Here is a 144,179-nt window from a genome sequence, read left to right on the forward strand (position 1 = left end):
GAGGGGAGGCTGTGCCACAAAGAAAATTGCAACATGGATTATGAGAAAAGATTAGGCAATGCAATTTAATAATCTTCCAACAGTTGCATGCAGCAGGGTATGGCTGCCTACTGGATGTCAGTGGTCAGGGCAGAGTGTCAAATGAGTGCATTTCAGCCATGTGTGTCACTGATGAACCCAGAAACCAAAAGTTCACAGGATGTTCTGAGTATGCATGAGAAGAAATAATTTGAAGCTGAATAAAATGAGGTGAGGAGCAGTGAAAATACATTAGGAAATGTTAAAGACCTTTTGCAAAGGCCCATTAACAGTTCTGCTCAGGCACAACAGAGAAGAGAGGAAAGTGTGTGTCAGGAAGATTGAAATGATTCACTCAGATAAAACACTGCTGTGACCTAAAGCCCCATTTGGTTACTTTTAATGGCAAAATACTTGGAGCAATTAATTTTTCCTCTCTATGGTAGTTTTGTACAACATGGAAATTGATAAGGATGATGCTGAATGGTTTTACCACAGTAGAAAAAGTAACAATTTCATTAATACAGTTATCATTGTATGGGTGTAAACTGGAGCTGTTTATTTACTTTTTTTTTTTTTTTTTGTAAGGTCCTATGAAGTCATCCAAGGCTTCTGGGAAAGTAAAGGATAAAGGAAACAAAGCAAACCCTTAACCAAACAAAGCACTCAGGTAGAGTGAATGTTCATTGTGCCTGAACTGGTCACATTTAACTTCAAACATCTGGTCATCAGCTTAAAGAACAGTATCAAGACATCTATTTTTATCTCTCACTTTTTTACTTTTCCTCCATGCAGCCTCAGGGCAAACCCTGAGAAAAATGCAGAACACACAAGGATGCTGGGGGTCTCAAAGCTGTGCAATTGCAGCTTTACTTATTCGTGCAAAGATCTGGGAGCTGAGAAGGAAACTCTTTTGTAAGTGGAAGCCAAAATGTCAAACACAGCTAGTTCTTGTCTCTTTTTAGAGTGCAGTATCAGCCTCAATTTGGCATGATTGTAGTTATTTCATTAGCAACTCAGGAGGTGAACTTGCTCCTTCAAAGGTAAGCTGTTAAAATGAAAACATTTCAGTTCACTGCAACCCAGAAGACATTACAGCAATAGTGAAGCTCTCTGTATGACAACCTTCCTCCTCCACTGTGCCTTGGAAAGTCTGAAACCAGTTCTGTGAAGAATAGTCACCTAACCTGGTTATAAAATCCATTGCAGGGAAATGCTAATGGCTGGTAATGTGGAGGAACAAAAAGAGAAAAGGCCAATTCATTTCTATGAGACACAGCAATGGATCATGGTGTGACACACTATTGGGACTGCAGAGGAATGAGCTCCTCTTAGTGCTCATGGATTCAGTGATTATTTCTGACTGCTAACATCCATCACCCAAAGGGCAGGGTAGTGGTGCTGGTGCTGCATCATTTCTGTCCCCATTGGAAATACACAGGAGCGGAGTGAAGAGGTGTCTGAGAGCAGATTCACACACGGGTTCTTTGGACTGACTTTCCTATCATGGCCTGGAAAAGTATTGAGTAAGAAAATTATTGCTCATGGCTTTAAATTTTTAGAGGGAGAGCTGTGATATGTGAGAAACAGGTCCACTTGGCTCTACAGCATACACTTGGAAATACTGACATCAGGAGAATAATGCTCTGCATAGCCCACATTTCTTCCCCTGTATGTCAGGCCCCTTTTCCAAAGCACATGCACATAGAAGGACAATGCCAGGGCTGGCAAAGGACAGACTAAGAGAGGTAAATCTTCAGGAAAGAGATGGGATTTAGCCCAGAAGTTAGCTCTGCCTTTCTCAGGATCACTACCCAACTGCTCTGTGACACCTTCAGGTTAGGAGGCAAAAGCAAAACGAAACCAACTTTTTTCACTTTTAAACTTTAACTGCAAGCATCATTTATAAATGCATGGTTGTAGATTTGGGGTGGAGACCACAGCATGTGTAATTTTAGGGAAGTCAGAGAAGTGAGAGTTTACTGTGGCCAAAGATTTAGGTCTTAGTAATGAATGTTGGAAATTGAAAGGGAAACAACCAGTTAAAAAAATAACCCTGCATCAACACTGCTAAATTAAAATACTTATTAGTAGCATTGAAATAACTTCATAACCACTTACATCAAGTTAAAACAACTTCCCTCTTCGACAGCAGCAGATTTCTGCCCTTTCTGGTGCGGCTGTTCTTGCTCTGTGCTCCCTGTCACTTGGGACTAGGATATAGCGAGTGGAAAGACGATGGCTCGGCAAAAATGACTCAGTTCTCATTTGTAAACTGACAGTTGTGTACTGGAAAACATGAAGAGCAAACCGAGTTTGCTTTGTAAACAGTGGGAAGCCCCAGGAATATCTGCTGTAACTGTTATGTAATGCCTGATGAGGCACTGATTTCTTGGTGACGCCTGTGATACCATAACAAACACTGAAAAACAGAAAGTCAAAGAGAAAAGGCAATGTGAGTAAGAGGAAAAACAAGTAAAACTGTAAAAAACTAGAGCATTCAGGGGCTACTCTAACAAATTACTAAAGAGATTATTAGTAGGTATTGAACCCAAAAAACACAAGAACCAAGCATCATGTACCAAGAGAAACAATTCCCCATGGTCCTGGATAGGAATTCTTTTGTGCGAGAGCTTTGGTCCACTCTTAGACACGGGCCAGCTGTTAGACCAGAGCAGAGCCTGCCTCTGTGCCCTGCTTGCCTCCCACAGGGCACAGGCACAGAGCAATCCTGCACGTCTGCTCTGGCCTGTGTCTGCCTGGTCTTGTCACCCAGCTGTTCTGTGCCCTCTCTGGAGTGTGAAACACAGCTGTCCCTGGGTTAGGTTAGGCTCCTTGGCTGTTCAACCAAGAAAAACAGAACCTTAAAAAGAAGGGAAGGAACTGAACATTTCTATATTAAACAGGGTTGGGAAAGCTTGTGGCAGGGGTTACTTGGACAGGCTCAGACTTGGGTGAGCTTGAGCACCCAGCACCCATGGGGCTGCTGTTTCCCAGATGGGATATTGCAAGTGCTCCCCCTTCAGTGTTTTCTTTTTCTTACAATAAAAATAATAAAAGGGATAATTATGAGCAGAGATTTTTGTGGAGTGACCATGAGCAATCAGCAGTGATATGGTACCTCTTTCATTTCAGAACCCACTGGGTGATCCATCTTTGGCTTTGAGGTACATGGTGTGTGTCACACCCCCTTCAGGGACAAGGTATTCTCATGTGCCACAGAGATGACAAGATAGATAGAAGAGAAGATAAGACAAGTTGAAGGCTTCCTTTCATATTATGGTTGGCACTCTATGTAGTTTTACCTTGTTCTATATTTTTGCTCACATGCCACAATTATCTGCACAGCTAAGGTTCCAAGAGTGGTAGATCAACTCAACTAAAGGTAAATCTGAAATGATTCCAGCAGGGGAGATAAAATGCCAGCACAATATTATGGTGTCAGTCAAAACTAGTCAGTTTTTGAGGCATGTGCAATAAGTGGCCTTTTCTGTTATGTCTCTAAAATAGAATGGGGCTTTATTTCTGTCCTGCCAGGCTCAAAAAAAAAAAAAAAAAAAAAAAAAAAAAAAAAAAAAAAATAGACTTGAAGTAAAGCAGAAATGAATTGCTGCTGAGCTGCTGCATTGCAGATGAGTCCATGGTTCAGTAAGTCCATGGTGAAGTGGCTGCACAGTGTTAACACTGTCTAAAAAGTAAAACCTCTGAAAAACTCCCAGCTTTTATTTTCTTTGAAAATAATTTTGAATTTAGGGCCTAACCTTTATCTGTTGAATATGACTACAACCAGGGTTGAAATTTTGCGGTTGTTTAATATAGGTGCAGTAAAATAGTAATTTGAAAGTATATAGACAGGAGCTCCATTTGCCCATAGTGATCTCTCTGGCCACATGGCTTCTTGGCTGTGAGAAGAAGTAAATTGCAGCCATTGTCAGGAAACTAGATTTTTATTGACAGTAGGGCCAGTTCCATACATCTGATTTGCTAGGGAATGAGTACATGGCCACACTATTTTCTCTGAGTGAAGCTTTTGTACTGAGAATATTTCTATGACAAAAAGAGCCTCTTTGATTTGACCTTTCTACTTCTTGCCAATAAAAAACCCCTTTAGAAATTCTCAGACTGTCTTTAACCCAAGTACTCCCTTAAGGACTTCCCAGAATGACCTCTTTTAGAAAGCACCTCTGAAGGTGATCATGAGCTGTAAATCAAACTACTTTTGCGTTTCATTATTTCTATCTGAATTACAACTCATTGAAATTTGCAGCAATGATTTACTCTAATTAAGTACAGTTTGAATCAAATACTGACTCACAACACAGGGTCCTTTCCAGAAAAAAATAATGACACCAATTTCTCAAGATTGAAATTGTAGCAGACAGTAACAGATTTTAAAATTGCTATTCTTCTGTAAGGACCTGCACATACAGACCACGTGTTGAAAATTCCTATTTCTTTTTGATTTGCTTGGCTCCCACTTGTCTTGAATGATCAGAATAATTTTTGTATCTGATGCATCAATGATTCTGCATACACCGTAACTGTGCTATCATTTCCATAGTTTCTTTGGTTCCTGATTACTATTAGAATAAAAAAATTCAGTCTTGCAATTATTTTTAGTAGATAGAAAGGGCTAGTCATGGCTAAATTCTACTTTTTGTGGCTTTGGAAGTCATTCCTAATGTGGTGATAGTTTTCCCAAGCTGATGACTTTAAAACAATAGACTGTACTGCACACTGAGAGTCCCATGCAAGCTTCCTCTGACTCATGTTGTTCCCTAAATACTTAATGGATGTTTTATTCACAAAAAAAAAAGGAAGCACAGGAGTAAAATTTAAGTAGAAACAAATGATTTTTGGTGCTGATTTTATGACATATTCTCTGGGTAAAGGCAAATCATAAAATTATTTCTTTTACCACATTGATATTGTTCTAGTTTCAGATTTTTGGATGATTGCTGATTATGATAATTGTCTGGTGTGGCCATGAGCTAGACTGGGGTGGATTTTCTCCTAATCACACACATACTTCAGGGACCATTGATGCTCAAAGGTTTGGTGCCGTGCTCACTAAACCGTATTGTGGGTGCTCTGACCTATTCTGGTTTACTGCCAACCAAAAGCAAAAGCTGGAATTTGCAGGACCTGAGGGGAACAGATGAGCAGGAGAGGTATGGGAGAGGGGAGCATTGGCCCTGTTGTCTTTCTCCTGGTGGCACTGGTGTGCACATTCCTGAGGTCATGTTGTGGGATGGGAGGTGCTGCTTCATCCCTCATCTTGTTGGACTGTTGATGATTGGCCAGGGATGGGCTTCCCCACCTTCTCAGTTTACTTGTTTGTGCATCAGTTTACTACTGCTATGACAGAAGGACATGATGTGAGTTAAGGAATTCATTAACAGATCTCTTCAAGCTCATCAGTGAAACTCATTACATGAATTACAAAGCATTACTTCTGAAGATGAAAAATGTGCCTTGCTGCATCTCCTGCTGTTTTCCTCTCCTGCCTCCTTCCCAGTTTTACTCTCTTTGTGCTGTAACACTCTTGGCAGAGTACACAAGGGTTGGCCTCTGTCAGACCGGGTCCTGATGGTGTGGGTTTCCCTGACCCCCAGGCATGCAGGAGAGACCACCAAGCTTCTTACACTTACATCTATTTCAAAACTAAACTCTGTAGTTTAAGTAAAAGCTTACTATCTAGCCTGATTAGTTTTGGTTTGATTTGGTTTTCTTTTGGGCATGCCTTGATTCCTAGAATGCTCTGCAGCATCCATTGCTGGAAAACTTTGACATTTTGCTTCCTGACGTACGCAGACTTTTCTCCAAGACATCTTTCATGGAAATTCATTTCGCTGCTGCCATGATGACTTTAAAATCTGTGCCAGTTTTGTCTTTTGGATTTGATTCTGTGAAGTCTTGCACAGCCTCCACACCTACTCTCATAAGTGGCCAGAATTAGAATTACTCAGCATGTCAGGCATTAGTACTACAGGTACTCAAGCTAAGAAAATATTTGGAGAATAAAATGGAGAATGAATCATAATAAAGAGTAAGGGAAGCTGGTGCCAGATAAATGCAGACAGAATTATGACTGCTAGACAGCCGTGTTTCCAGCTTCTAAATTTTATCTCGACTGTGGTGATAAAGACAGACTATCATTATGTGTGCCAGATTTTATGCGTGTCTTTCTTTAAAGCATAAGTTTATGCTGGAAAGATCCTGGAGGTGCCTGATGCTTAATCTAAGAAATACTAGATCAACGGAAATAAAGCACTCAGGAAACAAAACACAAATTATATTTCCAAAACATTTTTTTGTAATTTGATCCTCCCATGTAAACAAGAGACAATAAAACCTTCTGGGAGTCTTGTTAGCCAACAGTCTCCAAACTGCAATGAAAGAAGGATTTCAAAACTATTTCACAATTGTGTTTGGATGAAACGTGTGTTTACTGTATGTAAATGAACAAGACATTCTGTTCTTTTAGGGTTCATCAGATCCTTACTGTCTTAGCTGGTTTGGTGTATGGAGGAAAGTGGGTCTTCTTCAGAAGGTGCTGGACAGACAAACAACTATTTTTCAGTGGACATTTCCACACTTAACAAAAAAAAAAAAAACCCTTTAATTCAAATTTTTGCCTCAGAAGTAATGTAACTTGATATTCCCTTATTTTTATATATATTATATATAATAATGACAAAATAAGTTGTTTAATGAAAGAGACATGGAGACAGAATTTCCTGTGACAGTAAATCACTGTGGCATAGCTCTCATTGTCAAGCAGCATACTCAAAATGTGACTAGTCCCAACTGCTTGAAGCTGTTGATTTTTGTGTATGAGAATTTCCTTTAATAGCCTGGGTGCTTGCATATAGCCAGTCCCTGGCATGGCACGTGTGCCAGCAAGACTCTTTCCAATCTGCCAAGGGCAAAACTGGGATCCGTGGCAGACTGCTAAGCTGCACTTTTACCCCAGTCTTTGGCTAAAGAAGCTATGCAGTAATTCCCTTTAGTTCTTATTTTTCTGGCCACTGTTATGATACCAGTGCTGAGTTAGGTAGATTTTGCTGTTGTGGTGGTGGTTTGCATCTTGGATGTTTTATTTGGGTGCAATCAGAGGAAAAAAAATCTAATTGAGACTGCAAGTGTACAGTACATGGGCCAAAAATGTGTGCTCTTTTGTGAGCCCTGTTGCAAAGGGTGATTGCTGTGGATCAGAGCCTGGGGCACTGCATGAGGGAGAAATAAAGAGCATTTTATTGTTCTTCAGCCTCCCATGTATTGCTGTGCCACCACCTCCACTGTTGCTAGAATTCCGGCTCAGGCATATGTGTTCACCTCTGGTGGAACAGAGGATGTGCCTCATGGAAACTGCTGATGGATCTGTTAATCCAGGCTAGCAGTGGCCTTGTACAGCTTTGAGGAAGAAGTGTGGAGCTAGGCAGTGATTTATTGCTCCCAGGCCAGCAAGCAGCAACAGTTGTTATGTGCTTAGGCTGACACATCCCTGTAACCTGCAAAATTCCTCAGTCTGAGCTGGCTTTTGTTCTTCCCACCTTTCCATGCAGGTACTCTGGCCAGGCTGCCCATGCTTGACTGAAGGCTACAAGGAGCTGGGAGGGAGAACAGCACAAGTCATCCCCTGCTCTGGGCAGAGAGCCTTAGTGATAACTGCTTTTATTGCTGTCCTCCATCTTCATCTTCATCTACATCAATCTTCAAATCACTTCAAGATGATAAAAGCATGTTTGTAATGAAATTTTGCTCAGTGTCATGAAAAGAATATTTTTTCTTTGTTCTTTGTGTGAATATTGAATTGATTGTTTAGTTTCTTTCCTTGCCTCAGTCCCACGCTACTCATATTTCTAGTAAGGGAAAAGCCCAAATCTTTGTTTTTCCTTTTACAGCTTTATAGCTGGGATGTTGTTCTGCTTAGCAAACACAGTTTAAATTACACAGGCATCTTTTCCCAGTTTGCTCTCTCTAAATCTAAATCTCATCTAAATCCATCAAAACACTGCACAATTGCCACTCCAGCGGTGTTTTTTGCAGTAACTCTCAATTTCAATATTGCACTAAGGGAAAGTGTTACAAATGTCCTGCCTCCCTTGCAGGGTCCACTGATACCATTTGTGAAATTTTAAGGTCATTAAGGGCATCATTTCCTCCCCAGGCAGGCTTAAAGTGGCTGGTTTTGTGAGATCCTGAGTATCAAAAAAATTACTTTCTTTTGCATCTGAAATCTGTAGGTTTTTTTGATAGGTTGCAGTATTTTAGATTCTGCAGGTTATTGTGGACTGGGTTTTTCAAACTTAGTTTACTACCTATTTATTTGACTATCTAGAAACCCAGCACAACACTGAAAATATTTTCAAATAGGAAATGTAACTAAATACCTAATAAATGTCTATGAAACCTCTTCCAACCCATCACAATGTCAGCTGGTTTACATTCATATGGTAAAACAGGATAGAGCTACCCAAGAGAGAAGAATTATTTTTAAATAACATGTGAATACTTATTTAGTCATGCACTGGCAGCCTTGGTACAAAAGCAATGCACACTTGAAAAATCTTTTTTGACATTAGATGCAGGGATTAATCCCAACAGCTACACATAGATGCTTCCCATATCATGTGGCATTTAAGTAGCTGTCAGATACAGAGCATCTTTTAGAAGGACTTTGTTTGGTTTTTGGTATGGATTTTTATTGCCTTATTTACTTTGTACCATCTTCCTTATATTGCTCTATTCCTAACAGTCTGCCTCTTTTTCTATTTATTATATTATTCACACTAAAATATGGATTTTGCAGCATCTGTCTGTTCCAGGATGTTTCCCGCTCTCCTGCCATCTCTTCTGTCTCTTTATCTATTTGATTGTTTTGCAATGTTTTACCCATTATCTATGTAAGGCAAGTTTGGGGATTTTGCTCTCATACCCTGCTGCTCAGCCTGTTTTGTGCAATTGGAGGATGAGTCCCACAGCTTCCAAACAGCCAAAAGTATCATGTTGGAATGCAGGCACATCGCCTCCTTCATGGTGCCAAATACTGCAGTAAGTAATCGGAAATTGCTCTTAATTAAATGTTCAGCATCAGTGATAGCACTATTAGTTATTAGACTGGCTAACAGAGCTTAAACCACAGGTGGTTAAACCATTCTAAAATTATCTTTACACTGGATATAACTTTCAAACATCCTAACTGGGCTGAAGTTCTCAGGAGAAGGCAGGACTTGTGCAAGGCTTCAAGATTCAAGAGCCTTTTGATCTACATGAGCCTAGCCTCCCATTTCATCCAGTTCACACTCCCTTGCTGTCCTTCACCACACTGGAGGAAAGGGAGTTTCCAGATACTGGCTAGAGTTTGTTGTGCTAATAAAAAAAATCTCATTTTACGATAGAAGTGTTACTTCAAATGTGCTCTGTTTCATCTTTTCCCAGAGTTAAGCTTGAAAATACAGTGTCTGTACAGAGAAGGAGCTGGAACTGCAGAACAGGGCTACTGCATCTGTTGTTCAGGGTAGTGCTAACTCAGGCAGCAGTGTGGGTGTCACACATAATCCACTTTTATAGGTATGAGTAGGACCATGGCCCCATAAGGCCCAGCAACCTGCAGCCCTACACTCTCTTGGGGGCCTGATATGGGCTATGACCCTTAGAGGAGTCCAGGGCCACTGTAATCCCCTGCTGTTGGCTCTGGGGCAGAGGTGTGGCTGCTGTTACCCCAGAGGAAGCACAGCACAGCACTGCTGACCATGAGACTCCCCCCCACACCTCTGCACCTGTGCAGATTTACACAGACACACGGGCCACAGAATTGCATGGACTTGTCAGACACTAAAGACTGGGAGGCTGCTGGCACTGGGGGTGGAGAAGAGACATTGAGACGGGTCTGACAAAAATGGTTCAAACTATCCACATCAGAGGATGTGAAAGGGGAACTTGCCACAGGGTAGGCAGTGACCACATCCTCCAAATGTGCACAATGGAATTCTGCTGAGACTGCTTTCCCAGAAATGCCCCAGCAAGTCACTTTTTCCTGACTGGCTCCTTGTCCTCTCTAAGACATAACTCTGAGATAGTGAACCTGAATGTAGTAACTGGGATGCAGGTTTGGATGAACAAAACCATCAGGATGGCAATTTGACTATATCTGTGATGGCAATCATAGCAAGAGCAAAGGTTTAAAAAAATACACAATGAAGATTTCATTACCTTCCCAGTCTTTGTCCATTAAACATTTGCTCAGTAATTCTCCAGTATACACACAACCTGGCCAAAAATGAACTAAATACATTTTTCAACGTGCAGCCATCAAGACTTTACTCAGGTATCAAAAGCCTAGAGATGTTTTAACTGAGAAATCCACTTTTTTTAGTGCTATTTGGCCATTAGAGTGAACCAGAATGTTGCTTTTTAGCTTTTAGTTGTTTTCATTATTTATTTTTTACAATTATTCTTACTCAACTGTTACTTTTTAATCTGGACCTTTTCTTGTTTTTTGAATTATAAAATTTGTTAAACAAGTTTCTATCTCTAAAGCCATAATTAAGAAAAATAGCCGAGAACTGATGTAGAAGCAAATAGTTCTGAAATATCAGACAAACAGACAGCTTACAACAGACAAAAGTCCATCTGTCACTTTAATTGATAGATGCTAGGCCCTATCTCAAAAATTCAGGGAAATGAATAGCATTCAGTTACTCTGACCTTCCAAAATAAATAGCAATGCCCTGAAGACACACTAAAAGCGTATCAGGAAGTAGAACTGTTTTCTCTGTTTTAAACAACATTTCATTCAATGGAAAAATAGCCAAGGAATACATTTTTCCAGATGATTTAAGATGTAGTATGCTGATACTTGTCTCTCAATAGCAACAATTAAAATAGCATGGTTTTGTAACCACACTGTAGACATTATTTCCACTATTAGCCCATACTTCTGTAAGAGCAGGAGTTGCCAAAAAACGGCAGTTCTTTTTGCACACAAAAGCACTTGGTTTTTCAGAATATGTTTGAGGAATTTCCCCCATTTTTTCCCCAAAACCTCCCACCAGGATAGTAATTAGTGATAAATCCACACAAGAAAATTCAGCTCAGAACTCAATATGTAACACTCCAAACTTGAAAGTGCTTTTGTACTTCAGTCTTAGAATGTTTTAAGGAAACAGGGTCTGACAGACTACAACATTGTCAGTCAGAGCTTCCCTAAAATCAGAGATGTGCTCAGGTCTAATTTTTTAGTTTGCAATTTTTATCAATACCACTTTTTAAAACCAATAACAAATTATTTAATAAACACTGCGTAAACACAAATGGAAGCTCTCCTCAGTTAAGTGCTTTGCAGGCTCTAGATTTGTATTTGTATTTTATTCTCTCAGTTTAATTCTACCAGCCAAACAAATAAATAAGAATGAATTTGAATAAATATTAATCTCTCTGTGATGCAGAGAAAAGCAATTGTATTGCTTTAGTGCAGGAGGCTGGGTTCATGCTCCAAGAATGAATGCTGCTTCTGCTCAGATGAATAAATAGATGAGAGGACTTCCAGCCCATGCTCCACCAAGAACAGTGGAAAGACATGCTTACAAAATTCGGAAATGCAGAAATAAGAAAAAAAATTTACATTTTGTTTTCAGCCTTTCCATTTTTTAATAGGAAGATACTAAGGAAAGTTTTTAGAATGATGCCAGAAACCTACAGGGAATGGTGCTGAAGTTCTGTGCAGGAGATCAGAGAAGCTGCCTTCAGCATTCTTGGCAGCAGCTGTATTCCTGTCCTCCTGTGGCAGAGGTGGGTGTGTAAAAGTTGACCCAGACTGGATCTTCATGGCAGGTGGCCATTATTAAAAATCATTATTTCCTAGCATGTACCACTCACTAGTGGTTTTTACCTACATTATCCAACCTTATTTTGCAGTTAATACTGGTTGTTATTCAGTCCCTAAGTTGTTCTTGGCTGCTCATAAAATCTAAAAGGACCATGGAGAGGCAGAACTGCCCTGGGGCTATTCTACATTTCATTTCATTCAGTAATGAAATACCCCACCCCAGAAGTTCTGAAAGACAGACATATAATGGTAAGGAAACTTTTCTTCCCCTCCTGTTGCAGAAACAGTGGCCCCATGGACCTGAGTCAATATTTCTGGAATTATCTGTTTTATACCAGTGATTGTGCTCCTTCTGAGACCTCCTCAGACCCACAATTCTTTCTGACAGCTCTGCCTTTAGCTTTCTCCTGCTGAATGAACTGGGTCTCTTGAGTTTTTCTGATTTGCTTGGTAGCTTTATGAAATAATGCCTTTTAGACTGTATTAAATAATACTTCTATTTTTTAAAAAATAGAAGTAATGTATTTTATACTGAATTAAATACATCTGAGATTTTTTTTACCAGTTCCTAAAGCAGGAAGATGCAGCAGTTAATACAGCTCCTATTCCAAATGCTACCCCGTCTCTTTGTTTTGTCAGAAAGATTTATGAAGGAGAGCAGGGGTCATGCACATTGCAAATGTGCTTCTGCTAAAGCAGTGTATTCCTGGAGGAATAAACACAGACAGTGCTGAATTACTTTGTCATCATTAGAAATTGTCAGAGTCCCATAATGTTCGTGAGAGCAGACAGGTTAGAACTGCACAGACCAGAAAATAAATGCTCACACTGAAAAATACATGGAACTCCTTAGTCCACTGCACACAGCTTTCCTCAGCTGGGAGGAACGAGTGAGCTGGGCTGCTGAAAAGGAGTGCAGGTTTTAGCTGCTTCAGTGCCTGACGGGGGAGGTTTGCTTGCAAAAAGACTCTCCTTGGTGTGATAATTTCTCAGTGAATGGCTAAGGAACTTTTCTTTTGAGAAAAACTGCTAAGTATTATAAATAATTTTCCAGAAAATGAGGAAAACAGTCTTGTAAGTATTAATGGATCATTTCAGTGCCCCAAAGGGAAGTTTCTATGCTTCACTTTTTCTGAATGTGAAAATGGGATGTGGTAATCACTGTCCTTTTTAAAGAAGCATGAAGATAAATCATTCATTTGGCAAATATATATCAAATAAATGCTAGTATGTTCTTTTTGCCTCTTCTTCCTTATCTGTAAAGTAATTTCAAATATTAGCTTGAAAAGTTTGCTTTGCTCTCACAAGATTAAAAGGTTTTACTTAGCCACTGTCTCACTCTTGAATGATGGTCCCTTATACTCCACCAAGGCAGACGATCTTGAGGCAGTGGTGCTTGCTGGGAACATGACTGCACTGCTCTGCTGGATCATCTAGCTTCTTTTTCTCTCTGAAAAATGTATGTACCACAGTGTAAATTGCTGCCACATGCTGTAATTAGTAGCAATGACATACTGTAATTAATACCAACACTGGAAATTTTAATGGGCAACATTAGCTAAAAAACTGTAGTTTTAAAAAATAATCTTTCCCAGATTCTAGACTGAAATAATTCATTCTGAGTGATGTTTTCCTGATATCTAGCAATAATCGAGACAAGAGAGTTGTTTCATTTATAACTGGTGCCTCTGAAGACTCAGGTGTACCTGCCTCCAAGTCTTCCTTTGCTGCTCACAGTTCCAAACTCCTGATTTGTCTCCATTAAGACTGCAGTAATCCTTTGTAAATCTTTGTGCTGTGTCACCCCTCTGAAGGATACTCAGAGTGTTCATATTTCCTTTCAGGACAGAGACCCTTTCTCTTGTCCTTTGCTGTCTAATCTGCATTAGCCAGATACAGAGTGGGTTTGACTGTCCAGGACATGTGGAGTGCAGCTCCTTGGGCCTTTCTGTGTCCCTGTGCAGAAAACAACATTTCACTTCTCTGTCTCCAAAGCAACTGAATTTTAACTGACAAAAGTGCTATATCCACACAGGCAGGGCAGGTAAAAAAAATGCCCTGCTGAGGCTATGTGTTCGACCTCCCTGATAAAAGAGATCTCCTTCTTCAGGCTTGCCAAGAGCCAGCACAAATGTTTATGGACTCTAAGGCTTTTACTGACTAGCCAGTAAAATAATTTGTTAGGATAAGTGATTTCAGTTGGGGGGGACCTACAATGATCATCTAGTTCAACTGCAACATTTTCTGATGCAATTTCCACTCAGTAAAAATTCAGATATTTAATTTTACCTTGTTATAATCAAAAATTTCCCCTATATTTTTGGAATATATTCACTGGAGTTGGGGAAAGATGCAAAAACATGACAGAAGGGAAAAAAAAAAAAAAGAAAAGATTCTTCACAGTTTGCTAGTAAAAATATAATATGTGAGATAAAACAGAATACCATGCTCCTGTACAACGGATTTTACATTTCTGTCCCTTTAGAACTTTCAAAAGACTTTGGGATTTGGGCACCAGCATGATTTCCATGTATCCATGAGGTGAAATATCAAACTGTTTTCTTTAACTACTCCTGGAAATATATTGTTCGCTCCTATATTAAGTTTCTGAGAAACAATATTATTGTCCAAGTCATAATCACTCAGAATACAAGAAGTAATTAATTGTGTCAATAATTCTGGAATATTTAATGTGTGTAAATGTGTATATATATATATATATATACATTAAATATTCTATGCATCTTAGCTAATATATAGTAGCGATTCAGCTACAGAATCTTATATGTAAGCTACTGCTACCAGCTCTGCAGTTTCCCTTAGACTCCCAGAATGGTGTTGCCTTAAAAAAGCCTCCAGGAGAAGATATCTATTTATCATACTATTTTCACAGCTCTTGAGGAGCTTATGCAGATATGGCATGCAAGGACTCCACTTGGCCAACTATTTAGATCACTCCTGTCTGAGAATTTATTGGATTTCATGATTCTTTAGGTAAGTAGAGCACCATCATGAAAATGAATACAGGTAGAGTTGAGCTCATCCTTGCCAGCGGCTAGGATGAGAATAAGAAATTGAAACCATGTGACCATTGAATAGGGTTACAGCATAATGCAAGAGGGAAAAAATAGAAAGAAAAAAAGAGTGATACTAACATAGAAAACCATGTATTTTGATAGTTTCTTGAGAATTTCTTTGTCCTAGAATCTGCCAGAACTCTCTTGAGGCTTGTTCTGTCACTGCACTGATCCAAAATAACAAAGAATGCAGCACTTAAAACATTTGGCTCATAGGAAAATATCTTGCTAGTGCAGGAGGCAGCTTTCTCATGTGCATTTTTCATGTCCTGCTACAAAAAGATCAAAACATTGTGAAGGATATGTATTCAGTTGAGAAATGTTAAAAATGCCACTTCTGATCTAAGACATACTTTTGATATTATATCTACTGCACATCTAAAACTGTCAGGCTACAATGAAATTTGTCACCTCTATTTTACACTTGTATTGAGTGAGAATGTGACAATTGACCTCTAGTAACACCAAGTTTGACAATTCTTGTACATGTAAGTGTTACCAGAATGATTTTATAAACCAAGGCTGTCAAACACATCCTGTTGTAATCTTTTGGGAGAGAGAATGCTAAACTGTACTTTTAAGGCAGTATTTTTACTGTCTTACAACTCTCCTAAGGTCATATTAAATAATTCGCAATGAATTATTTTGTTAGGCAGAAAAGCTTGTCAGTGCTGAAATAAGAATTGCTCTGTCAAATTAGAGGTGCAGGAAAATCAAATTTGTAATTGAATCCGTGTATCCTTTCAAAATGAAATCGCTGATCTAAAAGTAAGCAAAGTCAAATGTTTAAAAGTACGAGAGACAAGTGATATCCTACTAGCGTCTAACTTCAAAAGCCATGAAAGCATGGCCCAGGCTTGTGTGTGGAATTCTGCAGTTCACTTTTCCCTTTTGCACACTGGTATTTCTCCAGTCCACCTGAGCCAAAGGCTGGTGTCTGTTTGACTCCATCTTTACAGCCTGAGCTGAATTCTCTGCTTAAAACTGGGCATATGCCAGAGGACAAAGCTTAGCTGTGCTTTACATACATGCTTTACACCAAAACACCTTGTAAATGCTGAAAATAGTCATTTGGGTTTTTCTGCTCTATTCCCAATAGTTTTAGGAAAGCACAGAAAAATGTCTAGATTGAATGCAAACACACTGAAATCCTCTTGCACTCACTAAAATAGGGAATTCTCACTGAGAGTTGCAAGGAAAAAGAACTGCCTTTGGTATGCTGATACAAACTTTGGGTGAAATCTAAGAAAATATGCAATTTAGCACAAGGTATTTTCCCTAGACTTTCCTATCAGAAAAAAAATTATGTTAATTAGGTAGAAAAGGAACTTAATTAAGAAGAATGGGAAAGGAACCCCATAGTGTGCAGGGCATTTCTGGGTGCCAGCTGCCATTAGTGGAAAGCAATAAGCAGCACACCTGGACCATGTACTTCATGGAAGAAGGGGAGAGCAGTGGGAGACAAGTCACAAGCCACTGCATTTCCAGGTCACCCACTTGGTTAATTTTACAGTTTTCATCTGAAGTCTGAGCTCTGTATTTTAAGAGCTGATAACATTGTATAACTAACCTGATTAATGGGTGTAACTCTAGCTCAAGCCTTTAGGAGCCTCCATATCTCAGTGCATAATCTTTTTCCTTCTGCAGTCTGTCACCTGTCAGCAGTGCCTAAGGACAATCTAAACCAGGCTTCACTCACCTGCTGGCCAGTGCTTTGAGATCCTTTGTCAGAAAGCTCCTTCTGGCACTTATTTATAGGTCAACATTTGGGTGAGCTAATTGCAGGCAGGACCCCTGGAAAGGTAACTAAACAGTTATTGCTCGTGCTGTGAGGAGAAATGATTATGTGAAATACCAAATCTCATTAATGTGCTACTCTTGGACATTTTGAACAAGCACTGCTGCACTTGGCTTGGGGGAAGGGCTGCTCTGTCAAAACTACTGGTGAATGTCTCCATCTCATTAAATTGGGGGTGATATTACTATCCTCCTGGTGTGTTTTCAAAACTTTATTCAGAAATAGAAGTGCCTTAATCTCCCTTCCTTTTCAGGGAGTTTTCCTATGAGCATTGATACCTCACACAGGCTCACCTATTTTATACCAGTCAGACCCTGATTCCTGAATGACACTTTTACCTGACATTGCTGTGCTTTCTGGAGCTAAGCTCAGTTAATGTGAGCTCATTAGCAATACCTTCTCTATTCCCCAAATTCCCCCTGGTACTGATGCTATCTTCTTGAGAGTGGACTGTGATCCATCCAGGTCCTTCAAATTACATGGCAATTAGTCCTCTCCCTGGTGCTGAAATCTCTTGTTACCCAGATCTTCTGGCAATTCCCTTCCCTTTGCAGTATTCCACGAACACCATAATGTGTCTGAGCCCCAACATCTGCTGCACTGGGGAACACCAAGCCAGGGCATTTCAGTCAGGGACTGACAGACAGATCTGTCTGAAGTAATGCAAAAGTAAAGGTATTCAAGTTTGTCTTTCTAAGCTGCTTTGATGCTGACACTATGAATTTGCTTTCTCTTTGTTAATACATCCTATGAGCTATCATTTTATCTTTACTTCTTGCTTTCTAATAATCAGAAGCTATTTGCAGTTTGATAACATGAAGGGTGCCAGTTGGACAGAACTGAAATTTTGCTTTGATTCAAACAGTTCTCCCTGTTAATTGTCATATGGTGTTTTGGAAAAGTCTGTTATGTTTATTTAGTTTTATTTAAGTTGTGTGTAACACTTGCTGTGCTTGACTGTCCATTCACATCCACATGCGTAAATTCAGAGTAATTGCTGTAAAGCCAACGGGATTTTACTTACACTGAGTTGTAAGAGAAAGAGTAACTGCAGCTTCAAGGTTGAGTCTTTAATCATATTGACATCCAGTGGATTTGGCTCTATATCAATTCCTGCATTTCTTTAACAGGTATTAATAATCAGTTAATACAACCCAGTGATGTAAGTAGATGCCCCATACAGATTAAAAATATTAATAAGAGAGTAAAAAAAAGAAATCTTTTAGCAAGAATATTTATCTATTTCACAATTAAGCTCTCACACAATTTTGCTCAGATTTCTTCTAAAAAAAACCTGTATTTATATGTCAGTATTAAAATATGTTCAAGATCAATTTAAAATTCTAAAATAAACCACATTTCTATAAAGCAACAGTTACTGAGGGTGCTTAAAACAACTCTGCAATGATCACCTTTGGAGTATTAACTGTTAAAGAGTGTGAGTTTCTGATCTCAAATACCATCTTCACAGCTTATGAATGTTCTTTGTGACTCATGGGCATGTACAGATGACCTCATTTCTGATCTGATTGTCCACCTTTAGCATTTGGACTTTCTGCTTGTTTGCTGTTGATAAATGAGTCCCTGTCAACAGGACTTGGTGAAATTAGTGGAACTCTTTTACTCCATGACTGCATACAAGGTTGAGTAATTGGGGGTCATTACTGGAGCTGCTAAAAGAGGACACAGTGATGTGGCAATCTATGTCCTGAAGGCATACAGTAACCTGAGTGCCTATCAAAAATAGAAAAAGTTTAAATAAAAACAATGCAACTCACAGGAACTGCACAGAACAGATACAAATACAGGTTTTCCAGCAGGTGAAAAGTTGCAGTGGCAGACACAAGAAGTATGATTTTTAGTTTATCTACTGTTGAACACAGGCCCAAACACTGTTGTAGTTGTAGTAAGAGACCATCCATTCAAAACAACACTTCTACCAGCTCCAAAGGATGGATGACTTTTCCTTCTGAGGGACAAGAGTGTGTTGGTGTTTATCAATAAACAAAACTCAAGAATATTGCTTTGAAGGAGATATTGCATCCAATGGGCAATGGTTGCTTTCCAGCAAATAGTATTTCGTCCCTAAGAGATTAAGGAAGTACTTTGACCAAGCACATACCCCATGCTCTGTCAGATCTGCTCTGGAAAAGCCCTTTCTTTGGGTGCTCATGTTCCCTCCAGAGCAGATGAGGGGCAGATCACTTCCATTCTCCCACATGCTTTGCCATTATTATCCACAGGCTGTGCCTCCAGAGATAGAGCCTTACAACACCGCACTGGGAAATGAAATCTGTAAGGTCACTTTACCTCTCTTTGTCTGACAAAGAATTAACACTCCTGGTGATGCTGAAAATTTAATTTTGGCATCCTTGAAGTGGAATAGGGAGTGAAATGGGGTGGGGGAGGTGGGGGAAGGGCAGGGGGAGAGCATGGGGAATGTTTATTACCTTGTCCTTGCCAGAAAAGCTACAGGGTAATCTTTCTGGGCACTGTTAGTGGTTGAGGTGAACTGAATTTATGGCTCATAGTAACTTGCTTATTTTGGAAGTGTATCTGAACTCATATATTTTGGAATAGAGTCCAAGACGCCACTTCTGGCATTTAAATCCCGTAATGAATCACAAGTTGAGGAAATGATTCAATATCTTAAATTGCATTATCAGATTTGTGACTCATGGTTAATGACACCAAGTCTGGCAGGGTTCTCAATGATGCCTTCAGGAACAACAATTTTTGGTCATTTTTCTTGTGGTCAGGAGGTGAAGGTGGTGTGCACTGGGGTCACAGAGCTCTGTTACTGCAGACAACCAGTGTGCTGCCAAGGAAGGGCTGTATTTGCACTTGCAAAGAGCTATTCTCCCTAACTCTCACTAGCAGTTCCACACTATAGCAAGAATTTCAAAATGAGGTACTCTCAAAATATGGCATGTGTGCTATTCTGTGTATATATTGTTGTACATAACAGTAAAAATTCTTTTTATCCCTCTGTCTCCTCTGCTTCTCAGGGTACGTATCAGCAGAGAGGCAAGACTTAGACTCCCCTAGTCTTTGCACCAGCACCCTGCTGTAGATTTCATTCCTTGCTAGGCTGACCTATATCCCTACATGCTCCAGGACTGTGTGCCTGGAAGTAATTGCAAGAGAGGCCAAATGACAATGGCTCACATGTGTGCTGCACAGCTAGCAATAGCTGCACTAGCACAAAATGCTGGGGATCCAAGCTTCTTAAAGCAGGTTTTTCTAACAGGAAGACAAAATGAAAACCAAGAAAAATAGCATTTTTAAGGAAGGAGATTGAGGAATAATCAGCTGCAACTGTGGGTACTCAGAATACTCCTTGGAGGAAACTCAACTGAAGAGGAAGAAAGTGAACTATTCATAATATAGCCAAATTAAAGAAGTCTTTGAGTTACCTTCACAGTCCTTTTGCCAGTTTGAGAGGAATTATGCTATACCCAATTGTATCAAAGGCTGTGCTGAGATCCAACCAACAGCAAATACTCATTTCCTAGTTTTCGTTGCATATTTAGTTGTCTTTACAACATAACCACAGGAATGATTCCCTCATCTCTCTAAGGACTACTCCACATTAAAACTATAAATGATGCTGAAAGTCAGGTATTGCAGACAATGTCTGAAAGAATATGAACAGAAAGAAATTCTAAACAGCCCCTTTCTTGTGAACTTTGTCTACAGATGCTGACAGACACAAAGTCATTCAAATGGCTTTGCAGCAAGAAGGTCTCTGAGATCTTAAGGTCACAATTTGGGTAACACTATTCAGCAGAATACAATGTGCTCCTAAACCTCCTTAGATGATTCAGACACTAAATAGTGCCACCCACATCTGATCTGTGTTTCGCTGTGTTTCGCCAAAACATTAAAATCTGTGAAGAAAGCATCCTACTGAATTTAAAGTAGGTGTCCTGACTCCAAGCTGGGGGAAGCCTCAAAGTCTGGAGTAGGTAGTTAAAGTGGAAGTTAAATAATTTCCTCATTGCTGACTCCTGTTAAATACTAAAAGGCACAAAGCTAGTGTGTGAAGTAGCAGAGGACGTGCAAGTTGGGAAATTCTCCACTTCATGTCATTTCAATAGAAGGTCTATTCTTTCAAGATGCGACAGACCGGGGTCCTAAGGCAGCAAAGCACAAACACCCCTCATGGATGGCAGACCTAGTTTTTTCTGATTCTTTCAGCTGCTAGGTTTTCTTACAAGTATTCTTGTGCTTTCTTTCCAAATGGCCAGTGAGGCTCAATGAAGCCACAAAGCCACAAAAACATCTTCCTTTCACTCCTTCACTAAAGCTCTGCTCTCCTTTACCAGGGGTTTGGTGGCAGTTAATTTCCCAGTGCATGAGGGCTGTTGCCATCCACGCTGATCAAACCAAGGCTCATGGTTTCTGTGTGATGCTCCTGCTTCATGGACTCATGTGTTACCTCTGTGATCGTAAATGCAACATGGCAGGAACTCTCAATTTCTGTTCACAGCCAAAAACTAAAATCATTGTCCAGGAAATGGCTCCCAAGCATAGTAGTAACAAAACTACCATGCACATGTGGCAACATTAATAATATCCTGAGCAGCCCTGAAAGATTGGGAAGAGGCTGATCAATATCCTGAAGAATAATTTTTTTTGTAGACAAACATGAGCAAACTCTATGTGCCTCAAGCAGGCAGGAGGGAGACCAGGTTGGATACAACATGTAATTATGATGCATTACTTAGTTTTTATATCAGGAATTGTTCTCATTTCTTTCTGCTATATTATAATCCCTTTACTGATGCTCAGGTAATATTTAGCTTCTCTGTCTTGGGCATGTCTGAGTGTCACACAGTCTTAGTGTGAAAGAAAGATATTTTAGCATCATCATCTAACATACTGGTTTACTTTGTCCAGGCTGGATAAAACGAGTCAAAACCCAAACAAGAGGTGCCACACGTTCAGTGCTTTCTCTGCTGTGAAGCAGTGTTCATTTTTCAGATGCAGATAGAACAGATGGGCTTGGTGACAGCTTGACTCAGATACACACTTTGAAACCTGTGCATTTATCTGGAGAGGAGTTGGTTGGTTTTGTACAGACTATCATTTTGCATTTACACAGATCTCAACCTTCAATTTGTGCTCTTGTTTAGGAAGAAGCACTTCAGTCATAGGAACCAATTACTGTGGTTATTGTAGGCCTGAGATTTTTTAATTAAAAGAAACCCTTTTGCTATTTATACCAGTAGTAATAGTGAAAATCTGGATGTGACAAGCTTCTGGTGAAATCATGTATTCACTGGGATTCTCTGATATCCCAGCCCTGGCACATGTTTTTTATTTCAACATTCATTCCCCCATTCCTAAAATGACCTGCCAGTCAACCTCACTTTCATACTTGTACCCTTCCAACAGCACTTGTCTAAACTAATGCTTTTCTTTAGCATAACAGCAAATAAAAAACCCTCAAAACTCAAACACTATATTATAAACCTAATACACCTGCATCATGGGCAGTTTGTTTTAGTTTTTGCCCAGTTTATTTCAAGAAAAAGAATGCTCAGATTTGTGTTCCTTTCAGGAGAGATAAAATAAAAAGAGTATTAAAAAGCAGTGTCACTATACCACTAAAGGGGAGCCAGGATATTCTCTTGTCTCCACTTGAATATCAAGTCTTTGACAGTAAGATAGGGCTAACAGTGATTTCTCTGCTGGCTTTTTCTTATCATCATATTTAGTTGCCACCCTTACGATACAAACCCATCTTTTCAACATACTTTCATTCTGAAGAGCTTAAAGACTCCCTGTAGCATTTTATTTACCATCACACCAGTATTGTGAGGAGGTCATTCCTCTCATTAAGATATACGATATGAAAAGAAAATGCAAAAGAGAAAAACACAAGAACAGCAAGAGTTCTATTCCCACAGACTTTGCAGTTTTTCTAACCATTGTCCCAACCTGCCCCCAGGGAGCTCCAGGGAATATGATGCATCTATTGCTGCTGCTCTTTTGTCCTCTGACACTGATCTGTTGCCCAATAAAATATCTCTCAACGGGCAGCATGGTATCACAGCTGGTTTAGAACCTGAGAAAACCAGCTCTTTGCATAAACAGGCTCTGTCTTCTCTTTGTCCTTTTAAGAAAGGTACCCAAGGATATATTTTTATGGTATTATCTGCTAACCAGTGCAAAGCACAATCAGAGGGTCATTAACAAAAGTGAAGGGCATCACGTAACATAATATCATCTGCTCAGCCACCTATTTTACGTACCTTTGTACTTGTCTGAGTAGATTAGGTAAAGTACAATAATTTATAAAGAAAGAATTTCATACAAAGAAACTAACTTTCTTTTGTAGTTTCTCTGTTCTTTTCTCTGTCATGGATCTGCTCCCTCCTACTGTAGTGAAAAGGGTACATTAAAATTAATATTCTAAGCTGGGGTTTTCAAAGCAGACTATAGCAGTAAAGTGTCCGAAAGCCGTGACATTCAATGGGAGCTAAGTCCTTAACCTCTTTGAAAATTCTTAGGCAAATCCATTAAGCATACTTCAAAGAGATAATATTCACAATTCCAGGAGTAATTTTCCTAACAGCCTTTTATTCTCATTTCTGACAGGCCCTTCCTCCCTAGATCCAAGCCCCCTATTGAGGTACAAAACCAAATTGTTTCCATGTCCCTTGTCATTCAGACCTCAGCTTTAGCTCTGGTTCTTTTGAGGCATTTGTTTTTATATTTAATGACACACAATAATTTATGTCTAGAAGACACAAAATGGGATTCTGAAATATTGCTTTTCCATCTCTATCTGGTCTCATCTGTCATTACACCTCTTATAAATGGGTGTAACTGGGGCTTTGTAAACACACACCAGTTCACCCAGATATTTTGACTCCTTACTGTGAAAAGTGAATTCCCATATTGTGTTTTTTTGTTTACGGTCACTTGAGATATTTTGACAAGAATTAATTAATCTCTACCAGTCTGCATCCCACTTTGTCAGCCTTTCCTTCTAAAACACAGTGCTACAGCAGTCGTGACTTGTCACATCATTTACTTCAGTCATTTATACTGATTTTTCTCCTCACACCCCAGCAATCATAACATGAGAAGACTTCACTGATTAAATGAATCAGGTACAGAAAATGTGATCTGACCAGAATTTTTGCAATTAGTGATACAAATATCCTATCAGAAGGCAGATTTTAATTGCACTGCAACTCAAAGGATGCTGTAGTAACAAACCCTTACTGAGAATTTGCTACACTACATTGACACCTTGTGGCTGGTTCATCATAATGCAAAGTATTCACCCAGACTAGTAGGAATAAGAGTGAGTAAAACGTAAAACCTGTGGCGAAAATATTTTAATTTTAAATACTCACAGTGAATGGGAGCCTGATGAAGGGAATTGATCAAGCTTTAAATCTCAGTCTGATCCCAGCCCAAACTCAAGTATATATGTCCTTCAGTGCTGAACACAGAACCAAGACTTATACATTTCTGGTTTTCACTACAATTCAGATCTCTGTGGGATCCAGCCTTGAAGTGTGTGCCCCAAGCTTACCTCAGGCTGCCCTTCTCCAGCTGACTGTAGTATTTCATCTTCCACAATGAAAATAGTGGGATAAAGAATGAACAGATTTTGTTGCAACATTATCTGCTGCCGAAATAGAATGAGATTAAAATTACATTTACAGAAGGAAATGCAAACTTTAGAGTGTGTGTGTGAAATAACACTCTAGAAAGGTCAAACAGAATGAAGATGCAGCATGAGCAGTCTTTTTCCCTGCCTGCCCGATGGAGAGGAAATGGCACAGTGCAGGAAGCCTGTTTCAAACAGGCAGATGGGCTGTGACATAAACCCGAGACAGCTCATCTGCTCAATATGTAATCATCGTATTTGAAACCATTTTCCTACAATCTTCCTGAGAAACACAGAACTACCATGAATTCACACAGGAAAGGAACTGCTGAAATGTTAATAAAGGGAAGGATTTGAAAAGGATTCAGATAAATCACTTACAAAGAGTGCTCTGGCCAGCAGTCAGTGAATCACTGAGCAACATTCAATGACTTCTCAGGAAGACTAAATCCATCATATGTGCCTACCCTTCCCCAAAACAGATTAAATGTGCTTTGGTTCATTCCTTTACAAACCTGGAGACTTCCTGCATCAGTCAGTGCCATGACATGAAACTGAAGTTAATTGTTTCAGTGACAAACCACACTTGAATCATGGCTTTGGTGTTCTGTGGGCAAATACTCTTCCACAAAACAAGGGCTAGTTATCCAGTTTTTGAGAATGGAGGAACTGGACATCAGGGAGTTCCTCCTTTCTCCTGCTTATTTTCCCCTTGGAATAATGAGATGAGGCTGCTTGGAGGCCCTGCTCCTGCCTTGGCAGAGGTGTCAGTCACCCACAGATGGAAAGGGTATTCACACCAGGATCTGTGGTGATGCTCTGGTGTCTGTGGACCTTGAGCACTTCTGGGATGCCTTTGGGCAAGAACAGCTGGGTGGGGGGCAGCCTGCACTGACAGCAAGGGCCCAGTTCCAAAGTCAAGGATATGAAAGGGAGGAAGAAGAGGGTGGGAAGGCTGCCTGGACTGACTCGGTCTGCACCCATTTGTATCTCTATCCAGAGCTCCACAATAATAGTTTTGAGGTTCAGACAGTTTAAGGGTCATTAATTTCCTGTGTCTAATTTTATTAATTAAGAAAATAAGTGGTTCCTGATGGTCTTTTGGCCACATGGGAGTATACAGTAACACAATTCCATGAGGATGTGGTTAGGAGTTGAGTGATCTGTGGCTCTGCCCATGGGAGAGCTTCCAGAAAAGCAAATATCTGCTGGATAAACCCTGCCTCTTGCCATGGATCTCAGCCAAGTAGCCTCAGCTTAAGGATAGTTATTAACATTAAACAACCTACAAAATTTTGTTAGTTCAAATTCCGGTAGAGTTAAATGATCATTCTTTAAAAAGAATTACAGTAATCTATTCATTGCCATGGAACAAGATATAATTAAAGAAATTCCTCCAGCAATAACTCAATTACATATATTTTTGTTCTAAACTGGCTTTTAAAAGATTCCTTAATTGAACAATTATTTACTCACTACAAAACTGTAGCTCAATGCAATAATAAGTATCTTTAATACTGCCATGCAAGGCACTACTGGAGAAGAAACCAGTCTTTGAGGAGAGGTGTAAAGGCAGCATGTCCTAAACAAAATCTGAAACCTTGTGTCACTGCTGTTGGATGTAAATTGATTGTGAACTTCTCTCAGCTCTCCATAAACATTTATTGCCAGTATTCAGTAAAGAAAAAGACAGCTGAAATTCCAGAGCCTTTCCCCTCTGAATTAAAGAAGGTGTGGTGTTTGTAGGAAGGTGGAAAAGGAATAGAAAATGTTCTTGGGAAGTCAAGAATCCTGAAGTACAGCAAAAAGCTGCAGCTGCTCTCCAGAGTAGTGAGGACACTGCACATCCCAGTAGTAGGATTCTTTCCTACTCTTATATAGAAGTGCTATGTACAACCTGCTGCATTACAGAGCCACCCAGAGCTGGGGCCATTCCATGTGTTCTTTGCATTCAGTCTTAGTAAGCTCTTCAATAGAATTCTTCTTGCAACACACCCAGACCTCTTCATCATGGCACACTATTCCCAGCAGCTAGTTTGCATAAATGCATTGTGATTTGGAGACTGAGGTAAATTCACTTACATACCTGTGAGCTGTCCTATGTCTGTTGTCCTCACCAACTGTTAAATTTCCCAGGGATTTTAGTTTTTAAATTTACTAAGCCAGAACAACCAAGGAATATATTCCAGGCCACACAGAAAGTCTGTGTTAGGGAAGGTATATCAAGGTAATGCTCTAAACACAACCAAGGTTCCCTTTTTCTTTTTTGCTCTTATCTATAAAGAACCTATGAAATCTTTTCACTCCCTTTTAGATCCCTGCCTTCCTACCCTTTGGAATCCTGCTCAAATCCCTTCCTGCCTACCAGATATTCTCACATCCCCTCTGCTCTGCTCTTCAGATAACTACAGGAGTGAGCACAGCAGCTGCCTGGATGACAGCCATCAACCCAGCCCTCTCTGCTCTGTGGTTTACCCAGCTCCTGCAATGAATACATACTGACTCATGAAAATGATAACAGATGTGAAAAAATTACAGCTTTACCACCTGTTGCTAGTGTAATGGATTTAATTACTGGCAGACAGCTTGAATTATTTTGAGGTCTTTTACAAAAGAAAGATTTCTTTATCCCCTGTGGGAGATCCTTGTTGAGAAAATTGTGGTTCCATAAAGGCAATTCACTACAGTGGATAACCCTGCACCACAAAACCCTCTGGTTTCATACAGATTCCTCCCCACCAGGAATTTTCCCTTGCATCTGATGTCTTAATTATTTCTTTGCCTAATTGACCTAATGAATTTATCTCAGTTATATACTTTCAAACTGTCCTTAAACTGACCCATAATTTCAGAGTTGCTTTGCCCGCCACACTGGTATTCACCCTTATACTGATGGGTGCTTTGGCTACCATCAGTCACAAAAAGAGAAAGAGCAGTAAAACTCAAGCCATAGTCACTCCAGGGACTCATTGCAACTGGAAAGATAACTGCAAATACATCCTGTGTGGGTATTTTTTCATTCCAGCTCTGACCTTGTTCAGTGAAATTGTTTCTACTCAACATCTGTATAGGTATCTGAAAATTTCTGTATTGCTACTGATAAATGTGAGACAATGGATTTAATTGGGCACTAGTATGGCTCAGGCTAGATTGTATCTTCAGTATGTGCTTGAGGTTGGGAGACTGGGAAAGAATCTCTTTATTTATAGCATGGTGTCTGCTGAGTGGCCATTGAGTTTAAGAGGTTAAACTGAGCTTCTTGATTATGGATTGACCTCAGAGTATCCAGACAGAGAAAGCAGAGGGCAAACTGGAAAAGGAAGATCTTGTGCTATGCCCTCTATTCGCTGATGGGAGAACTTGATCTAAGATTTAGACCTGTTTGGAGAAAATTTTGACCAAGTCCTTTGCTATCTGCATCAACTGAAAAGATCAATGTGGGCACTCATAGTTTCTCTCTGGTTAGGAAAAAAAAAAAAATAAGGCAACCCCTGCATGCACAAGAAAACCACTTTCTGCATGTTGTAACACAAAAGTTCAATGAGAAAACAGCCAACATGAGACAGAGCACTTGTGGGTATGTCTATCCCACTGAAAAGTACCACTGTGCAAACAACTGGCATCAAGACACCACCAAAGACATACTGCCAATTTAAAATATACTTGCTTAGTTAAGTGGGAGCTGCTGGAAGAGCAGTAAATGGCAGAAACCTGTGACTCCAGAGACAAGGAGAAAGGAAAACAGGGAACCAGCAAAAAGGTAGCACTAAGGGCCTTAGCAAGCAACAGAAGTGGGTAAAAATACATGTTCAATCTCAACACATATGCTGCTGAATTTTTACCAAATAAGAGCTAGAAGAAAGAAAGTAGAATCAAATGGAAGAAAAGGAATGGGAAAGCATAATGTAAAGGAGATGTAGTCTACCTCCCACTTTTCTCTCACTTTTTCTCTCCAAGCCAAATTTTATGAATAGAGTGGTGTATTTAATTTTCTTTAGCATCATTGTCAGCTACGGTGGAAGGTTATTTGTGCCATCATTATCAACTTGGTCTTATTGACTGCAGTCTGCAACTCAGATTTTGCTTTTCTTTTGTCTAGTAAGCTCTTCCCAGTCTTTTTTGGTTTTTTTTGGTTTTTGTCATTATAGGACCATCAGTAGTTGTTTTGTGTAGTTAAAAAAAAAATGGAAAAATGTAGAAAGAGAGAGAATAAAAGAAACATAGAAGGGAAAAAGGCTTCTTTAAATTCAGCTGTGTGCTCTTCAGGAAGCTGATCACTCCTCCTGAAAAGAGATATCAGGGGTTGCTTAGCAATAAAAAGATGGCATCCTGCCTGTCAGATGTCCCTTTTCAGATGATTTCCTAGATAAGCACAATAATTTGAGGGAAGTATCTTTTGTGGCTGGCTGCCCCCTTGCAATGTCTAGGTTAACACAAGGAGAAATGCTATGCTTCAGCTACTATGCTGCAGCTGCTGGCATCTCTTTTCTGGGGAATTAGAATATAACAGTACGTGATATTGCTTTACTCAGCATTATCTTCAGCTAACATTATTTTTAAAATATTATTTTTAGCGCTATAAAGACATATTTAGGAATGGCTGCCATCTGTCCAGACATAACAATACAGAAAATAAGTGTTTCACTAATGATCAGGAACTAAAGTTACTTCTTCTTCTGAAAGAGAGGTTGTTAAAAGGCTAATTGCCCTAAGCAAGAGCATATAATACAACAAAAGTTCTAATGGGAAAAGCGACACGTGAGTACATTTGTCTGAGTTCAGGAATTTTTGTAATTCCAAGTGGTGCCTGCTCATCATTTTGCTGTCACTGTTACAGCCTCCTTAATTTTATTTCTTTTTCTCCTCTTTGTTATCACAGGGAAAGAGCACAGAAGTTCCTCCGCAGAGCTGCATTTCTGCGTGTGGCCATGCAGTGGCACAGGAGACCAGGAATCTGTAGAATGTGCAGATTCTGAGGCAGGAACTGCTCAGGTGCGAGGCTGGGAGGCTGACAGGTGAATGCCAGGTGCCCGAGAGGCCGGAGCACTGCCTGCCCGCGCTGCCTGCCCCTGCCCGATGGAGCCGGGCGCGCTGCCAGGGGCACCGCGGGCAGCGACAGGGGCAGCGACAGGGAGCGGGGCAGCGACAGGAACCGGGGCAGGGGCAGCGACAGGGACAGCGACAGGGACCGAGGCAGCGACAGGGACCGGGGCAGGGACCAGGGTAGGGACAGGGATCGGGGCAGCGACAGGGACCGGGGCAGGGATAGGGACAGGGACAGAGGCAGCGACAGGGACAGCGACAGGGACCGGGACAGGGACAGCGACAGGGACCGAGGCAGCGACAGGGTCAGGGGCAGGGATAGGGACAGCGACAGGGACCGGGGCAGCGACAGCGACAGGGACAAGGACCGGGGCAGGGACAGAGGCAGGGACAGAGGCAGCAGGGCGCTGCCCTTCCTCCCTTTGCTCCTGCCCCCGTGCGCAGAGCTGGCAGGGGCATTGTTTGTGGCACACTGTGCTCCAGCTCCTGCAGGAGTCACCTGTCCCGGCTGCCGAGCGGGGCAGGGCCGCTCACACGGGTGTGCCGGCCCGGCTTGCATGGCTGAATGCTTCTGCTGAGGCGTTCCCTGCTGGGTTGGTGGCACTCTGCGACAGTTCTGGCAGGCCTGCAAAGCCTTGTGCCTGCTCTGGGAAATGGCAGTCATTTCTTTCCCTGCTTGGGAAAGGCTCAGAGTGCCCCGTGCCCCATTTACCAGCTCTGTGGGTACGGCCTCCCTCCACGAACCAGGCTCCTGGATTCAGAATACCCATTCCACACCTGGTCAGGAAAAGATGTCCACGGGTCCCCACTGCTCATCCTTGGTACACTGAAACCATCCTCGGGGCAGATCTTCCTCGGGTGTCAGAGAAATGGAAGAGCTGTGTCATTCAGGTGAGGAGGACAGTGCGATGAGAGCTCTGACCCTTCCTGACATCCTGGAGACTGCAGCAATACCGCGGCTGCAGAGCCCTCAGTGCACTCAGGACAGCACTGGCAAGGTCCCTGTAAATATATAAAGGGGAGATGAGTCCACTTTGTGCAGCTCATGCTGGGATGATCATGCTTTCTGTACTCCAAGGGATATTATGCCTCATACTTGGATCATTTTCACTAAAGGAACCATTTCTTCCCCTTGGTGGTGCCAGGCAGCAGGGAGAAGGGGGAAGAGTCTGCATGAGAATACTTAATGCCTTTGGCAGCATTTTATTTCAGGCTTTTAGATCTCCTTGGTGTGCATGAAACAGGTTCAATTTTAGAGATAATCTTGGGTTTTAAAAGAGAGCTTTCTTCACATTTTCCTAACTGTAAAATTTAGAAGGGACCTAAACCTGCAAGTCAAAATCAAAGGAAAAAAAGCTGAAAGGAAGCATTGAATTCTGACCCCTTCCATTGCCAATATCATTCCTCCTGCCTCTTCCTTTAACCAAGAGGAGACACCCAGAACTTTATTTTGAAGGCACAGACATGTCATCCCTAGAGCACAAAAATAAATTAAGTGTCCAGGCTTTGCGAGTATTTATTCTAGTATAAAGACTGATAAAAGGTGTTACTACGCAATTAGCTGATTCAAATTACCCCTAATGATAACCTCAATGCCAGGAACTTCATTCCTCTACAGTTAAACCCTTGTGCTCAGAGACACCACACACATCCCATTCTAGGGAGCCAGTCATGACACACGGGTAAGGACACACAGATCCTCCAGGTGGCAATACAGCCATATTTTCTTTTTTTTTTTTTTTTTTTTTTTTTTTTTTTTTTTTTTTTTTTTTAATCTCAGAATTTGAGAGAAAAGCTGCTTAGATTCTGGACAGCGAGAGCTTATGATTTAAATTTATCTGTAAATATTGCATCTCTTTACACCATTTATTTATAGTGACAACTATTCAGTGTGTGTGTATATATATACCTATGTATGTACATCTATTTAAAACATATGTCTTTGTGTATATACATAGATGTACCCACATCTACTTCCCACTATAGCTGTGCAAGCTACATGTCTGCATTCTGCTGTGCTCTGCCTCAGCTGAACTCTGCTGCAGATGAAGGAGGAAGATGTCCTGATGAGAAGGAACAAAGAGGGATGACAGCAGTTTAATTTCTAATTAATTAATCCATCATGATTAACACCTGACATTGAAGCAGTCGTGTTTAGTCTCTGCTGAGTGTCTGATCCAAAGACAGCTGCAGTCAGTGTTGCAAGGGAGAATGATCCAAACTGGGTGCTCCAGGGGAGATGGTGTCCCAGGGGAGTGTTTTGGTAGAGGGGACTCCTCTGGATGTGCAGGGTGGCACCTTCCCTCACCCTTCTCCATGCTGCTTTCTGCCCAGCTCCAGAGCAGGAAAGCAGGGAGATAGGCTAGAGGGAAATCTGGTTGGGGAAAAAAATTAAAAGGAGGCTTTTCTTTGCATCTTGCTACTTGTAAAATATACAAGTGTGAGCTGAAAGTAGGTGTAGCACTACTGGTCTCAAGGAAATGCAAAATTTAAATCAAGTTATTCCTTTGCAGTGTACAGTTTGTCTTGGCTGTACTTACACTGAAGTGGATCAGAAATTTTCCCAATTCATTCTAGCTTCCATAGCACTGTAAGGTACATCAGCTCCAGTTTAGATTTGGAAAAACAAATGACTGACAAAGCATTATTCTCATGAGTTTACTTCTTCCCATAAACCCAAGTGGCATAGTTAGCAGCGTGCATATTTGCCTCAGGATGCCTTTTGGACTTTGACATGCCTCCTGGCTGGCTCTCACCCACAGCACACTGGGGTTTACATTTGCTTTCCTGAATCTTAGATTTCTGCAGACACCCCAGAAATGTTCTGATTCACTGTCCCTGTGGCCCTTGCTGGTCGGTGAGCAGGCAACATCAGACACTTGTGGTAGAATATGGTGTTTACTTTGATGAATTAATAAATTATATAGCTGACCTAATATCTTTGAATATAAAAGTGGAATTTTGGCTTGAACATAAAATGTAAATCAATGGTTGAAAAAATATTCCAAAATAGCACCAACAGAAACCAGAGGAAATGAATTAATGTATAATTCAAACAGTTTAGCTAGGAGCAACAATTCTATTTTAATACTGTGAATGTTTCTAAATCAAAACCATGTTCTGATGCTTGATTTCTTTTTCTTTGAGCCCATTTTTTGTTGTTGTTGAAGATATGAATGGTAATTAAAAACAACAGTGAATTATGAAGCTATTAAAAGCTGAGATTAAAAATTAAATAATGGAAGTCCTATGATTTATGTTACTGAGCTCCTAAGGCACATTTAAAGCAAACTCACTAAGAAATTCATGCCACTTCCATGTCAGCCATTTTATTCAATACAAACCTAATTTACTGAAAAGAGCGTAGCATGTTCCAGTTAATACTCAGTAAAAAATTTAGTTTGTGGTACTGGTCAGTATATTAACTTCTGAGCCCTGTGTTGTTAGTGGCCTCAGGGTGAAAACTATGTTAGAGCTTGCTAAAGATGAGTATTTTATCTCAAAGAAGGAAAGGTATGTGTTTGGAGTGCACTCTGCAAAGTCAGAGGTTATTTTTATGAGAAATTCCACAGTCCATTTATGCAGCCCTTTTTGTGAGCCTGGGAGTGCCACTTGCCTGACTATCATGGACTCACAACTCAGTGCACGGAAGAGTTGATCAGCTGCAGTACCTGGTTGAGCTGGAATTGCTCTTAGGACTGCAGAGCCATCAACACCCCAGTCTTCCCTCAGCTCACCATTACTAGAGTTTATTACATATATGTAAATACCACAAGGGTTACTACTCCAATTAATGACCTCTGCCTAAGCAAGTTGTTTGGTCTGGCATGGTTTGAAGCTCCTGCCTTGATAGCCTAGAATGTTCATGCATTATGAACTGGATTTAACAATAGGATCTAACAGAAAGGAGTAATTAAATACCTAATTGCTGTTGCATAAGTGCTTTGAAACTCTCCCATGTTCCAAATTTATGTAAACCACAGGGGAGAGAGCCCTAGGCCCACAGTGAATTTCTTTAGGTTTTAAATAAGAACTTTAGAAACCAAGCTCCCACAGTGTTTCATTATTTTAATTGATGCAATTACTGTAAGAAACTGTAAGAAACAATATTATTAGCTCAAATTCTGCTATTAATTTATAAAAAATTCAGGTGCAGCACAGTGATATTTCTGTTAGGCCTTCACATGATCCATCAATAAAGAAAAATGATTTAAATTACTCAGCAGCATTGAGACAAGGGCTATTACTAAATATCATCCCACCTCAACAGGCAAGCAGATAACTTTCTATATGTTGATACAAATGACATGGATATTTTGTTGAAATGCCATGATGCAGAAATAAAGAATATATTTGTTGTGGCTGTTTTTATTTTCTGGGAATCCAAGATAAAAAAACTGCATATCCTCTTTTGGCTAACACTGAAACCCTAGGGGACAGGTTTATGAACTGCTGGAAAGCATTCTACATCAGAGTAATTCAATTCACAGAAGCCTCATTTCTCACCTTTAACGAATTACAAAATAGAGATATATAAACTCAGATTTTTGCACTGTCATGTTCCCCACTGAAACAGATAGGCTGTAGAGAGACTGATGGCATGAAGGGACCAACATTCAGCTGGCACCAAATGAACAAAAAACTATAGGAGCAGAAACCCTGCTTCATCACCTACAACCTTCTCCCTCACCTGCCATAAAAGCAACAGCTCCAAAGGACTGGCTTATCCAGCATAGGTTGCAAATTATCACTGTCACAATTACTTTACTCCCTTTTCCTTCTTTACACTTCAAAACCAAAATGAAATCAGTCTGCAAGCAGATAGCAAAACCTAGATGAGGAGATGGCCTCACAGAACATAGAATGTATACCCATGCTCATGTTTCAGGGATTGAAACATATACTTTATGAGGCATAATTGCTACATGTCTCTCTCATCAAGGGATATTTTATCTTGGAGTGCTGTGCAGCTGATGTTTTGAGGTTTTCACATAAACATCTATTGAAATGAGAAGCTAACAGGTCAAACTGCACCTTACTGCAGAAGAGAAAGCATTGAGGTTCAACAATATATTAGAGAATATATACTCTGAACCAGGCAAAAAAAATTTGTTAAAATCAAAGAGCAAAATAAAAAAAGAGAACCATGGCTTACCCCATATATCTTCTAGCTTACATGTCATTCATCTTCTGTCACCAGGCACCTTGAGAAGGGCAAATAGCATTTGTTGACACAGAGGACTGGATGGAGTTTGTAAAATAAAGAATGATTTGTTGTAGAGTACTGCTACCCTTCCTTTAACAAAGCACTTGCTGCTGCTTACTGCATGAAAGATAATCTACCCATTATTCTGTTTATCACTTCATTGTACTTCTCATCCAGCTGCTGTTTCATCTACAAGCAGTTTGAAGCAAGCGTGACATCTTTGGGTGATGTACTTTGAAAAGATCCTAATGCTGTGAAATCCAGGTGCCCAAAGGGAATGTTTATGCAAAAATAAAATGTAGTGACAAAACATAAGAGTGCAGTCACAAAATGTTGAGGACAAATACACCAGTCTGAACTGTTTCCTGGCTTTGATGGTCCTGACTGCACTGATCTCTGGGAGATTCCTTGGGTGGAACTAAGAGCTGACCCAGAGCCAGTCACCAGTAGCTCTGTAAGAGGTCTGTCCTGCATAGATTCAAGATAGTGAAACAATAGATAACTTTATTTTCTTTTCCTTAATTCAGTTAGAGTCCTGGAGGTTCATAATCCCAGTGCGCTCCATTAAAATCCTGCTATAGGATTTGCCTAGATATATCCTTAATTATAGTATCTTATTGACTTCACATTGATGCAGCTTCCTGAGTGCATTTGTATTGACAAATTTGAGCTGTAAGGGATAACTTGGAATGTGGGAAGTTATAGAAAAAGAAAAGCAGCAGGGAGGTAACATATAGGCAAAGTCATCTCTTTTATAAGGCATGCAATGCTTGGAGTTTTAGCCCAGAGAGGTGGAGTGATGGAGCAGGAGATGGAGTGATCAAACCTTCTTCACATTGTCTACTACACGCTGGATCTGTCAGGAGATGGCCTGTACCAACCCTGAGCATACATGTCATTGCTTTTATGGTTATTTCTAATAGTATTACTGGATAAATAAAGAATCTAAGATGATACTAATGAGAAATTATAGCAGAGATTGTAGGTCCAGAAGTATGGCTCTCACATGGGATCTGTGCTGCATAGCTAAAAAGCACCAGAACTTTTTCTAAAAGCATTGGTTTGATTATTGTTTCATTTTGCTCACAATATCATACCTTTTTTTTTTTAAGAATATTTTGTTTCCTTTTGTTAATTCTCATTTTCCTGTCTTAAGATGTTGTTTATTGACAGGTTTTGCTCTAATCTAATTCAACTAAGCTGTTCTGTGTCCATTCATACTCTGTTACCTTGCTTGACATGCCCTTGGAAGTGAAGCTGCAACTCCACTGCTGCATTTTCTTTGCCTGTCACTGCCATTGTTTGCTGTCTGCTTAAAGTATCAGCTTGATAATGATAGCCCTTGTTATTTTTCATGGTGTCTGAGCAGAACTAAAGCACTGGGATAGAGGATCACGTACTTGCTCAAAAATAATTCCTGATAAAGTAAAATCATTGAAAATGTATTGCCTTTCATTTATATACAGAGGTTCTGCTGTCCTGACTTTGGGAGTTTTGATCTCCCACATGAGTTACTCCACTGTTGTGACTTCCAGGAGCAGAAAACTGCCTGTGTGCTGTAAAACACTGAGATTATCAGGTAGCTGCTGCTGGATAACTGGAAATTCTGTCAAATGCTGGCCACACTCTGCAAATCTTTCCAAATCACATTCATATTAAACCTGACATTACCTGTAGCAATGTCCTGCTGATCTAGGCTTCAGTTTATCTCAGCAGCTCCTATACAGGTGTTTTTGCAGGATGCTTTCTTTAACCCAAGTGTTAATAGTTACAGAGTGGGAATATTTGTCATGTTACTAACACTTCTGACAATCTGAATAAGCAACAATATTATAAATAAGGCAGTTTCCATGGTTAAATATACAGATTATACAATCCTTATTCAGCCAAGTCTTTATAATCAGTGAGTAAACATGTTCCGTAGGAAAACTTGGCTGAGGAAGCATTGCAGAGGTAGATCAAACAGCTCTGCACTGAAGGGTCCTTCATGATGATGAACATTGTAGCAATTCTTTTTAACAAGCTATCCTTGTCTAGATGTTAATTCATCAGCTAGTGCCACTCTTTTTTGCTGTTATAGAAAAAGATATAGCTGTCCAGTACCTAAGGGTAGCCCAAAGATCTTATATTTTTTAAAGGTAAGACTTGTAGAACTTACTCATACATAGTAAATACTAACTCAAATATATTTAATGGTTGTTTTGTTGTGTTGGACATGACCATTAAAATAACATCTTTATCATCAATAGCCAAGTTAGTAAAATGCAGCAAGGGAGAGAAGAGAAAATGAATTTCCAGAACTTTAACGATGGCTTGTGCTCTGCTTGCTTCCTGAGATTTTCAGCCTCTCAAAGAGCTGGATTAACACCCTGGGGGTCCTAGCTTCTCCCTAATGGAAATGTTTCAGTGACATTTTTTGTTCCCTTTGGAAAATCAGGCATCTTTGGGAATACTATCCCCGAAAATATAGAAAACGCTAATTATCTATTAGGTATTTTATGGAGATTAATAATCCAGTTAATAAAAGTGCCTGTAGAAATTCCTGCCAGACAGGACATTTTAATCCTCTCTTTGAATCCCCTGTATTTAGCTAGATAGCTGTGGTAAGCATGAATTCCAACAGAAACATCACTCACAGAACTGAGTATTTTCAGGTGTGGTATGCTCTTGTTAAAGTGTATGTGACCTGTGTGACAGGATTAGTGCCTAAACTGCCATTCTGAGACTATGCAAAACAAACCTCCAACTAGCTTAAGAAAAATAAAATAACAGATCTCCTCTAGGGTAGATTCATTTGCTTCATATCTAAGAAAGTCATGCTTCAGTTATCAGGGCTTAACAGCTCTGCCCCTGGCTCCAATTTGTTGTTGACATTGTAGTCAAAATAGAGCAGAAGATGACCTGTTCATACAGGAGAAGGAAAAGAAGGTAATGTTGTTATGGAGAACACAATGTACCACAGATATGGTACAAATATGTACCATATAGCTCACAAATATGCTGAGCTATCAGCTATTCCAACTGAGCATTCAAAGCTGCTACCTGAGAGATCTCTGAGAAAACTGAATAGTATGGGGGGGAAAGAATATGCAGGACCTCATGGTTGATTCTGTAAGAATGAAAAAGAGGAGGAGGAATTCAGCTCAGAGTAAAGTTCTTGCTTGCAGGCCCGTTAGGGAGCACATCCAAAAGTGTCTGAGCACTGCTCCTTATCCCAGGGGTGTGGACATTGGACTATCCACTTGTAACACAATTTCATACACACAAGGAAACAGGCTGGTAACAGCACCTAAACGCTGGCTTCACCTTGGCTGCAAGGGTGACCTTCCAAGGCACCCCAATCACCCAGCAACAGAACAAGGGGACAGGGCTGCTTTTATAGACACTAAAAGGTAACACAGCACAGGCTTTACATTATCTATCAACAAAATTGTTTTGCTCTTTTGTCTTCTGCTGTTTTTTTTTTTTTTAACCTTCTTATGGTGAACTGAATTCTAATTCCAGTTTTCATTCAAATTGCTTTTAGATTTAGCATTTTAAAATGTTCTTCTGTGTTCAGCACTGCTCTCCTGCCTAAGCAGCCATTCCCCACATGCCCTGTAATGTTTAGAGCAAGCAAGAATGTCCTCTCTTAGCCTCTGTTGTAGAAGACTACACAAACCAAGCTTATCACAATCTTTGTGCCAGATCAGCTCTCCCTTTCCTGGTGATCTCAGAAACACTGTTCTTCACCTGCTTCAGTTTATACCCATTGCTCTCTAATGTGAGATGTCAGAAGGTGTGGTGAACATCAGTATATCTAAAGGGCTTTGAGGACCAGCACTAGAATCACAGAATAACAGGTTGGAAGGGACCTCAAGGAACATCTGGTCCAGTCTTGCTTGGGAAAAGCATTGTCTAGACAAGATGGTCCAGCAGCCAGTCAAGATTAACCTTAAAAGTATCCAATGTTGGGGAATCTGCCACTTCCCTGGGGAGATTATTCCAAGGGTTAATTGTTCTCACTGTGAAAAATTTTCCTTACATATCCAATAGGAATTTTCCCAGGATTAACTTGCACACCTCTTCTTTTCCATATGACTCTTTGCAAAACAGATACTCTTCCTCTTCTTTGTAGCCACTTTTTAAATACAGGAACATGGTGCACACAAATAGTTCCCTATTCCTGGGTGCCCTTCCCCATGTCATGTTTAGAAATGCTTAAAGGTAAACACAGATGTTTGGAGAAATCTGAAAGATATACTGACTATTTCAGCATATATCAACCTGATGCTAAAGAGCATCTGGAAGAAAGGCTGTGAGAGAAAATTGCCTTCAGAAATGCTGACCAAAATCCATGTCTACTCTTCCCTCTCTACACTGCTGCAGATTTATATCAGGTTTCATATTGCCCCTGGATTTACAGGGCCAGGCTCTTGCACAGACCTAGATGATTCCCACGGGTTCCTTCCAACCCAGACCATTCTGTCATTCTATGATACAATACTGGGTCAGGTTTAAATTATAAATACAGATGTAGCATGAAAATTTATGCCAAAGCTCTCTTCCCCACAACTGAAGTGCTTGGATTAACCCTTTCCTTCTATTCCTCCCTGCTCTGCCAGATGGGAATGGGCTCTTTGCAAAGAGGTGTAGTAAGTACTCAGACCTCATATAATTGACAACAAAAATAACTATCAAAACAGTTAACAGGTTTAAAAATTATTTTCTAGGTAGCTCCTGCATTCTCCCCATTGCACAGCATCTACTGAGCTGTGAACAATAACCATGCTAGAGAAACAATGCTTTTAAATTTCTTTTACCAGTGTGTCTAACAGATTGCCTCAGCCCCTATAACCTAGTATCTCTGCAGTGACTTCAGTGATTTGAAAAGCACTTTCACCTGCTGAAAAGCTAGATTCTATGACTTTTTTTTTAAAGCATGACTTTAAAAAATCTAAAATTAGGTTTTATCTTAATTTTTATGTAAAACTATTTTTTAAAATTCACATATCACATAGCATGAGACAACAAGAACAGAAAAGGAAATGCATAATTGCTTTAGAAAAAATCCAAACTTTTAAAATTAGCATTACTGTCAAGAAAACTGTTGCTCTGTGGCAGTAGGTACTGCTTCTTTCCCTAGAATGTACTTTAAAAAGTGTTACGGTTATAGCATTTCCTGTTCCACTTTACTCAGCTGCTCAATATCCAGATCATGAAATATATGTATCTTGCAAAATGGCTGTTGCTATGGAGACCTCAAATATTTAATTGGAGAAAAAATAGCTGAATAAACTTCCATTTACAAGCCAACAAAAGTTGTTTGACAGCCTTAACTCAAGGAATGCTTTCTTTTCTTCTGCTTACCTTATACTTCCTATTTTAGTTTTGTTATATATTCACCAAAATAAATGTTTCCACTTAATTTTCTATCCTGATTCTCTCTGTATTTGAACAGGAAAAATTTTTAGGAAATCCAGAATGAGAATTTAACACTTGGGATAGGAATGGTGGCTGTTGTATGTTTCTTGTAGCAGTAGTACTAATGTTTGAATAGGCTCATTTTCTGCTTTAACCAGCATAAATCAGTACCCTGAGCACACATATTATGCAATATTATGACTGCAGAAAAAGTCTATATTCCTCAGCTGTGAGCAATTATTCTCCCTTGCAAATGCCTTCAGTGTCTAGGACCCACCTGATGGGGGTGAGATAAGTGAATATACTGCTTTTTAAAGATACCCCAACTGTAAAGATACAACAACTATTTCTCATTTACACATAGATGAGATAAATCAGCTGGGTTGAAGATAAATGTCTCAGCTCCAGCCTATTTGTTCTTGGGGAGGAGAAGTCTGTGCACATTTAACTTTTGCAAGAACAGTTGTGCAAATCAACCAGAACCATCACCTTTGTTTACATGTTCATGAGTTTCAATTTTTTTTAAACCTGAGCTGATTCAACCCTCTCATTTGTATTTCTTCCTTTCAGAAAAGTTCAAATATCTTCCCTAAACAATCTCTAGAAACCAAAACTATGTTTCTTTCAGAGAATTCGGAAGAAATTCTGTTTCCTGGCAACCTCCACACACGAGGATAGGCAGAGGTCTGCTTCTCCCCTAACCAGCAATGCTCCCTCCTAGAACAGCTGATAATTGCAGTGCATCTGGGGCAGGAGAAGAACTTCAGCAGAGTTCTGGTCTGGATTGCAAACCCCCCAGCATGGAGCACAGCAAGTTACTCCAGCCCTGACTTAGCCTCTGGATAGATGGCTAACGGGGTAAAGTCATGGCTCAGCCATATGGTAGGGCCCGATGGCCACATGTTCTACCATATGCTTTAATACTGCTCGTAAATTTCCTTAGTACATTAATGAAAAATTAAAGGAATACTTTGCTATATCTACAGATTTGATCAGTGGGTTGGCCAATTTGCCTCCTTGCTATTTTCAGTTCCTGGATAATTTTCTTCAAAACTACCAGTAAATCTAAAGAATAAAGTAGCAGTATTTGTACAGCCATATAAATCTGAGATCACTGAATTTCAGTGTACTTACAAATACTCAAACAGACCTAAAAAGGAACTCACAGGTGTCACAGAAATAGAATATTCACTTGATGGTTCCTGAATACCTGAGAGACTTCAAATGTTTGTTCAGTTCCTCTGTGATCTCTTTATTTGATTTTGAACTACCTGTGTAGTTGCTTAACACTTAATACAGTAAAAATTAGTAAAATGAAATTTTACTAAGACTCATTGTATCCAGAGGATGGTTCACAGCTTTTAAATGAGATATCTTTGTCTTGGAAAAAACCAGCTTTCTAGAGGAAGTCAATGACAATTCCAGAATTCTTCCTAAAGGCAGAGGAAGCCACAGCAAGTATTGAAATTAACAGAGAGGCTTAGAAGCAATTGGAGGATGTAGAAGACATATTGAAAGCCTTTATGTGGCTTTACTGATAAACTCTGCAAATTAGTGAATTTGCACATTGCTTTGGTGCTGTATCAATGACAACAGAGTTTTAAATCCCTAGAAAATTAGTATCAATGCATCCTGACAGCTGCACCCTTAGAGTGGCTCTAATAATGATTAAAAAAAATATTGATTTATCCACCAAAATCTGGTCCTTACATGAGACAATTAGTTTGGGAAAGGGAAAAATAGTTGCAACATGGGAACTTGACCAAGGAAAACCAGGCTTGATGGACTTACCACATGCTGAGACTCCCCAGTCACAAAACATATTCCTCCAGAGCAGAACTGTACTTATCTGTTTTCCAAGGATTTTGAGAGCTGCATACATCCACTGTGCATTCACACTGCTGTGTTGAATATTCCATTAGATGCTGCTGTATTCCCTTGTGATGTGCTGGAAGGAGTAGCTCTTTTTCATTGTCCTGTGTTTGAGGTTTTTTGAAAAGAAATCCACAACTCAAACAAATGGGAATTATGCCTCCCACTGTACCATCATGGGAACTGTTGATGCACTTAGACAAGCATTGTGATAAAGGATAAGAAATGTAAATAAACTGTGAATTGAAGAAAAAGCATCCACCAGCTATGCTGCAGGGATCTCATGAGCAGCTTCATTTGTCTTTCATGAAGGCTCCCTGGTGTCCAGGCGGGTTCATCCATGTCCAGGAGAGCTTGAGCTGCATTGTGCACACACTGGAGGTCCATGCTGCTGTTCTCTGATTCCCCAGAGCAGACACACTCCAAGTGAGGCTGTGAAAAAAGGAAAGCTAACAGTAAGTCTGACTTCTAGTAGTGTTTCAGGTAGACTTATGGGGTGGGGAAAATCATGTTTGTTTAGTTTTTTTTTTAATTTTTATGAGAATAAAAGCAAGAAATTACATGCTCTAAATCTATTCTACTATTATGGCATCTATTTTTACAAATATACCATTTTTTAGCAAGAGTGATCATTTTTATTTGATAGCTTGTCAATTCTAGGGAATCTGAGGAATAAGAATATTTAGATAATTTACCCCAGAATGTACTCTGTAATTTTGTAGAAAAGGGGAATAAATGTACATTCTGCTGCTCAAATTCTTCTCTGTGGTCTTCACTTTGCCCTTACCCTGGGCTCTGGGCAGTTGGCACAGGGAGACAAATGCTGAGCTGGCATGTCCTCTACCTAAAACTTGATTTTGATTTCCTTTTTAAAATATGTATATCAAAAACTGTAAAAACTACAAAAAAAAAAAAAAAAAAAAAAAAAGAAAAAAGAGAAAAGAAAAAAGGCAAATCCTCAGCTTCAAGTAACATGTTACTTCCTAATTAAGACAAATTTTGATGATCTAGCAGACAGTTTTAGAGAACTGCAGTTACAGATCTATTTCTGGATTTCTATTTTAGGTCTCAATGCCAGATATTAAGTACTTTGCTTTGTTTTCTCAATTTAGATAGTCTTGCTGGCTTCAAATGAGCCTACTCCTGTGTTTAAATCCCTGGATGAATCAGCTCCTTAATCTGCCCATATTAAACAAATTGCATTATGTATAAGGAAACTCTCAGGACTTGTACTATTATCTCTTGTGGAAATATTTGAGTTAACTCAATGTCAATAAGACCCACAGCTTAAAACCTGTGAAAAACACAGAGCTTCATAGAGCAATTGAGGTTAATTTAAACTGCAAATATGATAATAAACTGGAATAAGAGTGCTAAAAGATTATTTATCTATATAATCTTAGGCATCTTTGATTTTCCTGTAAATTTGAAACTGATATCTGCATTAATAATTTTGCATTATTTTATGTCACCAGGCAGAATTGTTTTAATGAATGAATTGGTTTTAATGTTTCCAAAAGGCCTTTGGCAGTGTGTAAGCAGACATTGTGCAGACTTTTAGCATTCTTTTTAAGTTTATTTTTTTTTTAGACATCATGAGTTGTCTGCAGCCTGCCATGAATTGTAGGGTTTGTCTACAGTGTTAATCTGGAAGCTATACATTTCATCTGTCTGTGGTATGGGACAAAAAGTTATTCATGGAAGTCCTAGAATAATTTTTATCTGATCTCAGTGAAGACAGTTTAGTTTTAGAAAAATTGTTCCATTTTAAAAGAGCCCTGGCCCAAGAAATAATGAAAACATAAGCCATGTTTTTGTTCAGCTTTACATAATCCCACTTATTTCAGTCCCTTGTAAAGAAACTGTGACAACTATTACACGTATTATAGTTGAAGAAACTCAATTTCCTTTACTCCCTAAAAGCTGCAAAAAGCTATTCTAAATCAAAAGAATTTATTCTTCAGCTTGTCAAAATTCCATGAACATTACAGGTTCACTAAAGTCCTGATTGTAAATGCCACAGTCTTCTTATCATGACTGAGTTTTGGAACCTGGAATAATTTATTATTATTATTTTATTATATTTTTTCTTTCTTAGCAGAGTAAGAGGCAAGGAAACGGTGTTTACACCTGATTAGGTATTTGTTTTTGGTATCATGTTGTTATCACAGTGTCTAGATGCTCAGTAAATGATATATTTACCCTGTGTGCAGAAGGGCACAGATGTATTGCTGCAATCCAGGCCCTGAGCACACTCTGTGTTTGGATAGAGGCACGAGCTCCCAGGTGCCATTTCTATCAGCCCCTGCAATGGAAACTGCTCACCCCAAATTAACCTGACTTTGCTGGGGAAGTCACTTGGATAATAAGACTCAGGAGCAGACACAGAGAACACAGCATCAACCTTGGACTATTTGCTGCTGCAGGAATTAAAATGAGGTGAGTTCAGCATGATGTTTCACAAAGATCCAGATTTACCCCACTCTCTCCAGTGTAGAGTTTTAACAGTAATACCTGCTAAAAAAAAACCCCAAACCAACAAACCAATAGCAGCAATGATACTTCATTCAAATCAGATAGATCCTGCTGGAAATTCCTCCTCCTCATCTGATTTTCATTGAATTGCATTTAAATATAATAACATCTGGATAATAGAGAGACATATACAGCTCAGAGACACATCTTCAAAAGAAATTATTTATAGTGAATCCCTGAAGATTACACCACATTATATATTCTCTCTGTGTATAGCTCCATGTGTTTCTTGCTTTATATTTTCCTGGTGCTACTTTTGAAGTAGAGAATGTGTAAAATATATAGACAAGAATTCAGAAATCCTTATTCAGTAAGCTGTAACAGAACACTTCATATTTCCTTAAAGCTGTATGGCTTAATAGTATCTCTGCAGGTGGAATATTAATGTTTTTGAATTAATTAATTCAGAAGAAGACCAGTGACTTAAAAAAAAATCATAAAGACCTGCATCATCAAACTACGGATTGCCATATTAATAATCGACTGAGGAATGATAGCTAGAAATGTGCTTCAGTTTCCATTATTCTTGGCTTTAATATATTGTGTGGTTGTGTTTTAGGCTCATTTCTATTAGACTCATTTTGAGAGAATCAGAATAGTAGGAAAAGCAAATGAATAGTTCAAACTGTAGCATTTATAATTGCTATGAAATAAAATCCACATATTAGGACCAAAATGGGAAAAGCTCATTATTTTTGGTATGCTGTCTTCTACTGGGCTTCATTTTCCCAAAAGAAAAAAACTCATAAAGAAATGAACTGCAGAACTACATTTAGGCCTGCAAACTATTACAGATCTTTGAGCTGCATAGAAATATACATCTGGCATAGAGTGGAATGGAGTATCAAGGATGTAATTACAGCTATCTAATATGATGTTAACATCTTTTGACTGAATTCAAGGGAAAGACAGATATCAAAATAAGGTATTGTGTCAGCAAAGGTCTAATCTAATCCATGTTTCCTTGTTTGCAAGCTTTGCCATTACATGTCTTTTTAAACACAATTTTCTAAGGCTGGATATCTGTTTAAGGTTGAGGATACCACTTCTGCTAATTGAACATTTCAAGATATGCAACAAGTAGATTTCCTTACAATGCCTGGCCTTGGAATGGGACAATTTATTAGCACTTCTTTTCACTAGACAATTAACTGAAGCCAGGTACTTGAGTTCCTTGAGTTATTTCTCTTCAGTAAGGTTAACATCAGTAAAAGGCCATACAGTAAAGTAATGTAAAGGTCAGTGGTCTTATGGCAGTTGTTTAGGCCTCTTGTGACAATTCAACTTCTACACCTCTCTTTATCCTCTAGTAAAATTGCTATTACATACCCTTTAACCATTAGAGGAATGACCCGTGCTCTACAGAAATGATAGAAGAGGAGCTGTAGGAGACAGGGGAGGGTTAAAGTCATTCAATCAGCGTCTGTCTCTGGCTGGTCATGGGACGGCTGATGGTGCTGATTCAGGATCCAGCCTTCCCCACAGCAGCCAGTTCACACGGAAAATGTCACTGTAGCACTCACATTAATGGCTTTTGAGCACAGAAAGACCTCACTTAGGAGGCTCTGAAACATCACTCAAGGTAACCTGGTGGTAAAGAGAAATTCATGCTACCAAACAAAACTACTGTAATTTTGTATCTCCAAAGGAACCTCCAATACTTGCAGTATTCTATTAATTTGGTTTTGTTATGGGTTCATCTGCTGCATGGTTTTCATCAATTTCTCATGAAAATGTTTCATTTGAGGCAGTTGTATTTTATCACAACTCAGGAACAATGGACCTACAGCAGCACATTGAATCTCAATCTCTTCAAAATAGTGGAAAAGAACAAACTAACAAAAATAAGCTCCATCCATCTCTATTCCCTACAATTATGTAAACTACCAAACATAAACAATTGTTGACTTTTGCTAATATCCGTGTGGAATCTTAATGAGTAAAATCTAAATGAGATAAAATAGAGCTAAATATTTACCGTTGGGGCAATAATTTCCAGTAGCAGTTGGCAGCCATGTGTGTAATGAAGAATACTTTTGCAATTAAAAAAGCCCTGCAATCTTTTCTTTAGCTGCAATAAGATTTGACTGGAGGAGTAACAGCTTCAGGAGGAGAGCCTCTAAGTTTGAAGAGTAGAGAAGCTTGTAAAGATATACTGCTAATCCAAGGTGGTTTAGAGCTAGCCAGCCCTCTGTGAGGTTTATATAGAATAGTGCCAAGATAATATATATTAAAAAGAAATCTGATGATTCCAATGAGTCTTTTTTCCCCTTCACTGCTCTCCTATTCCAGTTAAAATACATGGAAACATGGTACTCAATCTTGATCTGAGCTCTGCACAGCTGAGATTTATTAGGACAATAATCAGCACAGCCCCTGACTGTGAGTTCAATAACCATGACACTATTTGAAAAGTTGTTTATAGTCCTCAAGTTTTTATATAAAAACACAGCCAGTTTTCAAAGTGCCCCAGTGCCCCTCAGTACTCAAGCCTCTTGACTAGTCAAGTGAAATTGCATGAAAAGAAATCCTTCAACATCAGAAACATGAGAGATGTGCTTCCAGGATGTGAAGGAATATGCCTCAACCCTCTATTCACTCCTGCTTTTCAAGGTTGCTTTGCATACTTCACAGCAGCTTTCTCTGCACGTGCCTGGCTATCCCTTCAAGGACTGGGCCAGTCAAAACAGCTTAGCACTGACCTGTGTTGAAAACTCGAACCTTTCTTCTCTTTACAAATTGCTTAAAAGCCTCAATAACTGCATGTGTTGTTCACAATTGCCCCAGAAAAATCTTTTAAGGAGTTTTCTGTTTCCTGAGTGTTTGTCCAGCCACTCTTCAGACGGTTGGCTCATTGGTCTGTGTTGTTACTTTCATGGCCTTAGGTGGATGTACAGCTATTTTTGCCCAAGTGGACAGCTTATGTATTTAAAGCAGACAATGAGCTACATTTCTATCCCTTGGTTTCCTGAGGCTAAGGAAATAGGTTAATAGGATACAAATACGTACTGGGCATAGGATAAGGACTATTTTTACTTGCAGCCTGCCATATTATTAATACATTTTAAACACAGAAACACTGATCCACTTTTGATTTGACACACAAGATGACTTGGAAATTATTTTAAATTGTCACTGTTACTATTTTTTTCCTTTTTTTCAGCTGTATTTTGTTTAAGTAGAAGTGGCAGTTCTGGTCAAGTTGAGAGTCTCAGTACACGTTCCTTTAAAATATCAAAAAACCCCATTTTGTGTGTCCTAACAATAGTGGAAAATAAGAGTTTAAAAACAAAAGCAGCGTAATATAACCAGATTATTCCATCTTTAATTCTCTAAAAATAAAATAAATCCCTACACTTTTCTTTGTAACACTGAAGGTTCTGAATGCTTTTGTATTACATTATTTCTTGCAAAATATTACAATTTTACAGTTTGCTATACATTTGGTTGATTTGGTTTTTTGGGTCTTTGCTATTTGTTTTTTTTTTTCCCCAGAAATGCAGACATTGCATATTAAAAGATAAAACTTTTAATATAAAAAAGTTTATTCAGCACACATCTTTTCTTCCTGCTGTCAGCTAGAATTGACTGTCACAGGAAAGCATCAAGTAGAACATGTGCCCTATACAGACTTCTAAATTTGTAAAATCTGCATTCTTCCTTCAGCACAGGGCTCTGAGTCTTACTGATTCAGAGAGGAAGGTATCATGACAACTCTGCATGCCCTCCTGAAACAACCTGTTCCCTCATCCTCTTCACACACATGGGACATTCTAATCCCCCTCTTACCTGAGATACCCTCGTGTTTGTCTGTCATTCCATCTCCTCTGGACTCTCAAGAGCCTATTACTCATTTCATAGACAGGGATCAGTGGGCTTTTTATGAAAAGGCAGCAGCAGCAGATTAGTAAAAATATTCATTCTTTGGGTGGAAATAACAATGTGATGTCCTTCGCTACTAAATGCTGGGCATGTCAGGGGCTATGTCCATTTCTGTACATCTGCTGGCAGATACGGGGCCTTCAGTCGTCCTCATTCCCATCCCTTCCCCTCCTGCTGCACAGAAATGTGATAATCCACCAAAATCTAAAACCTGGATATGAAATAACTCAGAAGTACTGCACTGAGTGGTGGTTAGTGCTGCTGCAGCCTCTGCCCAAGGCATTGCCACTATCAAAATAGTGTCAAAGCTGTCAAATGGTCTGCCTAGAATCCTCTTGTTCTGAGGCACTGCATGCAGATCTCTACAGTGATACCCCAGCTGGTGCAGAACACGCCTTGACATTGTGCTAGCCCTGTTCTACACAAAACATTGGGCTTCTATCACCACTTCTAATGACAAATCCAGAACCACCACAATGGAAAAAGTTAACTCGACCCCAGCCACTCCCAGTACACACAAGCTGTGTGGCTTTTGTAATGGCTGCTCAGATACACCATTTCTCTGTTTAGAGGAAGGCCAGAATCACTTCTTCTGCTATAGCAATATATATATTAAAATCCTTTTCAATAAATCCAAACCACTGCTATGGCTCAATTTCAAAACTAAAGAGTAAGTGGAGTTAATTTTCTCTAGGGACATAAAAATATCAATAGTTTATAAGCAGAGGCTTCCCCAGAACATCTTCCAAAGCAGGAGTGTGAAGGAGAAAGTGAGCAATAGTTGCAGCTGGATGAACTAATGTAGATTAGTTTCCTGCAGTTTTCAGAAAAAAAGTGAACTGAGGAAGACGAGCTGCTAATCACAGCAGGAGACTTCTGGGGGGAAGTATTTGCACAAACAGATTTGTGCAATCACAGGAACCTCATCTGGTTTTGTCCTTCTACCCCCTTTAGCCTCTACTGACATCCTCCAGCCCCCTTGGATCACTGGTTTATTTTCAGCCTTTTGAGGCCACTTTTGGCCTCTACTTTTTGTCCTGTCTCTGGTCCACTACTGTCCCCCACCAATTCAGCCTCAATTTTATTCTGGGACTCCAATGACCTTTGGGTCTACCAAATCCTTTCATCTCTGCTTTTTCTAGCCTCACTCAAACTTTCAGCCTGCCACTCCTTTCAACTGCTACTTATTTTCTGGCCTTGCCTCTTTCTCCAAGCCTCTACTTTATTTTGGGTCTCCTTTCAAACCTTTTTTCTTTGTCAGTACAAGATGTCAACAATTTGAAAGTGGGACACAGGCCTTTTTTCTGTTTTTGAGCACTAATCTGTATAGCCAAGGGCAATTGCAGTCCACTTTAAAAAATGGTTTGTTCTCCCAAGATTGGTGAAAAAGGCAGACAGCAGATATAAACTGGATTTCTCATTTCACTGCTCTCTCAGAAGAGTCAGAAAACAGTTTGCTTAACTAGACCAAATTCTGCTGTTTTGAATTACGGATTTGTGTTTATCTCAATGAGAAGGCTATGCACAAAATAAAGACAGTAATATTTAGCCTTATTTGTGATCTATTTTTCTCCTTCCCCACTGCTGTGAAATTTTTGCTGGTATCAATTTGCTGAGGAATCACTACAGCAATTGGTAATATATAAATCTTGAAAGTTTTGATGAAGGAAATTTTAATTTTACACCGCTGGAGTCAAAGGAAATTTTGTTATTAATAACAACCAGTGCAAGAGCAGGGCAAAAGTTGTCTTTGAGACACATAAGCCTTTGAGAAATGCTTCAGATAAAATACCAGAGACATACTTTCTCCTTTAAAGATTTTTGAATGAGCAACACTTACTAGAAAAGTTTGCTTGGAAGTATTTGATCATTGCCCCAGCTTTTATCAAAAGTTTATTATTTGAGAGAAAGAACTTTTCTTCTAATTTACCCATTTTTTCCCACTGACAAGCAGGAGAACTTAGTGTACTGATATTTCCAATAGCCCTGCAAAATTTGCTGTGTGCAATGTCCCAGCACCCTCTCTCTATGAAAGAAGCTTGAGCAGAAAAGACAGGAGCTGGCAAGGAATGTAACAGGCACCTTTCCCCCCTTGCTTCATCCACTTCCCCAACAGCAGGGACCCTCACATGCCACTTTCTGCTGCTTCTTTTCAAATATATTCTTCAAAGATTTTGAGCCATTTCTCACTGCTCCATAGACAGAAACCATCAACCAGAGAGGTCTAAGTGCTTGAGAGACTCATCACAGCCCCATCAAACCCTGCTGACACCGCTGAAAGACTCCCCCACACTCCACCTTGCATGCTGTAAATTTAATGCCCATGAGGCAGAAGCACACTGAAAGTCCCAGCCCTCTTTAAAAGCAGCTAGGTTACTCATCACTCATTTGTTTGGCATTTTGAGGGAGTTAGCTGGTCTCTCTCAGCACTGCAATTAGCTCACCATGTATTTTGGGGCATGGAGGATGCTTTTCCTCAACATCTGCTAGGTGCTTATCACAACAGGAGCCTGGCACACAGATAGGCAAAAACTGTCAAGAAGGGCCACCAGACCCCTGAGGAAAGGTGTTGCCTTTTCAAACAAAAAAATGCTAGGTGGAATATTAGCTGGTCATTTTTACCCTGCTGAATTTAGAGTGAAAGGAGAAATGTATCCTTAATTTAGACTTGATATTAAAGGTAAATATTTATGTCTGTTGATGGAGGCACAGACAAAATGTCTATTAAAATCTGTCATAGGAGGCTATGGCTGGAAAAGAAGATGGCATGGGTGCAGTAATGGCGCACCAAGGAATTCTGCTACACGACCTGTAGCATTTGGAAATGACAAAGCATGCTGTAAATGTCTTGATATGAAGAAAGTGTGCCTTTTTAATGGAAAAATAGAATTTAATACTCTACTGGAATATTGTGTTGGTGTTAATGTAAGTAATTTTTTAAATCTAAACATTGATTATTATCAGAATTCATCATATGCTTTTTTTCTTATTTACTGTAGTAAACTGAACAGGATCAATATGTAGAAATAAATCCACATCTCATTTTCTGCAGAGGGCAGCTGTGAATTAAGGAAAGATTGGTTATAAGAAATACTAATCTTGATGCAGAAAGGCAAGGAAACTGTAAACCCTTCTAGTTCACCTTTTTTTCTAGCCTGATATGTGTGTATATATATATAGCAGTATCATTCTTCTGTTGCCTTTAGATTTCTGCTTTCAGTGTAAGATCTTTTTCCATGCTGTGTCTTTCTTGCCTTTCAGTTTGGATGTCATAGAAAAAAATGTAATGAATAATAGCAACTTTGATAGGAATATTAAGTTCTATTCCTAACCCTTAAGCCAATCTCTAATGATTACAGACAAATGACATAATGGGGGAAATGAAATCTTTTATCTGAAGAAAAAAAAAAATTCTCTGAAAGTAATTTTGAATTACTTTTTTCTGAGAGTGACCACATAGGACTAAAGCATCCCAGCAACAGAGACAAGGGGCAATGGACACAGACTGAACACAGGAAGTTACATCTGAATATGAGGAAAAACCTCTTTACTTTGAGGGTGACAGAGCACTAGAACAGACTGCCCAAAGGCACTGTGGAGTCTCCTTTTCTGGAGATACTCCAAACCTGCCTAGGTGTGGTTCTGTGTAAACTGCTCTAGGTGAACCTGCTTTAGCAGGGGGCAGGACTAGAAGAGCTCCAGAGGTCCCTCTGGAGTCAGTCTGTGCCTTTGTGACTCTGGGATCTCTACTTTTACCAACTACAGCCATGTGCTCCTATCATATTCCTTATCAGTTGGCCAATGGCACAAATTTATGAGAGACAAAGGTAGAGATAACAGAACAACAGAAAAGCAGGCAAAGAAAGACCAACAAAAAAGATTCTGCCAATTTCATAAGTTAAAAAAAAAAAACCAACTTTTGTAGGAAGCTTCATCTTACAGATAGGGAAATGGAAACAGAAAACTCAGTTAGGTGTAAATATTACCTTCTACCCAGTAATTGCTGGTAAGACCTCAAATGTTCTGCAATCAGCCACAGCCTCAGCATTTGAGTGACTCACCTGTAAACCGCAGTAGTTTGCACTGGCATTAACACTGTCATGTTTTATGTGAGCCAAATGCAGGCTCTAAACTTTTTCTGCTACTTGGCTTCCATCAAATCCAGTTTTTTCAACTCAATACAAACCCCCCCTATTCTTAGTTTTAAATTATTAATATAACTTTTGGGGTATAAAAATGGTTACCTCATGTTTTGGATCAGGTCAGAAACCTTTTTCACAGAATTGTCTCCTATCTTCAACTGTTCCATTCTGCAAAAGAGCTGAGTGTTGCCAGAGAAGAAGCATTAGAAATTAATTTACAAAGAATGACTAGGAGAGCACATTCAGTGAGCCTTCTGCCCAGTGTTTACTCATCTAATACCCAGTCTCTGTCAGATCCCACTAAAACCCACCGGGATTACCAATGGGGTCAGTGTAATTGAAGTCTATTATAAATTTAATACTCCTTTTTTGTTTATAAAAACATATACAGCTATTACATGTTTTGCATGAAGCATCAATAATGCAGATAGTATTTCAATAACTAAAAATGAATTATTCCGATGTTAAAAAGTAAAAATGCTGGTTTGCTAAATTTTGTATATTATCCATTTTTTTCTGTAATAATATGATGAAAAAAGGTTTATTGAAGTAAAATGAGAGCTTTAGAAGATTTAAAGATTCTTAGTAGACAAGTAAAATTGCACAGAATGATCACCCCATAGTGTAATTATTCCAAAAATACAATTAAAAGACTTTCACAGTGCCCAAGGAGACTCGAATATGTGCTTTTAGAACTGCTGGGTCAAAAGAGTATTGTTATCCTCAGCAGTTACTGGAGGCAATAATTTAATCTCCTTAATAAATTTCTTAATAGTCTAAAACACTCTGTCAATGGAGTTTTTGTGTGTCAAAGTGATAAAAGTCAAATTTTCCATTGTCTCTTAGTACTGTAAACTAGAAGTTAAGGATCTGGAAAATATCCTCATTTAAGAAGTTAATTTCAAGGGAATTAAAGAATTTGCCAAAATTATTAAACATATTATGGCATAAAAGAAGGCTGGAAACTCAGAAAAAAATTATATTCAAATCCCTACTTGCAATCACAAAGGCATGAAGCACTTTCCTTTGCTAATAATGAACATAAATGCTTTGGAGATCATTATACATTCTTGAAATTTTTAGACATTCACTTTAAGCCCTTAGAGGAAGGTCTTATCTTTAATGTTCATAGGAATGAAGAATTGAAGGTCCATGCTTGTCAAAAGACCAAGATGGAAATTAAATGATCATTCCCTGTAACTGCACATACTTTCTTTCTTCTTTAGATTCTTAAATATGGTTCCTGTTCATTTTAAACTCTCACATAAAGTGTTGGCGATTTTGACCTTTCTTGGAAATGAATAACTAACTCAGAAATAATCACCAAGCTATTTATTTGAACAAGTCTCAGGCAATGAGCTCATTGGGAACCATTCCCTTCCTTTACTTTCTACTCAACAGTTAACCTGAACAGATCAAATTTTGGATGACTGAAACTCTAATCAAAAATAAAATCGTAAAATAAAATTAACCTCCAGGTCCAGTTATAAAACTATAAACAGTTAGTGCGATTCAGCAAATACTACACTAGTGACTATTACACATTAAAACTTCTACAGAGACTGATGGATAAAATTCAGCCATTTATTTACTCAGTTTCTCATCCAGAAGCTCTGTATCAAAAGCCCTTTGGGGAGAAAACTATCTAGGACATCTCAATTAAACAATCTGTCTTACTGCTATCATACAGAAACCTGGAGAAATGTTAGAGATTTCTTTTTTTTATTTTTTTTTAGCTAGAAAAAAAAAACAGAAACTGTAACTAAACATGAACCACACAGAACTAAGACAATGAGGGCGGCCAGTTTCTAAAACTTGTTTTGTTGCTAATTCAGTTTTAAGTTTTCCTTCAATAGCTATATGTAAAAAAGAAATGAACTGATCTGATATTTAAACACAAGAAAAGATTCCGAGTTTTGAAATTCCATTGCCTCAGTAAGCAAGATTACACTGAGATCATTAAATGTGCAATTTGCCACAACTACTGTGAGGAATGACAGTATTTTGAAATTAGCATCTGCAGTGGTTCCCAATATTGCAACCTTGCTTCTCAGCAGGCAAGAATGTAATTCTTACTTCTCCCTTTTACTTACCTATTTCTGTTCACCTAATGTCAACAAAAAAACCAAGCCCAAAATAAAATCCAAAAAAGGCAAAAATCCTATGGCTGAATACTCTCTTGCCATTTTGCTGTAAAATGTCAACGTGAGCCATTAAAAAATTTACAGATCAAAAGGTGCTTTAGTAACTTTCTTTATGGCTTGAAAATTAAAGTAAGTAGAAAAGACTGCTATTTCCTATGGAAACAGAAAAGGTTTAAAATCATTTAGAACAGACAACACTCAAAGCAGAGGTTTAATTTTCGCAATTCATATAATTGTGGTAAAAATGCATAGTGCTCTGCAAAAAGTATTTAGTCCAAACGTTCTTCCTTTAGATATCACCAAAATAAACTGTATCTTTGTTCCTTCATACTATCTGTCTTTTCAAAGTAAAGTATCACCAAACTTTTCCTATGAGGACATGAGGTTCAGCACCTACCTTTTGTTAAATCTCCTGAAACCAAGGCTGAGACAAGAGCCATACATTGCTGCATGTGTTTATAGAGATTTCATTCCCAGAAGTGTTGCCGTGAGTTACATCAGGATAATTGGAGCTATTTATCAGCATATCCTAAATAAACAGGTTTGTTATATTTTAAAGAGTCTAATATCATACAGCCTGTGCTTAATGAAATAAATCAGAAGTAATGCTAAAGGTACTAACATTATTGGAAAACCTAGACTTCCAGCAGAGTTAGAGAAGTGCCTGTGTGACAGCTGCTTATAACCTGGGACTCAGCTTCTGTTGGCAGCTCTTCCAGGGCTGCCCTGGGCTCAGGGCTGCTCCCAGCTCTGCAGCCAGCAGATCCAAGCCCTGGTGCCAGGTTGTGCAGCTGCAGAGCTCTCAGGGTCGGAGCTCATGGCCTGTTGCCACTAATGTCCCCACTTATCCACCTCCTCAGTTCCAGAGCATGAGGAACAACCTAGCTAAAGGTGTAATTTAAAATATAGCCAGCAGTGAAATAGTAACTACAACATTACAGGTCACTGACTTCCACAGCTATTGGAATAAATGAGATAGACTCTGCTGACATGTACTGACATGGCGAGCAGCTGACCAGTTGGCTGGGTTGAGTGAAAAAGCTTTCTGTCCCAGGGCTATAGGTGATTGCTGCCCATCCTGCTCCAGCAGTTTGAAATCCAGTAGAAACTGTTATACTAAAGACTTAAGAGAAATGACAGATAGAGGTATTTTATTTCAATGGAAGAGGAGCAGACAAGTTGGAACAGTGGGTTGCCATCACAAATCCGTGTAGGAGCTCCCTAACTGGAAAAAGCTCACAGCCCCCTGGACCAAACCTATTAGTTGTGTTTCATTCTTAGTGAGCATCAGACTCATGGGAACCCTCACATCCAGAAAGGGAAATAAGTTAAGGAGAGAGGCAGGCTCACACCAAATGCCTTGGTTGTTATTCAGATAAGCTGTGTTTAATTTCCCTTTGTACTTTACAGTTCCGATATAAACCAGAGCTGCTGCTGAGCAGGGCTCTTGTCACAGCATCCTCCCTAGCTCTGTTTCCATTTTCTGTATCTATTTCCAGTGTGCATTAAAATAACTCAAGTTCATTTGCAGCATCAGCCCTGATCTCTAACTACTGTTATTTTCATATCTAAAAATAATTCAGGTTTATTTATGGCATTGTTTTGACTACCCAACTGCTGATGTCAACCAACATCATAGAAAGAGAATCAATGACCAGGCTTAGATTATTTTCAACCGCAGACAAGAAAATTTGAAAAGATTGATGATAAATCAAGATGATTCTGCAAGAAAGCCGCTGGAATGTACTGGCATTTCAATTTTATTAAGAAATAATAAACAGCCTCCAGCAATAATATGTTTCCACAAGACAGTTGTGCTCTAGCAACTATGTGTGTGCCAATGATAAGAGTTATTTCCATACTTTTCTTTGGATGTGAAGCATTCAGGCCTTGCACTTGCACAGCTGAAATGAAGAAACTTTATGAATTTAAACTTTTTTTAGGATACAAAATTGTCTCAGGAATTCAGTAGCTGCATATGGAAACTGCTTCTGGAAATAAATTCTAGTGTAGTTTTCTATGGAAAGAACTTTTCATTTCACTTTTAAAATCCTTATTATTTTCACTTTTAATAGCTTAGTTTTAATGTGGAACTTTTTCTGTGTCATAGCTGGAAGAGCAGATCTTTCTTACAACTACATCAGTGAATTGTGGCTGATTCATCCCTGACTCATTTTGCTAAAGTTCTTAAATATATCCATTTTCTGGTCTCACTTCAAGTAATTCATTTTAGCTTTGGGTTTTGGTTTTCTTTTTTCACATAGGTAGAAATCCCTTTTCTAATGGCATTGCACAATTTAGGCTGAAAATAAAACACAATCAAATTTGGCTGCTCAGTTCATTTTGAGAGTCTGAGTAAAGCCAAATGTGGGACTTATCTGTGTGTGTAAGAACAAAGCCAAGGTGTTTGTCCTGGAGGCCCTACAACAGTGGTTTCTATTTGTGCACTACCTTCATGGTCCACTATACTGTCCTGAAACTTTGCAATTGTTTTTACTGTGAAAGGCCAGAAAGTCTCAGCTTTGACCTTTGAAACAGATTTTTTTGAGAGAGTTAAATTTTGAGGTAGGTTGAAAATACTGCTGTTTTCATTATTTTAAATGGAAAAACTGAAGGCATGACCTGAATCAGAGTCACAACAGTTTTAGACAAGAAAGCAGACTGGATCCTCCATGATATGAAAACATTTAGAATTGATGTTCAGTTCCTCTGTGTCATCTTCTTGAAACAGTCTGACTGATAAAGCAAAAAAGCTCCTTCATTGCTGATTTTATAGTGCTGTTTTATATTGAAGATAATGCAACAAAAAGCTTATAGAAAAGTTTGTATTAGTTCTGCAAAACAGAATCTGCCTCTACTATCAGATTTTTAAATATTAATGGGAAACTTTTCTGCCAAAGGAACCCCAAATATCTCTGACCAAAAAAAATTTTAATATGAGATGTTTGCCAAGGATGATGTTTTTACAAGGACCCACAAAAGGATATTGAGTGCCATTGAATTTATGGGATTTTTTTCCTTGCTATTAAAAATTCATCATTTATTCACATCTACACATCGATGAATGATCTTTAGCTACTAAAATAATCGTGATATGGGTATGAGTGAGTTAAAGAAGCATTAATGTGTATCAAAGGTAACAACAACTTAACATACAAGAAATGTTCATATCAGTGAGAAATCCTTTAATAATACTGCACAAACTGAAAGGAGGAATGAAAGGGTATGGCAAGGCTTATCTCCAATTTGAAATGGATTTGCTAACTTCAACTCAATGCTCTCAAACAGTGTAGAGTACCAGAAAGGGGATCCAGAGATTTGTCATTCATCAAGTGTTTTTACAAACCTGAATTTTTTATTACTAAAGATCTGCTATTAACTCATTTTCAATTGATTAATTCTAAAGGAACAGAACAATTTACATGAAAATACCCATTTTGAACATGCTTTTAATGAAATGCTTATTAAGGGCAAACACTATAATTTGAAGAGTAAAATATGCTATTTCATTGTAATACATTTAATTTTATGCTGTTCAGAATCATGATTTTAAAACTTCTCCCACAAATGTGCATTAGTTGCACTGAATTTCAGACACATTGTTTTATTTTCCTTGTTAACAACCCTTGCCTGCTTCTATCCAACACGTTCTTTGTTATGTGCCACTCAGAGGAGCCAAAAGCCTTCAGCACTATCAGCTGCTCCTCTGGACACAGGAGCCTTGGGCTTTACAGGTGTCCTGGCAGCTGCAGAGCACGCGGTGCTGCCACGGGCAGAGCTGCAGTGCTGGCGCTGCCACGGGCAGAGCTGCGGTGCTGGCGCTGCCACGGGCAGAGCTGCAGTGCTGGTGCTGCTGCCACACCTCACAGCTCCCTTAGGCCCTGTGGCCAAAGTCTGCCAGCACTGGCACTTTTAAGAGGCTTGTGAACAACCAGAAATAAGAACCAAGGGTGCTGTTGGTGTGGAATGTCCTCACAGCTCCCTATGATGAAAGCTAAAATTTGTTTGTATCATGGGTGTGCTGGAAGCTTGGAGCTTGCAGCTCTCCACTCGATAAAGACACGTTCCTACAGAGCTGCACAGAAGCCTTGGTCACCCCTCAGCCTCTGGCCTGCACAAAAATACGGCCCCCCCAACCACCCTCTCTTCCTGGGGGACAGAACTGTAGCTCGACTCTTATTTGACCTGAAGCAGAAGCCATCTGGAGAGAAAATATCAAAGAATTACTGATGAATAGTTTTCCTTGTGGTTGAAGCAGTTTTACGTTTTTCCTAGTCCAAGCCTAGGTGAAACTACTTCCAGCAGGAGACACAGCTATACAAACATGCCAACAAGGACCTGACTCGATTCAAACACTTCCAGCTCATTTTGCACTACCTGACCCCAAACGTAACTCCCCTGCTTTAGAAGTGAAGTAAGAAACCTGCACAAAGAAGCCTCCAAGAATGAAATGTTAACAGAAATCTCCAGTCCTGTCTGAAGCCCCTCGTGTGCTTCAGATGTGTGCAAAGGATGCGTCTTGCAGGTGCAGTGTGGCTTCTACCCCAGGTCAGGCTGTAAACAGAGTGCACAAAAAGAAGAGGGATCACAGGTGAAAAACAACAGACACAGCAAACTTTGTGTATCTGACACTTAAACCATGACACCAAGCTAGTTCAGGTAGCCACTGAGTAACATTCCATTACATTGGTAACTCATGCACATACAGGGAAAAAGCTGATGTTAGTTCCTAGCATGTTTGTATTAACACAGCTTTTATGATCAGTTAAACCGGGCCACAGCATGGTCCTCTCCATGACAATTTTTTTGTAGTTATGAACACGTGCGTAACCCAGAGTACAGGTACTGTCCGTTTATTATAAAGCTCTTCCCAGCTTCATGTCCTTTTTCTGAGAGATGCTTTTCCCTTGCTGCAGTGCCTTTCTTACTGAGCAATCCTCAGTGGTTACACTTCTGTGGAGTTATTTTGCGGGGAGGAGTTCCAGGAGACTCAGCCCTTTCCAGGTGTTCTGAGGCTGGCTGCTACATAACAAAATAGAGGATTCATTTAGGTTCTCTGCAGTGGCTTTAGCTCCTCTGAATACTGCCATTCTGCCATGATCATCTGTTTGCCCTACAGACTGGCAGGCTTCCTGCCTGATGTGGTTGAAGATTTATCTTTCTGGATTCCTTTTGTTTTTGTTACCACCAAATTGTTGGCTGATTTTTTGAGCTGCATTTTTAAGTTGAGAGGAGGTAATAAAATGGTGACGCTATGGGTCGGTGTTCTCTAGCACTGAATTTCCTCAGGCCTTTTGCATCACGAGACTCTTGCTCCTTTGCAATGTCACATTTAAGGCTCGAGTAAAATATATCTTTGAGTGCCTTTATATTACCTAGCCAGGCACCTACTACAGAGACTTGCTGTTTTGGAGCATGCGTACTTGTGTATGAAAACTCTTTTCATGTTTTAGAGTACATTTATTTCTTCAGTAGTGTGTCTAGAAACAGAAAGAATTACTTTTAATACACTATTAGTATTTTCAGTGTGTTGTTCTAAATTCACTCTGTGCTCCCTGAATGCCAGTATCAGTGAGGATTTGCCACAAGCAGCTGCCTGCAGTCCCTCCTTATTTACTGTTCACTGCTTGCTCAGCAGTAGGAATGCAAACATGAGGAGTCCAGCAGAGATTAGGTGATGATTAGACCAATCCCCAGCTCCTGTCCTGAGGCTGTAGCAGGGCTTTTCTACCTCTTCCCAAACTGCTGCCCTGACCTTCTGTCTCCCCTTTCCCAGCTATAGGCCACATCTTGCTTCCCAACCCTCACACTCCCTCTCATGCTGACCATGCAGCCTCTCTTTTGTTAAAAAAAAAAAAAAAAAGGCAGTTAATATTTTCATGAACTGAATGCTTTATAGAAAGAATTAAGTTGGGTTTTTTTTGTTTATGTTTAATGCATGCCTACCATCCTAAAACATAGTCCTGTCAATGCACAGGAGAGATTCCGTCAGAGGAATGGATAATTATACTCCAGCTCAATCAAAGATTGATTGATCCTTACTTTCGTTTATTTCCTGGTCTCCTCCTTGGTGGACTTGCTGCAATTAAAAAAAAATGGATTTTTTTCTAAATAGTCACTAAATGCTGCATGCACAAATGTTCTTTAGCATCTCACTTCAACCTCCTGCTGCTACTTGGAAAGCTGTGCTGTGCCTGTGGCAGAAACTTTGCATACATTAATCATCAGGGAAGATGGTGCCAAGAAACTAGGTAATAGCTTTAGTAATATTTGTGCCTCTAAAGACTGGGAAACAACAACCGAATTTAAAAATGTGCTAAAATTTAGTTTGCTGAAGAGAGGTCATTATTCCAATGTATGGCAGCACATCGATACAAAATGTGCCTATCAAACAGCAGGCAAAGCCGAGGCTGCTGATAACTCAGCCCTGTCTCCACACCAGTTTAGGGTTACTTACCCTGAAAAAGGAGCCCACAAAGGTTTTACATAAGTGTGCATCCAGGAAAGGCTCCATCTCTGGGGACCAGACCCACCAGCAGAGGGAAGAAAGAGCAGTGTCAGTGCAGCTGGGAATTACACGAGGCTGGACCCAACTGCTGCTGAAGTTGTCCTTCACTGCAGCAGAAGACGGGCTCAGCCCCAGCTGGGAAAGAACTGCCCAGCAGAGGCTGTTCTGCACTGTTGTCTAGAGGAAATGCAATCCTGCACGTATTGCTACCGTCTCATCTTTTTCAGACATACCTTTTCAGCTCCCTAGCTTCTTGCTGCTGCCTTATGCTGTATAGATTCTGTTTTTCTTCATGGATAAGACTACTCTATTTTTTTACATTTAAGTTTGGATATATCTGGAAAATGAAGAAATGTCTATTGTGTTCATCTGTAGCACCAGACTCAATCTGTCATCAATCTGTCATTTCTTCAGTCATCAACTGAAGAAATAATTTCCATTTCATAATATAACATCTCCATTGGAGAAATTTAATGGAGTTGTTTGTCCATTTATCACTTCATGTTCGATTTAATAGCAAACTGCTACAGGCTTAGGTAATACAATAAATTTAACATGTAAATACAATAATCCATAATTAATTGAGAATGTCTATACTTGAACAGAAAATGTGGGTGAATAGGAAGAAAAATCATAGGGAAAGTACAATTTCTTTTTGATAAAAAGCTGCAATTTGTTTTTCACACTTTAATCATTAAATTCACAGCACAGAACAATCTTGGATTTTTGAATTCCCCTTACACTTCCTTTTCCATGTTATGACTCAGATAGTCACTTCTCTTGGCTCACTACTAAAAATAAAGGGAAAATAAATCTGAAGTCATAAAACTGTTACCTTCTAGCTGAGTTCACATAAAGGAGAATAAAGAATAGAGACACTTCATCACTAGAAAACCAGTGATGGGAGAACTGTTCTTTTGCAAAAAAGAACTATATAATATTTTTTTGTTCAATGACATGAATTACAGTGTTGAGCAGTTACAGATCAAACACTGAGTTCAGAGACAATCACAAAAAGGCAAAGGATTAATATTGTGTTCAGAATGGTAAACACCGAGCTGTTGCCTTCAACCTGACTGAAAATTTCCCTGAAATTCTAGACACACCCTGGAATCTTTCAAGGCTTTTATGCTTTTTCAGCCTCAATATTTGAAAGTAATCTAGTAATACATTCAGTAGCAAAATTCAAAGAGTGTAGATTTAATTAATTTAATTTCTTAAGGATAAAAATAGTATATGCCTTTTTTTGCATGTCAGTATAGTCTGTTAGGATGCTGCATGCAATGCTACAGCATTTCAGTCGTGCCAAGTCGTGTGTGACAAAGAAAGGAAAAAGGAGTTCTTGCTTAGTCCAGCAAGCCTGGTATCATGATAAAATCTAGGAGGAGAAGACAGTTTTAAAACAGATTCCTTTTAAATCTAAGGGTAAGCTATTGGTTATGTGCACTTTAGTACTTATCTGGGTGTTGTTTTTCCGGCCTGCCTTATGTTCCTTCAGGGAGCTGCTGCCCCAGGCCCATCTCCAGAGTGCTTACCCTTGGGCCGAGTCACTCCTCTAACACTTGGTGACAATAAGATCTACTAACTGATTCTTGCTTACAAAATTAATATCTGGAAGTAGTTCAGAGCTTCCTCAGAATCACAAATCTCAGCTTCTTCTCTGCTCCCCTGAGCCTTTTATACATTTGTTTTTATTGTTCACTGCTGTGGATAAAACCCTGGGCCCTCTTCACCAGGAGGTCTTGCTGTTGCCATATCTCACAACAGGGTCAATTCCACCTGGTAAGTCACTGAAACCACTTTCTTTTCCCAGTTAGTCACTAACTGTGTGTTCCTCATTATGGCACAGAAAGTCTGATTTGAAACAGGGCGGTTTATGTTGTTTTTTGGGTTGCCTAAGTCTGAACACCCTTGTCTGACTGGTATCACTGTAACCTGCAGTTCGCTCATTTGAAAGCCTAAATCAGCAACAGGCCCCATGAATCTCATATAACCATAGAGGCACACATTTCCTTTACTCACTCTTTGTATTGGTTCTGTATTTGAAAAATATCATGCAACACTTCTTTGCCCAACTTTCTGAAAAGGAATCTGTATCCAGAAATAGGAGCAGCACCACAGAAGGACCATTAATTAGTAGCAATTTTTCCTTCACATTAGGGTTGGAATCATCACTAGTAAATGGGTCACAAATTGAAAAATGAAGAGATAAACTACTAATAGGTTTGTTGATTTTATGACTTAATGAAGCAGGAGACCTATCAAGCATAGTACAATTGTGCTTGATTATAATAATGAATAACATAATGCATTATACACAAAGGAGCAACAGTTCAGTTTCATGCAGATGGCCTGACTTTGGGGAACTTGGGTGCGGCGTGGGTTTTCGCTCTCCCCGGCTGCACGCGGCTCTTGGGAGCCCGGCTGTGGCGTAGCTTCCACGTGCTGCTGGGGTTTGCTGCCGCGGGTTCCCGGACACGGCTCCGTGTCTCGGGCGCGTGGGATGGCCAGCCTCTGTTACCGTGCGCTAGGGAGCCGGCAAAGAGGTGAGGAATTTGTCCATTTACTCTGTGCTTGGCAGGAACGGTTTATTGGTCACACATGGCGCAGTTCAATGGAAAGACGCAACCGCTCCCGGCACTCGCATGGGAGAAAATGGCGCCTGGCTGCCAGCGGGATAGGGTTTTATGGAGGGGCGGGGCGAGAGGATCCACGGCCTGCCGGCCAATAGGGGCGGCTGCCGCGGCGGTGACGTCAGCAACAGCGACCAACCAGAGAACCCCGCAGGGGCGGGCGCCGAGCCGCGGGCTGAGCGGGACCGTGTGGCCAGCACGGGGTTTCCCGGGGCCGGACGGCAGGGTGGTTACAGGAGCGGCACAGGGGTAAGGATACGGCAACAGGCAACATGGGGGCAGAAACCGCGGGGGGGAACAACACGGGGGAAACACGGGATTACAGAACTTGGCTTATTTTAACATAAATTAAAAACCCTAATCTAAACCCAAACTCCGGGATGCAACACTTGGGTTATCACACTAATAATGTAATGTAATTTACATGGGCCTTATAATACATATATATTCCTTCCTCTCAGTATGAGAAAAGGGAGACTCATGGACATACTGACATATGAATCCTGTTGCAGTGAACATGGAACCCTTCTGGGGGAAAAATGACAGAGGAGAGTGACTCTCTTTCTGGAAACCCTGGAGACCCTTGGGTAGAGAAACTGGACCAAAACTTCTCTGCAGCCCTATAACTTTCTCTCTTCCTAAAGTGAGACAGGAAAAAAAAAAAAAAAAAGAAAAATTAATTTTCTAGGACTTTTTTTCTCCTAAGTACTTACTTTCTTCCATGGATATTCTATGCAAGTATATGATGTGGGCCCAGGCAGTGCCTTCTGTACTGTGTTCCAGTATGGATATCAACCCAAATGGACCTTCACTCACCCCTAATCCACACAGTTGCATTTGTGGAGCTTTTATGTAATTGTGCACAGAACCTGCTACAGTTCTCTGGGCTCTACCAGCAGAAGGAATAATTAATGAAGCATAAATGAGGCATCCAACTTTTGAAAAATCTTGCATCCTAGCTGGTGTAAGATTGTGCCAGACTCCTGAGACTTCTGTCCTGCTTATCCTTATTATAACTTTGAAGCATCTTTTAGTCAAATCAGTGAGCAAGTGACCTGAGATCCTGCTCTAGTCCTTTCCTGCGAATAAAATATAGATACAGATCTAAGGCAGTTGAACAAAATATGCAGAAACTTGGGTAAGCTAATTTGTTAAAGGAAAAAAAAAAAGCTTTATTCTCTGAGTTCTTGGAATAAAGAAATCTATTATGTGGTGTAGAAATTGTCTTCTCCCACAAAATAGATGAAATTTTCAAACTAATTTTGCATAGTTAAAATAGAAGGGGTTTTTTCTTGTGCCTCCTTTCCCTGCCAAATTTTATTTCTATTTGCTTAGTACTGATTATTAGCAGTTTGTGAGCATGTACAGCACTGTTGTTGGTGATATTGGATATCAACTTCTGCCCATAACAAATGGGCTCAGAACAGTTTTTTGTTCATTTTCTTACAAAACAATTTTCTCCTTTCCATTCTTGTCCTGATGATTCTCAGAGCATCAAATATATCCATTTTCTAGCTGAAATATGGTTTTCAGAGAAACAAACAGCATGAAATGAAATTGCCCTGTGCCACCCCTTGCCCCACTGTGCCCTCCTGACAGCATCCTGTTGTTAGTCTTTAGAGAAAGCTGAAAACATGGATTGGCACTTGGCTTGCACAGCAACATCACTCTGTCAGGACAAATGTGATTTGGCCATCACAATAAACAGAATATGAACAAAAACTGCCTGGAAAGGAAACACTTCTCTGTTTTCTGTGTCCTGTATTGGGCAGACAAAGGATTTGGCAGGTTCTCTTCAGTGAAGGGGGGCTCTGCAGCAGCAGGGATTTTATGAGACACTGTGGCATGACTTTCTCACCTGAAATCCTAAATGTTCTTCATGGGTTTGTGCCCATCAGAGCTGCTTGGAGGGTTGAGACTGTCCTGCAGAATTTGTCCTTACACTTGATTATGTTAAATTGATTTATTCTACTTTCCTCATATTTCTTTGCACAAAAACCCACAAAAGCCTAAGCCTGCAGCCTTCTCACTGGGAGCATAGCAAGATTTGGGAAGCAACTCAGATATTCTGCCTCTGAAATCTCTGTCAATACACTCCATAAACAGCATTTTCTGAAGTCACCATCCTCTTTAGCATTCAGACACAGCAATAAACTCATCTGTTGCAGTTTGATTACTTGGTTATTTGAAAAGGAGACAAAAAAAATTTAAGCCGTATTGTCTGGCCCAGCAGAACTAACTACAGAAGCTACTTCACTAGGACAACTGCAACAGCACATGAAGAAAATGTCTGAAAAATAAGAGATCTGAGACAGTCTCTCAAAGCTATGAGAAAGCCATACCACTATGGCTTTCCTCACATCTCACAATCATCCTTAGGCTGAGAAACTGAAGGAACACAAAGCTGCATGTAGCTGTGAAAGAAGACCCCAGCTGCGAAAGTGCTCCACAATACCTGATGCCTCGTCATCTTCTCTTGCCCAGGGAGATGGCTAATTGCCACTGTCCATGACAAGTTCACATAAATAGTGTCCTTTATCATTTCTCTGCTCCTCCAATATCAGTTGATTTCATTGTCAAATGATATATCCTTCCTCCAAAATAATACCTAATCTTCCTGTTTTTCAAATATGGCAAATTTGATTTATACTGTCATGCAAGACAAGGCTGCAATATTTTGGTGTCTTCCCTCTGAATTGAGAACTACCAATTACTAGTACTGAATTGAGTTGTCTGTGCTAGTATATCCTTCCACTCATTTGGTCCATATCTGGATGTTTTGCATTGTATGGATGTGTTGGATATCCTGGAATAAAATGCTTATGCTGAAGAAGCTATCTGGAGTCAAAAAATCTTTGATCTGATCCTAATCAGTAACTTTTATTTTAATAAATAAACTCTTTTATACCTCCTGTAAAGTCAAAGTTCTCCTCACTTAAACTAGAGGTAGGTTCAATAATCAAGGTAAAGAAAATCACCCTTTAAAAATAGACCAGCCCATTATCTCGCTCATGCAAGTGTGTTACACAGATTGATCTCTGCAGACACCTATGCCCCTCTGAAACAAGGATTGGAGATAAATATCTTATTTGCACCTGTTTATGCCCATGCTTCCTGTGAGGCTTCCAGGTTACAGGAGCAATTGGCTACTTCTCTGTTTGGGTCAGTGGCCAGTGGAGCAGGTCTTTCTAACAGACCTTTGGGTACTACAACAATAATAATGGTGATTAATAATTTTACAGTAGTGATAGATTCTTTTTCCTGTTGCCTAAAGCTGTGTGCTGGCATGAGATGAGACATTTCTGCCTGCAGTGGTTCTGTGCTGCTCCAGTGAGAGGTCACCAGCCTGCCCAGATGAGCAGCTGCGTGCTCTCTCCTGGCGCCTCTTGGGCAAAGCAGCCAGCAGCAATTAGTGTAATAGTATAAATTAGTATAACAATATAAACAATTTAATCAGCCTGCTTGAATTAGACCCACAGTTTTGTTTAAAATGGATTACAAGAGAGCATGATGCCCTGAGAGCTTGTATCTCCAGCAACCAGGCACCAAGGGGAGATCAACTTCTTCACCCCATCAGCCTCCAGCTAGATCAATTCACATCCACAGACTCATGCCTCTTTGGCATTTGTTCTGCTTCATTGTGTTTTTCTCTTATTTCAATTCCTTGACATCCTAATGCTAAGCCCAAGAACAGAGCTGAATATTTTTGCAGGTAATTTTGCACACAACCACCTTTTGTCTCATGTGCTCCACCTGTGTCCATGGTAACAACTTCCATCTTCCACTTCAGTGTAAAACAAATTCAGTTTGGTTGCAGTTTGTATTTTTCACTGCTGTCAGACCCATTAACATTTTCTAAAAAAACCTGAGTTTAAAATACAAAACACCTTCCTTGCTCATGGGAAAAGGCTTAACTTAAATGACTGTCATGTGTTGAAATGTAAAATGAATTATTGTTCAGATCTGCACATCTCTTGAATAGCATAAAAAAGTCATCAAAACAGACCTGACTTCAAAAACCCAAGTATAAGTCCTGGAATATTTACATCACAATAAAATTGGAAGCAGTCCTCATTATATGAGCAAACTTTAAAGAGGAGTAATTGTATTAAAATAACATCAACTGTCAGACATGACTGAAGGAATGAGAAGTTCTCCTGAATGCTATGTTCAAATGGTGACTGAGTCAGTGTTCCTTTTTCAAACAGCTTTCACTACAATTTAGTAATTATTTTTTCCCTCTCAATGGCTAGATTGAAACCAGGTAGCAATTGCACTTCTCTGAAGAGAAACTCAGTTTCTAAGAGCAATGTGTAAAGAGCAGTTGATAATTCTCACTTATAAAGAGGAAGCTCCTTAAAAAAGAAACTAAAGGCATAGAAATCAAGACAGAAAACATTCATTTTGAAAAGTGCCCCTTAAGACAGGAGTACACTTCTTAAATGTAAAATAGCAGCATCCTTTTCTTGGAAACTGCAAACTATTTGGTTTTGAAGGCTTATGCTCTCTCCCACCTTTAGCAAGCTCTTTTCACTTTGTTTTCTTGCACACATCTGTGGTTTACAGAAGCTTCAGGATTGATATATACTTGTCTTTGATGCGCAGGCTACCTTGCCAGAAATAAAACTGATTTTCTGCTCCTCAGGATTTTATGCTGGTGTTCCTACAAGAACTATAAGCTGTTTACCTGTTATCCAACAGTGTAATACAGGCAAAATAGGTTTTCCACTGTTTGTATTGATTTTTCTGCTAGCTCATTTGACTGTGCAAAGCAAAGCTTTAACAACATGTGCTTGAAATGATATATTAGAATGTATTGCCTCAGTTATTTAGTTCTGTAAATATCATGACAGAACCATATGCCCTCTTTGAGTTCAGAAATATAAATCACAGGAGAACCAATAAAATTCTTTGTTTTGGAACCTATCATCAGAGAAAGGCTCCAACTGTCAAAACTGAAATAAACTGAGGAAAATGAGCCATAAAAAAGCATTTTGGATTTGTGAGTGCCTTTGGCCCAAAAGGATTTTTAATTGAAAGAAAATGGTTATTATACTACTGCTCAATTAAAAACAATTAAGCTTTTCCACATTGCACTGAATATCAATATCATAAACCTCTTAAAATCCCAATTACTCCCTGTGGTATTCCAGATGAGTTAGTGAAGGATAAACAGTGCACAATCTATGTGTGACTCATCCCCAAAGTTCTCTTTGTAAAGTACACCCAATAAAATCTATGGAGAAGTGCAGCATTGTCCTACAAGCAGATCCCTTCCAGCTGCAGGAAATCAGGGACTGCCATTGGTTGAGAGATACACAGCTCTTGTAATATTACTGGCCATCGATGCTCCTCTGTTCTGACACGCCAAGCACAAAGCTGAAAGTTATTTAATCAGAATAAAAAATGTGTTTTGCACATGAAAATGAAGGCTGATAAACTTTAATAAGAAGAAACCTGGATTATTTGAATATATCTCTGATTGTCTTGGTGAAAAAAAAGGAAAAATGAGACATGTTTCCAACTGTCCAAAAAGTCCTATTTCTTTTTATTACAATAGTCTTAACTGTAATTAGATAAGTCATTTTGTTGCCCATTTTCAAATAACAGGATAATGCAAATATCAGGATAGAGGCACTATTAGATTCATTGATTTCTATATATTCAAGACCTATGAATAATTTTAAAATCAGTGCACTAGAAACCCACAATTTTGTGAATAAATATTTTCATTTCTCTAAAGAAACAAATGAAAAGTGAGCCCCTAGGAAATCATTATTTCTACTTCATCCCAAAGCTTTTTCACAACCAAGATTAGCACCTTATGCAGGGTTCTTTAGTTAGTAACCCATTTCTCCACTTTGCCTCTTGTGCACAATGCTTGGCAAAGTTTCCTCCAGTGAGTTGGGATGGGAGGGAGGTGCCTACATGTTTTATCAAAGCCTATTGCATTTATTTGGCACAGAAGAGGAAGTGATTTCAGCATACAGCTGTGGGTCCACTCTCTGGGGCAGACAGAAGAAGCACTCATTTAGACACCTGGCAAACACAGTGGCCTCTGGTGATTCACTGGTGGCCTCTGGTGATTCACTGACAGCCAACGTGCTGGCAGAGATTAAAGCAAAGCAATAGGGAGATAACACCTGAGTAAACATGTCTGGGGATGCTCTCACATGCAGGCTTCCAAAAGTTTCAAGAAAGTAGGAGAAGGCCCTTTTCCCAACCACCTCTCCTGCCTTTAGCAATGGTTTACAGTGAGAAATTTAAAATAGAGCCGAGATCTCAACTTCATAGCAAGAGATAATAATTACTGCTTGGGGATGCTGCAGCAGGAAAGGGTAAAGCTTGATGAGGAATGCATGAAACACGAAGTCATGTAGCACAATGCCTTCTACTTGTGCTGTCTGCATCTCTGTTCAAAAGAGAAACCTTGGCCCCACCATGTGTGCTGAGTCTTAAGCACAACTGCAGGAACACAAAAGGTCCTGTCCAGGGAAATGTCTCATAAATCTGGTCTGGCAGCTGCCCTCAAAGGCAACTGATTGCCAGATGTGCCTTTCTGGCTGTCTTGTCCACCTGGTCACTCTGATCATACTGTCCACCTGGTACCATCCATCGGGTCCATGCTACAGATATGGATTTTTCTTGCATTCCCCAAATCCTGAGTGCTTGATTTTGACCTCTTGTGTCACCAGCCAATCTACAGGTTGGCTAGAATTTAAAATTATGTTATTGGAATTCCTTCCCCAAATATATCATTATTGTTCAAAATTGTCTGGAGAAAAGTTTTAATTGAGTTAAATGATGGAGAAAATTTCCATCATGAAAGAGCCAAGCACATGACAATCTATGAAATTCAGAAACAGCTTGTTTATCACATAGAAGACATTTCACTGATGTTTTTGGTACTTATTGTGTCAAAAATATTTTTTTTCATTTTTCCAACTGCATGTAATACAGGATACTATCTTTCCACAGAGCCCTATTTTGCTTATATCTTATATGACTATTACATGGCAATGTTCTTTCTGAAAAAGGTGAAAGTTTTCTGGGGAGAAAGGGCTGCCATTACTTTGGAGATATAAAGCTTCTGCACTCTGATGACAATGCTTTTAAATGTGGTAATTTGCACACCTTCTCAGGCTCGAGGTGTAGTATATTCTTAAAGAATAAACCTATGTTTTCAAGACTCATACATTATAAAACATTGAAGTCTATAATCATAGCAGTATAAAACTGCACACAAAAAAAAAGCAACTGTGGGTTACAATCTTCAAAGGTAACTCCATAAAGATCTTTACAACAACCTTTTATCTCAGGTTTAGCATTTTTTTTATCAGCTGACCTCATATATATGTATTTTGAATAGTATTATATATAGAGAGAAAGACTTAGAGTAAACCTATATGGCAGGCTAACAGGTCTTAATAGAAAAAAATGAAAATTATCAGAATATAGTATGCTTGCTTTACATTCCCTGGCTATAAGATTTTATAGCTCTGACTAGACATCCCATTTAAAATTCTGAGTGAACCTCCCTGAATTCTAATTAATTATTAACAGCAAAATGTTGCTTATAGAAAAGATGGATTATTTTTTCCATGGAAAATTTAAAATCCAGACAAACATCCAGGAACTACAAAGCAGAAACATGAAAATCATGCTTGTGGCATTTCTCTTGAATTCATTTCAAGAGCTCTCTCTGTGAATTTTTCTGGAATAGTAGCACATTGCAGGAAGATGTGCTGTATAAAGTTTACTCTTTCAAATACAGCAAACAGTGTGATGTGCAAATATAATTTTTTCATTTTTTTACACTGTTCTAGAATTTCAGATATACTTCCTCTTGTAAGAATGCATCTCATTAAATATAAGGCACAACAGCAAGAGCTGTAGCTTAAAAAAGAGGGATGGTGGAAGTAGTCAAGTGGCAAGTGAGTCCTCCTTTGGGTCTGCAGAGCAGATAGCTCAGGCTCAACAGCTTTCCAATACATCCTGTTCCTGCTGGGCCTCTTGGCTTCAGTGATCCTTCAGGTAAAAAAAGTCCAGACAACAACAAGCAGGGCAAACCTGGGTATCAGCAATGGCTTTTAAGGATGAACTGAATTATTATCCTCACTTCTTACAGCGAGACAACTTCCGTCTAGAAATCACATATCATTAATGGATAGATACAGTTATCAAATATTTCACAGCAAAAGCAGCTTATGAGACATTGAGATATAGGCAGGATTTTCTGAATAATCTATCCTTAGTCAAGAAGAGTGAAGCACTTAAATCACACTTAATTTTTAGGAGGTACTTAGCATAGTACTTTAGTCCTTTCCTCTCTCCAGCCTGTGGAATACCATTGAACTGGTATCCCAATACCTTATTAAATTAGAGAAACACCTAAAACTATGTGGGTTAAAAGCATTAAGGATCCCATCCTCTATGTGCTAATCTTCTGACAACTACAACAAGTAAAACAGACACTCTTCATGTCAAAAATACTGCTCCCAAGCACCCTGGAATGATATTTGCCTCTGTTGCTCCTGGAAAACATGTTGCTCCTCTGTACAACAGAGAGCTCACCAAGGCAGCTGTGTTGGTAAGGTCCACAACCTTGTTTCCACCTGGCTGCTCTTTCTAACTCTCATCCACCTTGCTCCAGTTTCACCAGATTCCACCTGGATGTTCACCTCTGCCCAGCAAAGAACACCTGCCTGAGTGTGCAGACTCAGTGACCTTCTAGTTTTGGGTGTTCAGACAGTTATGCCTTAACTTAGACTGCTTCTTTGAGGAATGAATGTAAAGGAGCTCCCTCTACTTTCACCTTTTCTGGATAACATGTTAGCATCAAGCAGGTTTTTTCTTAGTTTCCAAGAGAATTTTGACTTTGTGACAGACTAGCATTTAAAATAACATTGCTTCCACCATCAGGAAACTATATCATGTTACCCAAGACATGGCCTCTCCAGCATGCTACAGTCTTTTTTAAGAGCCTCTGATCAGTGGTTTATGGAAAGATTAAGATGTGGCTTGGGTTCACCATTAACTTTCTGTGCAGATATCGGATATCCCCATTAACCCTGGGAGAAACAAGGTCTGCAAATGGCCTACCTGCCACTGGTCTAACATTAGAGCTGCAAAAGAATGAATGACAGGAAAAATACAAATAAAGTCACTTTCTCCTCCCACAGCGCTCACTGTGTTCTCAGCACATTTGTCCTGCAGTGCACAACTGTTCAAAAGTACCCAGAGCACCTGGGTGAAGACATCAAACAGAACCTCTCTGTACCCTGAACTGAAAACAAACTGCAAAGAAAATTGCTCCATTAGGTAGCTGACAAAAATGTCACTGGGTCTGTAGTCAGCTCAGACTGAAAGATATAAATATGCTCTTTCAATAGCAGGTGCAAATCCCTGTTGTCTCAGAAGCAGCAGGAAAACAAGCCAGGGAGACTGCCAAAAATAACAACCAAAAGTCCCAAGAGACACAAATTCCAGTCTCCTAACAGGCATGCACACTCAGAGTTGATCACTGACATAAAATACTAGAAAAACATCTTAAAATTTGCATCTCTATTTCCTTAGGAGTTTGCAACTATCAGAATACAGAGTTCAGCCCAAGTGCAAGCCATACAAGATGATGGGAAATATGGTATTCCCTTGGGCCTGTACTGTTCCACTGCTTACATATGCCCAAGTATCATTCACAGCAAATGAAATAAACCATATTATCAGGATGAGCATTAAAACAACTAACCAGGGTATTTCTCACTCAGAGAAAATCTCATGCATTATAAATTCAATAAAAAGTTCTTTCAATTTAGAACACACACAAGAGCTCCTCTATTAGCAAAGGACAAGCACTTGTCAGGACCATATTGATTAGAATTTCTTCCATTTACCATAAGCAGTGAACAAATGGTGCACCTAATATTTGCAAAAAGCAAACTGGAGGGCAAGCAAGAGAGCAGCTGTTTCCAGTTGGAACTGTAATTAGTGGGAACCTTTCATTCTGCAATTGTTTTAATGCTCTATATTGGGATCCAGAAGCAGTTTAACTACTGACCTATCTTTTCTGAATCACATAATAAAATAATAAATAAATAAATAGTCTATAACACCTGTTTTTGTGGACTTCTCAAGGCTGAACTGAGTCTCATGGTAGCATGTGGTGGGCTTTTAGCAGAGTGTAATTAACTAACAGGTTATCTACATTAAACATAATTCAATCAGTTGCATGGTAAAATGGGGTTTTAGGAGCACTGGTTACCTTGAAGTCACAGAACCACCATAATATAGGTCAAAAGTCTGGGCTGACCCACTGCTCAAAGTGGGCCAACATAGAGGAGGTTACAGCAACATACAACATTTTTGAGTAACTTGTTTTAATTCATTTAAGTAAAAGAAGTATATAAAATTTGGATGGGAGCTAGAGGTGACATGTGAGTCTGAAAGCCACCAACATTATAGCAAATAATTACAGCTAGGAACAGAATATGATTTTTCAATGGATGTCATTCAGAGATACTACTACATCAAGATGACAAAAAAAAAATTAACACCTACCAAAAATGAAATAAAAACTTTAAGCAAACTAATAAATTCTGGTATTAGTTCTCAGATGGACCTTGTGATACTCTGATATTAGCCCCTGGACTAAATGTTGTTCTGTACTTACTGTGAAGACTGCAAAGTTGGGCAGATGCTCACAGAACATGCACAGAAAACCCCACAAAGCCATTTCTGAGCACAGCCACATTTGTTCCACTCACAGAGGGTCCCAAGAGCCTCACTCAGAACCTGAAGACAGAATTCAACCATCAGGTTTTTACACCAATTTTCATTAGCTTGTTTATATTTAACTTCAGAATTTGAGAGGAGTTTCATCTTGATCATACTCTTCACAAAAACTCTAGGGAAACCTAGAAGCGATTCTCAATTAAAGTAGAACAAAACTGCATGAATGAAGTGCAAGAAAATAAACTATTATCAAGGTTTCCAGAAGGAATAATGGTTTTCTAATCCATTATCCATTTGTTTGATGGCTTAGATTCGTATCCCTGGCACATAGCTTTCAGGAATACTGCAACGTTCCTTGCAACCTTGGGCTACTCACACATGGGTTTGGCTACGATATGTCCGGCTAGAGTTGGTCTAGGTGAAGAAGTTACACATATTAACAGTAATGATAATTGCCTGAAAAATCTCAGAAATCTCAGAGATTTGGGTTTAATAAGAACCCAGCATGGAAGTAATGAAGCAAAAAATATCTAGCTACCATCAAGACTATGTTTTGGAATCTTTTTTCTTCATTATTCTTCATTTAAATGTCTAATGTGATATTCAAGACCTCATTCCTATTCTCCATAGATTACAAATTATTTTTAAAAGGGATATTTTTTTGTTAATTGTCTGCACAGTGATGTTCAGACCAAATAAATTAGTATTGTGTAAAATACCATTAAAAGGGCACTAATACAAATGCTCTTATTTTGCTTGGACCTTGGGGCAGTAAGCAAAATTGCATTCTGCAAAAGCAAAATTCTTTACTCCTAATTAGTTCAAGTAAAAGCACAAATCTAATTTCTACCTTAGGGTATAGCTATGTGAAGAATTTGCCATGCTGATGGCTACTGGTTCAAGTGAGATTATGAAGGGCAAAATTTATTCCTGACTACAGACAATATTACAGATTTTTAGAAGCTTGTCTGCAAAACAACTAAATCTGAGCAAAATTTCTTCTAAAGTGAACTCAATAATTTCCTGTGCATTTTCTTCTTGAATTAGAAATAAATCTAATTTTCAGGAGCAGCTTCTAAACTCTGTGCTAGCAAACCACAGGCCAGAGATGTAAGAGCCTGGGAAAGCAGGACACTTCTCACTCTCAGGCTTTTCTGCCATCAGCTGTCACACTAAGAACACATTGCAGCTACTGCCAGTGGATCTGCTGTCACTGGAATAGGAAATATGCTGGCTTTTAGGACATCTAACAGCCCTCCTCTATTATCTGTGACCTAAATATGATTATTTCCTTACAGTAAACATGGAACACTTTGATCTATTAAATCTTTAAAACCCATCAAACCAAAACCGAAAGCTCATTTAAAATCAGCAAGCAACCTGCTTTTTGGAAATATATATACACACACATTTGTGTGCACGCATGCAGATCACACCTCTGATTTCTACTCAGAAATTAAAGCAATTCCCACAAGAAATTCCTATCAATCTGTTCTCAGAGATTATACCAACACATTTCAGTTTTATATAGGAATAAAATTTTCAGGTCCTTTCTACAAGGCAAAAAAAATACATCATATTTTTAATAATCTACTCTGGCAAATAAGATCTCTTCTAAGAAAAAGAAAGGAAATTTGGAATAAGTTATGGTGAATATCTCACTCCATAGAAGATTGAAAATACTTGTTTCCATATTCTTAGAGTGTCATATTTACAAGAGTAAGTGCATTGCACTCATATCCTTAGACAAGTAGGCAATGTGGTTATCAAAAAGCTTTTGTTACCTCAGATCAACTATTAATCTTATTTCTTCTTCCCATTTTGTAACCTGGTGAAGTTACAGAATTGCCATTCTGCAACTCCTCTCTGCCGTAAGGTGGAGAGCCGATAACGTTGGTCCCAAACTGCTTGATGACCTGAGTTCAGCTCTGCCAGATCAGCAGATCTGAAGGCATCTCTGTCAATCAGAGGAAGAAAAACTGGCTGTGGGTGGATTTGAGAAAATCAGTATACATTAGCATAATCCAGAAATGTCACATCTGAGCTGGCAGGCAACTAAATTAGACACAGAATGACAAATAAAAAGGAATCAAACATACATCTAAAATTAGAAGTGACTTCATGGAGGAAAATAATATTTTTGTAAGATAAGAATTAAAAGTATTTGTCATACATCCCACAGTAGCTGAACAAATGACCAGATGAAAAGAATTAAATAAAGAACATCTGAGAAAGGAAAATTAAGTTCATATGCTTATTGCATGCAAACAGTACCTAGAAGAGTTACTTTTAGACAATTGTTTTCAAACTTTTCACCCTTTATCTTTCTAAGGAAGAACAGCACAAAGGAAATCTATCAGAAGTTTTTATCCTCCATAATTTTTGAAAAGTTGGGAATGGAGAAGAGTTCCCTTTTATCTCCTCCTCTGACCCTTTTTTACATCTTCCATGTCATTAAAATTTTCCTCTCAAAATGGCCTTGATTTAAAGTCTATTGAAAACAATAGAATTCCACTTAAAATCCATGCCTATGTCTTGATTATCACAATGTGATTTTCCAAGAGGTAGCTAAAATGAATAAACAGCTTACCAAATTTCATCTTGCCATGAGAAATTGTTCTATTCAAGCATGGCTTAGGATCACAGACTAAGGCAGCAGCTAAGCAGAGAAAATAGGCTTATGCCATAGATTTTCTATTTTGTTTACATGTATGGGCACACTTATTTCAAAGGCTCAAAATTTCCACAGTATTTCTACAGCATTTGCATGAATTATGTGTTTCCTGTCAGTCTGGAAGGAGTACACATAGCACTATCTATACCAGTCCCATTCTCTCTTTGAAACTCTAAACCATCTTCTGCCTCCAAACCAACCACTCATTCTCATGAAAGCTGAACAATAAGCTAAACAATATTACAATCTACATCAGTTTTCCCCATATAAACAAGAAAGATAATACCCTTCATTTTTCTGTCACTTGGTGGCAAAGAATGGAAACTCAGTCTGATACAAAAATCAAGGTTCTTCACCATTTTAACAGAACAGACTAGGAAAAGAAAAGATGGCAGAGATATGTTTCTGGGAAAGAATCACATATGGTTTACAAATTTTGGGCATCACAGACAAGAGAGAGGGAAGGAAACAAAGGAAAAGAGTTGGCAAAATGAAAACAAAGAGGAACATGAAAGAGAGAAGAGCTCAGCAGTGTATTAGGGTAAGGTGATGAGATTTACTGCTAGTAGTAAGGGGACAGATTTCCAGACAGGATGAAAGAATTGAGCTTGCTTGCAAGGCTGATTTTTTCCTTGCTTACACAGCTGCCCATGCACCACAGATTTGTAATTAGTGCACAATTTCTCCAAGGAATGCCTACAACATCCAGAGTCTGATTTGAGTTTTATTAAACCTTGTGAGCCCCAGGAAAGGAATACTAGGGACATATAAACATAGAACAGCAGAGCAGATGCTACCTCTTAAACAGCACTCACTACCATTGCACTACCACTGACCCACACTGAATTGTCTTTCTTGGATAAAACCTCCTACTCTCTAACTGCTTCTTTGTTCCTACCAGAAACCCACTTGGATACCTGTAGACAAACAGGCTGAGGTCCCAGGGCCCTGAAGAATTTACCTAGGAACGATCTGTAGGATTTCAAGGCACCAAAATGTACAGTGGTGGTGCTCTCCTTATGCATTTGCAAAGGTCTCTGCAGTGAGACACTTCCCACAGTAGCATTTAACTGCCTTCAGTTTTAATGAGGTTGCTATTTTTTGTTAAAATTTCTAGATTCCTGTGATATATTTTTGCAATAACTTAATCTTTCATTAGTCATCGTCAATTAGCTGTTTTGACACTGTTGACTGTACTAAATAAAATCTTCAGGTATTTCCCAATGATAATGCCTCCTAACAGATTTTCTGGAAAGATTGTACATAATGTAAGCAAAGGAGGACATAATCAATTATACAACCAGTCCAAAAAAAGAGAGGATAATGCTATAGGAGATCCTTGATGGAAAATTAATAGTTGCTTGTTAGTTTATGCTTAAAGTGCTGCAGAGTCAGTTCTGTGGAGATCTTTTCTAACATGAAAAACCAGAGCTAGAGGGACGAAAACCCTCAGAAATACACCTGAGTATCTCAGCACATTATAAAATATATTCTGAACACAAATGACACACAGCAGTGACACAGAGGACAAACTTCCTTCCTTCCTTAGAGAAAACTATTATATGGCACACAGCTGGCTCCTGGCTGCACCTATAGCTCAGATAAATCTGGTATCCTTCTGTCAGTAGCAGCATGTATGAACTGGGCCAAAAGAGATGCACAAGACCTCAATAAAGATCCTTATGGGAGAAACATGGAAGCTGGTACACGAGCCAGATGCTCCAAGTACTCCAAGGCTAGAGGAGCTAAGTCACTATGAACACTATTCAGCCAAAGCCCTTCATGGAGTTCAGCTGCTCTTCTAGGATCAGAGGAGCTTCTCCAGAGCTTGGTTTAATCAATTTTAGCATAATTACAGTCTTCCATCACTGAGATGAGCTGGTAGTATCTCTTGCTGAATGAGTCACCAAGATGAGCCTGGATTGTTTGTGTGTGTGGGGAAAGAGTGAGCTTGACCCTGCTGCCATCCATGCACAGTCACCATGGGATGAGTTCCAGGCTGCACTGGCACCAGCTTCACTGCACACCAAAATAAGAAAGGGAGGCACAGGAACATGAGGGCTAATGTATTCACTGGGAGACAAACTGCCAGTCCTTAATAGGAAAGGAAAATCCCTGAGAGAGGAAACTTTCTTTGTATAGCAATTCTAGTTCAGAGAAACCAATTCCTGGTTTTCTTACTTTCTATAAAATTAACCATGCTCTTCTGAGTGGGAGTTTGGCTTTTCTTATGAAGGATTTTTTAAAAAAATTAAATTTTTTTCTGTAAGTTGACATTTTCTTTTTTTACAATCTTTGGGCAACAGTGTTGCCTGCTAGACAGTAAAGACAAATTTGGACACTACTAGTTGGGAAAGTTCTTCAGAAAGTCTTCAGAGTTGCCTTTGGTTGGGATATTTTAAAACTGCAAAATTAGATGATTTCAAAATGTGAATAGAGAAACACTACTATATTTGTATGTTATATTTTGTTTTGCTTTTCCTTTTGATGTCCACATTTCCTAAGATTCTTTGACTAAAAAACTATCCAGCACAGCTTAAAATCGAAGGGATTTATGGCTGAAGGAAAAAGACTACAGCTTAAAATATGAAACAAGTTCATTCTTCAAGGATGAACTGCTCTTCATGCTGATCTTTTGAAATCAAGAGGACTCAAAGTAAGAACACATATTTATTTGCAGGATATACATGTCTAGCCAGTGCTAATTACTCCATGAAAAGACTTTGCAGTAAGGAGCAGAGGGCTTCTTATTATAAGGACCACAGTGAAAAGATATATTGTGAAGCAGATCCCCATGTTATCACTGGAAGTCAGTAAGATCTCCAATGACAATGGATACTTAAGGGTAAAAAATGTGCTCTATCAAGAAACCTACTGAGTTGAAAATACTTCATCATCGTAAGACTTTCCAACCACCATCTACCCAGAACCATCCCTATTGAGCTTTGAGTGTGTCCACAGCTGGAAGATTTTCAATATTCAGCAGAGAAATGTAAGATTATTTTTATTCATCATTAGGAAAAAAGCACACCATAAGCCTGAAAAAACCATAAATACTGAAACAACTGCACCTTTTGAGGCTAAGTTCATTTTGGTTGGGTTTCCTTCATCCCTTGTTAATTACTCTATACACACTCTTTTGTAATTACAGCTTCTTTGTTCACCTGAGCTTTGTCCTCAAATTCAGACCACTTTTACCTAAGTAAGGGTTGCGTTGGTTTTGTTTATCAAGAGCTGTCTTTCTACTTTTCTGCCTTCTCACATCCTCTCTCCATTGAGGATCATCCCTATGATTGCCATTTTCTACATTAGATTTTGGACATCACTTTGTCCTTGGAGCTTCCCAGCGAGTTACCTTAGCTAATCATACTCATTTTCAAAGAAAAATTGAGTTTTCTGTAGAGCAATGTAACCTATAGTACAGGTGGTTAATGCAAGTTTTAACATATGTCTTGGTTAATTTTCACACTCTCCAGAAATGAATATGAATGTTGTAGGAGAAATCAGGAAAAAATCCTAGTTTTCAAATAAATTCAGCTTAGTTGAAAAAAGCTATTTCTCTTTATCAATATTACAAAACTACCTAGGTGATACTATCTTAAATCTAACAGTATGTTGAAGAAGATAACTAGTGCCTTTTTTTTGTTTGTTTGTTTCTTTGTTTCATTGCAAATATTATATATAATCAGCAGGGGTTTGGTCTTATTGTTTTTTCCTTAATCCTACCTTCCCTTTCTCCCTGAAAGTGTGTATACTCTAATCTGTCATGACAGAGAGACATCACAGGTTGAAAGAGGCTTGACTGCCAGACACAGAAATGTTCTCATAAAAGCCTGAATTGAAGACTGCTGAAATCCTTGGGAATTTTGCACTCAACAGGCTTTGGATAAAGACCAGACTGACCATAATTAAACAGTTTCTATCAAAAAAATACTTTCCTGATCACTGATGTTAGCTGTAGTTAAACATACTAATGAAATATTAATTCTTCCCTTTGAGAATATTTTATATGACTGATGCAAAAAAAGTATTTGATCAAAAATTAAATGCAAACATAAGAGCCACAAATTTAGCAAGTGTTGAATTTTGCATAAGGAACCACAAACAAGGTCTAGAGACTGAATAATACAGATAAATCAAAGAAATGAGTAAGCCTGTTTTTGAAAACAAAGTTTTGTCAGACCTGAAATAGAAGACTGAGAAAAATGTGACTTTGTTTTAGGTCACATCTCCTTCCCAAGGCTCCCACACTGCCTATTCTGTTATGGAAATGCGTGTTGTTTATCAGAGCAGGCTGATTCCAGAGGACATGCCTCTGCCTCTGGGCATTCCTTTCCATGAATACAATGGAGTGGGAAAGTCCTCAGTCTCTTGAAACAGGATATCAATTCACAGAGAATGTTCAAAGGATGAAAACATTCATAGGCCTTTGTTTCTCTCTTGTCTGGTGAGCAGGCAAAAAAAGTGCAAAGTCTTCTTTACAATAATTCCAGGTTTTTCATTATTAGACAAACAATGTAATTGAAAACACAGGGAGGTTAGCCTCCTGGGGCAATATTTTACCAAGTCTCTTCTCTCCCAAATGAACATGGACAAGTATGTTAACCCCCTGGACTGCCAAATAGGAACAAGCAGAAAGGAGTTGACTGAAAAAAGCATGGCAAATGCCAGGCTGTCATCTCTGATCTGGGAAACCTGCAAGGCTCACAAGACAAAGGTGCAGTGAACACTTCTTAAGATGAAGTACTTACGAAATCTTGTTACTGCTTAGAGAAGCCTCCAGAAAGCACCCCCTTAGGTACATTTGCATTTTTTAACAAATCCATTGAGCAAATTAGTTAGGTGAGGGGAGAGTGACCATTGAGGCTGTATTTGGAAAAACCAACCTCTTTTCCTAAAATTACTCTACTGTTAGATAAAGGACAAAAGCATCAAGAACAGAAGTGAGAGGTAGGAGGCATATCCCACTCACAATACAAGGGACACAAACCACAGACTCTGAGAAGTTTCTGAGAGGACAGCAAGTATGAAGTGGGGAGGATGGCAGACCTTTAAGGCATGTGGTAAGTGCCAAGGAGTCCTTCCTCATCCAGTACATTTCTTATGATACATTAATGTTTAAATATTTTAACAAGGCAATACTTCTCCCAAAACTGAAAAAGAGAGATTGCAGAGAATGAAAGAATAGGGTCACACTGGCTGGCTGACAATGGAAGGATGGCTATGAGCTAGAGGCAGCCTTGTCAGTCTGTGCTTGAAGCAGTTCTTCTAATCATCAATGTCACTGTTTTATCTGTAAGTTGTAGCAAAGCTACAAGTATTTTTTTCAGTGGAAGAGCTACTTCTGAGTTGTGCCACATACAGAGTGCTGATGATAAGGAAATGTAGGCTGTTACTAAAATAAAAGCAGACTCCCTGAGAGGTATGTAGCAATCTCACACCTGACTGAGCAGGAACAGGAAGTACAAATGGCCGCTTGCACAAATTCAAAGCCAAATTATATCATCAGTGGAAATGCATATCCAGTCCAAAGCACACCTGTGCAAGGCTCACCACAGGGTGTGCAGTCAGAAATGGACGTTGCAATAGAAAGGATCTGGCTACAGTCCTGACTGGGAAGCAGAGCTTTTCTGAGAAGCGGTGCCTTAACATATGGAGCTATGGACCCGAGCCAGGACATTGACTACGTAACTGACCCCTGGTTATACAACTGACTTGTTAGAATATACAGTTAGACTTGTAAGAATATGGTAGATGATGCTGCAGGAGCAAACCAGTCATAAATTAAAAACTTATTAAAAATTTATATACTTCCATGCTGTATTTATATATATATATAAAAACATGGCATGGAAGTATATAAATAGAGTTTATGCAAGAAACCAGTGGTAGCAAAAGTCTATGATTGAATGACCAATAGCATTTGAGTTACATATATTGATCTAAACAACCTGCTTTGCAGCTTCAAATAGCCACATAACAAGAGGAAAGTGTCTCCAAGTCAGCCAGTGACAAAGGAGATTCCAATTTTGGATGCACTGCCAAGGTCAGGATTCAGACTGCTGCTGGAATGGCCAGTTTTGGGCCACTTTGGGAATGTCTACAGAGACTGCAATCGCATCCCTGAGTTAAAAAGCACAGAGAGAGATGTGAGTGTTTCCATCGTGTTTCACCCTAGTTGTATAGGAGAAATAATTGCACTGTCTGGGGCTGAGTTAGGGTTCTAGTCACCTTAGTTTCCCTAGATAATCAATGAAGAGGGGAAAGCTCATTCAAGTAAGAGTCTGGATCAAACCCACCTGAATTACCTGAGTCAGCTCCATTGGAGAAGGCACAAATGAAGCCGGAGAGCCAGGGATATCAGCCTTGTCTGCAGCTTGGGTGCCTAGCACTTGGTACCCCAGACAAATAAATGTGCAGAGGATGCAAATGCCTATCCCACCCTCAGGTTTCATGGACTCACTACAGGTAAGGGGATGTGCTGGCAGGAAATAATCATCAGCATGGATTTATAATAAACTCAACAGGAATGTGTTCTTTATTCTTCTACATGTTCATGGTGGATTTAGACAAGAAGTAACAAGAGAAAATCAAAAACTGATATGATTCTACCATCTGAAGTTAACTGGATTCCTAAGAATAGGAAATGCTGTGCAGGAACAGTTTTCAGGAAGAGTTGCTTCTCAGAGAGAGAGAGGAAACTACTAGCACAGCTCAGTGAGTGCACAGCTGAAATTTGATAATCTCTAGGAGCAGGAAAAAAAACCCCAAACCCAAACAGCTGATCTTAAAGCTCATTTATCCTAAAAGAATTGAAGATGATAGAAAAGGCAGCATACCTTTAGAACCAGAAAAGGTTGAGTAAGTCTATTTGTATAGACATAACTTGTGTGGCTAACTGACCACCTCAGGGAAAACAGGTGCTTATCTGCTTTCTGAAACACAGAAAACACCTGGGCAACCCAAGTACTTTAAATACTTCAGTTAAATAGAGAATTCACAGTTAACTCCCTTGACCTGAAACTCATACGAAAATTGTAGTGCACAGTGAAAACCCTTAAATTCAAACCAACTTTTTTTGTGTGTTTGCAACAATAACACTCATTTCAAAGGCTTAAATAGCTACTTAATTTCATTTAAGTAATACTTGTATTTCTACTTCATAAGTTTATGTTAGTGTATTGTTTTGATTTATCATATTTTCAACTTTAAAATTATATAAATCAGAATGCTATGATGGATAATACCAGTAAGTGGCCAACATCTAGGGAAAGCCTCAGCATTTAGGCAGGTGGTATGTGACAAGGATTTACATCCAAGAGTTAGCAGAAGGATGCTGGAAGAAAGAGAATTATTTTGGATGATTCCCTAGATTTGTCCATGGAATAATTTAAGAAACATGTAGAGTCGATGTCGTTTAGGTATTATGTATCTTTGGTGAGTGAAAGAATTGGGATTATGATAGATACTGAATAATGAAATGCCTATTTTAAGAAGTTTGCTGGTATTCCTGGAATGGAATTTTATGTGCACTGCAGATATACATAATGGTTCACTAAGGTGCTTTCAGGCATAAAATCTATTCTTGTAATGGTCATTGAATGCAAAGCAGCTTTAATATCAGAATTAAAATCTACTCATTGTTTTTTTTTATTTATGTGTTCCATCCACTCCTGCATGTTAGAAAGTATGAGGTTCATTCAAGGGGTTGCCAAGGATTTTATGGTCTTTGGAGAAGAGAAGCAGATGGTCCCAGAAAGACGAGCACTTTGAACATTGCAGTAGATTTGGGAAACAGACCTACAGCTGCCTGGGGATATACATGAGAATTTTAAAAGGTTATTAACTGAACTACCACAAGCTGGGAAAATAACTCAAAACCAGATGCAATCACTAATTGCTCACTTGAACTTTGCCTATGAAGTTATTTCAGCAGGAAGAATATTTTTATGCTGACTCTAAACAAAATTTAGAAAAGGAGATAATTAATAAGATTAAGAAGGCAATTAGAGCTGGTGATACTTGAAATTCTGTGTGAATGTTGCATATTTGAATTCATTAGGTGACAGTAACTGCACAGATTCATCATACATGGAACCCCTTTATCCTGGAATGGACATCAATAAACTCAACTGTTCATTTTTATTCGTTCACACACAGTTAGGAGAAACCACAAATACCAAAAGAGCTTTCAAATACTCCGAAGAAGCGGAATTTTAGTTCTCCCATTAAGCATAAAGAGTCCTCATCCTATCTGCTACACTTGTAGCATACAAACTGTTTCCATCACTGGTAAGAGACTTTTTATCTAACAAGGTATAGTAAAGCCCTTTGTCCATGTCTCCAAATTAAAACAGAAAAATAAATCAAATCAAAACAGATTCATCATGGAGTTCTGTCAGACAAACAAACTCAATCTTCAGTCTTAAATTATTTGCAGTGGAAAAGCAGCCCAACAGAATGGGATGAAATGTAATTGATGCCAGTGAGGGAAACACAAGAAAAGCAAAAATGTGGCTGCAATGTAAAATCCCAACAAATGGATTCCAGAGATATACTGCTGCAAGATCTAAAGGGAAAAAATGATGAAAAGTGAAGCTAAGAACTTTGTCCTTGGTACCACTACAAGAGCTATAAGACTGCAAGAAATCTGTTACTGTGAGGCAACATCAGCACTCACGAGGTATTACATATCCCTCTGAGCAGATGCACAGGAACACACAGAATAAAGATTTCTTAGGCTGCCAGCAGTGTTCAAATACTAAGCAGACAAATGCCTCATTGCTTAAGCAAAACTGTGTGTTGGTTGTAAAGAGGAGTGTACACACTTGTCCTTTGCAGCCAACACACAGCTGCTCAGAAACACCAGCAATAGAAGACTGAAGAAGGGTTCATTGCCAAGTGGTTCAGAATTATGCCACGACTGCATGAGTAGCTTCATGGGATCAAAAGAGAACAGAGCTCTGTTTTCACATTTGAGGTCCTCTTCAGTACAGCTATTGCATTAAGATAGGATTTCTTCAAAAGGAAAACCGAGTGGAACAATAGAAATGCCCACATTTTGGCAGGAATGCCATCAGCCTATCATTCAGAGCAGGAATGAACTACTACTATCACACTTTCTATTTTCATTTATCCACTGCTTACAATTTCCACAAATCTCCCAGCTAGGGGCTATCAAGAAATACAAGTTAAAAATGCTATTACCCAAATATAAATTGACAAAAATGTTCAAAAGTAATTTTGTGAATTTATGTTAATAGCATAAAATCTATCCATAGAAAAATCACATATTTCCCTTTTAAGAGATCTAGGAATAGAGACAAGTTCAAAAATAAATTCAAATGGAATAATTCAGCTGGCTACCCTAGCCACAATGCTGTGGTTCCAGAGTGGGCTATCAAGCTGTATATCAGAGAATCTTTGCTATATTAGGGAAGTCCCAATCTTTTTTTTTTAACATATGCAAAAATGCATGCATGGAAGAGCTCCAGGCCCACACTGCCCTTGCTTATATTTCCAAGTATACTCAACAACCTGCTAGTTAAGGCTACAAATTTTAACACAGGGAATTTTCTCCCCTATAAGTATTAAAATGTGTGCCATTCTTACCACTCTCCTTTTCAGCCTGAGCTTAAACATCTGTTGACAGTATTGCCAGATATTTTCCTACCTGTACCTATTTCCCTGCCCAGGACTTCCACACTTTACCAAAGACTGCTTTTTTTTAAATCCAGCTTTTTAAAATTCTCCCTTCATAATGTCCATTTGCCTCTACGTGGAATTACAGATGTATATTCATGTGGTCACATCACAACAACGATTTTTACTATGTAGCCTGATCTTCTAATCACCCCTGAGAGTTGTTCTTCCTCTGTTTTACATATTAGAATTAATTATCTGACTGTCAAGGAGGAAAATTAAAACTATGCTCTCCATGAAAGTCAGCCTGATTGTTCCTGTGTTTGCAATGACATATCTATATAAACATTGCCACATTAGCTTGTACTAAGATTTTACAAAATAGTATTTTAGAGTTTATTAAATCTTATTATTTCTGGTATCATTACAGCTAGTTTTCTCTCTCTCTCTACTGGAGTCACATATGCTGTCCCTTCAGTAAAAATATCAAATTATGTAGGCATGCATCCCAAAAGCAAAAGAATGCCCCCTTCAGTGTTTTCCCTTTCTGTAGCAGTATTGTTCCTTCTGTCAATGTGATACAAGGATCTTTAAAACACCTTTAACAGGAAAATCTAACAAAAGAAAGGGTCCACAGTATCTCCACCTTTGATAAGCAGGCCAAGAGCTGGCACAGATGTAATTCCTGACTGAGCATTAAATGTACATGAAGCTTTAAGCAATTTTTCCTCCAGGGTCAGATGAGTCAACTGCTGCTTGGCCCAACAGGAGCTCAGGGTTGGCAGCTCCATAAAGAACTGAGCAAACACACTCTTCAGCATCATTTGTATTCCAAATGGAGATGCAAATACAGCAGCAAGCCCCAACTGTTTTTCTGTCCTTCAGGAAATCATTTTATCTTTGATGATTTGAGATTCCGCAAAAAGATTGAGTGCCATATTTTGCAGACTCTTACTCCCCCAAGAGATTCTAAAATGCGTGATTTCATTGCCCAGTAACATGTCACTGGGTGTTTGCCAAAACAAGATATTGTTTTATTAAACATGGAAAGGTAGTTCCTATTTGTTATTTGCATTTATGTAAGCAAATGATAATTTACATTCTTAGAACAAAAGACCTCTATATATACTTTGGCTCTCCCTCTGCTGCTCTTCAATTTCACTTATTTAAAAAGAAGAAAAAAGAAACACCTGAAATCTTAAATGCTGCTGTGATAGTGATTGGTTATTTTGCCAAAGAGAAACTGCTTCTTTTCTAGAGCTTTGAAGTCACTGTGGGTCCTTATTCTACACCTCCCAAACACCTCTCCCAAGTGCTGGATTGGGCAGTGCTCATTGTGGTCAGCCACTAAAATGATTCTTCACTTTCCAAATCATCAGATCAAAATTAAGAGAGATAAACTTAATCCATTAAAATTTAGATAATCCCCTGCAGTTTGAGGGGTTTGTAACCCTGGTCTTAGCAATTTTTCCTTATGACCTTTATAATGCATACTTAACACTGTGGTTTAATCCTTGGGCACATCAGAATCTGTATTAACAAGTATGCCAAAGATGTATTCTAAAAAGTCAAATCCTGTTAAGAAATGGATGACTTTTATTCAGAACTGGATACTTCAGATTAACTAAATGCTGCTCACTAGATTTTGTTGTAAAATCTTCAGAGCAAAACTATTCTTTATTTTGTTGTATTTTTTACTTTGTTGTATTCTTGACAGTCAAACCCATTAAATTAAACATAGAAGGGGACAGGAAACTTGTGTGTCATCAAATCCATTCAAGGCTCATGGTGCTTCCTTTGATAACATATATTTTCAAAACCATGGTATTACTAGTAGTGCAAAGATTTATGTACTATTTATGCTAAATCTATTCTCAGACTGAAGATTTGTTACCCTTTTTTTGGTCAACTATTTTATGTTCCATTTTTAGATGTTCTTTTTTTACTGAACAAGTGCATCCACTTGATATTAGTCCCTCCCCCCACCACTGCCAGTATCATGATTCCAAATCTTCCTTTCCATTTGGATTGGACAGGTACATGCATCTGGAGCACAGGTCAGAACATGCACAGTTCAGAGCATGCACAGTTCAATGAAAATAGCAACATTGCTGAAAATTTTAACAATTGCCATCCCTCCATTTTCCATTTATCAGCAGTGAGATGACAGCAGTAGCTTCATGTATTATCCTATTAAAAATTTAGTAGTGCCAACCATACTATGCAGTGATATTTTGTTTCACATTTAAATGTCACATTTTAGTATCTATATAAACAAGTCGCTGTTCTGAATCTACAACAATAAAATAAAGTTTTGTGCAGTATATTTTGATGTAAACTTCACAAAACACAGAAAACTCATTGTGAAATACTCAGGCACCTGTAGTATCTAAGGAGCTGGGACAATGGGGAAGAAAAGAGAAGCTTATATTTGCTCTGCTCCCTAAGAAGTTTTGGGGCAGAGGTGGCAATTCTGGCCTCAGAATCTGCTTTTCTTTGTGAATAAGCTATCCAAATTAGCTACAGTAAATATAGATCACTGCGTCTTCTCTGCAGGTTCAGTTGATGGAGTTTTGCAGGGATGAGTCACCAAACACAGACCCTGTTCTGCTCCTCCCAAGCCTCCTGGACCAGCTGTGTAGGAGGCAGGACACCACACTAGAGGGACTGGCCTGACTTTCCAATGCCTTTTCAAAGCCAGAGAGATGGTACCATCCTGCCCACCCTCTGTGCCTGCCCCGTGCTGCAGAACCCTGCACAGCTCCAAGGAGCCACAGCCCGTGGGTAGGTACAGAGAGCTCAGTGAGACTGTGCTGGGGCAGCTGCAGCCAGCTCAGCGCACTGCACACTAACCACGAGCTGAACAGACCACTTAGCTCAGGCTCAGCAGCATTATTAGTGCTCCTCATGGGTTGGCACTGCTCTGCACATCAGTTAATAAACATTTCTGACCCTCCTGCTCTTGTGCCTGACGAGTCTCAGGGCTCCAACCACTGTTATTGGGCTAATAGACCCATCTGGAGCATTGAGAATATGCTTGTGCTCAGCCCCACCAGCATGGTGGAGGTATCTCAGCATATCTGCATCCATCAGCAGGGCTGATGAGCCATCCTCTGCACCATGACATGACTGTGCTGCTGCTCCTTGAGCCCTGGCAGCTGCACTAATGTATTCAGTGTGCTGTATCTCAGGCATGAAAAAGCTGTAATCCACCTTATTAAAGACTGGCCTTGTAAAATCCAAATCTTGTTGTTCCTGATCCTTACAGCTTTCAAAGAGACCCTTTTACTGCATCTTTCCATGCTGTTCCCATTTTGCTACCATTTAACACACATGAAAACACTGCTGACAGTCTAAATCATAACACATGTATCTGCTAGCTGTTTGAAAACATGATGAGACAAAAGACCCCTAAAAACTGTTAGAGAGGTAACAAGACCAAAGCTTGTCTTTGACTTAGTGCAGAGCCTCTGTGAGCTGAGTGCTACTCACTCCACTGAGTGATTTCACCATTTTCCTGTCACTTTCTCACAGTGGCCTATGCACTAGGACTCTGAGACTCACTGAACTTCCTCAAAACACCCTTCACAAAGGCAGACTAGCACTGAGATGCTTTCTTCTTTTCACCCGTGACCTTCCTGTCATAAATAAAATTGACAATTATAAGCAATTCATTTGAGAGGTGTTTTGTTCTGAGGCAAAAACTAAATGATTAAACAGCTTTTGCAAACACATGCTTAATTTCTAGGAGTTGAGTTATTTTACTAGACAATGTACAGTTGTTTGGTTTGTTGTGCTCTTGAAGTAAAAGAGACCAAGTAGGAGATGCCACATCTTTGAATTATTGTAGATGATGGACAACAGACTGTGGGACCAATTTAGTGATAATGTCAGAAGCAAGTTGCTAACAGATAAATAATGATGCTCATGTTACAGCCAGACAGCTGAAACATGTCCTGCTCAATGCACTACAAAGACAGACTTTCTGTACTGTCCCATTCAATTATTCTTCTCTTGTTTCTTGTTTCCCAGCAGATAATTGGATTTTAAGAGAAGGTATGTTCAATTTCCAGGGCTTCATTTCTCTTCTGTTTTCCTTCTGATTTCACAGACTCTTATCTCCATGTCCTGTATAGAATCAGCCTAAGCCTTTCTAAACTTCTAAGCTACCCTTGAAGTCAAACAAAGTAAAAAAATAAAAAAAAATAAAAAAAAAAAAAATAAAAAAAAAAAAAAAAAAAAAAAAAAAGAAAGAAAAAGAAGTCTTCAAAGGTAAAGGACTTTATCTTGCTAGGCTGGGAGGAGTGCTTCTAATGTGGTGAAGGCACCACTGTTACAACTGCTAAAGAATCTGCAGGAACATGGGTCTCCACAGAATCTGTATCTTAATAAGAATAAAATATGATTTAACTGAGAAAAATGAACTTCTTTATTTAAGCAAACATTCAAAATGAGAGTAAGAAAACAGTGACTGTGTCTATCCGATCTATCCTAATATTAAGACCATTATTCAGAATGCATTCCTGTAGCAGCTTTCCTTCCATAAAAAAAGGAGGTATTAAAAGACACTGTAGGAAACAATATTTATTTTATTAAAATATGATGAAGAAATTTCTCTATTCTAGACTCATAAAATGCATATAGCTTGCCAGTTTTCAGTGATTTTTGATTGTTTGTTCAGGGCTTTTTCTCCTTAGCAGAAAGTAAATGCTTGTAAGAACTTAGAGAAAAACCTGAGTTGACTACAATGCTGTACCTTCTTGGGTGGACAAGAAGTATTCATTAAACTGGCTTCTGAAAGACTGAATTACCTGTTGTATAGTATCCAAAGAAAAAGTCTTGCTTTCAGCCCAGAAAGGCAATACTCTTGAAACTCTCTGGGCAATTTTTTCCCAGCAAGTACTTCCCCATAAACGGAAGGAACTAAGCACACCCCTGTCATTTATGAATCTGTGCTTTCCCTTCCCACAGCAAGCAAGGCTGTGGTACTGCCTCCATTTGCTGATTCTGAGTGCCATGTCTAGAGATGCCCAGTGAGTCATGCTGGGAACAGCCATAAACCGATGAGCACCAGCACAGCACCCACGTGACAGAAGACAGCACACCAGCAGGTGTGGCTCTTCACGGCTTTAAAATCCTAAGTCTATCCAAGCTACTCCTGAAAAGCAAAGTTTCCAGGTGCAGATTCCACCGGCCGCTCCAGCTACACCAACTGCTCCAACTGGTCTGCTGGAGGGTACATGTTTGTAGGGTCTCTGAGAATAGTGTCAGAAAAAGTGCTGGAAAACTGGATCATAATCTATGCAAAAGATTTGACACTTTGAGAAATGAGTAGGCCCTTCCAGAAGCAGCCCAGGGAAGGAACAGAATGGTTTTTATTCCATTCTTCCTCTCAAGAGTTCATCAAATCTCACTTTTCAAAAGCAGCCAGGGAGCTTCAGGCTGCTAAACTAACTCCCAGGAGCTGCTTGGACCTGCTCAAGTGTTAAGCAAGAAACCATAAACAGCTGCCTGCCTCTGCAATTAATCTCTGCAAACTGCTTGCCCTCTGCAATACAAGCAGAGGAGCTCCAGTGCCTATTTTTTTATGTGGCATGCTTTGACACACTGTCCAGGCAGAACACATAACTTGTGTCTTGTTATCATCTCTTTATTCTAATCCCCTCTGTAAATCTATAAAGGACTACCTTTGCTAAAGCAGCACATAAGTATGTGCTACATAAAATCTCAAATATGGTCAATAAGAGTTATATAACAGCCTTGCTATAAAGCTTAAATAATGAGATAGGCCAGAGGAAACCACAATGGTATCTCACCTGGTGCACTTTTTCAAATGAAATGCCCCTTATCCCTTTTGACAGGTTCAAAGCCAGCCCAGGACACACAGCCATCTGCGCACAGGACGGCAATAAATGTGACTTCTGTTTCTGCCTGAAGAAGGTGCCACCTTCAAGCTGGGAGTAAGCATATGCAAGCCAAGGCACTCCAGAAGAATTCAGATATTTTCAAATCACCCTTATTCCTCAACCATCACTCTTTTTAGCTTTGGAAAGTGCCTTTTCAACTAAGCTATTCTTATCTTCACTCTTTATTTTCCATAAACCTGCTTAACTCCCTTCCTTAGTGCTTTTGTTTGACTATAAATGAACAAACAGCTTGTTTTCCACAAAGGTCACATTTTCCCTTGAAGAGCAATTTATACAAAGCTTATGGCAGGACACTTATTGTTGCCTAAAGGTATTTAATTCTGATTATGCCCCTTGCTAGCATTATGCAATTGCCATGATATAGGCTGCCCAAATAAAAAATACAAATTCATTATCATGTGCTCATGTAGTCAAGACTGATCTTTAATTATTTATCAAGATTTCATGAGTCAGAACAAGTATTGTTAACTAGGATTACTTGATAACTTATGGGACACATCTGTATCAGTTAATTATTATAACCATTTTCTATTATGTATCAGAAACCTGTATCTGACAAGCCTACCCTCTCAGCCCCCCGAATCACCAGGCCAGCCCAGATATACAAGGCCTTGAGGGAAGGCACATCAGGAGATGGGCACAGGTACAAAAGAGGCTCCAATTCCTAATGTGGTTCTCCAAGCTTGTTTAATCCATGAGATGGAGGGGAAAAGAGAGACCGAACAGGAAGGGTCATGGCCTTATCTAGGCTCTGGACAGGGAGGGCTTTCTGGCTCTCCACCAACCCCAGGGGAGCAGGAAGGAAGGGACCCTGTTTATCTGATTCCAGTCACAGGGGTCCCCGAAAGGGAGGAAAGTATAGCCTGAATGCACTGTAACATAGATCTTCCTCATTTAAAATCTAGGGCTGTTTTATTGAACCGTATACTATTATTATTGGCTATTCAGAGAAGTAGAAGGGTTAACAATGAGAAAGGTGTGCACCCAAAATGGAACTGATGCAACTCAAAATCAACTTCTAGCTTGACTTCTATCCAGTTCTGGCAGAAATGACATGAAAAAAGAATCCCCATGGCAGGGAACAATGTACAAGTCTCTTCTGCAACAGCAAGCAGAAACTCTTAGGTAAAAAGTGTTTCTTTGTCCCCACTGACAGAAAGCATAATTGGAAATGTTAATATGCTTGACACAGAAAAAGAATATAATCCTTTCAAAACATCAAAATTGCTTCAAAGAGCTCCTGATGCATTGATTTTTTTTTACCCCTACATTAAAATAAAAGCAGAAAGAATGCTAGTATAGACTCCCTGTGTACTACACTGTCCTTCCAGCACTGAAATAGAGCCTGCAGGACAGAGATCAGTCAGGAAGCTTTACATTCATCTGGCCTCAGCTGAGATTACTTCAGAGCAGTGTTGTAAAACTCCTGTTCAGAAACTAGCCTGGACACTATGCCCTTTAATTCCAGATTCAGATGTAGCAAAGCACACAGAGCAATTCCATTCATCAACCACATGAATACCCTTAAACCCAACAGATTTACCTACCTAAACACTCTAGCTTACACTATTTAAAACCACATGAATACCCTTAAACCCAACAATTTTACCTACCTAAACACTCTAGCTTACACTATTAAAACTTTAAGACATACATAATGTATCATGTGGCACTTCTTTCATCAATGCAGTAAAGATAAAAAAAGATAAAAAAAGGCCTCGGTTTAGGTGTGCTGAATTTCTTTCTTCATGGGTTTTCAGGGGGAATTTTAAAATTATTTTCTTCAGTCTTCAGTCTGCTGAATGTTAGGAAAATTCTACAATTAGTTTCATCCATACTAAATGAGGGTTAGTGGAGATAAGAAGAAATGACTGCTACATCCCAGAGGTACTCCATGAGAATAAGCTAAATATAAAAGATCAAATTGTCTATTTACGTAAGTCTAAAAACATCAGCTTTTGCTAATGCTATGAAGGGAAGTCAAGAGCTCTCATCAAGAGACAGGTTCTCTACAGGCATTGGTACATCACCAATTAGGGCTTCTACCCACCTCATATTTATAGCAGAGAAGTGCCACAACACAGGTGCCTGGCATAAGCAAGGAGATTGTATGATTCTCAAGATGTAGCTGATTTTCCAGCTTCCCATCAATTCAGTTTTGCCCTGTAATGGCATCTAGAATGTTGTACTCGTGTAGATCTATTTTCATACCATTTCTCCCCCATGTGTTTGCTCATCTCCCGTGCATGTTCAACCAATCTGTAAAGTTCTGAAAAGCACCAATTAGGCAGTGACAATGACACTCTAACACTGTGCCTGAGAACCTTTCCTGGAGTTCTCACCTTTACCTCTGAACTAATGATACATAAATACCATCACTTCAACCTTCATAGCTTAGGAAAATCAAAGCATCCTGAGGGCAAATGTAGGTACAAAGGAAAGCCGTTTATGTCTTCACTCAGTTGAACTCACATAATAAGACTGCGCCTCAGGCATTTTATCTGTCATTTTAATGTGTCAAGTGAATGGGTTACTGGCTTATTTCAGAGAGGGAACTGTCTCATTGGGAGGGGACATCTTGACTTATATGTGACCTGGCTTTCTCCCTGAATAGCCAGACTTTGATTCAAATGCAAATATCTTCAGGGCAGCTTTCAACATGATCAGTGTGTAAAAGCCATCAATAAAAGGAACCAAAAAATGACTAAAAATAATAAATGTCAAGCATGTGAGATGTCCATTAGTTTCTTCCTGACCTAGATCCATAAAATAGAAAGCAAACAGCAGGTGCCTGGCGAATTGATCTTCAGGAGTGCTTAGAAAGATTAAGCTTCCTGTGCTTAGTCATTTACATCACTCCACTGCATGTCCAGTCCATTGAACAGTTCCAGCTCTCTGTGCTTTTCACCTTTTTATTTATGGAAAAGAGCATCTAATTGACCAAACTCTGCTCTATGGTTCTCATTGCTCCAGCTTTGTTTGTCAGGAGAGAGATGCACAAAAATGAACAACTAAGCAGAACTTTAATCTACTGCAACACCTATGGAAATTTATGCAAAAGTCAGAACTAGTAGCAAAGACAATTTTTCAGGCAAGTTCATACTAAAAATTTTTGAAAACATATCTGTGGTGTGAGGAAAGTTTCAGGTGCAAACTGAAATCCTTGGCCTGTACCTTGTATGAAATATCCCAGAGTTGCCAGGAACACTGTGCAACCACAGACAGTCTCTATTCCTTAGAGGTTTAAAAGTATTAAATATTTTGCAGGGTGGACTGTACCTAAAGAGGTACTGCATTGTCCAGTCTGAAGCCTTCACTCTCCTGCTTTAGTGAAAGGATTAAAGCTCTATCAGCTTCCAATCCCTAAGTAAGGCAGAGTAGAGTGAGTCCCATCTTCTTGCTGAGCTATTTTAGCAGGCACAATTAGACATTGCAAGCCTAACTGCAGTGTGTTTTCTCTGACAGAGATTGCCATGTGAAGGCAGGAATGGAACCAGAAGGCAAACTCCTTAGACTGGAGACAGAGTGGCAAGCTCTGTTCTCAGATAGGCAGAGGAATTCGGGGGAAGCTCTTCTCCTCCACTTACAGTGTTACTGTGAACAGAATCTGACCACTCCTTTCCAGGGTACTTGTCAAATAACACAAGCAAGAAAGAGATAACCTAAATATCTTCTTGCTCTGCACTCTCCATTGCCAGATTTCTTCAGAAGAGACTTACTGTTGTGTGTCTGCACTCCATAACAAATACTAATTTGTGTACAAAAAGCTGTTAAGTTGTATTCAGTCAGCTCTGACGTTTGAAAACTCTCCTTTGGATCTCAGTATCAAAAATTAACTTTTTCTGTAATGTTTGTCTAACAAACTGAGATTTTTAAGTGGTCTTCTCTGCACAGAGGTCCAGGAAGGTTTTTCTTATGCTTAAATGGGATTTCTTGTATTTTAGTTTCAGCTCATTGCTTTTTGTCGTTTCTTCAGATATCCCTAAAAAGAGTTTGGCCCCATTGCTTTTACACCCTCATTAGAGAGTTATGCACATTGATAAGACACTCCTCACAAAGCTTCTCTTCTTCAGACTAAACAAGGCTTAGTTCTTTCAGCCCTTCCATGTCTGAGAACTGAACCAAGCCCTCACTCATCCTCATGGTCCTCCACGAGGCTTGCTTTTGTAGGTCTGTGTCTTTTAGACTGGAAGACCCAGAATTGAACCCAGATTTCCAGATGTGTCTCAGCACTGCTGAGTGGAAGGACAAGGATCACCTCTCAACTGTGAAATGCTCTTCCTGATGCAGCCCAGCAGGATGTTATCCTTTGCTACCATAAGGGCACATTGCTGGCTCGTGGTCAATCTGGTGTTCATCTACACCCTCAGAAACCTTTCTGATGTCTCCTTCCAGCCAGCCAGCCACTGATGCCCTCTACATAATACAGGCATGTAAACAGATACAGGGAAACAGCCCTCAACCCCTGCCTTTTCAAGTATGTTAATTAATTGGACAAGAAGCAAAGAAGCAGCCACAGATATAATCCCAGGATTACAGCAAATGCCTCCTGGTAAACTAAAGAGGTTATCACAAAAAAAAAAAAAAAAAAAAAAAAAAGTAATCTAGTTATCAAGTTGCCACAACAATGCAACAATGAATAGAGCAAAAAGCAGTGCTCAGAATACAAACAAAGCAAACCCAGAAATTAGATACAAACTTGAAGCTACTGAGACAAAGAAAAGGATTTCTTTCATCTGTTGTTGGAGGCACAAACACCATGTCCTTGAAGATAAAAGGTATCCTTTTATCCTTGTCACAGCTACTTTCTTCAATGCATTGCATGCCCTGATCCAGTCTGTGGATATTAGTCTGTGCTTAGACCCTATTTTTAGGTTGGATGAACCAGCCTTCCAGTGCTGTAGTTCATCCAGGGATAGTTTGTTCCAAGGACTCTTCTGTATACAGAGTATGCAGAAGATGTTCTGTCACATTGAACACCATTTGCTCTACACACTAGTCCATCAGCATCCCAGCAAGTCCTGCACCATCAAACACTCCTCACCCTCCTACAGGCTGTGCTCCAGCCCCCTTGGGTCCCAAGCCCTTCTGCACAAGTTCTGAGGCCACACTGAACAGGAAGGCAAAGACCTCTCTCTCCTGACAGGGACCAAGCAGGTTCCTGTAATGCAGGGTGTCATTCCAGCCAACACACAGCATAATCACATCTGCATACCATTAGCAGAAAATAAAAACTACTATGTGTGTGTAAAACCTACCTAGCAGAGGTAGAAAGGCTGAAGACAGTGAGGAGAAGAGTAAGGACACAGCTCTGCTCTTTACCAGTGCACGCTACAAGAGAGCACATTTCAACACTCAACACTGCAGCTGCTGACTCCACTTCACTGGAAGTGGAGATATATTTAAGATGTATTTACACTTCACTGGCTACTGTCACAAGCTCTGCAAGAAAATCAAGAGATGTTAATTAAAAAAACATGTGGGTCTAATAAACACCTTAGAGACAGTTCCTTTGTGGGGGGAAGGGAAAGAGACACCGGACTTCTCCCTAGAATGCTGGTGGAACAAATGTCAAGTGTAAATACATCTTAAATACATTTTAAAATACCTGCACTGAGATCTCTCTCTAAAGATCTTTTAAAAGAGCAATTTTTTTCTAACTTGGTTCACAAAATCTGAAAGTCAAACAAGACAGGGATGCAAACACATTATTCCAACACTGGCATGAGCACTGTATCTCCTTTTCACTATTTGTTTCCTACATTATGCTGTGTAGAATTCTCACACAGGATCAGCTTTTGGGAATCTCTGCCACCACTGGAGTTAAGAGGTCACACACATGACTTAGGAGCACAGTAGCTGTGCTTCAGTAAGGCCATGCAATTAGCAGTCTAAAAGTAAGTAGTTCCTATAGTTCCTATACATGATTTATTAATAAAGAATAAGGCAAATATTCATGACTCTCTTTTTGCTTTGCTGCAGGTAGAAATTGATAACTTTGAATAACTATGAAATTGAGAAGGTAAGCTTTGCAAGGTGCACCTGAAAGGAATGCATGGCAGACTCACAGAATGCTCAATGAAACTTCCAATTATAAAGCAATGAATAAAAAATTCATGTAAATGTATATTGCCAAGGGCATTACAAATCTAAACATTACGATTAAGATCAAAGTTTATTTCCCTGGGAGAGTATTCATTGAAGCAATCAAGAAATTTTTGCATAAATCCCATTAACTTTCTATAGCAAAACCAAAACACCCAAATATAACTTCCTAACCAAATTATGATCTTGGCTCTTGAACAAATAAGCATTATCACTTAAAAAGAATGACAGGTTTATGGCTGAAAAATAATGCTTAGGAAGCCGTATAAAGCAGCATCATTTTAAGCAGCCATCTCTCTTTATTTGAACCAAATGAATATTTTAAACTATCTTTCTTACAATACATTGATCAAACTTTCCCTCTGAACACAGCAAGGAAAAATTGTCTAAAAGTCAATATTCTTCTCACAGTATATCTGGGAGGCACAACCTTCAACATCATAACCTGACCTTCATGTGTGCAAAAGTCTGACTGACTCGTGGTAGCTGAATAACATTGTCTTGTCTGGTATTACTGAAGCATGTTTTTTTAAATAAAAGGATGGCATTTCTGCAATACTGAACTCTCCATTCCAAAGTTCATTTCTTACTGTTAAAGCAGAGGTTTAGTTCATATGCCTGATCTGATGTTTGACAGCTCAGACTGGCATCAGTCCTTTGGTATGCAGTTAATGGCTGTGAACAAGAAACTGCAGCTGACGTAGTCTATAGATGAAACCTTACTGTTTGTTCCAGTCCTGTCAATACAATGCAGATGATGACAATCAAGAAATGGTTTCCTAAAATGCCTATATAATTTTAGTGGAAAAAAAATCCACCAACTTTTAAGGAAACTCCTCTAAGAGTTGAAAACCTTCTCTGGAAGCTTTCCACACCTGATTCCCCTTCCTGTCAGATAAAGAAAAGAGGTTTGCTTTCACTGAAAAAGGTGATGGCGATTTTTGATCTATTACTTCCATTAGCACACTGCTCCAAATACCTCTTCTACAGATTACTTATGGCCGTGAGCATGCCTTGAACTCTTTGCAAAACTGATTTTACACAACAAAATATCTACAGAATACATGGAAATGGCTCAGTTACACACACACATGCAGAGATATCTGACTGAACTAAATGATGTCTTGGGATGGGAGAACATCAGAAATGGTTCCATACTGTTTACTGGTACACCCAAGACTTTCCCCAGTTACTCTGCCAGAAGTCAGAGCCTGGGAGCAGAAGAACATCTGTTTCATACTGTAAAAGTTAAAACCAAAAACTTTGTCAGTGACACTTTACTTCCCATCATGGCAATTCTGCAAACTGCTTTCAAATTAAAGCAATCATGTGTGTTCATTAGTCAGACTGTAATGAGCAAAATACAATTTCCTCTAGTAATACTGCATTCTGCCTTCACCAGGGGAGAGTTAACAAGAAAAAAAAGAAAACACATCCTTACTGTAAGGAAATACTGAAATAACTTAAACATTATCTTGTAGAAGAGGCTGGAGAGGTTTAAATAGGCAAGATCATTAGGTACTTTTTACCTCCAGGATTTTGAAGGATTTATGGAGATATTAAAAACTTGCTTTCATTTCCACCTGAACTTCAAAGTACATGAAATGTTAGCCTTTAAAAATAATTAAAAAGAAATCTGAAACCAAACAACTAAAAAGAAAAAAAACAAAAAAATCCCCAAAAAAAACCAAACAAAAAAACCCCACAAAAACCAAAAAACACACACACACACACACACACACAAAAAAAAGCCCCAAACAAAACCAACCAACCAAACAAAAACAAAACCCTCAAAAAAACCTGAAAGAAGAAGCAGCTTACTGGGAAAATATCCACTCATGAAAATATCTCAGCCCTTGCAAAAGGTCATTTTCATGGGTGAGAATGAATACATCAGCTGCTTCAGTTCTGTCTTCAAAGGCTATTTGGAAAGACTTTCATGTATGTCTGATTAACAAAGGTGGAATACCGCATCCAAGGAACTAGCAGGGATTTCTAGCTTGCTATTTCTTTAGAGGCTTGTTAAAATCAAAGCAGAAATTCAACTTGCTGGTTCATTTCCAGTATTTTGGAGAGAGATTGAAAAAGTCTGAGACCGACAAACTAAGAGAAGTTAGGCATTATTGTAGCATGCTCTAATCAGTTTGGGATATTTATTTTCAAAAAATGTCCCAGGCACAAAGACAAAACACAACTAGTTCCTCATGCACATAGGACTTAAAAAGCTGCAGGGAGTGAAAGTAGGATGCACAATACAAGTAATGCCAGAGGCTGGCATTCTTTGAACAGAATTTGTCTCACTGCACTCTGCTCAATGCTCCCACAGCTCCAGCAGCTCTCAGGATGATCAGCCCTAACTGTAGAGAAAAGGACCAGAAAGAGGAGAGAGAGAAACACAAACAGTGAACTTTCCTGTTTTCATGTTCAACTGCTTCTTTTCTGGGCAGTTCAGCAAGTAAGTTTCTGGATAGCAGATTTCAAGTCAGAATCAAGTCCTTCTATTGAGTTCAGTTAGACTTGATAAGGACCTATCGATATGACCCTACCTCTTTAACAGAACTGAAAAAAAAATAATTCTGAAACAGAAAACACCCAGCTTTCTTGGTGAAATGAAATAATGAAAGTAGATGTGTTGCACTACTTCTCAAGATACATCTGGACAGAACAATTATTATGTCCCAGATGTATTATCTTGATAGATAAAAAACTCACTAGGGCTTTTTCCTGTCTCTCAAAATTGGATTGGATTTGCTGCTTGGATTAGAACTCAGCAAAGTTACGATTTTCACATCTGAAGTTACCATCCAATATGAAAACTTATTGTCTAGACAGTGATACCTGTAATATTAGTTCTTAGAGTAGCTGAATTCTGAGTTACATGGCTCAAAAGTGCTGAAAGAAGAGTACGGAATTGTTTCTAGTGAGAAACTTTTGGGCCCACCAGCGCCAGACTTGAATAAACAGGAGCTCAGCAGAGGGCAAGCTGAGATGTTCAGGGCTGGAACATTTTCCCTATGAGGAGAAGCTGAAGGAACCTGGCTTGTCAAACCTGGAGAAGACAAGGCTTCAAGCAGGACTGAAGAGAATCCTTCCACACAACCTTATCAACCACACACAAGCAGGCTCTTCAAAACAGTGCCTGATGGCAGCATGAAGCAGCCATAAATTGAAATAAGAGCATTTCCGACTAAATATAATGAGAGGGAAAACCCCAAGGGCAATCAAACAGTGGAACAGGTTGCCAAGGAAGGCTGTGTGGTCTCCAAGCTTGTAGGTCTTCGTGACCAGACTGAATAAATCCATGAGTAATCCATGAATAAATCCATGAGTAATCTGACCTGATCTTGTAGCTGTCTCAGCAGGAGGTTGGATAGGAGATCTCCTAAGGTCCCTTTCAACCTAAATTACCTAAAAATCCTATGATGGCAGGCTCATATGTCAAAATTAATAGTATTTTGCAAAAAATTAAAAAAGAAAAAAAGATACATCACTACTTAAGCTGCAGTACATATAACAAATGAAATTGTATGTAAAAGGGCAGAACTGAAAAAAAATTACAACCTTCTAGAAAGATTAGAAGAAGGTTTAATTTAGATGCTAATTCCACCAACTAGTATGTTTATTTTCAAGAGCAGGGCTGTTCCCTCAGCTTATTAGTAGCATATTTGCATGAAAATGTGATCTATGCTTCTTCACCACTCACTCATCTGCTCTTCCTGATTATGTCTCATTTGAAGCCACAGTCTGCAAATAATTGTTATGCTGCAGAGAGATGATGTTGAATTCAAGTAGAGAAAAGTTACAGGAGGAGAGAGAATACTTAGAAAGAAATATTATTTTTTTCCCCTGAACATCTGTTTGTCCATAAAAACTTGAAAAGAAAGAGTAAAGGAAAATACAACTGAAAAAAAAAAAAAAAAAACAAAAAAAACCAAACAAACAAAAAAAAAAAAACAAACATGCAGTCAAATAAGAACCTTTTCATAAGGCAAAAGCACCTGAACCAACCATCATCCAAAAGAGAATTATCAGAAAGATGGAAAAAGACTTTTTACAAAGGCCTGTAGTGACAGGGAAGAAGGATTTGAAACTGGAATAAGAAAGATTTAGTTTGAAACTAAGGAAGAAATGTTTTTACAATGAGGGTGGTGAGACATTAGAACAGGTTACACAGAGAAAACATGGATGCCTCATCATTGGAAGTGTTCAAAGTCAAGTTAGACAGGGTTCTGAGGAACCTGAAAAGTTATAGATGTCACTGATCATGGCAGGGGGGGTTGAACAAGATGATCTTTAAAGGTCTCTTTCAACTCAAACAAATTTAGGATCCAGTTAAGAGATGGGATTAGAATAAATCTTGCCTACCCACAGAGAAATCTCTTTGCAAATACATTTGCATTGTGTCCATTGACATGGGTTTGCCCAAAGCAAATACTTGTTAAAATGTTTGCTCATATGAAAGAAAATTCTATGCTCAAGGGAAAAAATATTCCTTCTTGGGAAGTATAGCCCGATATTACATTGAACTATGTAATTTGAATAAGAGCAAAATAGCTCTGATCCCTTCAAATCAGCAGGTAGAAATTAGGACTACTGAGCAAAACAGTCCCCCCTGACCTGTAAAACTTTTCAGAGCACTCAGAAAATCTTAGGGTAAGCTTGGCTACCAGTTTTACAAAAAAGGCTTTCCTTTCTTACTGCTCTGCTTATTGCACACCATAAATACACTAAGAGTACCAAAAAGTGAAAGATGAAAATTTCTTGAATATTATGAAATACAATATTTTTTCTGTTCCACATATGATGTCTTCATGAACAGTCATAAATTTCTTTGAGAATCAGGGGCGTTTTTTCAATTGTTTTTTCATTTACTCATTTTTTTATAGAAGTAAATTCCTCTGAAAATATTTTTTCAATATTTTCTGGTGTAAAAAAAGTTGGGAATTCGCATAACAAATAAAAAAGTATTTGCAATGTAGGCATATCGCCACCACTACTTTCTAGTAATAACATAAATCCTAAAAGCTTTCAGAAGTTCCTAATCTAGAAATAAAATTTATATCAGCAGTATGAAAAAGGCAATGTCTTTATTGTCTTTCAGAACTACATCTTCTAGTCTTACAGCATATCCTTCTTTCCAGTTTGCAAGCTGACCTAGATTTTGAAATAAACAGGATCTAAAAATAGCCTATTTGCTAAAATAAGTGTTGCACAGAGACCTCTGCAGTCAGCAATACTCTAAATCTCATAAGAAGGACATTCTGCTGTAAAAATATGGCATTTTTGTGCCAAACTTCAGCTTAATGCATTTCATTAATGAAAAAGTGTTCTCTTTATTTCAGTGTGGTAAAGTGAATAAGGTCCTAAAATACAGCAATAAGATTGTGACATTTGTATTAAAGACTTACCAGAATATATAGAGTGAAATTCTTGGCTCCACTGATATTCACAGAAATGTTGCCATCACCATTGAAAGAGCAAAGTTTCCATTCAAAAAATTAATTCCCACTGGCAGATTCTAGAAGCTGCTGCTAAAAGCCAGAAGCAACCTTCAGGTCCTATCTTTTCAGAAGCAGGTTTTAATTTTTTCAATCCCTTTTTTACTAACCACTATCTTTCAAACTTCTGAGTGTGATTACTTTGTTTTTTTCCTTTGCTTTATCTTCAGCTTTGACTCTTGGGCATAGTAGAAGCCAGGACTTACCTCAAACTTCCTAACACTGAAGTCAACAAAGCTCCTTCAAAGTTCATCACAAAGTTCTGTGTGATGGTATTTTCAGAGCCATGGCCCACACAGGCAATGTGCTTTGAAGAACCAACATCTTAACTCAGAGAAAAACACAGGAGAGGTGATTCTGTTTTCTCAAAAGACTTAACTTCATTTGCAAACCCTTATTATTTCTTGATCAGAAAACCCTACTCACGGTAAGGCTTGACATGACAAAATATTTAAAAGTTCACATCCCACCCTACCCACTGAAATAGTGGGCAGCTCTAGCCTAGAGCTGAGCTACAGAACTTTGTTAGGTCTGTTTCTTTTCCAGCATAGAAGAATGGTTTTGTTTGGTGCCGTAGGCAGAATTTATTATTACACCTTCCACTGGCCACTAAACTCTTTATTTTCCAGTGACTTGGAAGCCCATTCAAAAAATAAAACTAACTGCACAAGAACTTCTGTTTGTTCAAATCAACATGGCTCCACTGAATTTATTGAAGGATCAACAAGACAGCCCAACAGAAAATTTGTCCTGGCTGCTTTAGATGTTGCATTTAGCTGGGTATTAATGTGATTATGGTTGATACTTGTTCTTGCTGTCTCTCAGAATCAGTTTCCTGCTGTGAGAAATATCTGATGCACATTGGTTGTTGTAAATGAAAGTGCCCATGGTAATGATAGGTGAAATGAAGCCAATATCAGAGGCTGTCTGCTGATTCAACCAGAGAACATCTGAACCCTGTTGCCAAATTGGCTTTATCTTTTTTTTTTTTTTTGATAACTACAGTGTCTGCTATATTCAGAGTGACCAAAATAATCACACAACATAGCAATAGTGTTTACATCCTCCTAGCTGTATAAAACTAATTTTTCCCCATATTAAGATAAAGCCTTTACACAGGGACTTCTGCTGAGCCAGCTGTGTGGCCAGCTCTAGCTGGGGCAGGATCAGCAGGATTTAGCCCAATATTGTTTCTAAAAGATACACAGGACACCAATGCAGTGGGCTGAGCTACATCATGCAAGAAAGTCGATCAATGTCAGGTCTTTGACCACCACCACAATTTCACTGTAATGTCTAATAGCTGAGTGATTTCATGTTAATCCAGCAGTGATTTAAAATAGGAACTTCTTTCTTCCAACTTATAATACCCTTCAGGAAAAAGAGTGGCCTGGACTGTAGCCTGGGTAAATCTATGCCAAATTCAAATTATTTCATACTAGCTGGAGCTTTGACCCAAGAGCTAAATTTCACTTTCAGAAATTTTAAATTTAAATGTCATACAAAAAAACACAGAGTATTCAAATGGTGCAGTGAAAGAATAATAGCTGTGTATGCATTACTCCATGCACACTCCATGCATAATAACTCATGCATGCACACAGACACTCTAAGCACAAACAGATGCCTGTGAATGAAGTGACATGCCAGTGAACAACCCAGGCTGGGATCAAGGTGGGAGCCCAAACAGGCTGACAAATGCCTGCAGACTGTAGGAAACTTCCCTCACCAGCACAGAAAAACATAGGAGAAAAACACTGTCACAGTAGGATAAAAAAGCCCAAACAAACAAACCAACAACAAAAAAAACCTCCCCCCCCCAAAAAACCCCACACAGAATTACTCCATGTTTCACAGTCAATCTTTCTAATGTCAACCTTCCTAATGTGAAAGCCCTACCTTTCCCAAGAGCACAGACATCCAGCTCTTTGCAACCCTTTCTGATTTTCCCATGTGGAATTACAGACTGCTGCGTGTTCAGATATGTGTGGATTAGCAATGATGCCAGGGATCTTGCCATCAACAACTCAGCTGCCTGGGAAGTGTGTAAGCCTTGCAGAGAGGATATTCCAGGTCCAAGCACCATTCAAAATGGCAGATGATCCAGTAAATTTGCACTGTGGGGAGATGGCATCTTTAACCCTTTGCCCAAATTAAAAAAATGTAATGATGAAAGGCTGAGCTTTAACTTCTGGGTGCTGAAATCCTATTCAGCAGTTTTGCGAATGAACTTTTCTTGAATGTTGACCCTAGGCACTAGTTTGTCCTTTTTTTTTTTTTTTTTCAGATTTCCCACATATATTTCAAGTCCTGAGTGGAACTATTATGAACAGAACAATAAATGGTAGCTAGAGATAACAAATGGCTGAAGCCAACCCAGGAGATCTGGGGGGCCCAGAGGGGTAAGAGGAGAACAGTGTTGAAGGGAAAAGGTCAGAAGACGACCAAAGTTCCAACAAAAATGAGGAATAAAGGCAAAAAAGGAAGCAGAGATGTTTACTTGTGGAGAGGGGCCTCTTGGATACTTTTTGTGCCCCAGGCAATGGGACATTTGCTAGGGACCCAAGGGTCTGAGTCTAACCACTCAGTAGAAGGATATCAATGGGTATCAGATCAGATGCTAACAGCAGGTAGAAATTCAGATTTCACTTATTTTAAGCATAAGTTAGATTTTAAATAATGTGTTCCCTGGGAGATAACAATTCCACATTCCATTTAGGGACATAATTGCATCAGCTGGTAGTTTCAGAAAGCAGTATCTATTCTTTTTGCCAATGTCTTCCCTGACAATCTATCATTTTAACCAATGCAATTAGGATGAGAGAAGATTGAGTATTTTCTAGGTTTAGTTTCAAAGCAGCTTTTAAGTAGGTCATGTGAATTACAGTGTCTGCCAAAAGGTCAAGTTAGTGTGATTTAATCAAATGTGGCCAGTGGGGACTGTTTGCAGAAGTCACACACAAACACTTCACCACTTGTCAGCACATCAATATGCTCATTCTAAAATATGCATCCTTTTTTGAGCCCATGAAAAGAAACCCTCAAGAAAATAACATGAATTTTAAAAGAATAAAAGATTGCCTGCTACATGGTATTATTGGTCAAATAATAAAACACCTAAATCAATCCCATACATCTACAAAAGCAAGCCAATCCTGACAAATGGCTAGAACCAACAACAAATGAAGCAGCATTATAATAGATGTTATCACAGTTGACACACAGTTGTTTAAAGAATCTGGTTTTTTTTATTATAATATAAATACTAACAGTTCCTCATTATGTACATAAAAATCTGAGAGATAAAACAATATTCAATATACACAAAGAATATCAAATATCATATTTTTGTATATTTTTCCTTCATGGATAGCAAAATTAATGCTGTGCAAATATGCTAACTTAAAAGAATCATTTATGTGACTGTGTTTCACAAATTATACCTTAAATTATTTACAGTATGATATACTAGCTGCTGTGCTCATTTATTTTCGATAGGGAAAATTATCTAAGCACTATCAATATGCAGTATGCTTTTTAGTCACATGCAAGTTTTTCTTACCATAATTAATTTGGTATTACAATTAAAATGAACACGTAGCTGCACGTGCCAGCTCCTTACCTACTATCAAATTAGCTACTTATCCAAAACAAGCAAAACTGCTGATCCTGGCATTACAAGTAAGCAAATTTTAAACTCACCCTCCTGATAGCAATAACTGCCACACTGTCTCATTTATCTTCTTTAGATAAAAAACAACAACAACAAAAAAAAAAAAAAACACCAAAAAAAACCCCCAAAAACAAAAACAAAAACAAAAAAAAAAAAAAAAACCCACAAAAAAAACCCCAAAAAAACCCCAAAAAAAAAAAAAAAACCACTCCCAAATAAACCCCCCCTACTTTCAAGAAACCAACATAATGTCCTGGAGTTCACATTCAAAGCCTTTTTTCACATCAGTTAAGTTTAAAGAGAAGGAAGGCTGCCACATAACCTACCAAAAGCAGTGCATTTCTTCTTCACCACGTGGATTTGCTGCAGATATTCCAAAACCAATAGCTAAAACCTTAAAATGAAGGACCTTGCCATTAAGTGTAATCTAAGCAAAGAACTAATGAATATGCTGCAGATGGTAACCACAACATGCATCAATAAGTAGGAAGCGTAGAAAATCAGTGGATTATGATCCAGGATGTCTCAACATGACAAACTCATTCTGAGATGCCACAAGAATATTCCACTGCAGAAAGGCTGTTTCCTCTGAAGCAAGGCCAAGCACTATATTTTTCATGGAAGTTAATATACTTCAGTTCTAGGACTTTGACTTTAAACCAAGTGCCATCTCTGCATGTTTGCTATGTTCCCTCTGCCCTGAAACTCATGGCAACACATCCCTGTGTTGAGGTCAATACAGTCCACCACCATTGACTTCAAAATATATGTGATTAAATCCCTCAGGCTTTTTTCATAATACATTCCTTACATCAGTGAAAGGATCGACGTGTGGAACACTAATTTAACAACTCTCAGTACAGCCAGTACTTTTTTTTTTTTTAATAATTAAGGAGCTCAGCATCCAATTCATTGCTGGTGGAAGGGCAATTGCTCAGAAAACTATGTACACAATTTCTGCATCCAATTTCATGTATTTCATCATCACGCATTTAAATTTAAATTTTCCTGCCAGCAGCTAGAGGACATGTTATATATATATACAAACAGGTGAAATTGTAATTCATATTACATCTGGCAGAAAAAATAGATTTTTGAGGGTTTTCTGGCTTTGATATCAGCATGAGTTGGCAACTGAGAAAACATATTTAACATCTTCTTTTTATTCATTAACTGTTTCGATTCAGAAATTCTGCAAAAGATCTAACATCTAATTATCATATTTAAACAATTAATTCAATGTAGATACAATGAAGATATATATTTTATTCAACAGAGTAAAAACAGACTCAAAAACACATTAAAAACAAAGAGCAACAAACAAGTCTCCTAATGAGTCTCACTCCATTGTGCAAACCTGCAAGTGCCTCTTGTGTATATCTATGTTTCTGGCAGTTCCATTTCAGCGTTAGAAAGAGCAGCTTACCAAAGTTTAGAAGGCTGTCAGCAGACACAAAAGAACCTCTCTGTATTTACTCTATCAAGAGAATATCAGCAGCAGTGGTTTATATGATCCTTATCATTACATGGCATTAAAAAGACCCTAGAAATATTTCACTGCCTATCCTTGCAGTAAATAAAAACAAATCCCTTGTACAATGCATATACTACTGTCAGAAGAGGTATTTCAAGCTAGTGCATAAAATAGTCCCTGGAGCAAAGTAGGGATTAAAAAATACACAATGATACTAAACACAGGGTTTTTTCACAGCACTGACCTCCTCCAACTAGGACATGAGTGGAGCCCAGTAGAGACACACAAAAGAGATTGGCTGCCCTTGTATTCCCTACACACACCTATACTTGCACATTTCAGCAGGCTGTGGTTTTCTGCCCTACAAACTACGACTATTGGGACATTTGTTTTACTTCATCTTTGCACATGAGGGAGAGGTCTGGCAATGAATTTACACATTAATCCTTCTTCTGATGAAAAATGGAGTTTTGTCTCATTGATATCATTGGCTTCATGCTCTGCAGTTCACCAGTTTCTTCATATCTAGGCAACTGGTATGAATTTTGAGGGGCAAATAGATTAGGCCCAGTTCAACAGGACAGAACAGATTTCAATACTTGTGCAGAGAAGTTTCAAGAAAGATGTAAAAGAATGATATGTAAGTAAGAGTTAGTAGTGCTTAAAAGTTTTACCAAGAGGCTAACGCTGATGTGTGTGAAGTCTTCCCTGCATAGCAATTTTCATTTGTCAGAACACCACTCAGGACAATTTTAGCAATAAAACAAAATCTCAAGAGGCATGTTGGTTTATTTTTCCCCTAGATAGGCAACATGATTTACATAAGCAGTAAACAGCATCCTTGACTGTTTTCAAGACTGTTCCCAGGATGTTTGAACATCTTATAAGTAGTTTAGACTACTAGGAAAATTTCCGTTTTGGTTCTGGGGTATTCGTGATTTTTGGGTGTGTATATAAATATATATATTTCTATAAAGCAGTCTTGATTTTATAATTACTCTGGCTTGTCCTTTATCTTAAAAACACAAATGTTTGTATGTAAGTCAGTGACATTTGTCATATATTTATTACTCATTACAGCTGGCAATGGCTGCATGAGTAGAAAGTAAAATGGAACAACATTTTCATTAGTTACACAGCAACAAACATAAAACCCACAGATGCTTCCTCAGAGCTTTCTTCAATGGGAAAACTCCAGCAGTTTCTTCGACCACTCCATGTAGACAGATTACAGATCATCTTCAAGTGTGTAGACTTGACCTTTGTGCCCCTTCTATTAATTTACATCATGACTTGAGAGTGCCTATTCAGCCTCATAGGACAGAGCATTTTGGTAGTTGGGTCATGTGAAGCTTCTGTTCTCAAGACCAGAGGACTGAAACCCACTCATACACTGAAAAACTAATTAAGAAACAGAACAAACATAAACACTCCATTCCACAAACGGAACTTTTTCTGAAAGTCTCCTGCATTACTCACCTGCCATTGTATGTTAATTTATTTCTTTAGAAGCTTTGAAATATCATCATGGGTGGAACTATAGAAGTGAACAACTACCAACAGAGGCAACATAGAGCAATCTGCAAAACCTGGCAAAATCAGACTGTAACTTGCAATGCTGATAGCTGCAGTAATTAAACAAATGCAGTTTCCTTAATACCGTGTACAAGAATATTTGATTCTGATCTCAACAGTTCTGCTGTAATTTGGTCTAAGCCAATAAATCCAGACAAATAGGAAAGTTTGAAGCTTTTTTTCAAAATTACTTTAAAATTTTCCTAACTCCCTATGATTCTACATTTATTTAGTGCTTTACACAGACTAGATATAATTATTTTCATTTTTTTCAGGAAGCAAATCTTTGGTCCCAAGCACTACTTTCCAGATAAGTTTGATATGAAGAGCATTGTAATTATCAGAGTCTGAGGCGAGCTTCTGAAAAAAACAGGTTTTTGCATACCTAAGTAAATAATTTCTTTAGCAAGGTCCACATGCCACTCTGCCTTGCAGAATTATTGCATAATTTATAATGTTATTAAACTTTGTAGGTAATTGTTTCCCACTCAATTGATCATATCTTCTAGAGGGTTGACTGTTCCACTGATACAAAAAATTATTTCCTCTTCATGGTTATCAGAGAGTGCTAGGTGAAACAGACAGAAAACTACCAGTCAGCTATCTTGTTTGAATATTAAGAAAAGTGAAAATTAACTTGGGGATTTGGGTGATGGGAAATTTGTTTGTTTACTTCCTTGTTTGGTTTTTCTTAATATCAAACACCTACAATGAAGTTTACATGTTACTTCTTTGAACAGAGCCACTGCTGGAAATCTTTGAAAAATATTTTTGAAGAAAGAATTACAACAGTTTGTTATGTGGAAGGATCAAATGGCAAAAGCTCAGGAATGTCTGTTTAGGCAACCCAAGAACTGATTACCCTTCAAGTATATTTTATGTGTTATTTTTCAAGTATATAAACAGTTTTCCACTAGCTTTTGGTCTACAAAGCAGGTTGAGAGACATTTGACAGGATTCTCTTTTGACATCACAGACATAATTAAAAACACAGAAATGGAAGCAATTTTTTCAAGCAAATTGCAGTTTCATATCAAAACCAAACCAAACAGCACTGCATTTGCAGAGCTTTATCATCCATCACACATAAGCAATGGAGGATAACAGTATAAATACCATACATTTTATACAGAAGTGCATCCTACCATGAAAAACTGAAAACAAGAATGCCTTCAAAGTACAGTACATCCTTTGTCAGCACAACAATAAATATGAACAGCAACAGCTTTATGCTAGATCTGGCAATGGGGTGGGATGGTGTGCAGTTTGTGTCAAAAAAGTTGTAGCAGTCTCTGTTCAAGGCATATTATTAGGAACTATTAGCTTTCAATAAGGCCAACAAAGAGTACCACAGTACAACTAATAATTGTTAGGCTCCAAAAAATACTGATAGAGTGAAATGCTTGTGAAGTTACTGAAGAATAACAGCACAACATTTTGATATATTTTTTTCTTACAGCTTCTCTGTAGGCACAGAAAGGCCATTATATCTGTTTCTAAGAAACTAGAAAAAGAATGGGCAATGAGGTGGGTGACTAAGGGCCTGACATGCAAAAATGGAGAGATAGCTAAAGGCTGCTAAACCATCTAAGCAGTTCAGATATCTTTTAACCATTTAAATTATTGGGGTAGTGCAGTATTTAGCAGATATGTATTTAAGTGTCCATAATTTTTTTCTTTTTTTAATGTAAATGGTTCTGCATTTTTCTTTTATATGACTGTAAGGGAAGTTTTAAAAGCCTCTGTTGCTGAGCTTTGTCTGCCTGGATGATCCATAGGATCCATTCATTACTGAGGAAATAATATTCTGTGATAGTCCTGAACTCTTTTGACGTCTTCCAGGTTGCAGGCAGACCTATTTGTCTGCTAGTAAAATAGATGGGATATTCAGAGGTGTGACTGACATTTTCCAGGAACACAGGAGCTTTGCACACATGGGTGCACCTCTGGTGTAGCAGACAGGAGAAAGAGCAGGTGAGGTGTAAGGCACGCAAAACTGCTCCCTTTCCTAGAAATGTTCAGATGCAGCAGATCACACAGAAGGAACTGTTACTGCCACAGTGAGTGCAAAAGATGAGCTCCACTGCATTTAGAACAGGTTTCCTGACCCTCAGCTCTGAAATCCTTCTCCATATCAAGCTAAGCTATTTAGGGCTGGCAGCAGAAATGGCACTTAGCTCTCTGTGCTCCCTTTGCTTTCTGTAAGGGCTCTGAGCCAAGTTCCCCACCAGCATGGCACAGAGAGGAGCACCAGCACACAGACTGCAAATCAGATCATACAGTCATAGAATATGCTGAGTTGGAAGGGACACACCAGGGTCACCAAGTCCAACTCCTGGCCCTAAGCAGGGCACTCTCAGAGTCACACCATGGGCCTGAGAGCATTGTCCAAACACTTCCTGAACTCTGTCAGCCTTGGTGCTGTGAACACCCTGGGGGAACCTGTTCAGTGCCCAACCACACTCTGGGTGAAAAACTGCTATGGTACTGCATGTCCTCAACAGTAAACAAACTCCATGGTTTGGCCTGGAGAATACAGCACACACTAAAGACAGGCAGGAAATTCAGGTAAGATTTGTGAAGGAATAGAGGCACCAACTTGCTGAAAATAGCTGCCTGGCCATTCATGGGACACACTGGGAGAGGTGGCAGCTCCCGAGGGAGATACAGGAAGATGGTAAAGAGAGCACATCAGACAGGAGCAGCTGAATCACAGTATTCAGGACCCGGACTCAGCTGAACCATGGTGTTTGAGATATCAGCATGCCTACTGTCTCTCTAGATTTTGCAATGAGTGCAGAACCATGGATTGAAAAGAGCTGTTCCATGAATGTATGGAAGCCCACCCCATGTCTGCACGTAACTGATGGAGCAAACGTTCTCTGGTTATCAATGTTAACAAAATAAACATCCTGAATTTCAAAAAGAAAGATCTTTCTAAAGGAAAAGAAAAAAAGGAAAAGGCCTGCTTGACCAAGAAACATATCACTGTTCTTCTGGATAAATCTGCACTACTCAGATAAGGGAGTAGCACTTCAGTGGCCCCATGTTTAAATAGAGTTGAGGATTTCCACAGTGTAATGCATGTCAGTGCTAATAACTTGGCACAAGTCAGCATCTGTTATCAGAATAAACAGCCCATTTACTTATCCATAAATTTCTGGTTTCAATATGCCTCATCCAAATTACATGCAAGACAAATTTGCACCAAAATTATACAAAAATGCCAGTCTATATAGAGGGGTATTAATAGCATTGATAGGCATAGTACCACAGAAATTTAGATAAAACATATCCATTCCACTTCAGGATCCAAACCATTTCTGGACTCATTCAAAGTTTCAGTTACCTTTTTACCCCATATGCACTGAAAAAATTCAGCATTAAAAGAACTGTCTATAAGCCCCTCCAACTATCCTCCCTAGTGGATTTTACTCAGGGGGATAGAAGAGATTTCTCAATTTCAAAGTTACCCCCCGAGGTACTAGTCAGAATAACACCCCAAACCAATGAAAAGCAGCACTCTGCTCTTTCAAGTGCTCACCTGAGAGACAGGATTCTGAACTCTTACACTGTCACCCTCTTAATCCTTGGTTATTATTAAGCAACAACAATTCAGCACTCTATGGTATGTATATATATGTGTGTGTGTATATATTTGTGTGTGCATATATATATTCATTAATCTCAAACTCTGAAAACACCTTCCAAAAACACAATGCTTCATTTTGACCTGATACACGCATTTCTCTCTTTACTCTAATTTCAGCCTACAGTTCTAAAACAGGAGTACTAATCCCCTCTTACTTGTTTCAGGGTTATGGAGGCTAATTTATTAATGCCCATGAGATTGTCTGAGGTAGCCAAATTGAAAGCCTGGATAAATGCAAACACACTAGATCAGCGGGAATGCTTTAATTAACTACAGCCTCAATACATTACTCAGTAAAGCTAATCAAAACACTATAGCAGGAAACCAAAGAATATTTATAGAAGTTTTACAGAAAAAAAATTGCATCAGCATTTACCTGTGTATATAAAATAATAATAATTATTTTCTTAATAATTTTGCATTTATTTTGCTGAATTTCTTTGTTCCATTTTAAAGTCACTCCCTCCAAGCTAGGCCAACTTGAAATAACTGAGAACGCCAAGTTTACTTCTCAGTATTCAGCACAAAGTTTATTGCAATTTACAATGCAATTAAAGACTTTTTTTTAAGAGCCAACTCTGATTTTGAGAGTATGGTCAAAGTGTTCACAATAACAGAAAGGTTACTGTAATACTTCTCTGCATCAAAGTATAGGAAAATAACAGAGAAAATTTACACTTTTAAATTAATTATTGCCATGTAGCTAGATATATCACAATATTTCAAACACATGGCAGAAGAAAAGTAAAACAATATTAATAGGAATGTTCTCTAATCTAATGCTCTTTGATTAAGCAGATACACCACAAAAACATGATAGGAGGAAGGCTGCAGGTATAGAAATGATGTAGTGAAACCCTCAAATTTCTTTTAAAATATTTTTCTTAAGGAGATTATGTGGATAAGTCTTATTGAAGGTATGGATTTGGTGTTAGCTCATTGTCACATATAAAGTCAGCTGTGTTGTGGACAGAATCAATTCCCACCCTTCCCCCAATATGGTTTAAATCTGCTGATGTCTGACTTAGTTAAATACCAACAGTACCTGACCCTGAGCCCTCTCCTTACACACACGATGAGTTTTGATGCTCTGCCTGAGGCACAGAGACGTTTTGTAACTGATCTGGGAGCTCCAGGAGCCACAGGGGCTGCTGAAGCCCCCACAGAGCTGCAGTGACGGGGAGCTGTGGCTGAGCGTGGTGAGGCTGGAGCAGTGCCCAGGGGCAGAGCCTGGCGTTCAGCTCCAGCCCGGCTCTGGGCCCAGGGCAGCAGTGGGCACAGCCAGCCCTGCCTTGCTTCCAGTTCTCTGCAAGGTCTGCAGGGAGCTTCACTCTGCACTGGAGCCACTTCTTACTCCTATTTGTGTGTGGAAAAATATCCCTGTGGGACTCTCTCTAAAAAAAATGTTTACAGAACTAATTAAGTGGAAACTGCTACTGACCTTTTAATACTAATTATTTCTGACAGTGCTCTAGAATAACTAATACAGGAAGAATAGAGCTCTTAAAGGAAACAGCTGTAGTGTGCTCAAATGCTACACCTGCCACAGCTGCCTCTCCGGCCTCACAAGGACTTTTTCAGCCACAAATGCCTGTGCAAAGCGAAGTCACCACACTGGTGACTTCCTGCCTCCTCCTCAGCGCTCAGCCCGGGAAACAAACACAAAATAGCCCTTTGTTCTGCTGACAGCTTTACTGACTGCAAGGAAAACTAAGTTTGGGCTGACTTGCACCAAGGACTGGCTGATCTCACAACACGGACATTAGAGAATTAGATTTGCTGTCTACTTCAGAAAACAAGCTATCCCAGCAGCATCCCAGCTGCACCAACCAAAGCATCCAGCTTGGTTGGACAGCCACATCAAGGAAACCAGCTCTAAAGCAGAGAAACTGAACAAAGCAGTAAACGCTTATATTTTTAATTATGTACAGCAATTACACAGGAACCAAATTTCTTTATGCCAGACGATTGAGTAAAAGCCAAAAGGATCGCTTATTCATTACTACTTTGCAGTCATTTCATACTTTGTTGAACAACTTAAAAGCCTTGAGAGAACAAACAAGTGACAATTTTGCTTTGAAAGGTTAAGCCCAAAAGGGAATTAGAGGCTGAGGCAATAACTTCACTTAGTGAAAAATATACATTCTGTGGATTGCAGTTAGAGCTGTGGAAATAACTGTCTTGTCCGCCCATTGGCCAAAAGAAAAAAGGGGAAAAGAATTCATTCTAGGTCAGCAACATTGCCTCTGTGTACAATCACCAAAGAGCAGAAATGTCCCCAGTCAGGGATAAGAGCTCTGTTCACTTGGGGGTGACTCCTAGACCTAGGTGGGATTTGTCATCTAATCCATCATTTTCTTTCTGCTCAGAAAACACCCAGGTTCCTGAGAAGGCCATAACTAAAACATGCATATAATTGTTTTCCACTTCATTATTCATTTGCTCTCTTCTGACTTCTCCCATCTTTCCCCTTATAACAGCAGCTGCTCCCCAGTCTACTGTTTGAGTTTCTTGCTTCTCACTTTTTAAATCAGTACAGACTGCAGCTTGAAAAATGGGCTGAGATGCACACTGCTTATTGGGCTGAACATTTGCAAGGACTAATAACTCCCACAGCATGGGAAAATAGGAGATGGCCATCACAACCAAATTATTTTGACTTTAGGTTTCTTCTTTTGCTCCTCCTCCTTACTGTTAATGCAGCAAATGTATTTCATTTTGTAATTTTTTTATTAGAAACAAAGATTCATCTCAAATTTTTTCTGGTTTTCAATATTTCTGTCATTAAATAGCACAGTTATTTTTCTCCTATTCTTCAGTTCAATTGCCTAAATGCCAGTATAATCCAAAGCCTGCCACTGGATGGAAAAAATGTTTAAGAAAAGATACAAGAACTATGGCCTTTTATGAGCATTGTCAACAACTGTGAACACTTGTTGTGACTCTATCTTTATTCAAATAGCTGTTCCTGGAAATGTCCTTGAAACCCTGCTTGTAAATACTACATTAAAGCTTCTAAAATATGTGAAAGAGCTTTGGTTTGCCCTTACTCTTCATTACTCCACTTGGGCATGATAAAGATGTAACTCCTCCTTTATACTTGCTTTTTAAATGAGAGAGGATGTTCTTCCAAAAAGACTTAATCTGATCAGTATTTGCACAGGATGAGAGAAGTGAAGAGTTGTATAAGCCTGAGAAAGAACTCTGGTCCCCAAACAGAGACCAAATTTGTTCTGCTACAGAATAAAAATGTAAAAGTTTGATCTGTGGTGCAGCACATGTGAAACAATTTCATATGAAAATTTTAATTTTGAAACACATAAAATTTTTGTTCCTTCTCAAATTTCAACCTGTTCTGCTGCTGCTGGGTTTTTTTTTTTTACTCCACAGCCTGTAAAGTCAAGTGTCAAATCTATACAGTGCTGTATCCTCTCAGACATCACTAGTGTTTCAGCCTCCACCACTCCTCTAAGGTTATATGGTTTCCTCTGCAAAAAAACTACAGCTCCTGTAAGCAGCTAGTTATCAGTAAAGAATGTGTTACTTAGAAGAATCACTGTTTACCAAGGAGACAGCTGCTTAGCAAAGCTGGAGTTGTTTGACCCCATTATGGAGGCAATCATCGAAGAGCAGAAGTTTCAAACACACTTCATAATGTGGTAAGTAATCTATGGACACTTCATCCAGCTTTTATAGAAAATACTGCACAGGATATGCTTTTACTCTTGTGATATAGAATACTGAACAGCATTCAATCAATTTTTCACACTGCTAACCTACAGGGTAATTCATGTGAAACACACACGTTTTGTTCCAAATCCCTGATCTATGTTATCCTCAAATACTAAAGAGAAAATGAAGAGTACCAAGAAATATTTTCCTCGTTGTCAAGTATTCCCTTTATACACTAATAACTTTCTCACCCTACTAAGGTGAGAAAACATCACTGATCTCCAAATGGCATTACATTTTTTCATAGGTTAGAAATGAAATAATAAATATGGTTTAACTGTCATTTGGTTTACATAAACATAAGTACTTATGAGTGAAAAGCTCTTGCACCTTTACTGTAATTATAACACACTCTTAAGTGTACAATTAAAAGATACAGTAATCAAACATTCTGTTGTTCCATGGATTGTAGGATTCCACTTTCTTTGCAACTGACATATTTCTATTACATACTTTATTAAAATTTGTATGTGTGTTTATTTGTATTTAAGTTTCTGTTCCAAAGTAGCTCAAATAAGCTGGATACCCATGGCAAAAAGCTCCTTTAGCTTTGAAAAAAACCAGTAGAATAAGGAGTTTAGGATTCATTTGTACCAGCATTTGAGTACAGAGACTTTGTACATCCAAGTTAAGCCCTTAATCCCAGCAGGCATTTTGAGAACACACACTCTTGCAACACCTCATTTGATCTGATGAATTTTATTCTCTTCAGAAAAAAATTGCCACAAACCTGTGCCACATGAAAGCTGGAATGTGCTACAGGATTACCTCATAATAATAAGCAGCAATGAAACCCTGTGGACATCCTAAAAACTTCTAAATTTACCTAAACCATAAAGGATGACAAAACACAAAAGCTACCATGCTGGAATGGCACAGCATCAGGTGTGAGCTGGTATGGACAAGACCAAAATATCAACACAGCCACAGGCGCATCATGGCAGCCTAGTAAAGCAGCATGGGATGCATCCTGTACAGCTCCTTGCTGTGATTCAGTAAGGACTGCATAAATTCCTAAAAAAGGATTAATTTAAAAATAATTAAACAAGGACAAGTTTCTTCAAAAATGAGAATTATACTTTGATGAGAAAAGTAATGTGATATTACATGGTCACCTAGCTGAACTTGTACCTTTTTTCCTTTACCTTAAAAACCTTAAATAAAATAAGAAAGATTTTCCTAAATTAATAAAAATTACTCCAGGCACATTCAAAAGAAGTCTCCTCTATTAAATTCAGCTTTTTCACCTTTATGACAAAGCTGAAAGCCACTACAACTTTTGTGCAGCAGAAATTTTGAGCGAGACCAAGATTTTTGAAGTTCAGATCTGTCATTCAAACCTATCTCCTATTACATGCTCACAAGTAAGTACCATCACAGGAAGAGGAAAACAGCAAGAATTCTAAAGCAGTGGGATTTCCTTCATTAATCTTTGAGAGCACTGAAGCAAGAACAATTCCATCCTGCAGTGCCTCAGACTATAACAATCCCCCAGATAAATTGTCGAAACTTTTGAGATTAGTGCTGCTTGCAACATCTTCCTGTTGATACTTTTCTGAATTTCTATGTATTTCTATCTATATCCATACTTACAGTGAAATGAATTAAAAGAGTTATAAATTTATTAAAAGGTGATATAACCAAATTAAAGACCATGAATTCATAAACTTTACTAATTCATCATTAGCCTGAACTAGCTACATTTACAATATTATTTTAGCATATATTATTTTAGTAGATTCACTTCACTTTTGACAAAACCCATCATATTGTCAAGAAGTTCCACAAAAATTACTGAACAGAAACACTCTAATGTGACAGCAGTCATATTAAATGGCTCTAGGGACTTATTAATTTACTCTAGGGACAAAGAGTTTTAATTCTCTCTAACTGGACAATAATCACTGTTGAAGCATCTGTGTATATAAAAAATCTTAGTAACAAGACCTTAGCTTTGTATTTTTACCTCAGTTTCTGCCTGGTAAATTATGAAAGATGATTATTTACTATTGGAATAGTTAACTATTTTTCTTCTACTTTTATTTGCTGACATCCCATTTTAAGCACATAAAAAATGTCAGTTTGCCTAAAATACTAATCTGAAAACATTTGAATGATTACTTGAGTCCTCGGGTATTGGAGTAGTGGTTTGTAAGCATATGGTTTAACATTAAAGCTGACCTACAATGTTGCATAAAATCTAAAGAGTGATGACTTACCTGATTTAGGCCCGAGTTTCACTTCTGCTCTGTCTTAACTGAAACGCAGCACATGGAGCTTCAAGGGCATCTGCATCACCCATTTAACAGATTCTGCAAGCAGAGAATTAAGATGGTCCTTGAATTTTCAAATTATTTGCTGAATTATGATTTGATTATTACATTTTGCAGGAGTTCAAAGCTACATACGTAATACATATGGCACAAAATTCTGATTTTACCACAAAAGCCATATTGAACAACCTTTCTTAGTATCAGACATGAGGACATGAAGTATTTTGCTAGAAGCAGCAAGATTGGGAAACAAATAGCTCTCTCTGGACATGAGCTGGGATTAAAGGGGACAACAGGGTTTCTTTGAGCCCACTTGGCAGCAGAACTACTTTCTCCTGCCTCAAGAATCTGCAGAGCAAGATCTCATGGGGAGCAGAGGCAGGCTTGGGAAGATGAGCAGTGCTCCAGGGAGCAAATAATGCTTCTGGGATATAGGAGAGAGCAGCAGGGATAGAAAGCATCTCTTGCTTTCTTCCTTTCCCTTTCCCTTCCCAAGGCTGCCATAACTCTCTACTGCCATAACTTTTGTTCCTCTTCTGAATGAATAAACATCTACTGCTACATCAGTCTGGTAAACACAAAGAATTTATTTTCCTCCCATCTTCTGTGCTTCCTTACATATGCCATTTCTCCTATGCCTCTGTCTTCCTAATTGTGTGAACTGGAGAACAGATTAGGGTCTAGAAGCAGTGAGGTTTGTACCAGATACCAGATCTGCTCTTCTTGCACCACTCTGTTAGATTTGAAGCAAAGGCTCTTTGATACTGTCACCCCTTTCCTGTTCACAGATCAGCAGATGAGCAGCCTGCCAGCAAACAGAATGCTGCTTAAATTGCATAAGTACCTGTCTCCAACTACTATACTCAAAAATAGTTCTGATTCTACCTGAAGTTTGTCTTTAACATATTTTTAACAGCAGAGCTCTTCCAACAGACAAGTACTACACACTCTGGGGGCATATGCCAAGTAATGGTACAATGGAATGGAACAATGGTTTCCTACCTACAGATGTATTTATAATTTTTGCCTCCAAAGCAGATAAAAAAAATTTATAACGGCCTCTCCCTCAAAGCACCTCAAGACAGGAAGATTTCCAAAAGTTGTGCAAGTTTTTCTTTCACATAGAATAGCTTGGGCTTCAAAAAGAAAATCAGACCAAATACCAATTCTACAAATAGCTACAAATTCTGTAGCTATGCTTGTATGAAGGTAAAAAAAGCTATAATTATTCCCTGCAACACTCACAGGCTTTTATCTGCCTTTTGCCTATTTTACCATAATTGGTTGCTGTTTGGACATTTGGTTTTTTTCAAGAAATGAAAAAGTAGATGAAAGTTGCAAATCATATCCTCCCCCACACCTCAAGGGCTACTCTGAATGTTGGTTAAGGGAGGGTTTACTGTGCATGCTCATTATTTTTATACAATGATTCTTCTTCTTCTGCTAAGGCTATCTGCAACTACAGGTGTTGTCATTTAGCTAATTAAACCCAGGTTGTCCCAAATCCTGCAAATCTCCTGCAAATGAGAGGTCCAGGCAGCTGAATTACCCGATTTGACTCTGCAGTGATCATGTGAGAAAGTGGAGGTCTAATTAACAGTAGAATAATCATTTGGTTCTATCCATGTTCATTAATAGTCTCAGTCTGTTTGTTAGGGACATCTGGTAGCATGCTGTAAGACCCACAACATTCTTGTTCTCCATCAGGAAAAAAAAGAAGTTAAAGCAAAATCCAAGAAAATCCACCCATGCAGGTTATTTTTTGTATTTTCCCAAAACAGTGAACACTGTGTTAGCTAAAAGGAAGAATGTATCTGCCTAACAAACTCTGCTAACATTGCAGAGAAGTGAAGTGAGTCTGAAAAAGTGGTAGCAATTAACACCACTTTGTAGTCTTTTACAGCAGGTGTGGTACTAAATGCCAACACAGCCCGAACATCACACCTGCTCAGGTGTAATTAATACCATTACGGGATTAGCGTTCAGCTCACACAACCCCCCCCACCCTCCCGCCATGGATCCCTGTGACCTGCCTTAACTTCAGGACTTCAGCAAAAGTTTTCAATATCATTTTATGCACAATAAAGGCTACAAAGAATGTAGATGTGCTGGTTTCAGTACCTGAAACAAACCACTTTTGCTAGAAGAGATCACTTGACTTCCTGCCAGTTGCAGTGCTGCCATCAGTATGCTAAATGTACCGTGTGTCTTCTTAAAATAGCAGCAGCCTCTGCAGCCCTGGCCCAGCATCTCGGTTGTTCTGAACTGATTTATCTGATCAGGTGTCAGAAGCTGAACATCAGACATTAGCTTCTTCCCCAGCTAACTGGGATGACAGCACTGCTCATTCCCTTAGCCATAACAATAAGCATCAGTGGAGGAACATGATTCAGGCCACCAGAACATACCAGTTCCAAAGCACAGAAATTATGTCTTTATAACTGGAGATGACCAAATCCTGCTAAAGAACAGAACAATTCCCAGGAAATGTTTTTTTTCAGTATCAGAAAGCCAGATTCACAATGCACTATGTAAGGAAAACTTACAACCGGTTTCTTTCTCCTTTACCCCATGACTGATTTATGAGTCAGAATATGACAAAGCTAATGGCTAAAAAAAAATGAAAAAGCCATGCACAAGGATTCTGCCACAGTAATGTGGGAGCACAAGCCTTCTGTTTGAAATAAGGGATAGCCTCTCCACTGGAAAGAAGAGTAGTATTCAGGAAAACTGCATTTCAGCTCCTGTAATTGACTTAGTGGCAGCAGAAAGGCAAGACAAAAATATGGGGTGGGGGAAAGCAAAAAAAGGCAAGGGAATCAATGACATGTATTTTTGACTACCTAAAATGCCTAGTCTTATATGATTTAGAAAAATAATTAGGAATACACTGATACTATAACATCCAATTGTTCTGAAGCTCTATCACTCTCCTGGGCTTTCAGCAATTGGCTGATTTACAGAGATATGGAGACTGTTTTAACACTACAAGTGCAAAAAACTGTGAGTTAATTGTAATTCCTCGTTGCTGTTGCTTTGAATGCTCTTTAATGTTACAATCAAGAGAAACCAGCCATAAACACCTGCATTGTTTGTTTTGTTGGGTTGGGGTTTTTAAAAATATATTTCTCTCTAAAGCTGAAGGAATCCATCAGTGATAGTGAAAGAGAGAATTGTAAATATCTTTCTGATAACTTTCAATAATCTGAGATAAAGAAACAGGCAACAAAAAGGTCTTGGAAGTGAAAGCAGAGAAACAGCCAAGCCCTTCCCCAGCACAGCTCATTTGGGTATCGCTTCTCTTAGACTGGTAGCCAATATTAATGAGAGCATTAAATAGCAAGGGAAAACAGCAAGAAGAAATCAAGCCTCAGAAAAAGCCTCAAGAAAGAAGGGTAATAAAATGAGAAGGGAATAAAATGAGTATAATGACACATTAACTCTACCACCCAAGGTCAGCCTGAATGTGCCCCCTCATTGCAACAGGTAAACGGACACATTCCAACACTAAGCTCACAGTCAGCTTTCCCCATGGCAAATACACCAGCCAGCACAAAAATAACAGTTTTTACACAGCCTGCTAGCCTTGCTCTTATTCTGAAACTCTCCATTTCTCACTGTCCACATCAGCAGGTACAGGGTGCTTCAGCTGCATTATCTGCTGGCTTTGATGGTGTGTACAATTACAGGGTTTTGGCCATTTACTAAGATGTACTCTGCCACCCTATAAAAGTGATCTGTCTCTCCCACTATTGAAATAGCAGATCACAGACTCTGAAAAGACTATCAAAGAAAGGGTTTTGACTTCTTTCTCTGCTTATGCACATTTCCCTTTCCAAGCTAGAGCTGGCAGCAGACGGGCTTAATTCAACTCCCCTTAATTGCACTGGCAGCTCACTTAGATTCACTGGCTTCAGCTGAAGCACAATTAAGAGAATAGTGGATAATTCAAAGCTTAGAATTCTTTTTCTCCTAAAACCTGTGCAATAAATCTCTTCAACCTAAATCATAGACATACCTTGGACTGTTTTGCTTTTTCTACCATGCATGCAAGAAAGCTGTTAATGTTGATGTTTGACACCTTTTAGAATTTTGTTTCTAAAATATTTATCAGTATAACTCCATGGAGAGCTGCACATGATTGTGTAGGTTTAGGATCATTTTCTGTAAAATTATTTTAGGAAAACTATAACTAATTAATATAAATAGTGAATTTGCTCTCATGTTCAGTCAGCTGCAAAATTCTAATCTTCATATAACATGAACACACTCTGATGATTTTTCTACCAGGGAGCAAATACAGGGCATTTCCCAAAGAGCTTTAATGCATGAGAGGAAGGATGAATGTTTGAAATAGATAAAGGAAAAAAAAGAGGGAGGGGGGAGGGGGGAGGAAAGCAAAGGCTTGCTTTTTTTCCCAAATGCTGATGTTTACAGCAAGATATTAAATTTTTCTAAGACAAATTATGAGTAATTGAGACAATTCTCATGTCCTCCTTGTGCTTATATAGCACTTGTGAAAGAAAGATATTTCTATGACAGAACACAGACTTCCTCTTCCACCAGAATGAGTAAGGGAGAAAACAAAACACACCAGTGCTCTTTGGACACCGTCTCTCTCTTGCATGAACTCCACTTACCTAATCAGTTCATTTTAAGGCAAATGACTGCAGGTAGCAATCCCACATGTGGAAAATTATTCCCAAGCATGGGAAATGGACAATAGAAATTCAAAACTAGTAATTGGACATTCACTTAAATATTGCATTAATAAAAGCTTTCTAGGATTAATAAGATTATCAATCATAACATTATTAATAACACTGTTTTGGTAAAACTCCAACTTTCCTATTCACTTCTTTTCCAGATAAATCTGCATTGACTTTCATAAAAGGTCACTATGTGGAGAACCCCTCTGGGCTTCCTTTCTTGGGCTATTATGTGTAGCTTTCAAATTAACACACATGCCTTTTTTATTCATTTTATCAGTTGTATATAAAGAAAACAAACATTTTGAGACAAGATATACTGCTTCTCCCATGGAACAAATGCATTTCACAGCTCTGACTTTCGCTTTTGAAGTACAACGCACTGCGCAATTATTTTGAACAACAAACAAAGCACACAGAGCAACAGAGGTACAACTGACACAGAATATGCTTCTTCTAACTCAGGCAAACCCATACAGAGATGTTGCAGCCTAAACTGCAGAACAAGCACTGCCAGCCTCATCTAACACCCCAAAGCCTCGAGCTGTGCACTGCCACTCATTGGTGAGGAAATCCAAAGTACCTGGCTTTGGGATAGCTCAGCGAGGCCTTGAGCACATTTTCTCTTTGTACCTCCCATTTCAGAACAGCAGGGCTCCCGTGCTGGAGATCTCCTGGAGCACAACCTGAACAGATCCACACTGGAGCTGGCTGCAGCTTGTGGCTCCACAGGGCTAAAATGTGTTGTTTTGCTTAATCCTCACTGCACAGATGCATTCCAGCACCAACAGTGCTGTTGCAGATTTTAAGAGTTTTGATAATCTAACTAGAAAATGCTTATTGTCAGCTGTGGTGCCAGAACACTGCGGGAGTGAAGGTGAGGGAGAATAATTTAATTTAAAATGCTGACTCTTAACTTCAGTTCTGGCTTGCCCCTCTCCTTTACTTCTTTGTTTGCATTAACAAACCAAAACAAGATTTGTGTGTGTTTTAGTTTTTGCTCAACGACGTTTTTGAGAGAAAAGAAAAAAAACCTGTTCTTCAACTACAAAATCCACTGGCTGATAAGAAGGATGCTAAGGGTATCCTGTGGCCTGGTGAGAAGATGAACAGCAGGATTCACTTCACCGACACACACAAGTAAAGATTCTTCTCCCATTTTTTCTTTATTTATTACCAACCAGTGACAAGCCCACATTTCTCTTTCTAGGTCAACTGGGATACCTTAGGACTTTGACTCAACAAAAAGTAGTTGAAAATCCCATTTGGCTTTTCTCAAGCTTTCAGAAATTATATTAAAGCATCTTTCTGCCTTTGCTCCTCTATAAATTTGTAGAGTTAGTGCTACATAATTACTTCCATCAAAATAACTTCCATCAAAGAGATAGGAATGCAGCTTTCTTCCTCTTTTTGTGGACTTGACCCTTTGGAGAAGAGTTATTTACACCATTCTAAAATTTTTAAATTATGGAAGTTTTCCTATCTCATGTCTGTCTGACATAGAGAATGTAAAGTATTCTTATCTAATACAAATACAAAATCTGCAATTTGGGATTTCCATATCTTAACATGCTGGCAACAGAAAATTGTGAAATTAATCTTGCAACAGACAAAATTGTACTACTATTGTAGCAAGTAATTTTTTTTTTTTTGTTTGTTTGTTTTTGAGTTTTTAAGCTATGTAATGTTATTTTGAATTGAAATGTATACATGAACAGAAAAAATACTTTTTGTGTATTTCAGTTGTTTGTAGCTATACAAATAGAAATTAATAAATGTCATGAGTTGCAAAAAGCAGTTTAACACTAGCTTAAAGAAGTATATAGGATCCTAGGCTAGTGTTATCCTGATTTCAATTATAACCAAAGAGAAATATAAATGCATATTTAAAACCCTTTAATGTTTGTCTCTCAAACACATACATGCACAAATACTGAAACCAGAAACAAAAAAACTTCTCTGCTGGTCCCAACATTGCCATATTCTATGAAATCTTGCTTTAGTTGTTATTTTTGTATAATATCTCTGCACTTACATAGCACTTTTCTATGGCTATTACAGTTCTGTGTTCTTTAGGACAACATCACAGATACTTCCCTGAAAATAACCAGTTTTCAAACAATTTTATTTGGAAAGGGAATCTGGTAAAAACAAAAATTTTCCCATCCTGCTTCATGGCATATTTCATTCTGAAACCCTAATCTATTTTCCATGATGACAACATCACTGAACCTGAGTTTTATTCATGTCCATATGACTAGGAGAGGGATAATGAAAACAAAACCTCAAAACAAACCACCACCACCAAAACCCCCAACAACCCACAAACAAAAAACCACCAAAACTTCACAAAACCCCGAAACTAGTAGGGCTTCCAGGCAACTCAGAGTTTTGCTTTTCACCTTCACATAGGCTTTTAGTTCTAAAAAGGACCAAACTTTTTTTAGCTATAGCATCAAAGCAAGGAGACAAATTCTGAGATTAAATAGAACAGTCTTTCCATGGGACACTTTTTTTAATACAGCATAGTGTCTACAACCTAAACATGTACTTTAACAGAACCAATACTCTTTCTTTAGTAAAAAACTGCCAAAATTTATTTTCCACAAAAGAATTCGTAAAGCACAGCCTCCCAATTTAGAGTCATTAGCAGTATGCTGAACCACTAATTCAGGAACTTTTTTCTTCTACTGTTAAGGGAACAAATACCCAGTAATGAGAGGAGTTTTCCAAAAGTTTTCCTACCAATTTCTCAGCGTTCTGAAGGGCCTCCACGTGCAAACTGTGGAAGCTCAACACAGAGCAGATTAGCTGTGTTGCTATGGAGGAGCAGGCTCTGTACATGGATACTGTAACAGGAAAAAACCCAAACCTATTTCTATTTCCTTCAATAAACACTTTACTGAATCTAACTTTTTCCAAATAACTTATTCAATAAACAGATTCACACACTTAGGGTTTTCCAATACTTCATGTAAAAATAAACCCTAAAAATATTAGGGTTTCTTCCTGGCTCACTTTGATGTTGTTTTTGAAGTGAAGTACATTTCTGAGGACTGTAGTACAGCCTTTTCTTAAGATGTACGGCTGGCTGGTCAGCCAGGGGCAGGACTTTGCATTGTCAGTCTGAATCTATCCAGTCTATTTTTCTGTTTCTAACTAAGATCTATCCAGTGAGAAGAATATTCTTACATAAGCTAGTTTTTCCACAACAAAAGATGTATATGATATAGTTTCTCCATTCTGAAAAGCAAGGATTAGAGCTTCACATTCTTGCATGAAATTGTCCAACAACTTGGAAACCAACCCACTTTGCCATGGAAAAGATCACAGGGCAGATATTATCCATGCCATTTAAGTAAGAAATAGGAGATCAAGCTTTGCAGGTAAAGTAAAGCCAAACCAAATCAAACCAAAACAAAAAAAAAAAAAAAAACAAAAAAAAAACCCCAAACCCCCCCCCCCAAAAAAAAAAAAAAAAAAAAAAAACCCAAAAAACCCAAAAAAAACTCAACAAAAAATAAAAAATCTCCACCAATTAACCACTAGGGGTTCATATCAGAGAATCAGAGACAAGTATTAGCTAAATGTGTACATAGTTCCTGCCTCAGTAGTAAATACAGATCATGTACATACTCCAATACACAACAGGATCACAGAATAATTTCCATGCCACATACATTTTCAGACAAATCTATTTGATTTAATCCAGGGAACTGAAGAATCTGCTTTAAAAGTACTTTAAATGATAAAGACTGCCAAAACCAGTAGTCTTTTTCAGTAGTCTTTTTGGAGTTATTTAAATAAAAAAATGAAATAAAAAAAACAACCACATGCAAAAAAGCTAAATAAATACATTAAGACTTTGTTCTCCCTTTCACCTACATAATATGCACTGTCACTTTGCAATGAATATATAAAAAGGATTAAAACTGCATCTGTTTCCCCCACAGATTAAGAAGATTGCTGAAAGGCAAAGTAGAAGCTGGCTTTGCTACATGTCAGCTCTCATATAAAACATCCTGTAGCAGCAGGACAACTGTGATGAAAGCTGAATGCCAACCTTCCAGCTGAAAACAAATCTTGCTGGGAAATTAGCTGTAAGGGACACCACAGTTACCATGATTGTCTTTGTTTATCACATGCCACACTATTAATTTGTTACACAATCATAACACTACCAAAGCAGAATTTAAAAGTATGTGTTTGTTTATTTGCAAAGACAAGAAATACACACATTAAAATCTTTTTGTTTTTGTAGATGTTTGATAGCTTGGAAGAAAGCATCCAACAGAACTTGGTATTTAAAGAAGAGACTTGCAAATCATTATGACATCTTGCATGTATTATTTATCTTAGTATGTACAGGGCAAGGTCAGCACACACAGCAACATTTAATGTTTCCAAATACCAGCCCATGTACACGTATAACAAAATTACCTTAAATATCTACCAGAAACACACATCCCCTTGACCCCTCCAGCAGAATCAGACTGATGTCTGCTGAGCTGCAGTCCTTCAGCATAAAATGTCACAGTTGGAGATATTTACATCCTCTCTGGCACCAAGGCTGGGAGCCTGGTGGAGGAGCTGAGTGTTTACACCATCTCAGCATCAACCCAAGAGCTCCCTGAACATCATGAGAGCTTAGTGACAGTGAGAGCTCCAGAGGAACTACTGGCTTTTCCTTTGATGGCAACAAAAAATTTACCAGGGTAATATTGCAAATACAGTAATATCCTTGTTCTGCAAATAGTTTCTCTGATCCTTAATAGAATTTGCTAAGAAACTTCTACAGCTTACCACAGAAATACTTTTAGGTCTGTAAACCAGGCAAGAGTGACCATGAGCTGTGCCCTGAAGAAAATGGTAACAGCACTTAATGCCAGGCATTTTGTCTAGTCTACTACTATGCCATTTCATGCTTTTTGAGCTTGATGCACAATGTTTCTTTTTGTAAAATTGATTGCATTATTCCTCTGGAAACATTAAAAACATGTCAAAAGCTGCAGCACAACTTACTGAGAAAAAAAATATAGTAAAATGGTCTAGTATTTTATACATGAATGACAGGTAACTTTGGATTTAACCATGCACTTGTTAAACAAATACAAAAAAATTGTAATTTATGATATATTCTAATTTATGATATATTCTTCAGCTTTTAATTTTGCTCTCAATTTTGTTATTGTTAGCTAAAAGAACCTGCAGGAAATCTGGATTTTTCCATTGTCAACTTAGGCAACAGAAGAAATTTGGGGGTTTTAAATTAAATGGTTATTTTCTCTTTTTTAATAAGAGGGAAATCTTCCAGATTCAGCTTCTGATCATACACCATTTCATGTTAAATAAAGCCAAGAAAAGCCTACAAACTTAAATTACCCCAGGATTCACGAATTTTTCTTCTCTGAAAAATATTTACAGCTTGGTTACACCTAAATTTGTGGGGACTGGGAGAGTGGTTGGGTTGGTTTTTTTAGGCATCTTTTACAGAAGCCAAAGTACCAGGCTGAGGAAGGTGGGTGGAGGCTGTAAAATAGTCCTTCCATAGATGCCTCTGTATGACAGCCAAAAGCCACAGGGCTGTTTTCTGGTTTCCATCACAGTCTCCACTCCTGCCTTTCACTTGTAAAGCTGACAGCACAAATGGGACCACTCCATGCTGGACTTCTCATAAGTATTTGGGATACTAAAGAAGCATTTCTTTGAGTGTACTGTGCCATCTCAGAGACCAAGGCTCTCTCTGAGCTCCATCTGACACAGTGCCCTTTGGGAAGCCAGGGGCTTTCAAAGCCACGTAAACCCTGTTCCAGTGTAACCCACTGCACACATGGAGGTTTTAGACCAAAAGCAAACAGCCCTGCCTCTTTCAGCTAACACATCAATTTAGGGGATGCAGCTTCCATTACTGTTGTCAGGAAGCATCAAAAGGAATGAAGGCACCAGAATAGATCAAACATCCAGCTATGTCTTGCTGAGAGTTTATATATAAACTTCAGAGAGGGGTATGGCTGGTCAGAAGAGCAACAGAAGGCAACACAGGGTGGGTCAGGACACAAGCAAGGCTTTTTAGCAGGTGGTGTAAAGACTTCAACGAGCACCTGAGCCTGAGTACATCTCTGGCAGCCCTCAGAAAGAATCAGTTCCTCCTAACCCTGTCAAAATAGGAAAAATAATAAACCTGAGTAAATTAATTGAAACTATTAGTAGTGTTTTAATTTTTTTTTATTTTGAGCCTGTAGCCAGGAGCTACAGCTTCTACCTCTCACACTGTTCTTGCTTCCCTCCCCACACTACTTTTGAAAGCACAGCACAGATGCTTTCCCAGCAGTGTGTTGTTCTGCTGCCAATTCCTTTGTCTTGCTTGCACTGTCACCAACTGTACTCTTCTGGGGGTAGCTTTTTCTGTTTCTAACAAGATGTATTTCACAAATCACAAATTAAAGCACTGCAACAGGTCTCCTGACATGATCAGAAAAATTGTGCTTGCTGGAGCATGAGCACAAAGGAGGAAGAGATTCATTGCCACCAGACATATACAACTAGAAACAGAAAAACTGCTAAAAATTAATTTTAAAACCCGGTTATGTGGTAGTTCTAGAAGAAATGTCAAAGAGATGGCCTTAATATAGAAGTGAAGACAGTACAATGGCCATAACACACATGCTACTTTCATGTCTCTCCAAACCAGAGGAATTGCTAAGCTGGGTATGGGATGCCTAATTACTTTGAGTCACATTGCTCTCAAAATATTTTGCCACATTTTATAAAAACATGGTGAAAGATTTAAAACATGCCAGATTCCTCTTAAATGGGAACTACTCTTTCTTGAGTGCTTAAGCTACTTCTACAAATGGGAAGTTTAATATCTTTAATATTAATAGAAAATGAATCTCTAGCTAAAATATTTTAAAGCTACTCAGTTTATTGAATGTAAATCTAAATGAGCTATTTTGTTCACATCAATTCAAGGAAAAGAATAATTTGTTACATGTGTTTTGGGATCTGTGTTAACTCTCCAAAGCATATTGTGAAAGTTATCCCAGATTCCTTATTAGCAAATTTAAATAACGCAGCATTATTTTTTCTGTGAAGATCTTTTTCCATCTGCATGTTCTTTGATGCTACTTTCTATATTATAGGTTTCTCATTCATATTTACAGATGCAGCATAACGTTTCAAGACCAAAGCTGAAAGAAAACACAAACACACACATTCAATTCATTAAAATTCCTCTTAGGTCATAATATAATTAAAAATAAGAGAACAAGAGAGAAGACAAACATTGCTAGCTCAGCAATAATTTTATTAGGTTAAGGACATGACAATTAACAATCCATTGTCTGTGATTTTATTTCTACAGTAGTTTATTGTTAGAGAAGTAATGACAGAGCTTGGTTCATATGATTGCACACAGGTATGCAGAGCTATAGATGAACATTTGTTTACTGCCTGAGATAAGTCACCCTCAGTAAGTACACTCAGGGTTCTGAGAGCTGTTTGGAGCTCAGCCACAAACCAAAACCAACAAGCGCTCTGCCCACACTAATTTCTTTAGGCCCCCTACAATTACCAGAGTCAATAATTGGCTCTTTATGGCACTAAATAAAGTTATTCTTTATGGCACTAAATCTCTTTGAATAAAATTTTGTGCAGATGACATCTGTTCCTTTTACATTCATCAATACAGATCATTTTTCTCTCAATACATCTCAATGCTAAGAACTTTAGACATATTCTGTGCACTTCCTAGTGCAATGTCCTGGATATCATTGGTTGTGCTAAAGCACAGATATATTTCTAGAACTCTTATTTGGCTTAAATCATGAGACACAGCCATTCTTAAAGCTGGAACACTTAAACCTCTCTCATGTCCCCCTAACCTTTGGAAGCACAATTTTCCTGAGAGTTCCTGATGCTCTGACAGTCCCAATTTGAGTGTGAGCAGAAGCAAAGGTCTTGCTTCTGGGTGTGACCATGGGTTAGATGGTTCTGTTCCGTTGCTGATACTCTACTGACAGCTGAGATATGAGATTTCACCTCATTTTTACTCCTTAGTGTGTTGTATGCAACACACTGGCACTATTGATTTAATACAGGCACTTGGGGTTTATAGGTGACATTTCATCAGCTATATTATTAGGTAGCTTCATCTTTATTTTAAACACAGATGAAGTTATCCAGTTGTTAGAAATTGAACAGCACTGTCTCTCCACCTTTTTTTCTAATTTGCTTTTCTACTTTATTTTTACATGTGCATGTGACAATGCATATTTTAATTATTTTAAAATTTAAGTATCCAGAAGGAAGAGGTCTGCTACATATCTAAGTTAAATATAACTCACTTCTTGCTAGACTCTTTCTTCCTTTAATATCATTTCAGACAAATCCAGTGACAGTATGTTTAATCTTGCACAGAGGTACCACACAAAGCTGACACAGTGTAAATTTCTGGGGTTGTTGGGTTTTGGGGTTTCTTTCAGTTTTTGTTTTTTTCATTTGTTTGGTTTTGGGTTTTTTTAGGAAACCTCCACTTGCATTCTCCTTATCTGATGTGTACACCGTCTCCAACAGAGAGTTTTGTTGATGACAGTGCAAGAGACACCAGAGGTACTACATAAATTTATGTCATACTTAACTGAATGGTAGGAGTGAAGAGTATTCCCTAAAATTAGACTGACTGTTTCCATGGAAACAAGAGAGCACAAACAGAATTGTAATAACTTGATTTTATAAAGTCAAAAGGAAGGGCATCTTTATATATTTTGTTGACAAAAGGACAGAAGCCAGTAGTTTATTATTTATGGGATTTCACCTTTAGGCGTATTTCTGATCCTTGTTTTGTTCAGAAGAAATGAGCTGCTGCTTTTGAGGTCAGGGAGGCTCACTTTGGTATAAAAGGTATAGGGTACTCCTGTTAATGAATAATATGCTCTCCCAAATAACACAGATGAGAGCTTGAACATAGAAACACAGTTTGAAGACATTAAGACTAATGTTCAAATGTAATTTAACATTCATCTTCAGAAAAAAAAAATCAGAAAAGGGAGAAGGATACCTGTTTCTAAATTGCTAGCAATGGAAATTAACCTCAACCCAGGCATTGTCCCAGTGATACAATATGTTTTCTCTGTTAAAGAGGAAAACAAAAGGAAAATAAATACACCCCCCAACATAAATGCATCCCCGGGCAGGGAGGGGACTGGAAATTGTTAAGGAAAATGTTTAGGGATGATTTACTAAACTACAATAGTAATTTTGTGAAATCACTCTAGTCCTCTGCCACAATTAGATGAACATTCCCTACTGAGATATTCCTGGAACCACCATCCCAGGGTTTGATATGGTGCTCCAGCAACAGAGACAATTGCTAATTGTGAAGGATCCCCTCTCTTCCTACTGGGCAGGCCCTCTGTTTCTACAGCCAAGGATTAGTCCTTCACTGTAGCCCACTGAGGGCTTCAGATCTAGACATAGAACTTCCCATTGTCCTCTGAAATTGTTTGATTGCTTACTTGGGTATCATGTGCAAGTTTTAATAGTTATTTTAGCAGTTCTAATAACTACTTTGAAAAGAACAATGTCAAATGTCACAGCCTGCACAAACCAAAAAAGCAGCTCCCTGACAGTGATTGCTACTTGACAATTATCCAAGTTTTAATACCTTCTCTGTGTAATGATGAGCTTTTTACCATCCTCATTTCATGGACAAAATTCTGACCATCAGCAGCTCACATTTTCTGCAAAAATGGTTATATTAACACTATTGCCTGCATCAGTTAAACTTGTAACCCAGAGAGAAGAGACAGATCCTTTCAAAGTAAAGATCTTCTGGTTGTTTAGCAACACGCTTATTTCTTCTTTTACTGTAACTTTCTTTTAATACTTTGTTATTGAATCCTATAACAACTACTCAAAAACTATACAAGGAATCAATGACTGACTGTTCCTCTCTACCTTCAGCCATCACAAAAACAGCTTTAGCTTCCTTCACTTTTAGGCAATTCTTCTAGTGTTCTGAAATGAGCTAAACAGATCAATAGTCAATAGCCTGCACAGCTCCTCAGGCAGCCCTCTTAAAACTTTGTGATGTGAGTTTGTTAATGAACTCTAGCTCATTGTATGACGTGAATTCTGGTAGTTTTAGTATCTATGCTGATGACATATCACCTCTTTTTAGCCCCAGATAAGGAAGGGGGGAAAAAATCAATACACCTTTCTTTAGAACAGGCTGAAAGGAGAGGCAGTCTGGGACAACAGGGATTTTCCTGCTTCAGGTAATGTGCTGTACCTTGTCAGAGGGGCCAGGGAATAACTCCTGATAGGATTCATCTCCTTTAGCTCTAGGACTGGACACCAGCGTGGAAAGTGTCTGATGGAAAGCACCAGCATCAAGAACTTCTCACAGATTTGCTTTCAATCCCACTGTATTTGGATTTGCCACCAAAGAAGTGAAAGACACCTCTGGTTGGGCAGCTATTCAATTTTACTTCAGAATTCCAGAGGAGCTCCAGACTGAAGACATTAGCTTTACCTGCATAAAGCGAAGTGGCACGAATTTGATTATAGTATTGGAAGGATATAACAAAAGACAAAGCATAAAAAGAATAAAGCATAATCCCCCCAAAAATCTATTAATTCCTCATTTTTCCATTAGGATGCCTATAAAACTTGTTCATAATTTCTTAGCCACTTAAAAACTACATAATGGCAAAATATTTTCTGCACATTTTTATTTTATCATGATTCAATTTATGTAGTCAATTCTACCTCTGTAGAAGGTACACATAACACAAGTCTGGCTGCCCTTTGGGGAGTGCAGCTATCTTCTTCTAGTTTTATAAGTCCAACCTATTACACACCAGAGTATATCTGTTCATGAAGAAGTCAAGAAAGCTGAGCAACAACTTGATTTCTATTTAATCTCAAATGTACTTTAGCTCAAATTACTTAAGAATACTCTTAATATTGCTTTGAAAATTGTCACAATGGCAAGTACTTCATTAATGAAGAACAAGAATTTAGCTTAAAAAAAGCAAGGAGTGAGAGACCAACCAAATAAACAGGATAACATATCATATAATCATAATTACAGCATATTGCACTTCACATCTTCAGAGAACTTTACCAACACAAATTTTCACAGAAATCCTGCCTGATATTAATGCATCATAAAGATCATTTATAGAATTCAGAAGCAGAGGAATTCAGGCATTTTTGAAGATCATACAAAAGAGCAGCAGAGCCAGTATCAGGACAAACATATTCTTGCAGACTTGCCAAATCAATTTAATAGAAGTGGCTCTCAGTTCTTCTTCTCAGAGGCCTGGCACTACAAGCCTGACACTGTTATTTGCTTCTGTCCTGCTCAAATTATTTGCTTCAGATCCTGCTCTGGATCTGGGCTCTTCTTCCTTTCATGTCCAAGAGGTTTTAGTAGCATTTAGTGATCTGCCAAACACATACAGTCTAGAGCCAGTGATACAACAAATAGATCCTGTATTTTAAGGGAAATTGTCTATGGAAGAGTAGAAGTAGTCATAGGTCACAAGCAGTGATAAAGTAGAGTGAGGGAAGAGTGGAGCAACTGATAATAGGCAAGTGGACAAGAACACTCCCAGGGAACCTTGGCTAATTCCAACTTTACATATTTAGAACACTGAAAGTTATTGTTTGAATTTTGAAGGTGAATACCTAAATAGAGAAAGACAGAAATATTTAGGAGCAGAATTCTATTTAAAAATTATTTTGGTTACTAACAAGATATCAAATATTTCTCTTTTTTTGGGTATACACACAGGGCATGCCAACAGACATGCATAAGTGTTACTCCCACCATACAACACAAGTCTTGTGTCTTCCTCTGACACAAGCACAAGCCATGACTTTTCCCTGTCTTCCCACTGCGTTTCATTGCTTGTGCCATCTACACCTAGATCAAAAAACTTGTTCCAACAATGCATTTTCATGTAGCATGGAACAGGTTTCTAGGCCACATTTAGAATCACGATGGTTTTATAAGAAAGAGAACATGAGATGAAAAGGAGCAACTTTTGAAACAGCCACTACATTACATTAGCTAGGTTTAGTATTTTTCAAGGCATAAATATTCAATGCTCTATTACATTAAAAATGGCCTAATCAATCCAATGGACGTTCTCACAGAAGACTTCTCCAAATTTATAATGCTTTAATATTGAGTGCTGACAGTAAGAACAGCATGGGGAAGGACAGAATTGGAGAGTGAATAAGGGGAGCTGTAATGGTGAACAGAAGAAACAACTCAAAATGAAATATTTTTAGTTATAAAAAAGCAGTCTTAGGGATGCAAGAAAACTACTGGGATTCCTATGTGTATGGGCATGTGGTGCTTTATATGCCTTGGTGCTTGAAATGCCTTTCATATAATTTACATTGTTCCCACAGAAGTCAGTAGGCTTCATGCAGAAAAGTCAAATATATGGAATCCCAGGCAGATAGGTTGGTATAAACCTGTCAAAGTAACCTGAAATATTGCAGCTATTTAAGATGGCCACAGAACTTCTTGCAACTTGAATAAGTTAAATTTTGTTGATTCTTTTAGTTCAGTTTGTGGAGGGTTTATTTGGGGTTGGTTTATTTTATTGTGGGTGGTTTTGGTTTGGTTTTGGGTTTTTTAGTAAGATTCTTAGTCTGCTTAATGATTTATTTATTCTTAACTGAAGGGGAAAAATTACTTCAAAAATGGATCCAAAAGCATATTGACAGCTGGTGGGACTGATACAAGTATTTGTACAGTATTTTCCCTATATGGTTCCATCTCCTGTAACATCTACATTTTAAGTTTATGTCATTAAACATAACAGCTTTATAAATACAACCTATACATTTAATTCCTTTATGTACTTTCACACAGAATATCCAAATATACCAATAAACAAACATCTTTTGAATGAGCACTGCTAAGGCATAATTTTTGTTAGAATTGGGCTTTTTTTTTTACTTTCCCACTGTAACTGCCTGGGTATTTTATGGGTTTTCAATGCTATCTTCATTGGCAAGGATAATATTCTATGACAGATCAGGAAAGGAACCAAAAAGAAAAAAAAATTGTGAAACTGAACCTGTGAAAAGAGAGAATTTTGCACAGTAAGACTGAGAATACTGAAATGCAAAGCAGATGCCCATTCATCTTCCACTACAACTTGTAAGAGTAAGGAAAATAGTTTTAGAAGTGATTAACTGAGGTGGTCTTCAGAAAAAGTCACAGGTGAAGATGCAAGATTTGACTTCATTTTCCAGATCTTTCACAATTTACAAAAGGATGTGGCCTTGAACATAGTTTACTTGTATGTATATTAAAATCTAATGTAACATCACAGTGAAATCAGAATACTGCCTTTCTATGCCTGCCTCCTATGCCTTCTTCTCATATCTTCTCTCCGTGACTTTTCAAACAACACAGAGCCCCATGGGAGGTTAAAGACTCCTCCATGACCATCCTGTACTCTGCTACAAGACTAATAATATCCAAATACATTTTCTAAGCTGAAACCACATAAGCAGTGTAAGAAATATGGCATAAACAAATATACATACCTTTTAATACCATATTAAAAAAATCCCAAAGAACACAAAGTTTTCATATCTGTTAGGTAACAGAGTATTTCATAGCTAAAAATACATTACAGAGGAAGAATTAAATGAGAGTGTGACACTATATAAATAAACTAAAAGATGGGGATTGCAATTATCTGTAACAAATCATTAATAGGCTCTGAATTCAGAGTTAGACCATGAAATCTCAGATGCCCTAGCTTTTTCCTTGTTAGCCTGCTGGCACAGACTCTTACATCAAGAACTGTGCAGTATAGAGCTTCCAGACATCCCTCCCAATTCAGGGCACCAGGAGAGCAGGATCAAGCAGCTGGAATTAGAAATGATGCAGGGATGCTCTTTTACAAATGTAGATGTGAATTTGCCATTCCATTTTGTGGTCTGTAGTGAGGCATTGTAACTGAATGTGACAGAACACTACAGGAGGGCAGTTCTGCTTCACAGAATTGTACGGGAAGTGGGTAATGCTGATGCTTTACAACTGTAGGCATGTTTTTCCACAAATAAGCTCTATCCACAAATACACATATGCAGCTAGAAGTCAAAGGTACTAAGGCTTCATTTTAGGGAGAGGGAAAGGCAGAAGAAAACACAGTTAAAAAAAAATACTATCTTACAACCAGCATTAACCTTGCCATTGATACAACCAATCACAGCAGAGTTCTCCTAACAGCTCAGGTGTGCCACATCTTGCAGAGTATCAGCCCTTCTGCCTACAGATTCTGACAATGTAATAAGATGAAGGGATGAGTGAGAGTCCCAAATTAGTAGGAAAGTTTCTCTTGCAGCTGTCCCTACTAAAATTTCCTGCAAAACCAGACCTCTATTTAGCAAACTTCTGGCATTTGTTTTTCCTTCTCACCAAAACAAAAGGCTCCTCCACAGCACTCAAACTTTAGCACCTAGATGCAGTACAGAAAATGCTCTTGAATTCCAAGTACCAGGAAAAAACTATAAATCTAGAGCAATATAGAGACTATTCAGGAATAGAGAAGAGGGATGAACAGGTAGGAGTTACATGCTAGAATTTAAAAGATCCTTTTGATAGAAGCTTTGCCAAAATAGACCGAAATAGACTTTGCCAAATAGACTGAAAGATTTGTTTCTATGAACTTATATTTACTTGGGGGAAAGTGTGAAAAATCCACAGAGCCATACCTGACCTGCAGAAACCCTTTAACACCATCTAAATACAGTGAAGAAGAAGGAACAAATAAGCCAGGAAAATTGCTATCTCCACCTTTCTTACATGCAAGAGAAACGGAATCATTTACCAGCTGCTTGTGCTGTTGTTTACAGCTCAGGCGATGCAACATAAAATTAATTATGCCAGCATCACAGATTCATTCCCAGTGTTAATTTGCTGTGTACATTTTCCTTCACACTTCACAAGATGCCCAGGAAAAACTGAAAAAAGGATTGGTAAGAAAAAGCCTACAACCTTGCTGCAGATAAGAATGCAGAGCAATCAGCTTCTTCCAAACTTCTTCCCTCCACCTCTCACTATCTGTTCTCCGACTGTGAGCCACAGCCACAGTCGTGATCTCTGCATGTGAGATCATGACTGCTTCACCTTGACTGAGTTGAGCCAGGTTTGAGGGCACTTTCAAATGACCAAGTGCCCTCAAACCTGACTCAGCTTTGTCAAGGTAAAGCAGTCACGATCTCACATGCAGAAGCCCCAAGGCTCTCATTCCTCTGTGCTGTATTTTACCCCAAAACACCTTTGTGGTCCGGGCCTGCTTGCAGCACGGCCGTGATACACAGAACAACTTGCAGAAAAACCACTGGCTCTTCAGCTTATCCCAAGAGGCTTAACCACAGTCTCTGTCACTGAACTAATCCCACCTCCTGGCATAAGTCCCAATGAACTTGGAGGAAACAGAGGAAGACTAAAGATGTCAGCGCGGTATTTCTGCACGTTCAGGTTTAAAGCCACACCTCAGCTAAACTATTCACCTGTTGGAAGTGAAAAGGAGATCTAAATGTTTTCTTCAGCTAAAACACAGGTCCCCACTGGTTTACAAGCTTTAATCAACAAACAGATAAGCATACTCCAAATCCTCTAGAACATTAAAGTGCTGGAAATATGCATTTTACTATTTATCATTTTTAATGCAAGAACAGAAGCATTTAAGTATACTCATCCCAGAGCTGGAATTGCTTCATTTCCTCTTTTGCTAAATTATTTTAGAGCAGTTTGTGATACTGACTTTTTTTCCCCTCAGCCACATCACAAAGCCTGTGTATCACTGTTGAACAACAGGACTCAAATACTTTAAAGCAATAAGACAATGCTGGCAGAGAACAAAGTCAGAATTTCTGCATTGGCATCCTTGAGTTTGCCAGGCACCTGGCCCACAAGTGGCTGGGGCAGTACCCACCAGAAGGAACAGGGCCATCTAAGTTTCAAAGATTTGTTTACATGGAATTTTATAGACAATATGTATTTCAGAGATATTGGAGGTACAATCTAAAATTAAATTCCTAAATTAATAGTAGCCTAGCCATACCTCTCATATTGGTCAGTGTTGCCACACATTTTGATCAATGGCTTAATGTGACTGTTCATTCACAAACTGAATGAATCAAGAGAGGTACTGGGTAGAAAGACACCAACATTTGGCAGAGGCTTCCTTCAAAGCCTTCCCACCCATGGTGGATTTGCCTTTAGTATTGGAGAACTCCATCTGCAGAAGAATTACCAAAGAAAAAAGTCAGATGACAGAAAAGACAACCTTTCATTTACAAACCATTTTCACTTTTTTCTGCTCATACATTCCATCCTTCATGCATCTCCTAACATAAAAATGTCTGGTTTAGCTCTGCCTTCATTTCCTATACATGTCAGATAGCCTCTTGCCTCATGGAGACCTGTGGGGAGTTACTTATGGCCCTATAAAAATAAGACTTTAGTCATGCTTCTTAATATATGCATTTAGAAACATGTTCACTGTTATTCAATTTTTATTTTGTAGCCAATCTGCATTGTTATAAGATATATTTTGGTTTGGGAACCTTTTAAATAATTTCAATTATCTAATGTAAATTGGGCAAGTTTCTTGCTAATATTTATTCATAAACTAACACTTAAACAGTTAATTCTTTATCACAAACATTTTTAACAACGAAATCAGCAGAATAATTCCCATGAACTCCCTTATCAAAATGGCAAAGAAAACAGCAGTTAAGCAATAACCCATGCACAAAAAAGCTCTGTATCTTATTTCCCAATAATTCATGATTAGCCACAGATAAAGCATAAGCTCAGCTTGTTCAAAAACATAAAAAATATTCTGCAAATTCAACTTCCATTAAAAACCTAAGGAAAAAATGGAAAACTAAAAATCACCAGAAGAGAAAAAAAAATAATTTCAAGCTTTTGAAAGGATGAAACTGAGAAGCAATTTTCTAGAACTCTCAGCTTGCAGAGGCTTCAATTACTTGGATGTGGAATTTGTTTTAATTTGCCCTGTTTAAGGACTTGTTGCTAGTCCTACTGCAGTCTCTACCAGCACTACTAATGAGGTCACTGCATAAGGGTTCAGAGCTGAACTGCACTCACAGCCAGAAAATCGCTATTGCAGAAGCACATTTAATTATATTATCAAGTTTATGTTTATTGCCTCTTGATGAATTTCGTATCACATTCTCTCCATTTACAACTGAAGTATTCTTCTCACAGCCACCTACAGAAGTAAAAGACAAGGCTTCAAGAATGAGTCTACTCTTCAAAATATAATCATCCAAATGAAAAACATGTGAACAAAAAAAAACAAACAAAAAGAAATTAAAAAAACCAAAAACCTGCAGACAGTCATGTGTATCAAAGCAACACACAGGCACACCTGCCCTGCCAGGACACCTGCTGCATGTGAGCAGTGGGGGCTCAGAAGGACTCCCAGCAAGAAATGCAGTGTTTTCTGCACATCAAATACACCGTGCTCACACAGACTCAACCTGCAGCACCCAGGCTACTAAAGAGTTCAACAGCAGGCAGTGCACAAAAGGAGTTCCCTTTTCAGGATAAGAAAACTTTTAATGCTATTTCAGTGCATTTCACATTCAAAGCACAATTTCTCAACTACCATATTTAATTTTATTTAAAAGCTGAACTGTCTGCAAACAGCACACTGTGCTGCACAGGAGCTTCACCAGAGTGAAGTCACAGCAGTACCACATTGTCCCTTCCAGTCCAGTCTGTGAGCAAAGTATGTGCTGTGGAAATAGGTTGTTAGAAGAAAATAAAATTATTAATAGATATACTACTATATTAATATTTAGATAAATGAATAGATAATTAAATTGATCTTATATATTCTTTCCTCCTTTGCTTGCAATGTAACACATATACTCAAGAACTCTGAAAAACTCTGATGCTTCAAGACAATGTAGGAAAATTCTCTATCATGTGTTACTCTCTTTGAGGAGATCTTAGAGATTTAAATACAAATACTTTAATCTCTTTTCAGTTGTTTGTTTTTCAACACTTCAATTCTTAACACTTTAGGCTGTAATGAGTGTTTCTAATGTTTTACCTCTTATTTCACTTTGCAGTGAAACAATATCCAGCATGGTTTTTGTGTATGATAGCAATAAATATAATAAACTGTATTTTTCACTAATAGAGAAAGTTTACATGATTTCTGTGCTGCCTTCATCTCAGGTAATTGCTCTGAAAAGCTGAACAACAAATTTTCTCTAACATTTTGAGAGGAAGATCCAGTTAGTCATTCACAGGCAGGAGGTGAGGCTTCCTGCCCTCCTCCTGCTGCACACAGATGTCCCCACACAAGTTGTGAGAGGATGTGAGCCCCAAGGCAGCCCATGTGCTAACCCTGCCCTGGCCACACACATGTAATGAAGACCCCAGGAAAGAGAGGACACAGGTGGTTGCAAAACAAAGTCCATACAGAGAGGTCAGGTTAGGACACAAACACAGCTTCAGCACGTTGGTGTTACTTTAGCAGCTTCTACTTAACTGTCTGAGTCCTCTCTGACAGACCTGGGGCTAAAAGTCTGTCTCCCTGCTCTTTGTTCCTGCCTATTCCAGATGGGCTGGAGAGTTCTGATGGGGAGAGGGAACGAATAAAATACTAATAGCCACCCCTATTCCAGGACAATAAAGGGAGCCAGACTGCAGCCAAACATCAGTGAAAAATGATAAAATTTCTATTTTCCTCTCCACATA

Source organism: Vidua macroura, chromosome 10 (assembly GCF_024509145.1).
Source record: "Vidua macroura isolate BioBank_ID:100142 chromosome 10, ASM2450914v1, whole genome shotgun sequence".
Taxonomy (NCBI): domain Eukaryota; kingdom Metazoa; phylum Chordata; class Aves; order Passeriformes; family Viduidae; genus Vidua; species Vidua macroura.